The sequence below is a fragment of the Staurois parvus genome, unplaced genomic scaffold (assembly GCF_062004578.1).
Source record: "Staurois parvus isolate SC_StPar_1 unplaced genomic scaffold, SC_StPar_1.0 ptg000082l, whole genome shotgun sequence".
NCBI classification, from domain to species: domain Eukaryota; kingdom Metazoa; phylum Chordata; class Amphibia; order Anura; family Ranidae; genus Staurois; species Staurois parvus.
The window spans coordinates 4709211-4853389 of record NW_028317878.1 but is presented as its reverse complement, the minus strand read 5'-3'; the positions used below and the strand labels follow the sequence as shown (position 1 = coordinate 4853389).

The following is a 144179-nucleotide window of genomic DNA, read 5'->3' as shown; positions in this document are numbered from 1 at the left end:
ATTCATCACTATGCTGCAGCATCTGCTCTAAGACAGAACTGATCGATCACATGACCACTGATCACTCAGTTCTCTGCTAGGAGCAGAGTGGTGACAGTCACTGCTTTCCACTCTGCTCCTCCAGTTATCACTGGAGCATTGGATGGGGTTGGATTGGGTGGCTCTGGTTCTCAACTGCACATTGAGAGGTGTAGCCAGCTGTATATCAGGTAGGATTTTTACAATATTGCCAGCATCCTTCCAGAGCCTGGAGCTGCTCTCCCTCGTTAGTGGAAAGGGGGCAACAGCCAGCTATCAGTTGACTATGGGTAACAGAACAAAAGTAGTGCACCACTGTGATTTGAAAATAGAAGTATGGCTAAAAAGTACTTTTGGCATACTTTTTTTTTTTTTTTTTTTTAAATGACATACCCTTTTTAGGCCACTTACAACTGAGGCGATGCCTAACCATAACATCTAGTCAGTCTAATCTCCTCCAGCTGTGATATTCAGGATAGAGAAACCATTGAGGAGCTCAAAGAAATGACATAAGCAATTCGCATGTCTCTTCAATCACTGCAGGGCTGAGGTTGCAGGAGGGAGGATAATTTATTACTTGCTCTGCTCTTTGTAGTTTCATCTCAGGCACTGAATGAGTGCTATGCCAGGTGTCTACAGCTGGAAAAACAGCTCTAGGTGTGCATGTTCTGAATGAGGGCTCAGTTACGGAGTGTCAAAACTGAGGGGTGGGTAATGTGTATAAAAAAAAAACATATATATTCCTGTACACATTCATTTGTATTCATTTTAAGAGCTGCGGCGATAAACTATGAAAGGTGAACTAACCCTTTAAAGGAAACCTGCACCGAGATATCCATACAGGAATACTTGTCTGGATGTCTTTGGTCTTTAATGATTCGCCTCACTGACTTGGAACAAGTATCCAGATTAGAAAAAAAAGTAACGGCAGAACTCCTGATATGCATGTTTGTTTCAGGGTGATGTCGAAATATTGAAACCATTAAATTTAAGAGTGACAACTGCACCCTCTATACTGTTGGTGCATGTTTTTTGTAATAGGATATCAGTGTAGCACTGCAACAAAGAGGCAGGAGCTGCTTTTAGTGTTAACATTAATGAGGTTGAGAGCAGAATTTGGAAGTTTACACTCGTCGGGCCCTCTGATCAATGGTAGATTACTGGATAATTTAACTTATTTAAGCCTATGAGAATTTTTGTGGCTATAGGAGTGGGCATTGATAGGGTTTCCATTCCCCCCCCCCCCTTCTGGCTGGGTAACACTGCCACTCAGCAGGGGAATGTTTTGCCAATTGCAAAAAACTGGCTTGGTGTCACCCCACCACACACTACTGCAATACTCGCAGGGATGATGGCCTAGGTCATCAGACCCACTGCTAATGCTGTGTTGGGAAGAGGTGAGCTACAGCAGGAACACTTCTCAAGGTGTGCATCAGATGCTGAAGAGCAAACACCGGCAGTCACACAGCCTTCCCTTCCTACAATAGCACAGCACACTAGGGACCAGTGAAAGGGCATTTGCAAGGGAGGCAGCCAAATTTTAAGAGTTTTCTAAAAGTGGCACTCGCCAGTCCTGGCTGCAGGGCTTTCCATGAGCCTGGTCTTCATTCATTACAACAGGAATGCCACATTTGGTAGCCTTCAGGAACACAACGTCTTTTGGGGGATCGCAGCCCTTGACCTGTAAAGCACCCTGCTAATGTCAGTACCAGGTACCCTGTTTACCGCTGCCTGCGGGATTCAGTGCTGATTGACTCCATACCGGCTATCTCCAATCTTCTATAGTATGGTTTAGGTGCTATTCCTCTGGGCTCAAGGCCCAAAACTGGGTAAAGCCTGTCCTTTTTCCCCAGCAGGAGTGTTATGGTATAGGTAAGTAGAAACAAACTTTATTGGGAAAAAAATCTTTGGAAAGACTTCATAGGTGCATCCATCACCTAAAACGGGCCTCCAAACTTTCTAAACAAAGGGCCAGTTTACTGTCCTTCAGATCTTAAAGCAGCTGGACTGTGGCAGTTGGGAGTAGAAAAGGTCCTGGGTGGGGAAAAAAATGCCCCATATTTTGGTCAGTGGAAGAAATTGGGCCCCATTGTTGGTGTCAATGGGCCCAATTGTTGCTGTCATTGGGAGGAATTGTGCCTCTTCATTTATGTCAGTGGGTAGGAATAATGTACCATTGTTATCGGTGGATTAAATAGTGCCCCACGGGCCAGTTTGGAGACCACTGACCTAAAGAACACTACCACAAAACAGACTGCTGGGAGGGGTTATGTCTGGGTGGGAAAGCCTGCTGTTTAGATCAGTGCCCATTCACCTTTAAGTGGCAGCAGAACCCAAGTAGTCATAACTTTTTACCTTTTTGCTGCCAGGTCTGTATGTCTTTGGACCTGACAGCAGGGGGGTTTATACACAATCCAGTGGCTGCAGTCACCGGGATTGTGTATAAAACTGACAGGAAAAAGAATACGGGTTCCAATTGCTTTCACACACCCTGGTAATGGCGGGCCTGGGGCCAATGTGGCGAGTGCCAGCAGGGGGAGAGCGAACAGGGACCCATCCACTCTTTTCCTTCTTGCTGTGATTTGGAAAGTGACGTGTATGACATCACATCTGGGTCATCCTGTCACTTTCCCTGACCAGAATAGCCAGGGCGGAATGAATTTCAATACATTCAGTGTAGCCCAGAGGAGACATGCAGGGTCTAAAAGATCTCATTAAAGCGGAGTTCCAACTCGACCTATCAAACAAACTGTAGCTGCTGACTTTTAAACAGCCACTTGCCGGTCCCGTGGTGTATCCCCTGCAGCCAGTTTCACTGGCCGTCCTGTATTCCAGGAGGCCGGCATCTTCAGTGTGGGCACCCGTCTGTGATAGCTTGCGGCTTCACAGCCGTGTACCCACTGTGCATGTGGGAGTAGCGCTGCGCTTTGTGAATGGTCCTGTAGTCTTCTGGGACCTGTCACGTGTCCCAAAAGACTACAGAGAGGGAGGACACCTTCCGCCTCAGGCGATCGGACCAGCAGTGGGAGTGGGTACCTGTCAAATTTGGGTACCCGCTCCCCATTAAGGATTGGCACCTTGGGGGAGCAGTCCTTAAAGCGGAACTTCCCCTTTTGGGTGGAGCTCCACTTTAAAAAGAACCTGTCGCTTAAAAATCATCATAGGGACTTTTTCCCCTATGTGATGGTAGAAAAGTTAAGCAAGAATTTTTTTTTAATTGCAAAAATGTTACACCCAAGCATAACACCCCCCCCTAAAAAAAAAAAAAAAATGGAGGGCCCCTCCACAATATATATGTACAAATGTAAACGCATGTGTCTGAAGCATCTACGTGTGAAAACGGCGATTTAAATACGTTACATATGGCCACGCATGTCGGAGTGAGAGCAATAATTTTAGCACAAACCTCCTCCATAACATTTAAACTGATGAACTATAAGGGGCTTTTGAAGCGTCGCTTATAGAAAATATAGGATATTGAAGTTTGTCACCATTTCACAGGCACAGCCAAATTTAGGTTTCACATGTTTGGTATCTATGTACTTTGTGCAATCTCATCTTTTATATTTTACAATTTTGTAAATATTTTTTATTTTAACTGAAATTTTGTGTTTCTTTAGACCTTTTGTGGGAATATTGTTACATAAATTGGAACTACCACTATTTTATTCTCTTCGGTGTCTGCTTTCATAAAATACGTTTGGGGTTTTGTGTAATCTTCAGGCCTAAAATCGTTTTTTTAAACATGCAAAAAAAAAATTAATGCAAAAACTGCTCTAGCAGCGAAAGGTTAAAGAAACTGTGTGTTCTGGGATGTACTCCTAAGATAAGGATTTTTCAGGTATACAAAAATCCCATTTTTGTTGGAGTATTTCTTCACGGCTTGTCAAGACAAAGCACAAAAGTGTGGTTTGCCTCTGGTTATTATATTGCCCGTCCCCATAGGAAGACACCGCTTTTGAAAACCAAAGAGAGTGGTGATCCTTATACTTAACCAAATTATACATTGTATGGGGAGCTAATTGAATAATGGCTTTGCTTGCATTAAGAAAATCTACTTGAACAGTGATGGCGAACCTTTTAGAGACCAAGTGCACAAACTGCAATCCCAAAACCCACTTATTTATCACAAAGTGCCAACACTGCAATTAAACCTGAATACTGAGGTTTTAGATTGTAAGCTCTGATGAGCAGGGCCCTCCTATCCCTCTTGTATTGAACTGTATTGTTGCTGTATTGTCTCCCGTTATATTGTAAAGCACTGAGCAAACTGTTGGCGTTCTATAAATCCTGTATAATAATAGTTTAGAAACAAAAAAACAGCTCATACATTAACATGTTTTGTCTTAAAAGACAAAAAAAAAAACCACAATAACTGAGCTTCAATGAATACAGAACAGCTTTATAACCGTTCCACTGACCACCAGCATAGAGGGGCAATATTCCAGAGACCACCAGCTTTTGACCTGCTCTGAAAAAGGCATCTGAGTGCATTTCTTACCTTGTGGGGGCTTCTGCTACAATCACAGCCAGTCTAAGCAATTATATACTTAAATTTTCTTGGCAGTGCACTGACTAGCCATGCAAAAGCTCGGACGAGTCGCAGCTCGTAACGTCATCGCCTAGCGCCATTACTCCTTTCCGAGCATGCGCATTGGCCCCTATGTGTGCTGCTGGGGCGACTTGGCTAGTGTGCTGACAGAGGGGGCTCTGTGTGCCACCTGTGGCACGCATGCCATAGGTTCACCACCACTACTAGAAGTTTTATTTATTTTTTTAATATCGTGTGGATATTGCACTATGGGCATTCCATGTCTATTTCCCAGGGCTTCTGGTTATTGTGACATTGAAGTATTTGATTAAGATTTTTTTTTTTTTTTTGCTGTATCCAAGCAATACATGTTTGGGTGGAGTTGAACTTCAAGCTTTGAAAGACTGACACCAATAAATATTTGCTCTAACACTGTGGTCTAGTATCTTGTACTGCAAATAATTTTTTCTTTGTCAAAATTTTTATTGAAACGCAGATCAATACAAAACAACTGTTCGCCCACGCAGGGGTTACAGATCAATAAGTAAACAGATGAGAAAACAGGCAATATCTATAACATTTTCAGAGCATTAAAGTCAGTATAGTGCCTTTCTGAAACCAAGGTCCCAGTGCGGCTTCAATGTCCCAGAAGCAAGTTCCGGGAGGACAAACAGTAATCAATAACGACAACACTCTAACATTTCATTTAACAAGATAGAGAGGACGGAGAAGTAAACCAAAAAGGGAAAGGAAAAAGAATTGGTAAAGGAAAGCAGCAAAGCCAGGAACATGGAGAAAGAAGAGAGGTAGCATCCAGTAGGCCTGGGTCACAGTTGAGAGCTAGAGAGCCCCTAAGCCCAACAGCGATAGGGTAGGGAACTCATAAGTCCACCAAGGACACCAAATTTTCAGAAATTTAGCATGTGAATCACATATAATGCTGGCCATCTTTTCATGCAACATCAAGGTGGTCAGGGTAAGCTTGACCTTACAGAAAGGGATAGAGGGTGATCTCCATGCTTTGGCAATGACCCATTTAGTGGCTATGAAAACATAGGTGGCTAGCTTCTGTTGGTGGGCATACAACCCCACAAACGGGCAATGAAGCAAGGCTGATTTTGCATCCTTCGGGATGGGAATATGGAAGATACGGTATAGGAGACCGAATACTCTGGACCAAAACCCAGTGAGACGTGGGCATGACCACCAGGTATGAAACATATCACCTAGCATTCCGCAGCTGTGGAAAAATCTGTCCCTAAAACCAGGGTTAGTAATGCAATGCGGGCATGAACTCAATACCATCGCGGGAGGACTTTATAAGCAGCTTCCATTGTAATAACTGGCCATGCTTTAATCTAGTCTGCCGAGTCTACAGCGGCACGTAGGTCCCTCTCCCAACAAGAGAAATAAGACAAGGGGGAAGGAGTTACAGAATAAAATTAAGAATATAGAAGAGTGATAGTGCCCGGGGCACCCAGAGAAGTTCGACAAAGGTGTTCAAAGGCCGTGAACCAATAGGGGAACGAGGAATTGCGTTTAAGAGAGGATATCCAGTGGCGAAGCTGGACATTACGGTAGAATGCAGACTGCGGAGCCTGGTAAGTTCCTTGTATAGAGGACATAAGGGGAACTATGTAAAGAAAGAAAATGTCAAACCTATGTAAAGCCGTTTTCGACCCCACATTTAAAGGAAGCTGGTTGTTCAAGGCCTGGAGGGAAGAGGGATTGTTGAGCAGTGGTAGTAAGGGCAAATGCAGCGACATAAGATAAACTGAAAACCATACCGAGTCCCAGATTTTCAAGTTGTGGAACATGATAGGGCTTAATGTAGCAGGGCAAAGTTTGTGCAGGAGCCATAACCAGAATAGGGGCACAGTTAGGAAGTTCCAGGAGTAACCAAAGTGGGATGTCCGACGTCACATGCAGCAAAGTGAGCTGAGTGATCAGCCTGATAATATTTTGAGATATTTGGAACACCCATCCCCCCTTTGAGCCTATGGGTGAACAGTGTGGAGCGCAAAACCCTCGGGCAATTAAAAGCCCAGACGAAATAATCAATAGTAGAAGTTGCCCAGTGGTAGGGGAAAAATTGTTGAAGATGGGCAATAAAGGAAGGAGGCAGAGAGATATTAAGGGCTGTTGTTTTATGGGGATTGATCTGCAGGCTGGAGATACAGTAGCAGAAAAGCGAGAAAGTAAGCGTTGTACGTTTGGAAGGGATGTCAGAGGGTTCGTTAGAGTTAAAAGCGCATCGTCCGCAAATAAATTCACTTTATATTGAGAGCCCGCATAAGGAATTCCCGAAATATTGCAATCTGAAAGCAGTGCAATCGCCAAACATTCGAGAGCTAAAACAAATAAGATGGGGGAAAGGGAGCAGCCCTGTCTAGTGCCACGTGGGAGTGAGTGGAGGGAGTCAAACGCCTTATATATATCAAGCGAAAGAAAGAAACAGCTATTCAAAATGTGTTTCAAATGGATCACTTTCCTCACATTGTCCCCCGCCTGCCGGCCCAGAATAAACCCCACTTGGTCTCTGTGGATTAGCTGACAGAGATATCGGTTAATACGGGCGCTCAAAATCTTCCCTAAAAGGTTCACATCCTCATTCAATAAGGATATCGGTCGGAAGTCCCGGAGGTCCAGGCTGTCCTCCGAAGATTTAGGTATCATTGTGATAGCAAATACTTTTTTCAAAGAAAACATGAGTGATACAGAATGTTTTAAAAGCTTGAAGCACCCTTCTAGTACTATAGTCCTTCATTCCTAGCCCTTAAAACCTAGAAACTCTAAGGTTTAGTACACACAGTATTTTTTTTTTGCATGCTAGTCTCATCAATAACAAATAGGTTTTTAAAATTACGATAGAATTCAAATTCAGAAGTGATGTAATCTTTAGTTTCCAAGCATGCGTGGTCTTCGTCACTTTTTTTTTTTTAGTAAAAATACCAATTACACAAAAGCCGTTTGTTCTGTTGTCTTACGTGAAACATTTTCATGCTTGTCCTTGCAGGAACTGTCGTGATCGGCTCTTGGAAGCTGAGTACTAACAGATAGATTGTGGGACAAAAGCTCCGAATGTCGGGTTTCCCCCCTGTCTGATTTTCTCTTTGTGTGTGCAAAGCATGGTTGGCACCACTGTTTATTTTTTCTGGGCCAAAATGTTCACTGATGGTCTACCTACAGACTTGTTTTTGACTGGACCACTGAGTGTCTCCATTCTCAGAGCAGTTTTAAGATTAGGTAGTTTTAGCCCTGGTTCACACCAGTGCGACTTGGCATGTGAGTTCAAAGCTGTACCCTATTACCGTCAATGGAACTGTTTTTTTTTATTCTATTTACATCCCATAATCCTATACTTGACCCACCCTCCCTCGCCCTCTTGTCAATTTAACCCTTCCGTTTACTTCTTAATCTTCTTTTATTATTCTACCTTACTTACTATTTCCCCTCCTAATCTTTTCCCTTTCTCTTTTTTGTTTTTCCTAGCAGCTTATTTATTTTCTTTGTTCCCTTACACTGCAACCGCTTCTGAAAATCTTTTTGATTTCTTGAAAATATACCATCCTTTCCAGGCCTTCTTGAATATTTCCATTCTAACCTCATCCACATAGTATTATTCTTCCATCCTATATATATATATTCAACTCTTTCCAACCAATCCTTTATTTTTGGGGCTCTTGTTTGCCAATATTTAGGAATAAGGCTTTTGGCTGCATTTAAAAAATGGAACAACATCATATGTTTGGGCAGCAGAGTGGCTAAATGGTTAGCACTTCCGCCTGGCAATACTAGGGTCATTGGTTCGAATCCCAGCCATGGCGCCACCTGCCTGGAGTTTGCATGTTCTCCCTGTGCCTGTGTGGGTTTCCTCCGGGTACTCTGGTTTCCTCCCACACTCCAAAGACTTGCTGGTAGGTTACTTGGCTCCTGTCTAAATTGGCCCTAGTATGTGTAAGTATGAATATGAATTAGGGACCTTAGATTGTACACCCCTTGAGGGTTAGGGACTGATGTGAATGTACAATATATATGTGTAAAGCGCTGCATAAATTGATGGCGCTATATAAGTACCTGAAATAGATTAAAATAAAATATGTTTATATTGCTTCACTGAAAGCTCTGATTTATAAAATAGGCAAACACGAATCAATCAGTACACTGATCCCTTTACACTGATACATTTCTTCCTTGGTCCTTAGTAGTTGTGGGAGCTTTGCAACAAAATGTCTTATTTGACCATACTGCCACTCATCTAGTGTAGAAAATATTTCCTTCTTATTCCTCAAGTCATATAAAGAACATACAACTCTTTTATCCACAATATCTTTTAAATGTGCATTTCTATTGATAATCCATTTCCCTGAAATATTATCATTCCTGGGCGGAATGAATTTAGTTCCTGCCAACAGGATTGACAGTGAATTAAACTTCCACTCCTGCTTCTGTAATTCATCCCAAATCTTAAATACATTCCATGTCAAAGTGCTTGTATATTCATCCCACATACGACATTCCTGTGGTATCCAAATATACTTATCTAATGGTGCCTTACTTAGTGAACTCTCCATTTTTACCCAGCTTCTCCCCTGTGCATTATATATCCATTCTACAATTTATGATAACACCGAATTATAATATCTCTTGAAATCTGGCATATTTAATCCCCCTTTTTTTTTTTGTTACTGCACAAAACTTCATATTTAACTCTTGGTTTTCTATTAACCCACACATATCGGAGTATCATTTTTTTTAAAAAACCTAAAAAAGGACCCTGGAAGAGGGATTGGCAGCATATTAAATTTATACAAAACCTTTGCCACTATTATCATCTTAATTATATTTATCTAGCTTAACCATGACTGCTTTCCCGTAGCAGCTTTCCTCAATTCCTCCTTTATAAAAAACATTTGTATCAGGAAAATTATATCCCGTTAATAAATGAGATAGACAATGTTAATTTTATTCCCAAATACTTTAGTTCTTTTTCTCCATTTAAAGGGGAATTCTTTTTGTAAAGTTTGTTTCTCAGCCTTTGGGACATTTATATTTAAGATCACACTTTTCGAGGGGTTGATTTTAAGGTTAGATAACTCTCCATATTCTTTTAGTTTTCTTATTAAATTTTGTAATGTTAATCTGGGGTTTGTTATAGAAAACACCATATCATCTGCGTATGCTGCCATTTTATGTTCGGTATCCCCTATCCACATTCCCTTGACATCTACTCTATTTCTAATAGTTGCTGATAGTGGTTCCAAGGAGATCACTAATAGCAACAAGGATAGTGAACCGTTTACTTTTACTGCAGCTAAGGGAACTCTATATAGATCTTTTATCCACTGCATCATTCTAGGCCTGATTCCTAATGTTCTCAGCGTATCGATCATAAAACCCCAGTCTAATCTATCAAAGGCCTTTTCAGCATCAACTGACAGAATAATTCCCAGAACCTCTCCTCTTTAATTTTTTTTTGCAAAAAAAGTAATGTTCTTAAACCATTATCTTTCCCCTCTCTACCAGGGATGAATCCCACATGATCTAAGTGTATCCAGTCGGACATCAGCTCTTTCAGCCTTGTCGCTAATACCTTCATATATAATTTTGTATCGATATTCAGCAAACATATAGGGCTGTAGCTGGTACACTGAGACCACTCTTTCCCTTCCTTGGGTATACCTGTAATATATGCCTGTAGCGACTCCTCCCTTATATTTGACTTCTCTCCCAGTGCATTTATATAAGTACACAATGTAGGGGCTAATTGTTCTTTAAACTTCTTATAGTATCCCACGGTTAATCCAATCGGGTCCTGGGCTCTTCCCTATAGCTTAATCCCAAGTTGACTTCTTCAATTGATATTGGGCTATCTAAAGCTGTTAATCTGGTTTTATCCAATCTAGGCATACCGGCCTTGTTCAAATAAATCAACCTCTTCTTCCTTCTCTCTTCTTCTACTTCCTTCTGAGGTTTACCTTCTGACCCATATAGCCTACTATAAAATCTCTTAAATGTATTGGCGATGTCAGTGGTTGAATATACCATCTCTCCTTTTTCTTCATTAATTCTATCTATAAAGTTCTTTGATTACTTTCCCTTCAACTTCCTTAATAAGTATTTTCCTTGTTTCTTGTTCCATAAAGTCCTTTAACTCCTCCCTTTTTAATATTATCTCTTGTTGTAACTCTATATTTATCTTCTTTTTAGGTAATTGTTCTGATATAGTTCTTCCGTTACTATCCTAATTCTTTTTCCCCGCTCTTTCTTTATCTCCGCCCCTATTGCTATCAGTATACCCCTAATATAAGCCTTAAGTGCTTCCCATAATGTGGTAATAGAAACTTCCTCAGACTCGTTTATCTTAAAATATTGATCTATTTCTTGTTTTACTATTTTTTCCAAAACCTATTGCCACCCCCTTCGCCCGTCTTATTGGAGAATCTGCATAGTACCAGGTTGGCAAGAATTTAGAATATAACTTAATATTTGAATCCTGGGATATATGCATTTCCTGAAGAAACACCACTTCTATAGATCATTGGTATATTTCCTTTAAAACCTTATATCTTGTTGTCGGAGTATTTAATCCCTTTACATTATATGTAATAAAATTAACTATATTCCTTCCTCCCATTTTGACTGCTTCCTTTCATATATCCTTTGTAGGGGTAGAAGTAAACAGAATTTTGAAATAAGACCTTTCCTTTCTGCCCCTCCCCCACTTCTATTCTCCTTCCGCTTTCTCTCTCCGCTGTGAGGTTTCTTTCAGCTGATTTCTTTCCAGTGTCTCAAACGATAATCTTCCCTGTCCTCCCAGTCCGCTTTCCTCTCCTTGACTTTCTAAAGTTAGTTCCTCTGCACTTTTCTCCTGTAAAGGCATGTACTTTTTTATTGTACTTGTATTTAGGTTTGACTGGGGTGTTTTTGCTCCCCCTCCTTTGGCGGGTCTGCTCTTCATACTTCTCAGGATGTGGTCTGATTGTGCTGCTAGATGCAAGATTACTTTTCCGGCTGAGTCCTGGGTGCACTGTCCCATCCACCTCTGAGACCCCCCAAAATCCTGATACTTTATCTTCATGTCTCCAAGCCTCCACAGTAGTAAACAAAGTTTCCGCTTTGGGGATTTATCAATAATTTTTCTTTTCTTCCGGGGTGACACTGGCTCTCCTTTGGTGTCTGGGGGGTCCCCAGCCTGGTGAGCTCTGTCTCAGATCTCTATTTAGCAGCTCCTGTCCAGCTCCATAGTGCATTCTTTCCTTATCCCATCTTGCAGCCATCCCCGACCTCGCTCTCCTCCCCAGCCAAGCCTGTCCCGCACTGAGGAGGAGGAATGGCCTGGGACCCGTTAGGGAAGGTGCAGTGAGACTCCATCCTCTCGGTTCTGGTCACTCCGAATAGGCAGGTTCCCAGGTCCTCCCGATCCTCCCCCGGGTCCCTCTCCTCCTGCTGACAGGCGGCCACCTCCCGATGCTTCACTGCCACACAGCTCCCTCTGCTCCCTGGGGCCACTGACTGCACAGGGCCTCACAAGACCTCTCACTCTGACAAGACCCAGCGGCTACACCATGCTGTTGCAGAGCACCATGGTTATGCTAATGAAACCATTTTAATCAGTGCAAGTCAAGTTACTGAGTCTGGGAAAAAGGTTCCTTCACTATCTTTGTGTGACTTCATTGTGACTTGCATTGACATCTGTTAATGAAGTTGCAATGAGTGTCAGCAAGCCGCAATGAAGTCAAAACCAGTGGTGGAACTACCAGGGTTGCAAAGGTTGCACTTGACTGGGCCCTGGAGTTCTACCACTGTAGGTGGGGGCCCCCAAAAGCCTGGACTGTGGCTTCACAGCAGGGTTGCTGGCTACAGTTGTAAGCAGAGAATGTCTATTACACTTTCTCTCACACTGCCCAGACCCAGCACTGACAGCATTCCCCCACACAGACTGGAGAGAAGAGAGAGAGAAAGCTGGACCTGCTGCTCCTCTGCCTATGTGTGCCTGCTGCCCTGCCCACACTCCAATCCCCAGCAGCACTGTATTTAGAAAAGGGAGGAGTTATTATTATTATACAGGATTTATATAGCGCCAACAGTTTGCTCAGCACTTTACAATATAACGGGAGACAATACAGCAACAATACAGTTCAATACAACAGGGCTAGGAGGGTCCTTGGAGTTTACAATCTAAGAGTTGGAGGGAAAGCCCAGCAGCTGGCAACTACTGTACATAATGGAGGAAATATACATATTGGAGACTACCTGAGCCCCAGTTCACACCAGTGTGACTTGTCATGCGATTTGACAGTTCAAAATCACGTGTCAAGTCACATCCTATTGTTGGCAATGGAACCATGCAACTCCAAAGCAGTTGCACAAATTTTGAAAGTAGTTCCTGTACTATTTTCTGTGACTTCAGATGTGTCTTGCATAGACATCTGTGCTGGAAGTCACACCTGAAATCGCACTGACCTGCGGCTTTGAAATTGTGCTACTTCTAGTGAAGTTGATCCAGGGAATATCCGATTGCCTCTCAGGGGATCAGGGAGGAATTTTTTCCCTGCAGGAGCAAATTGGATCATGCTTTGCTGGTTTTTTTTCCCACTGGATCAACTGGGGGTATAGGATTATAGCTTTTTTTTTCTTTTATTGGTTGAACTGGATGGAATTTTGTCTTTTTTCAGCCAGACTAACTATGTAACTATGAAGTAGCATGATTTCAAAGTAACATTCAGTTCATATGACTACAAACGTTATTTAATCACAAAATATATGTGTGTATACTATTAAAAAAAAAATTGCTGTGTGCCACTATGTTCAGGTTTGGCTTGAAGAAAAGGTGGCAGCTCTACCCAAGACAAGGGAAGGGGGCCACTGCAGGACTGTAATAAACGGCCCTGGGATTGGTGGGAAGGGTCCTGTGACCAGAGGCCAGGGTGGCCCTTCTTGGTTTCTTGCCCCAGGCCCTGAAGGTTTTAGTTACACCTCTGGTCAGAACACAATGTTGTACTGGCATGAACAGGTGTTTATCTCAGAATTGAATGTAATTGTTAGTCAAACATAAGTCTGGAATAGTTTGTGCCAAGCTCCAGGAATTTTATTTTTATACATGCCTACATTAGGCTAGCGTAGCTCAACACAAGTCTCCATATCTGATATCCAGAAGTCCATGTTAGATACAGTGGAAGCTGTGATCTGCGTTCTGTGTAAGTGGCTTCCCCTCTGCACATTTAACATAGGGCCTTGTTTGCTTGGCACCTCTACCATTCATAGCATACCTTATTCTTTTTACAATAAAACACAAGCCATTCTCTGGACAAGGTGGAGATTGTGGTGTCCTGCCCCTCTCTCCACCTGCATAAATGTATCACTTTAACTCAGGGGTCTCCAAACTTTTCAAACAAAAGGGCCAGTATACTGTCCTTCAGATTTTAGGAGGGACGGATTAGGGCCAATGAGGATAGAAAATGCCCTGGCCCCAGCAGCAGCGAGAATAAACATGGCCTCAGCATTGATGGTCAGCAGGAGAAGTAGTGCCCCATCATTGGTATTAGTAGGAAGAATAGTACACCATCATTAGTTTCAATGGAAAAAGTGCTGCCCCATTGTTGGTCTCAGTGGGAGGAATAATGCCCCAAGGGCTGGATAAAGGGTAGCAGAGGGCCATATCTGGCCCTCGGACCTCAGGTTGGAGACCTCCTGCTTTAGCTCATCAAGTTTAACTTTCAGGTTTCTTATCAGCATGCAGCTATTCAAAACTTTTATGAAGAAGCCACTAGGTGGTGCTTGGATAGTTACAGATAATCTGCTAGAACAGTTAGGTCATTAACACATTAAATACAAACCTTGCCTGTTTATGTTAAACTAGGTATTACTATGTGTAACTGTACTGGTCCATTTCAGATATTGGGATTTATTTAAAGATGCTTTTTCATTAGTTAGTAAAAGTGTGTTTACATCTAATATAGCAATCAGGAGGATTTACTGTTGTAACTTAAAAGTATAGCTGTACTTTTAGATTTCATGTATACAAAATATATGATTTTTTTCCCATCACCATTAAATTCTTTTCTTTGAGTCAATTGAGGGAGACAATAAGTCTTAAACCTTCAGATTATACTGGTGCCACCAGCATGCCTCAGATTTGTAGTAAAGTGCCTAGCGTCTGCTAGGTGTACAAGGTCAACTTTCCACATCCTCCTGGCCCAGTCTGGAACAATGGAGATCACTGGAATTCTGTCTGGCTTGATCCTGTGAAGCAAATGAGGAAGAAGTTTCAGGGTAAGAAAAGCATAGATCATGGTGTACTGATCTAATAAAACCACCAGAGCATTCCTCGATTCTGCTAAAGCAGGCACCACGAAATGGTGGACTTTATCACTGTCCCATCTGGACCAGTGGTGTATTTTGGTTTTGTGCCGCCCTAGGCAAAAAAAAAAAAATTTAAAAAAATCAGAGCTCCCCCAGGGGAGAGAGCATGACACCAACCAAAATCACGCAAAGCCCCCCCCCCCCCCCCCAGAGAGAACCTGACATTGATCAAAACCTATCCCCCCATGGAGACAGCCCAACATTGACCAATAACTCCCCTACCCTCCACCCGAGAAAGCCTTCCACTAAGATACAACCCCCTCCCTTCCCAGAGGGAGAAAGACACTCATCTTATCAGCTCCAGATATCCCAGGGACTAAGAGTTAGGCTCTGCATACACCATCAAGCAGCCTCTTTCAGATCCCATCTGGTCCCCATGCTGCATGTGTCCCTTGTTCCAGGGGGCAGTGCTGCCCCCCCTAGGCAAATGCCTTCTTTGCCTTGTGGTAAATACGCTCCTGATCTGGACCACTGCAGTCCCACCACTTAGAAACCTGTTCTTCCACACAGCAGCCACACTCAGTACCCCTTTTACAGGTATAAAACGGAATGCTAGTGTGGCGGTACTACATGCAGTAGTAAGTGGCAAGGGTGTCCTATTACTGATAGACTGCACACGTCGCTGGCCAGTCAAAAGCCTGTTAATCAAGATGGAAGACAACAATGTTGGTGCGTGTACGGAACAGTGTGTGGTGAAGTTTCTTGTGAACAAAGGCATAAACCCCATGGATATCTACAGAAGACATCAAGCTCAGTATTGAGACACTCAGCTGCAGTAAGACATCTGAATGGTGTAAATGTTTCAAAGATGGTCATATGCCCGGCCGTAACGATCCCGGCCATGGTGGTTCCCAGCCCCTAGCAGTCATTCCTGTGAACATTCAGCACGTGGAACACCCGATCCTGGATAATCTATGCATAACCTGTTGTGAAATTGCAGAAAAGACAAATCTTTCAGTGGGAAACATGAACCCAATCATTCACTAACATTTGCATTTTTGAAAAGTTAGTGCACACTGGGTACCATGGTGCCACTATCAACAATGATTTTAACTGTTGTGTCCTGAGTGATGTGAGGACGCATCTGTGAGAAAAATGGCCTGATTTGATCACTATGGACATCCTGTTTCTCCACGACAATGCACAAGTTCATACTGCTCACTGCACTACGTGCACATTACAGCACCTAGGCTGGGAAGTATTGCCACCTCTCCCTTACAGCCGGGACAGATGATTTCCCCTAAAAGAGGTCCTCGGAGGTCAGCATTTCAGCACTGATCACAAAGTGAAGCAGGCTGTCCTAGGATGGTTCAGGCATACTAACAAATCTTTCTATGCTGAAGCTTTCCAGACATTAGTTACATGCTGGGATAAGTATATAAATGTAGCAGGGGAGTATGTTGAAAAATAAATACAGTTTTCACTCCTTGACATTTTTTTTATTATTATACAAATTCAAAAGTCCCAAGTTCACTTGAATACCCCTCATACATACTTACCAACCTGCTGAAATGTCCCCTGCTGGCTCTAAGCTTAGGAACTTAGAGATCACATCTGCTGATTTCTCAGTTTCCTGCTCTGCCCCTCCAGTGCTCACTGGAGAGCCAGGTAAAACAGAGGTGGTGCACTGAGAGTCAGCTGCCTTTAAGGCATCTGGGTGGATCTCAAGATTATTGATGGGATATATCCAGGGACTGGAGCAGCTCTGTGACATCAGCTGACTTCAGGCTTTACCTTGCTGGCGGCTGATTTTGGGTCACAAGAGTGCAAAACTAAGTGCATTCCTGTGACCCACAAGAGAAGTATGGCCAAAGGAGCTTTGGTCATACTCCCCTTTTAAGCTGCAGTATAGCCCTTTCATTTCAAATGAGCTGCCTAACTCAATGCAATGCACCTGAACAAAAATGCCCTGCTATTGTGTGGCCCTCTGAAAGTATCGATAGCTGCATTTGAGGCTATGTTTTCTAGTGGACCACTACAGTCTTACAACAAATAAGGCCTCCTACACATGGTGAGAGGCTGAAAATATGGTCATCGTAAGTGCAATGTACAGCATGATATATAAGTGAAAGGCTTTGTGGGACCATACTCTCGAAAATGCCAATGTTTCTGTGCATCAGCATGTACTTACCCATGTGCATATAACATATTTCCTGAATGTGGAAGCTTCCTATTTAGGAAATATGTCGTACGTGATGTGCAATGAATGCTAATATGCAGAAGCATCAGCGTGCACAAGTGTGCATCCGCACTCTCTTGTATGGCATGCTGTATGTGACACCTGCAGCTTGTTGGGAGCAAGAAAATGCCTGAAATTAGGGCTGGCATATTTTCAGCCTCTCACCATCTGTGTCTAGGAGGCCTAAACTTACCAGAAAGGTACAGTCGGGTGCACAGGAGGGAGGGAGAATGTCCGATGTTTTATGAAGCAAGAAAGAAACCTTTTACTGCTGGCACATTGTCCTTGCTAAAGGGGATTTCGTCATGACCCCAGAAAGTTTGGACTTTCTCCTCTCACATCAGTATAGCTGTGGTACCACCATAGAACTGCTTTTTCACTTTCAATACATTTTTATTGAAAAAGTTTTGATTTTAGAAAATACAAATGCAACTGCTATCATGTGAATAAACAGAGATAATAAGAGGTAACAGATCAAAAAGCAGTCATGCACAGAAAAAACATACATAAAATTGGTGACAATATTAGTGATATGTTGAAAACAGAACATCAACCCTATCGTGTCAATAAATCAGTGAAAAGAATAGTTGGGGGACTATACACCTATTACCTAATATCTGACAATAATGAGAAAAGTAGTAGCATTTGAGATACCCAAAGTATATAGTCAAACCAAGAAATACATGGAACACATAAATCATCCTTGCAGGAGAGCCAGTAAAATAAAAAAAAAAAAAAAAAGGAAGAAGGAAGAAGGGGGGGGGGGAGACAAGAAAGGATCGAACAGGGAATGTCAAAAGCACTTGAACCTGGGCTGTAGGGTCTCCAAAGTTATAGCAAAGTAAAATTACTTACTGATATTGTAGGATGGGTATGTTGTATCCATGGAATCCATGTTTTAAAGGAATCTCTCGTGAGTATCTGAAAGAATGCTAGAGAGTTTTTCATGAACGAAGAAGAAATCTAGGTGGCGATGGACATCCATAAAGGATATGAACTGTTGTTTCCAAGTTTTCGCTATGGTTTATTTGGCTGCCAATAGTATGTAGCCAGCTTAAATTGGTGTTTAGTAAGCCTGGGGGTTTCAGGTGTAAAAGGACATGCCACAGGTCCCTTGGGAATGGGCAAGCTAATAATGAATGCAGTAGTTTAGGGACCTTTGACCAGAGCGGATAGGGCATGTCCACCATATGTGTAGGACATCCCCTGGGGGTACTGCAGCCGCGGAAACAGGTACTGGGGGCAGATGGATGAAGGTAGGCTAGATGGGATGGGACCAAGGAGCACCTTGTAAAATTTTTTAAAGGTTGTTTCCATTGAAAGATTATTGATAGAGCATCTGGTCATGGTTGTCCAGATCTCTGACCAGCAGCCCATGTCTTTGGTGCTTTTAAGGTTCCTTTCCCATCTGGAAATGTAAGTGTGTTTATTGGGATGTTGAAGATTAGTCAACTGTTAGTAAAGAATAGAGATAAGTTTGAGGGAGAAGGGCATCCTAAGACAAATATGTTCCAACAGGGACAGTTGGATCTTTGTCAGTGAGCACCAAAGTCACCAAATGTTTAATTTGTAAGAATTGGAAAAATTCAGTGAGAGGGGCTTGGTATTTGTCCCTCATTTATGCCCAGGTGTAAACAGAACTGCCAGTGAGGAATGAGTGGATACACGGAAGTTTGTGGGAGATCACAAACAGAAGACTGGGGGACTCAAGGCCAGGAGGAAACAGATGGTTGCCCAAGAGGGGGGAGGAGTGGTGAGGAGAGATTAGACCACTGGAGTATACGGCTGAGTGGGCCATTAGAGGGCCGATAGTTGTGGGCCTAGATCTCAGGGAAAGCTATAAAAGTGAGCGAAGGGAAACAAGAGAGCACTTCCAAGGTGACCCATATAAGGGCTTGCTGTGCAGTATATGAGGTCAAGGGTGCAATTTGAGCTGCCACATAGTACTAGGAGAAGTTGGGAACCCCTAAGCCCCATTGTTTCCAGTGTATGAGCATGCTGTGTTTGGTTACCCAAGATCTCGTTAGCCCAAATAAAACATAAAACAGTTTTGAAATGACTTTAGGGCATAAGAAGGGACTGGGCTGGGGAGGGTGTGGAATAGGTATAGGAGTTTTGGATTAATAGTCATCTTCACTGTGTTGATTCTGTCAAGCCGCGAGAGGGGGGAGACCAGGACGTCAGTAAGGTTTTAAGAGAACAGAAAATTGGGATATAGTTGGCCTCGTAAAGGGTGTGGTAGGATCTGGTAAGATTAATCTCAAAGATATTCTAAGTGGGCAGTGGGACACGTGAAGTTATAGTTTTGGTTTAATAAATTGATCTCCACCTCAGGGAGATACATTAAGGGCCGATGATTTGTCTTTATTTAGTATTAGGGGAAAGGACACCCTTGGTGTGTTTCCCTGTGGATTGGGAAAGGGGAAGATTGTCGAGAGAGATAGCGAACCGTGACAAAAGGTCCACGATATAAAGCCCTCAGCCAGGGAGTGAAAGTGGGTGGGAATCCCCATTTATCCAGTACAGAATACATATGCTTCCAGGAGAGAGAGTCAAATTTCTTATGTATATCTAGGCCCAAAATCATACCAGGGGTTTTTGTTTTTTTTTTTGTAGCAAGTGGATGAGGTGAATGACTTTGCGAGTATTGTTGGAGGCCTGCCAAAAGGGGACAAAGCCCCCTTGGTCTTTATGGACAAAAAAAAAAAAAAAGTTAATTCTGTTAGTGAGAATTTTTGTGAGGATTTTAATGCTGACGTTTAACAGGAAAATGGGTTGAAAGTTATGAGGATCCTGAGGGTTCTTCCTGGGTTTCAGGATCATCAGCATTTGAGCTGTCATTGACACCGAATGTAAGTCAGAGTGGGAATGTAGGTAGTTGAAAAAAATTAGTCAGATGGAAAGCAAGGGTTTCGAAGAATTTTTTGTAGTAGAAAACGCATAGAAGCCGTTGGTCCAGGTATTTTTTGCGTCCTTAAGTGTTTTGATTGCTGCAAGGACCTCTGAGACGGTAATATCAGCCTTCATTTTATATGACAGAGTGGGATAGGCCAGGGAGATGGATGTCACAAAAAAGGGCATCCACCAAGTCCTTGTGAAAAGATTGTGGGGGCTGATATAACGTGGGCAGAACTGAATCAAAAGTATCCATGATTTTGTAGGAGTTGGCTGTGATGACTTATTGGGTAAGCGTAATCTGATCGGTTTGGTATCTCGGGTATGGGCTTTGAGAAGGTTGGCTAGCATTGTGCCCGATATGTTGGCGCATGCATAGTATTTATGTTGGAACCATCTAAGCTGTTTTTCTGCCTTATTGTTAAAAAGAAGGTTTAGTTCCACCCTGGTGGTTTCTAATTGTTTGTGCAGAGAGACAGAGCGGGATGCCTTAAATTGGGTTTCCAACTGTACAATACGGGAGGATAAGGTTGCTTAGTGAGCTTCCCACAATATCATGGTGGATGAAGTCAATTCAGTATTGTCAGTGAAGTAAGAGTCCTGGATGGCTCCAATCGTCTCATCAAAAGACAGTAGGAAGTCATTAAGAGGCCAGGAATAGTGTTGAGGGGCAGAAGCCAGTGAATTATAGGTGAGTAAAAGTGGTGAGTGATCAGGATCTTAACTTTAAGAATGTCTGGGATGAAAGTTTGAGGAATGAAAAAGTGGTCTACTCGTGTGTGGCAATTATGGGGTGCCGAGTAGTAAGTATAATCCCGCACTCTAGGGTTAAGCTCCCTCCAGGCATCCACCAAAGCATAGTCTAACAATTATGCAGGAGAGAGACCTACGGATTTTCACCTTGGGCTCTCTTATGGTGGACTCAATGAGGACCTGGAGATACATGGGGTCATTCATTGATCCACCCACAACCCTAAAAAGGTGGCTTGGTATCAGGATTTTTTTTTCTTTTTTATTTCCTATGCATAGGTACACAATGTTCATGTTTTGGCATTTAGCCATTATATATGCTATTTTACATCCACTATTTATTTTCATGGTGTATTTATCAAGGTATATTACATATGACATATAATATGCTATGCCACACTTATGAGTAATTTTTCCATTACATCCTCCTCCTTTGCCATCCAGTCCTTGTCCCAGTTTGGGTCTAAGTTTTGGGGGTCCTCCAAACCATTTATCATGCTTTCCCCTTGGTCCATCAGCAGAGATTAATGGGAGTTTTGGTGGGCTGCGGGGTTGGTTGGGCATGCAGTCATGCTGTCTGGATGATGCAGCGCATTCCTTCACCCTACAGGGGTCTCCATCTCCAGTCCCGCTCTCCGGGTAGGAGGTTCGAGCCCACGTTCCAGTGGACTGCACATGCCGGCATGCGTTCCAGTGGATCACACACAGTTGAGAGAGACACTTGGCAACCGCGCACTGTAACATATCATCCACATATGCTTATCAGAGGTTATATGGCATCAATACATCTACATCCACCAATACAGGAGATGTGAGTTAACATACACTAACAAGATTTACTTTGATCTCCCCATATACATTATATGTGTGTAACATTCCTCATTGCCTGCTAACCCAACATCCACATAATAAGAATAATAATGATTTTTGTGAGTCTCTCTATGAGCATCTGTTGTAGGCATGGATGGATTGGGTGATATGGATTCATATGACACAATTGAATCCAATATATACAATATGATGTATGTTTTTTACAGATCATTAAGTATTCATAACATTCTTAGTAATGTTCACAGATTGGTTGTTTTTAAGTTCATTCTATGTTATCTGGAAGGGCGGAACATGCGATATTTGTCTCCGCCCACAGATGAGCCAGTGACGGCCCACATGAAGTATCTGAACTGCATACCAGAATATATAAGAGAGGGTACAGGCATTGCATGTGCTGGCTTTGAAGAAGCGGCAAGTCCTCAAAACGCGTTAGCTTGTTGGAGGTCCAGGGTTCTCATTGCGGAGGCACTTAGTGTGGACTGGACAGTACTATTTTTTTATGATGTGTCTTTGACATTATTGTCGTTTGTGAGTATATTACCCATCACCTTTTATCAAATGTTTAACCACTAGGGGACTGCCCGCAGTACATATACTGCTATGAGGCAGCCCCTGTGTGCAGGATCACGAATATAAACGTGATCCTGCATTTCCGGGTAGGGGGCACGGGTCACGGCCGCAGGTGTCAATCATGGGGTCCCGTCCAGTGATTACCCGCCGGAGCCTGGCAATTGCCGGCAAACACTGACGGGGAGAAAGGCTGCATTGTTTTCAATGGAGCTCTCCTCCCTGTCAGTTTTCAGCACAATGTTCTGGATCGCTGATCACAGCCTTCCAGAACAGTGTGTAACAGAGAAGTACACACCCCCGCCCCCTAGTAAAACACTCCCCTCACACAGTTAACCCTTTGATTGCCTCCCAATGTTAACCCCTTCCTCCTCAGTGCCATTAGTACAATGTCAGTGGGTTTTTTTTTGCACTGATCACTGTATTGGTGTCACTGGGGATGTCAGTGACCCCAAGTCAGTTCTCCCCCCAGGTTCAGAATGTCCGCCGCAGTCCCGCCATAAGTCGCTGATCGCTGCCATAAGTCGCTGATAGCCACTATTAGTATAACAAAAAAAATCCAGTATCTATACCGCCATTTGTTAATGCAATAACTTTCACGTAATCCAATAAATTTACACGTATTGTGTTTTTTTAGCAAAGACATGCCGCAGAATACATTTTGGCTGAAATTTATGACGAAATTTGTTTACATTTTTTTACTGGACATGTTTTATAGCAAAAAGTCCAAAATATTGTTTTTATTCTCAAAATTGGTGGTATTTTTTTTTTTATAGCACAAAAAATTAAAAAAACCCAAAAAAAACCAAAAAAATGCACAGGTGATCAAATATCACCGAAAGAAAGCCCAATTCGTGGGGAAAAAAAAAAAAAGGGACATAAAATTTCATTTGGTGCACCGTTGCATGACAGCGCAATTGTCAGTTAAAGTGACACAGCGCCATAACACAAACCACTTCTGTAACCACTTCCTGCCCGCCCTATAGCAGAAATACTGCTACAGGGCGGCATGGGTGAGCAAAATCACACACACACACACACACATATATATATATATATATATATATATATATATATATATATATATATACACACATACATACACACATACATACATACATACATACACACACACACACATATATATATATATATATATACATACATACATACATTACACACACAATTTCCACTCCCGTGGTTTTCACGCCCCTCCCACCCTCCCAGATTGCCTGTCAGTACACCAGTAATCACATTTAACCCCTTGATTGCCAGGAACACGTTCATACACAATAAACCTCCATTGCTAGTATAGTGTCTGAATGGATCAATATCTTTGATCAGATCAGCACCATACCAGCGTTCACATTAGTATAGTGTCCTCAAAAACACAGAATTAGCGGGATCAGCCCCAGCACCTGCGTTTAGCCCCTACACTTATCCCAAATCCCCCAGCAAGTGCAGTGTCAGTAGGTCACTGTCACTTGATACATTGCACAGAAAACCGCAGTGTTCAAGAATCAGGCCTGATCTCTGTTTGCACCTGCCGGTACATTTTGAGGACTCTCATATGCAGCAGAGTGCCAGTAGTAGTGCCACGCTACCTTTTGGTGAACTGGCGAGCACCAGCGACCTAGTACATCCTGGTCTTTCACATACCAGCACTGCAGTATCACTTGGTGACGTGGCAAGTCCCATAAGTGCAGTACAAGCTGGTGCGGTGGTGAGCACAAGTATTGTCCCGCAACCACCAAAGATTCAAACACAGGCCCGTAGAGCCCCTAGTGTCCTTCCGGATGTGCTTGCAAATCCCGATTGGCAGCCCACAAATTCTGCAGCACCCGTACTTCCCACATTCACTGCCTAACCTGGAATTCAGGTGGAAACAGCAAATTTAATTACTCCCCTTGATTTTTTGGAGCGGTTTTTCACGGAATATCTGTATGCATTGATTGTGGATCAAAGCATTTTATATGCACAATTTATCATCGCCGCCAACCCAAATTCAAACATAGCCAGACCATTCGCATGGAAACTCATTACGGTTTCCAAATTTAAATTTTGTTTGGGCCTAACCCTCAACATGGGCATTACAAAAAAAAATTAATTGCAGTTGTATGGGTCCATAGTCCCGATTCATCATATGCCTGTGTTCTCTGTTGCCATGGCCAGGCATAGATATGAGTATATTGTGTTTTATGAATTTCAACGACAATACACTCTGTCGTCCTTGAGGTGACCCTGAATTTGACCGGCTCCACAAAATTCAGCCCCTCGTAAATAACCAAAAATTTGCAGATGTCTATACTCCCCAGCAAAAAATCTGCGTTGATGAGTCCCTCATTAATTTTTCTGGGCGCCTTGCATTCAAACAATATCTCCCCAGCAAGCGTGCCAGATATGGGGTCAAGATGCATAAGACCTGTGAGAGGACAACATGCTATACTTATAAGTTTCGGATTTATGAGGGAAAAGATAGTCACATGGAGCCCCCGGATGCCCAGACTACATGGGGAGCAGCGGCAAGATAGTTTGGGACTTGGTGTCATCCTTTTTCCATATGGGGTACCACTTATACGTGGACAATTATTCAATCGTGCCACTATTTAGACATTTGTACAATCTTGGAACTGGTGCATGTGGCACCGTGTGACCTAATGTGTGCCCACCATTAGAAGTGGGAGGATGCAGGGTGGTATATTCTAATGGTAGGCATACCACACACTTTTTCTGGCAGAGATTTCTTCTCTTTTTTTTCCCCATTCAGCCCACAGGCTGCATACAAAAAAAAAAAAAAACACATAGCATATATACCCAACAAGGACCAGCAACGTACTGGTACATCACTGGACTTTGAATGGTTATACCAGGATGATGCCTACAGCTGCAGGCATCATCCTGGTATCATTTTTTTTTTTCACACAATTGTCACTTAAATGATTTATTGCTCACACATGCCATGGGTATATGTGGAATTACTCCCAAAAATACATTCTGCTAATTCTCCCCAGTATGGGGGTACAACATTTGAGAGACGTTTTGGTAATCTAGCCAAGTACAGGACCCCAAAATCCAATAAGCACCTTCAGGCTTTTAAAAGTGCTTTATTTCCTCATTACACTTCCTGAATACCTATCAGAGTTTTGGAGACCCTGAAATGCCAGGATAGCACCAAACCCCCCCAAATGACCACTTTTTGCAAAGTAGACATCCCAAGGAATTTGATAAGAAGCATGGTATTTTGCAGATCTCGTTTGTTGCCACATATGTACCATATTGCATGACCGCGCAATTGTCAGTTAAACTAATGCAGCACTGTAAAGCAAAAAAATGGCGTAAATTGCAGTATCTATACCATAGATTGTAGACGCTATAACTTTCACACAAAGCAATCAATATATACTTACTGGGAATTTCTTTGCCAAAACATGTAGCAGAATACATTTTTGCCTAAATTTATAACTAACTTTGGAGTTTACTATATATTTTTTTTATAGCTGAAAGTAAAAAATATTTTTTCTACAAAATTGTCTTTTTTTGTTTATAGCGAAAAATATAAAAAGCGCACAGGTGATCAAATACCACCGAAAGAAAGCTCTATTTGTGTGAAAAAAGGACGCAAATTTAATTTGGGTACAGCATCGCTTGACCATGCAATTATCAGTTGAATTAGTGCAGTGCCAAGTAGCAAAAAGAGGCCTGGTCATTAGGGGGGGGGGGGGGGGTAAATCCTCTAGAGGGCAAGTGGTTAAGGTAATGCAATAGGCCGATGCGCTGTTTGTTTTCTTTGCATTTAGTGTATTTGGACTTCCCCAGTCCTTTGAGGGCAGCAAGGCGTGTACTTTTCAGGACATTCAAGATGTGGTTGTAGCCTCTGTTGAGTCCACCCCCAAGCGCAGGAGTATTTGTGTTTGCTATTTTCAATAGTCAGACAAAAGGTTTGAGAGTCGCTTTGTCTGTGAGTTAGCGTCTGCAGAGACCTGGGAGGGGCCAACTTAGGAGGATCAGTCTAGCTGTCTATTCAATACCATGTTGCTGTCCCCCATCATGATCAGAGTGCCCTTCTTGTGTGAAGAAATTACACGTGGTGAGAGGAAAAAAAAAAAAAAAAAAATTGGGACTGGTGAGCATTGGGGGCATAATAGTTAACTATGGTCCCTTCAACATCTAAAACTGTCCCCTGTAGTATTAGACACCGACCTGTAGGATCCACGATTTTAAGGGAGCATATGAAGGGAGAGCTTTTGCGGAATGCCACTAAGACGCCTCTCTGTTTTTCCTCAAAGGTCACCTGAAACACCTGGGGGTAGTTTTTGTGGAAATATTTGGGGAAGGAGGAAGTTGAAAATCTGGTTTTTGCAGTCCTATAACATGGGCTTGAAGTGAGGCATAGTAATTGAAGGCATACTTCCGTTTCCAGGGAGAGTTAAAACCCTGTACATTATGGGACACCACGACAAATTTAAAGGTAGCCATCATGGTGGGTAAAAAGGTAAAGTTGCTAAAAGACACAACAGAGATCCATCCCAGCTCGTATATGGTGGACTCAAGAGTTTCAATGTCCAGTAAAAAAAAAAAAAAACAAAAAAAACAAAAAAAAAAAACTGGGAGGGAGAGTGCAGTAAGTGAAGAAAAGACAGGCTCAACCGCAGGGATGTCAAAGAAAAAAATTGCCTAAATAATCAATGGCAGTGACTGTATGCACTGCCATAGTTGGGGGTCGCTGGCACCGACTGGGCACACATTGCAGTATAGAACTATAAAACATGTTGGATAAAAGTAGCAAAACCACCTTGGGGGGGAAGGGGAGAAGCATGTGAATATCAAAACACGCTTATACACAGACTTATACAAATACAGATAGTACCAGTAGAAAAAAGTGGGAGGTCGCTGCCCATCCAAGTGGGGCCAAAAGGCAAAATAAACAGGATCTAGCACCCATGATCTAGAGCAGTATTTCTCAACCTTTTTTCAGTCAAGGCACCCTCTAAAATTATGGACAGTCCCGAGGCACCCCATTCTAAAATGTGAAAAACTATTCTAATAGTTTTATATAACGCAGCAACATTCACACATGTAGGACACTCAACATTAGTGGTGATTTATTCTTCCAAAGCAAAAATACACTTTTGCACACTGGTACTGACTAGTATTCCAGTTTTTCTCCATCACTGAGCTAAGGTGACCCCAGCACTGACGGAGAGGGGCAGGGGAGGGTCAAACTAGGATGCTGTGCAGGCAGCTGACATCCTCCTTATCAACTGATGATGTCATTGGTTGTCAGGATGCTGGTGACTAGAGGGTTGTAATGATGCATAGTGAAAACTGGTGGCTTTGTATAAGTAAAAGGCAAGTTTGTTCCACCCGATGGCTTGTATACAAGTTTTTATGCAATTTTTGGACATTTTGCCAAGGCACTCCTGAAGAATCCTTAAGGCACCTCAGGGTGCCTGGGCACCCTGGTTGAGAAAGTCTGATCTAGAGTACCCAAGTGATTAAAGTCTTAGTGTGGACAAGTAGTGAGGTCTTACGGCATAGCTCCAATGGATTGGAGCAGAGAGAAGATTGTAAACATTTAGGAGGTCCCCGAGGGTGGCTATAAGCTCCCAGAAGTAAATAAAAACACAATAACATGTACAGTGAGGAATGGGAACCCAAGACCGTAGTCATGAACATGCACAGAAACGAGCATGTTCAAGTTTATGGGGCTGTCCTGGAGCACCTCAGTGGTAGGTGCGTGGGGTCAAAAATTGTGGACTAGCCCAAAAAATAAGAGGGCAGAAAAGAAGATGGAAGGATGGTGGGAATTCAGTCTTCATCTGGGACTTTGGGTCTAGAAGTCGACTTAGTCTGCCTAGGTGCAGGACGTCATCTTCAAAGAAGAGATTCCCAAAGAGGAGTAAGGCGAGGAGATTTGCAGGAGGAAGATTGAGATGCCTGCGAGCCAGTAGATATCAGGAGCATGAGCTGAAGTGTGGTGAGGACTTCCTTAACTTCTTCTGCCATGGTAAAAGCATAAGGATGGCCTTGAACGGAGAAGGTTCATTTGAATGGAAAGTTCCAGTGATATTTAATCTGGTGGTTTTGTAACATCTGGACAAAGGGCTTTAATTTCTTGCGTCTCAGGAGTGTTCGCAGAGCCAGATCAGAAAATATTAGGTATTTGTGTGATTGAAAAGTCAGTTCCCGCTTGTGATCAGCACAGGGCCAATCAGCACTTTCCAGACAGAGGTCAGGGGTTCTGCATCCTCCTAGAGCAGAAAGAAAACTTCTACAAACTTTAACCACTGCTCTGCTGAACACTGACAGAAGTCACAAGACTGCTCCAACTGCTGATGAGAAAAGGTATTTAGTTTATATTTACTAAAATAACTGCATTTCCATGTTCTGTGGGAGACAAGATATAGCGAGTGCAGGGTCCTGAGTTTAGTAACACTAAGTATTTATGAAGATGCTTGTGCCTGGAGTAATTATATTACATAATTACATTTCCATGTTCTGTGTACTGTGGGAGACTAGATAGAGTGAATGCGGGTCCTGGGTTTAGTAACACTTTAAGTGCTGCAACCGCCTCACAACCACGCAAAATACATACCTGTCAGATATGATATGATGAGTGATCTGCACATGGATTGCTATTAAGAGAGCAAATCTACCGAAAACATGCCTTATTTCTTGTGCATGTGTCAGAGTTACATTACTGGCCAACCAAGGCAACTGAAGACTAGCACCTGGAAGAAGCCAGGACCGTCTGATTGTTGGAAAAGAGATAAGTACAGTGCCTGTGGCTTTAGGTCTGCTTTAGATGTACCCCTTAAAGTGGTGGTAAAGTTAAAACCTTTTTTCACCTTAATAGTAGCTCCCCCACCCCTTAAATATTCACCTGAGCCCAATCTTGATCCAGTTCTGCGCACATCTAAAGCAGCTCCTCTCCTGGCTATCACAGGCCTGACTGAGAGCAGCTGGAGCCATTGGCTGTCAGCAGAAAGTGAGGGGTGGGGGGCCAATCTGGGCTGTGTGTCTGAACTGACACAAATAGCCCTGCTCCAGATCGAGCACACAAGATTGTCCCCATAGCAAAATCATTACACAAAGCCGGCAAGTATGACATATTTATTATTCTAAAAAATAAAAAAAAGGTCAAGCTTTACAATCCCTTTGAGGTGGCCATACACTATACAATCTGCTTTAGATTTGCCAAAACTATATATTAGAAGAAAAGACGTATCTAGCCAATCAATCTACACTATATTGCCAAAAGTATTGGGACACCTGCCTTTACATGCACATGAACTTTAATGGCATCCCAGTCTTAGTCCATAGGGTTACATATTGAGTTGGCCCATCCTTTGCAGCTATAACACCTTCAACTCTTCTGGGAAGGCTGTCCACAAGGTTTAGGAGGGTGTCTATGGGAATGTTTGACCATTCTTCCAGAAGTGCATTTATGGGGTCAGGCACTGATGTCGGACGAGAAGGTTTGGCTCACAATCTCCACTCTAATTCTTCCCAAAGGTGTTCTATCGGGTTGAGGGCAGGACTCTGTGCGGGCCAGTCAAGTTCCTGCACCCCAAACTTGCTCATCCATGTCTTTATGTACCTTGCTTTGTGCACCGATGTGCAGTCATGTTGGAACAGGAAGGGGCCATCCCAAAACTGTCCCGACAAAGTTGGGAGCATGAAATTGTCCAAAATGTCTTGGTATGCTGACGTCTTAAAAGTTCCCTTCACTGGAGGTAAGGGGCCAAGCCCAACCCCTGAAAAGCAACCCCACACCATAATCCCCCCTGCACTAAACTTTACACTTCGCACAATTCAGTCAGACAAGTACTGTTCTGACAGCTGCCAAACCCAGACACGTCCATCGGATTGCCAGACAGAGAAGGGTGATTGGTCACTCCAGGGAACTTGTCTCCACTGTTCTAGAGTCCAGTGTTGGCGTGCTTTACACCACTGCATCCAACGCTTTGCATTGCACTTGGTGATGTAAGGCTTGGATGCAGCTGCTCGGCCATGGAAACCCATTCCATGAAGCTCTCTACTCACTGTTGTGATAATCTGAAGGCCATGTTAAGTTTGGAGGTCTTTAGCTATCGACTCTGCAGACAGTTGGCGACTTCTGCACACTGTGTGCTTCAGCATGCGCTGACCCCGCTCTGTCATTTTACGTGGCCTACCACTTCGTGGCTGAGTTGCTGTTGTTCCCAGTTGCTTCCACTTTGTTATAATACCACTAACAGTTGGCTGTGGAATATTTAGTAACAAGGAAATGTCACGGATGGACTTATTGCACAGGTTCAGCCTATCCTGGTACCACGCTTGAATACACTGAACTCCTGAGAGCGACCCATTCTTTCACAAATGTTTGTAGAAGCAGTCTGCATGCCTAGGTACTTGATTTTATACACCTGTGGCCATGGAGGCGATTGGAACACCTGAATCCAATGATTTGGAGGGATGTCGCAATACTTTGGGCAATATAGCATGTATCCAATCTGGCAGGTCCTTGCACTGCATGGTTGATGGTAGATGCAAAGGAGATTGTACAATCAGATGGTAGATGATATGGCAAGCTTTAGGTTCACCATACATGTTACGGTCGGATCCTACAATCTTTGAGCAATCAACTTTAGATTTCCCATTAAAATGTAGCGTGAGGACCTACCTAATCTATCCAATCAGGCAGGCCCTTGGTAGATCTAAAGGAGATTGCAATGTATGTGGTCAGCCTAAAGCCTGGTACACACAGGAAGTTGTTTTTTGTTCAGCTAAAAAAACAAAACTGAGGAGGTCACTAACAATGCAATGTTCGTACTGCGATCTCACTGCTGTGCTATTGTGTTCTGACAGGGGGACCGCCCCTACACCCGAAGACACCGATCTGAGCTCGCAGCCATTGACTGAAAGCCCTGATTGGATGGCAGTCGGCTGCTGGTGTTCCACCATGCTCGTATGACAGAAGCTGGCTGTGAGATTGGCTTCTGTCAAACAATGACCTGTACATAGGGCCGAATGTCGGCTGGCATCTACTGTAGTGGCTGATATTCAGCCTGTGTGTACAGGGCTTTAGGCTCCATTCACACCCGAGTGTCTTGTAAATGTGCAAAATCCAGCATTTTGTGTGTTTATGAAACGCATGGAAAATTCCTGTTGTGTTCACAGTACCATTCGTTGTTAATGGCACCCAAATACAACAACCAGGCATGCCTTGTTCCATGAGGAAAATGTGCAACAAATGCGGCAAAACATGCGGTATAAAAAGCTGCATGGGCTACTCTGCCATGTTTGTCTTGCATTGGGCAGTCCATTGAAATGAAGGTTCAAAAATACCCTGCACTGTACATAATTGTGTGTTCAGAAACCACCAGCTGTGAGGCGCACTTACTTCCCCACTAAAAGGTCTGTATAACCCCCTCTGTGCTGGTTATGGGGGGGGCGGTAAATCCGCCTATTTGTCCTCCACATGTGTGAATGAGCCCCTTGTGTTGGGGAAGACCTTTGCATTTCCCCTACATAGAGGAACAATGGAGGAGGAAGGAAGGACAGGTCTCCATGGCAGATACATCCCTCCAGAGAAGGGACAGCTGGGAGCTCTGAATGCATCCTGGGTGTGGTGTGCAGGGCCAGCAGTGACCAGAGTGGGGGATGGTAGTCCAGGCTCAGGAAGGGTCCTTCTACACAGCAGGGGTCGATCATGTGAATACATACACGTTCACCTCCGCAGCATTGTTCTCGCGTCTCTGCTTCTTGCAGTAACTCAATCCTTTCACATTCCTTATCTAAGCTTCTAGCAGAGGAGGAGTCCTCCCATTATCTTCCCCTCCCCCCCAATGGTTATCAATGGTTTCACCCAGCACGGCTCTTCCGGAACGTGCAGATAGTGACCGTGCTGCCAGCTTGGTGGGCGTGGCCTGTGTGCTATCTACTCCGCTGGCCCAGCCGTGTCCTCACGTGACGTTGTGTGGAGTCAGCTGGCGGCGCTCGGGGCGGATCGTGTTGTCACAGTGAGTATCCCGGTCACCGGATCAATGGGCGCCTTGTGTGTGAACTCGGGTTCTCATCACCCCCCTCCTCGTGGGCGGGCAGCTCACAGCTACCGGACACAATTGTTGTTTTGTGGAGTAAATAAAGCTGTCATTGTTCATGGAGTGTTCCCACATCGTCTATGGACGCATTCTGTGCTCTCATGTCCTGGGGGCTCTTCTCAGATAACTCGGGGAGCGGCTACCCTCTGCTGAACATCCTCACTGGTCTAGGATGGAGGAGACCCTCAGGGTGGCTGATATCCCGTATACAGACCATGTAGGAGAACTCCAGGTGTCTCCATGAATGGGACGCGTTCTCTGATTGGCTGTTCATTGATAAAAATACAAGGTGTTCTGGGCTCGGTCAGTGTGAGCGCCCCTTGTGGTTACTATGTAGAAGGCGGCCATTACTGCAGTACAGAGGTAGGCAACCTTTCAGTGGGTGAGATCTATACGGACATCATGGAGAACAAAGATCTCTGGGGAGGGGCGTTCATGGGGGTAGTAGTAGTGTCCCCTGCCCCCTACACGACCCCTCCCCGTAATGTCCTCTGCCCCCAATAGCAGTGTCCTCTGCCCTACCCATCATGCCCCCCCCCCCCCAGTATCAAACTCCTTTCCCCACTTCAGTGTCCTCTGCCCTACCCATCACGCCCCCCCCCCAGTATCAAACTCCTTTCCCCACTTCAATGTCCTCTGCCCTCCCCATCATGCCCCCCCCCCCTCCCCCAGTATCAAACTCCAGTAGCAATGTCCTCTGCCCTACCCATCATGCCCCCTACCCATCAAATGCCTCTGCCCACTGTCATGTCCTCTGTGGCCCCCTCACGTCAAACTCCTTTCCCCACTGTCGTGTCCTCTGACTACCCCCCCCCCCCCCACACACACACACATCTAACCCTTACCCCACTGTATGGCCCTTTGCCCCGCTGCTTGTCTTGCCAGGGGTTGGGGAAGCAGGGAGCCTGCAGTATTGAGCGCTGGGTATCACTATGGGTTGTTGTGGACCCCACTGTGAGAAAAGGTCCCACAACACCACTTGTTTGTTCTGCAGGTCACCTTGTGGGCTAGGCCTTTTGGCTGAGACTGGGGCAATTTGTTTGCTACTAGGCCAAAAGGTCTAGCCATTGCACCTGCACTGCCACAGTTTTTTTTTTTTCTTTTTTAATTTTAATTCTCATCACTTGTGTCACTCAAGAATTCTATGGGCCCACCCTGAGGATGTGTGGCCTTTAAGTTCCTTCTTTCCCCTGCCTTGGGGGGGCTGTATTTGGGAGAGCCCTTCACCTAGTGCTTCTTGGTTGGCTTTGACTGATTATGAGAGGGATCCTCTTGGCCTTTTAGCTAGGTGGTCCTGGCCATACCTTACACCCCTCAGGAGTCTTGTGCCTGTGGGGTGGGTGGGGTTCAGGGAAGGGTCCTTCATCAGGATGGGACCAAAGACACACCCTAAGTGCACTTTTGTATGTGTTCACATCTACTTTTTTTTTTTTTTGTTCACTTATGGGGTTTATTTACGCATTGAAGAAAAAAAAAAAGCTAAGGAGAAGTAGAGAAGCGGGTCCAGCCAGATGTGCATAGCTCCTTTCACGTGGGTGGCCAAGAGACCATAAAACCAGGTGGTTGATCTGCATTTTTCTTAGGGCTGTCACTGCCTTTATCCAGCTCCCCTCTGTGAGGTAAGAAACCAGAAGTCACAAAGATTTTATCCCTTCCGGTTTCGTTTTGATGTTACCAGTTTGTACAGCATCTGATAAAACTGCCCTCAAAAGCATCTGATCAAATCAAGATCAGAAGACCTGTAATGCTTATTGCTATCACAAGGGATAACGCTCATCCCTAGTGATGGTAATAAAGTTGGGGAAAAAATTAAAAGGATCGTGAAAAAAGTTTTAAAAATAAATGCCTATGGATACAGAGGTCCTCCATGCATATGTAAACAGTGAATGCACCACACATGAGGTGTAGTCGTGAATGTCAGATTGAGGGCAATCATTCTAGTGACAGACCTCCTGTGTAACACTAAACTGTAAAGACTTTTAAAGCACTGCCTATGGAGATTTTTAGGTACTGTAGGTTGGAACTGTTCCATGGGCATACACAATTTTAAAGCATATTGTGTTGGGTATCCATTTATGCAGCATAACATTACTTTTTATATTTTACCAGAGAATGGGTATTCTGTTTGTATGCACTAAAATTAAAGGGTATTTTTTTCCTGGATATTTGCATCAAATAGAATGACTGAGCAAATATCGACATAAAAATGGCAACAACCACCATATTTTATTCTCCGGGGTCTTTGCTTTCAAAAATATGTTTGGGGGTTCTAAGTAGTTTTCTAGCAAAAAAACTTTTTTGCCTTTTTATAACCACTTTATGGATGAATGTAAAACAAATCTTAATGCTTGAAACCAGTTTTGCAAATTTGGTATGTGTTCGCAAAGCTGTAAGTGTCTGCAACGACTTGGTGTATAATTTATTTATTTATTTTGATCCTACCTAAAACACAAATGGAAATATTGATGCTGCGCTACTGGGATGACTGGGGAAAAAACAGACCCCTATACAATGATGAACCAAAAAATTAAAATACTAGACAATAATGAATGACAGAGAAAAAGTGCAAATGAAATGTATAAAAACCAAACTTGTGATACGAGTGAGAAATAAAAAATTATAAAAATATGAATGAAGTTCGCATATAGTGGTAAATAAATCACATGACACATAAAAACTGATCGTGATCCAATGTGTAAAAAAACTATATATATATATATATATATATATATATATATATATATATATATACTGGTAAACAAACAATAAATATGGATCACTAAAAAAGAAAATGCCCAGTGTGAACAAAGTGACAATATTCAAAAACATAATGGTACGTGAGCAACAATAAGTTAATGGGTATCATAAATCCATGATGATGAATAGAAGTTAAAATTGCCACAATAAAAGTGCACAGTCCCACTAAATCTCTATCTTCAATAGAAGCCATGGAACATCCAGTGACTACAAAACCTCCACCAGCTAGCGTGCGCGCTCACCTTCAGGTTGCGACCCACAAGGGTTCATAAGGCTAAAAAGCACTCGTCCTATGATATTCCTGTATGTCCCTTTGGTAATGATCAGGTGCAATCCTCTATAGTGATGTTGGTAAGCACTCGTCAGTGTACTGGCAGTAAAAACTCAGAAGTTCCGTCACGGATATGGCCAAACACTCTCCTCTCCAATAGCCCACACATGGAAATTAAAAGAAAACAAACTCTCACAGTGTAGTAAGTAAAACATTTATTGAATAAAAACCGTGACTACTCACATTAGGAAACCGGGTCCTCAGACCCATACAGGCATGGAAAACTGCAATAGCAGAGAGGTGTATAACACTAAGGTGTACCAAGATGGCGGCTGCTGTCCGTACCAGAAATGACATCACCACGCATTACATCATGTGACTTCCTCAGGGCCTAAAACACACTGTTCCCCCGCGACATTTGACCCTAACCCTGATCTAGCTCAAACTATGATCTAGCTCAGCCTTTTTCGACCCTTTTCAACATGTAGGAACTCTGGAAATAACTTTCTGGTCTTAACAAACCCCTGCTAAAAATGGTTGTATCTACAATTCCTGATACATTAGTGTGATGGTCCGTGAGAAGAATGCTCCTTACACTTGTGGTCATTGTGAAGAATTAATCCCTTACAGATAGCTGAAAAAAAACAATGGTCATTGGGAACTTATCTGAGAGGCAGAAATTGCTCAAGGAACCCATAGCAACCTCTGGAGGAACCTTTAGTTGAGAAACCCTGATCTAACGATTTTATCTTTTGATTTATTTATTTATACTTTTTAGGTTGATATTCTTCTCATCCAGCATGGATACAATGTATCCTTTTTCACCTTCAAGAGGAGGAAGAATCCAAGGGTGGGTTGTGTAGCTGCTGATCGCTGTGATGGCCAGTTTTACTTCCTGTATTCTTTTATAATAAATATAGGATGAACTCCTGACCTCTACTGCAGAATATGGCAGAAAGCCAGAAGTAGTACATGAATGTTTAACTCCAAATTCAAGGTAGATATAAAGATACCAGCTAAATTAATTATAGTAAAAGGTAAGCTCCCCTTTCTCAACATGTTACATATGGTGTACATGTTGAGCATTCACTACCTCATCCACCCCTCCTTGTCACCCCTCCTTGTGACAGCGGGCGAGGACCTTCTCCCAAGCCGAGCCATGCCTACAAGTACTGTCAGACATTATGACTGACGTCTTGTAGTTCTCAACAAACTGCAAGGGTGCCGGTGAGCGCACTCGTAGTCTATTGAGCTTCCTGGGCTTCAGTAACTGCCTGCTGTTATGGGCAGACAATGCACTGATTGCTAGTACAATGTTTTACAGGCTCCCAAGAAGAAAAATCATAAATGCACATGTGCTGTTAAGGAACTACGGAGGAAATACGCAAAAAGATCATCTTATAATTCTGCTGCTGCTCCTTCATTGTCCAATTACAGGTTGAGGTTACTCAGCTGCACTGTTTGAGGAGAGAAGTCAGGCCACCCACTTGTCGTCTTTGTCGCTGGGTGTGTGTAAATCTCAGGACTGGATGGATGAAGAGAAATACAAATCATTTGGCAATAAGAGCTTGTTCACACATTTCAATACATTTCTGTTGCCTTGCAGTGGCATTGTGATGTGGTGGTTCAGTCGTTGAGGGGGACCAATCTGTTATGGGTTCACGGTTATTGAAGCTAGCAGGAAATGCAGATGACATAAAGCATAGTGACCTGGCCAGCTGAAAGCGGTTCTGTGCCACTGTACACCTTATGTTGGTGGCAGTGAGAGGATTAACCAGTTGCCTGCTGTCCTATAGTAATACTGCTGCAGGGCTGTGCAAACGTGTGTAATTTGCATTTCTGGGTAGGGGGCGTGTGCCACCATACCTGCGCCGCCATTGGTGGCTTTGGATGTCAATCAGCGAGTCCCCGCTGGAGATTCTCCGCCAGCACCCGGCAATCACCGAGTAACTCTGACAGAAGAGAGCTGTGTGTAAACAGCACAGGTCTCTCTCCTGCCAGCAATAACATGCTGCTGTGTATTTCTCTGCACTGCAAAGAAATACACAGCAGCATATTTCTCAAGCAAAACATATGGCACAATGTTGTAAATCGGCACACAGTTAACCCTTTTATTACCCCAGATGTTAACCCCTTCCTGCCCAGTGTCGTTAGTACAGTGTCAGTGCTTTTTATTAACACTGATCACTGTATTAGTGTCATTGGGATGCCAGTGGCAGTTAGTCAATTCTCACCCAGTGTCAGAATGCCCACCACAGTCCTGCTATAAGTCGCTGATCGCTGCCATTACTAGTATGAAAAAAAATTAAAATTTAAGTATATATACTGCAATTTGTAGACGCCATTACTTTCATGTAAACCAATTTAATTTACATGCATTGGTCTTCTTCTTTCTTCTTCTTCTCCTACATTTGAAGAAATTTGTTTTCTATATATTTTTTTTTTTACTTATGTTTTATAGGGGAAAAAAAACATATATTTCAGAATTGTCTTTTTGTTTTTTTTGTTTTAAAACATACAAAATTGGTGTAGCGCTCATAAATCAATAAATAAAAATATATATATATTTATTTTCATGAATAGTGATACATAAATATGTAGTGATCTGATCCCCACTGGGATCTCAAAGTGACAAAAAGTGAGTGAAAATAACGTGGTCCCAATGTGGTAAAAACACACACACACACACACACCCCCCCCCCCCCCAAATCCCTAATTGGGATCAGTGGCTGAACACACCCTAAAATTCAACCAAAACATGTGCCACATACAGGTGAGTCCCTGCACTGGGGGATATATCTCCTGAATACACTGAAAAGTGCTCAGTGACCAAAAAAACACTCCAAAGAAATTACCTAGGAAACACAACCTCCTCCCCACTACATATACCTCAAAATAAATCCCAAAATATAACCTAAAAATAGTATACTGAAATATACAAAAAACCACAAAAATATATTAAATGTAAAAAGTCCAAAACAAGATGTGCATATAAGCCAAGTGTTCCACAAATATTTTAAAACATGCAGGTGGTGCTGTGGATGTGCATTACAGCCGCTGGTGATGAATCCAAAAAAATGGCTGAATTGCCGCCTCCACCTCCTTACCGTGACCCAATGGGCCAAACCGGTTTTGGAATCACAACTGGATCCTCCACGTACGATTTCCCCTTAGTGGTATCCTTCCAAGCATTAGTAAAGGTCACTTCAATAACATGCGTGTAACATCTCAGAATCACTTTCAGCTTCCCTTTAGATGTACGTAATATAGCCAACTCTCATATGGATCATATTAATGACATGAAAAAGAGAGCTTCTGTAGTGTAATACTGTTTATTATACATGTATAGCCATAATAACGCCAATTGCTTACTCACTTGGTAACAGTAGAAAAAAATAAAGCCTTTCAACCTCATGCTATGGGTGTAGTTTGAATGGGTTCGTTTGGGAGTACCAAGATGGCGTCCACGCCGGATATTGCATTACCACGTCGCCTACGCGTTGCGTCATGACTGACACGTGACTTCATCAGGTCTGATGTCCTTCATCAGGTAATGAAGTGATGTGTTGTGACGCAACTTTGTTTTCCACTCCATAGCGCAGGAGGTTTATACCAATGATCTTTGTTTAATAGCGCAAAAAATAAATGCACAGGTGATCAAATAACACCGAAAGAAGCTATATTTATGGGAAAAAGGACATAAATTTCATTTAGCTGTAGCATTGCATGACTGCGCAATTGTCAGTTAAAGTAATGCAGCGCTGTGTTGCAAAAAAATGGCCTGGTCAGGAATGGGGGGAGGGGTAGATCCTCTAGAGGGCAAGTGGTTGAACCAAAGTCAAGCCTGTAGTGTAGGAACATGTCATTTTGCATATGTAATAAACTATTTATTTTTCATTTATGTAGCAAGGGTTTGGTAGCATTGACGGTTATTCCTAGATGGTTGGATGCTAATGGTTTGTTGCACTTACAGTATTTGCATTATGTTTTACATTTTTATAGTGGTTTTCAGTGAAGTTGTAATAAAATATTATGACGGTTGTCTATACAATTACTGGAGAATTAGCTGAGGGGGACATTTTTTTTTTTTTTTTTCTCCACATGGTTACTTGGAGTTGTAGATTTGAATTTTGAGACTAAAGCTTGCAGGTGAGGTCAGTTTCCTAAATCTAGTAGCACAAAGTGCGTAGATAGAAAATATGGTGAACAGCTATCCTCAGTGCATCAATTTCTAATACAAGGTATTTACTAAATATGAAATATTGCAAGATAACATTTTTAGATTTTCTCCATGAGCAGCTGTAGCTGTCAGCTAGTTTACACGTTTCTTTTGTATCCTAACTTCATGTTTTTTAAAGCCTGATGTTTACAGAGCTCAATATCTCAATCTGAAATTTACATACACTAGCGTTGCTTAAAGCGATATTAAATCCAAAATAAAAAATTTAATATTTCAGCTTGCCAATTGTTAGGTGTGACTGTTGCTTTGGGTTTTTTTTTTCCCCCACACTACATGATTTGCAGGTGTGAAAGTGGCAGCATGTTTCCCGTTTTTAAAAGTAACAGTGATGTAACATTATTATTATACAGTATTTTATATAGCGCCAAAAGGTTTGCTCAGGGCTGTACATTATAGTGGGGGACAGAACATGAGACAATACAGTAACAAAACAATCCACGAGGGGTTCAAGGGCCCTGCTCTTTCGAGCTTACAATCTAGGACGGAGGGGATAGTGGTACAGGAGGAAGTGGTTGTGGGGGATGGAGTGGAGGAGATCGGCTGTTAGGTGAGGGTGGGGTAGGCTTCCCTGAAGAAATGGGTTTTCAGGGTGCGCTTAAAGGTGAGAAGGGTAGGTGACAGTCTGATGGATTAGGGTAGTGAGTTCCAGAGGATGGGGGAAGTCCTGCAGTCGGGCGTGGGAGGAGGAAACCAGGGAGCTAGAAAGTAGGAGGTCTTGTGAGGAGCGACGAGTACGGGTTGGGTGGTATTTGGTTATCAGGTCGGTGAGGTAGTTTGGGGCAGCGTTATGAATGGCTTTGTAAGTCAATGTTAGTAGTTTGAATTTAATGCGTTGGGCAATCGGAAGCCAGTGGAGGGAATGACAGAGGGGGGTGGCAGAAGCGGAGCGGTTGGTAAGGTGGATGAGTGTGGCCGCTGAGTTCAGGATAGATTCTTTTGCTTCTGCTGTGTGATGAGACACCTAGCTAACAAGTGGGAAGCCTCACTTTTCCTCATTCACTGCCTGCGCTGCTAGTAATACTAGAATCATTTCAGCTTACCGGGCTTCAAAGAGGGCAAATTGCTTCTAAAATTGTGTCCAACGTGTGTGTAACACACACACACACACACTTTTATAAGGTATTCAAACGCTCTTCACATTTTTCAATTTTATGTTGCAGGCCGATATTAGTTGTTTAAATTTTTTTCCTCATTATTCTACACTCAGTGCCTCATAATGACAAAGTGAAAACTGAATTTTAGAAATATTTGCAAATGAATGAAAAAGGAAACTGAAATATCACATTGGCATACGTATTAAAACCCTTTGCAACAACACTTGAAATTTACCTCAAGTGCCTTCCATTTCTCTTGACTGATTGTTACTGAGATGTTTCTATACCTTGATTGAGGTCCACCTGTGGTAAATTAAATTGGACATGATTTGGAAAGGCTCACACCTCTCTATAAAAAGCCTCACATTGGACAATGCATACTGTATCATACCAAAAGCCATGAGTTCAAAGGAACTGTCTGCAGAACTCAGATACAGAATTATTGCTGCAAGGCACATATCTGGGGAAGCCTACAAAAATAAATTCTGCTGGAAAATGGAAAAATTTTGGCACAACCAGAACTCTTCCAAGAGCTGGTCACTCAGCTAAACTGAGCAACTGGGGAAGAAAGGCCTTGGTAGGGGAGGTGACAAAGAAGCCAATGGTCACTCTGAGCTCCGGAGATCCTGTGTGGAGATGGGGGGGGGGGGGGAAGTTTCAGAAGGACATCACTGCAGCCCTCCACCAATCTGGGCTCTATGACAGAGGTGGCTAGATGGGACGCCTCTCCTCAGTGCAAACCACATAAAAGCCTGCTTGGAGTTTTCAAAAATGCACCTGGAGGACTCTGACTGCAATGAGCAAGATTCCCTGGTTTAGTGAAACCAAAGAACTCTGGCCTCAATTCTAAACCTTATGTCTGGAGGAAGCCAGGCACCACTCATGGTCTGCCCAGTACCATCCCAACAATAAAGCATGATGGTGGCTGCAGGGTTGTTTTTCACTAGCAGGGACTTAGTCAGGGTTGAGGGAAAGCTGAATGGAGCAAAGAACAGATCCTCGATGAAAAACTGTTCCATAGCCCTAAGAACCTCCGACTGGGCCAAAGGTTCACCTTCCAATATGCCAATGATACTAAACACACAGCCAAGACAACACAGGAGTGGCTTAGGGACAACTCTGTCATGGAGTGGCCTAGTCAGAGCCCTGGCTTGAACTCTAATGAACATCTCTGGAGTGACCTGAAAATCCAACATGACTGAGCTTGAGAGGATTTGCAAAGAATGGCAGAAAATCCCCAATCCAGGTGTGCAAAGCTTGTTGCGTTATACCTAAGAAGACCTGAGGCTGTAATTTGCTGCCAAAGGTGCTTCAACAAAGTACTGCGTTAAAGGGTCTGAATACTTAAGTGCATGTGATATTTCAGATTTTCTCTTTTCAATAAATTCAAACATTTTCTAAAATTCTGTTTTTCACTTTGGCAGTATGGGGCACTGAGTTTAGATTAATGAGAGAAAAATGAATTTAAACAACCGTAGTCAGACTGTAACGCAACAAAAATAAAAAAAAAAGTAAAGGGGGTCTTAATACTTTGTGAAAGCACTATATCCACTGGAGAAAATAATTATTTGATCCCCTGCATATTTTGTAAGTTTGCCCACTTACAAAGAAATGGAGGATCTATAATTTTTATCATAGGGGTATTTCAAATGATCGAGACAGTATATCAACCAAAAATCCAGAAAAACACATGATACAAATGTTATAAATTGAGTTGCAGTTCAGTGAGTAAAATTAAGTATTTGATCCCAAGCAAAACATGACTTAGTACTTGGTGGAGAAACCCTTGTTGGCAAGCACAGAGGTAAGACGTTTCTTGTAGTTGGTTACCAGATTTGCACACATCTCGAGGGATTTTGGTCTCTTTACAGATATTCTCTAAATCCTTAAGGTTTCTTGGCTGTTGCTTGGCAGCTTGAAGTTTCAGCTCCCTCCATAAATTTTCTTTAGGATTAAGGTCTGAAGATGGGCTATACCACTCCATGACCTTAATGTGCTTCTTGAGCCACTCCTTTTGTTGCCTTGGCGGTATGGTTTAGGTCATTGTCATGCTGGAAGACCCACCCATGACCCGTCTTCAGTGTTCTGGCTCATGGAAAAAAGTTCTCATCCTAATTTTACAATACATGGCCCGTCCATTGGCCCCTCAATGCGGCAAAGTTGGCCTGTACCTTTTTAGCAGAGAAACCATCCCAAAGCCTAATGTTTCCACCTCCGTGCTTGACTGTAGGGATAGTTTTCTTAGAGTAAGTGTTTTTCAAAAAAACAACCTCTCCAGCAGAATGCATCAGTTACAGAGATGAGACAAACCAATTAACACTGACATGGGTGCTTACAATGATGGATTTTATTTATGAAAAACATTTATTCCAAAAGGGGAAAACCGTTTGCTGTAACTGCTGCCCCCCGCCCAGACAGACAATTCTGCTGTCCAAATGTGCTCCCCCATCCGAAGTGGAGGCACTCTAATACAGCAGGTGTGTTACTGGCCAGATGACCAGGTGGGAACAGAAAAACCCCTAAAATGCAGCCACCACATCTGCTTGGTAAGCTGCAATATATTACAGTTTAGGTTTGGGGTTCATACCACTTTTAAGAAATCTTTTGGTTTTTTTTTTTTTTTACATGCTATAAGCAGCTTCTGTTAAATTGTTGCTCGCTCTTGATTGTTCCTTTTCACCTGCAAGCCATCTCTTGAGGTTAGCCCGTGGGGGATTTCAGTAGTGGTTGCACAACATTGTAATTTTTATTTCCTCCTGTATAAGGAAGTGAGATTGTGTGTATTCATTGTGGAATAGTCGCCTCTCCAGTTGAGCACAAGTAATTTGTTTACAGGTATGTACTTTTCATTAGCTCTGGGTCTCCTCATCACTAAGCCTGGGTTCACACCGATGCGGTGCAGAATTCGCACCGCTTTCTGTGCGAATTCCACACCACATCATAATCGCACCCCGTTTTAAAGCGAACCGCTGGGGGTGCGAACAACAAAACGCAGTGCAATTCGCAGAATCTGATCGCATGGGTGTGAATACCCATGCGATCCGATTCTAGCGCGGACAAAAAAAGGCTCCTGCACCTTTTTGATGTGGTGCAATTTGAGGCATACAGAAATGTGTGGCTCAAATCGCACCACTGAATTCACATGTGATTTGCATAGGAAAGCGGTGCGGTTCTTGTACGAATCCCATGCGATGTTCCACACCACAGAAGTATGAACTAACGCTAAAGGTGGAGGTTTGGCTCTTGCTGTACTGCATAAATAATACTACGCACCCCAGAACGTTCTCCACTCAGGTTTTCAATACAGAAATGCTTTGTGGATATTTGGGCATGTTCACGATTTTTCCGGCTCTGCCTATCTGAATACTGCTGTGTGATATGTGGATTTTCCAGTTCTGCTTTTAATATTGTAGAAACAGGATGCATGCCACAAGTTTTACATTTAACTAGTGAGCAGTTGGACAATAGTGGCTATTATTGTATTCTAGGAAATGGCTATTCTAATGTTTTGAGTGGAATTGATCGGTTTTATGGTTGGTGTTGTGCAAATCCAGCAACTTCATCTTTTTTGTTAAAATTGTTACTACAGCTTATTAAAGCTATTTTTTTACATTCAATATAATTTTTTTTTTTTTTTTTGACCTGAAGCAGAACTTTAAAGATGGGTACTGCAATTATAAACTGGCAAATCTATGGCTTTAGCACCTTTTTGTGCCCATCCTACAGCCTGAAGGGCGCATGTGGCCCTTCAGCACTTTATTGTGTGGCTTTCAGGCCCCACCAGGCAGAATTCAGCGTCTTTGTCTAGGTGCTTGACCCATGGCCCGCAGAGCCCTCTGATGTGGCTCGCAACCTCAAACCAGGGAAGTGCATGCCTGAGGTTGGCCACCCACTAATCGCGATCTGGGCTTGCCAACCCGCCATTCCAGAGCATCAGAGTGCATCGAGCCGGCAGCAGGAGCTGCATTAGCTGGTGCTTTCTCTGTAGTTCCTGTCCCAGGTGCTGTGATACCAAATGCATTTTGCCTGGGACCTTTCTAGCAGCCTGGAGAGCGATGCCAGCAGAAGCTGGAAGAGGAAAAATGAGGTCCGTGTATTAAACATCACATACAATGCACTTTTGCAATGGGGATATTGGCACCTATAAAAGGGTTAACAACTCTTTGGCTTCTTTCACACTGATCTGTGGGTGCAGTGCAGTGTACCTGTGGATTTCCTGCAAGTTGGCAGCACTGAGCCATAGATCTGTTCTATCCTGCGGGTTTGGTGTTCTTTCTGGAAGCACACCAGAACCCCTGAATGCAAGATATAATAGAAGTCTATGGCAAAGTGCAGCTAACCGTCAGGAAAGCCATAGATGCACTGCTCTGCACCCACGGTGCAGGTATACTGCAGAGCATCAGTGTAAAAGCAGCCTCATAGGGGGCTCAGGATAGTAAAGGGTCGTTTACATTTGTGGTTTGGGGGGTGGTACTACCCCAGTGGTAGGGATGTTTCTGGTTCAAATTTACTTGTTTTGCCATGCATATCCACCTCCTCCAGAGTGTAAACGTTGGATTTGGTTGACATCCCGGATTTCCTGTGACAGTTCCCTTTTTTTCTGGAGGCTGTCTCTGGAACTAAAGTGCCCTCAGATGTCATCGGCCCTGTAAGAATACTTGGCAGTTTGTTTACTTTGCCATCTTCATGGCACCTCTGGGCACATTCCTGTGTGGGGAAGGCTTGTTGGGAGTGTTGCATGAAACGGGACAGCGCTATGCAGGACTCATTTGTCTGTCATGGTGATACCTGCCGCCCCCATTTAGTGACACCCCCCCATTACCATAAACCCCGCTCACTTGCATGTGGGTGGAGTTGAGCTGGACCCTGCAGTATAGATGTGACCAGACCTGTACTTGTGTCTGCAGTCCCATTGCTCTAGATACAGCAGACCAATTCTAGCCAGCTTGCAGCATTGCCGGAACGAGACTTGTGTGCGCTACCACAGTCAGTGATGTTAATGGGCTGCCCATACACGGGGAGACATGGGACAAGGTCATTTCTTTGTAAATTAAAGCACAAATGTTACAGCGTACAGCTGTGTGTTTCAGGTTCTTACTGTATTCGAACACCAAGGGGATAATGGTTTTGTCATGGAGTTGGTGATGATTGTATTGAAAGGAGGGGGGGAACTTTTTTCCTTCCGAGGCACTTTGTGCTTAAATGCAATTTTGACCCCTACACTTTGTACATTGCTTGTGCTTGACCTCTGCTCTGTGCGTTGAAATTCATACGGAAGTACATTACAATATTGTTCAAAATTTTGTTTGCCTTAATTGTTAGATTTTTGAACCAATGAACTTTACCAAACCAAAACCACATACAGTAAAGAAAATAAGTATTTGATCCCCTGCTGATTTTGAATGTTTGCCCACTCACAAAGAAATGATCAGTCTAAAAATCGAATAGTAGTAGGTGTATTGTAACACTAAGAGACAGAATAGCAACAAAAAATTCAAAAGAAATGCATGTCTAACAAATGATGCACTGATTTGCATGTTCATGAGAGAAATAAGTATTTGATGGCCTTCACAAAACAGGACTTCGCACTTGGTGGCAAATCCCTTGTTGCCAATCACAAAGGTCAGGCGTTTCCTGTAGTTGGATATCGGGTTTATACACTTTTCAGGAGGGATTTTGGTCCACTCCTCTTGGCAGATCCTTTTCAAGTCATTAAGGTTTGGTGGCTGACGTTTGGCAACTCGAACTTTCAGCTCCCTCCACAGATTTTCAATCGGATTAAGGTCTGGAGACTAGCTAGGCCACTCCAGGACCCTAATGTGCTTCTTCAGCCTCTCCTTTGTTGCCTTGGCCATGTGTTTTGGGTCATTGTCATGCTGGAACACCTATCCATGACCCATTTTCAATGCCCTGGCTAAGGGAAAAGGGAAATTCGTACATTCTTGAAAAATATTCCATCCTGCTCCTTCAAATTTTTTTGTCACTGCAATCAAACTAATTCCTCCCCCACTAATGTAAAGAAAAAATGAACAACCGTTCATGCAATAAAAATATCCAACAAAATTCCAAAATTCTCCTAGTGCATACCCAGCTTTACTCCTGAGCTTTTGCGCACACTACATTACATACTGCTGACTCCTGCACTCTGAGTTATTTTCTCCTGACCCCTGCACTTTGTGCATAACACACCCCTGACCCCTGCAACCTGTGGATTACTTACTCTTGACCTCTGCACTTATGCATTGCTCACTTTTGACTCCTTCTACTCTTAGCCCTGCCCTACCACCAATTGGATGTGTTCAGTAGGGTGTTTGGAATTCCAGGCACAAGCATCTTCATAAATACTTGGTGTTACTCAACTCAGGACCCTGCATTCACTATATCTGGTCTCCCACAGAACATAGAAATGCAATTATTTTAGTAAATATATACTGCTAATACCTTTTCTCATCAGCAGTTGGAGTAGTCTTGTGACTTCCATCAGTGTCCAGCAAAACACTGGTTAAAGCTTGTAGGAGGAGTTTTCATTTTCCTCTTGGAGGTTGCAGGACTCCTGACCTCTGTCTGGACAATGCTGATTGGCCCTGTACTGATCTCATGCTGTTCCATGTACTTGTGCAAAAAAGCATCCTGTTCTTTGTCACATCCTTTGTGTGAAATCCTTGGTGTTTCTGCCAGTCCCTCCTGTTTTCCTATTGTTTTTTCCTGTTAAAAACTGACTACACTAAGCAGGAGAACACAGTGGTCAGTTCTCTTGCTATGCTCGGAACTTAGCCTGCTCTCCTTTAATGATCAGACTTGTCCTGACATGCCCCCCTGCACAGCCTTTTACTGGGAAAATAATTGTTCTGCTGTATCTTCTCCCCCCCCAGCTCCTATGCAGCTGAGAACAGAGGCATGTAATCGCATAATAAAAAAAAAAAAAAAAGTTTTTAATATTTAATCTATACACAAAGGTGTTGCCTTTCATTTCAATTTTAAACTGAATGGGTGGTTTTACAATCCGCTTTAAAGTAACTTTAAACCTATCTGGACATGCTTTAAGAGAAGTAGTGTATGCCAGGCCTCAAAATTTTTGCTCACATTTGGTGAGTGGAAATAAAGTAATCCCTGACCCGAAAACAGTGTCACTTCATGGGGACATGTTTAGGGGCGGGTCAGGGTAAGAGTTTGGTGGGCCAACTGGTGGCAAGTAACTCTTAAGGCCTGGCTAGTAGCTCAGGAATTTAAATTTTGAACCCTATTGTATGCTATCATTATACATCTACTGCATTTATCGTTTAACTAAAATAATTGTAAATACCTTATTTTCTTGTTCGCTTGTTTCTGTACTATGAGAGAAATCGGTGGGTGGAGCAGATTTTTCAGCATGCGCCATATCACTAAAGTATGTTAAACCCTTTGCCCTGGCCTTGGCAGAGCTGACTGCTCTGGTGTGCATTTGACATATTTAAAAAAAAAAAAAAAAAAAAAAATCCCACTGTCAATTCTTCAAAAAATGTAATTATGAGCATACTTGGATTTTTTTTTTACCACCTTACCTCTGCCCTGTAGCAGTTGCCAACCACGTCATGTACATAAAGTGCAGCAAGTCAACCTCTCTGCAGCGGATCATGTGATCTGGCATTTTCCGGGTAGGTCACACGCCACCCCATCTGTGCTGTCATTCGCTACAGCACAAGTCAGTCTACAGGTCCCGGCCAATAATTTTTGGCTGTTTTTCCATATTCTATAGGACCAAAATTGCACTGGAATCACACCAGTACAGGACTGGACCCTTTTTCCAAAATTGCGCCACATTGATGTTAACAGGCACCATTGAAAACTGATTTATATTGGAATGCGATTCTGTGTGACCCAAGTCTTTTAAGAATATGAACCTCAAGTTGTTGTGTGGTTTTTTTTTTTTTTTTTTTTTTTTTTTTTTGTTTATTAAAAAAAAAAAACATTGAGACTATGAATTTCGTTTTTAACATGTTAAGCTGAGTATATAGGTTGTACAAGCTTTGTTGTGTTGCTCCCTAACACTGAATACTGTTTTGCAGGTTATTCCTTTTGGTTCTGCTTTCCTGAATTATGCTGCCAAAGGACAAGAAAGGGGTAAGTAACTACTGTATATAGGTAGTACAACATACTGGCTTGTCATTGTGGTACTGTGTACATTGTTTCTACCAATTCTGGACAGATGAGAACCAGAGCCAAGCAGGTAAGCTGTCAACTTCTGACCTCTGTAAAGCTGGTCGTACATGGATCCAAATTTGGCTGGTACCTGCTTAACTGGCAGGAATATCGATCCATGTGTTGATGTGGTGTGTTCAGTGTGGTTGAACATAAATCAATAGTCGATCAACTTCTGTTCAACCTTCCTGACGAATACACGCCACTCTGCGCAGGCCATAGGCCGCAGTGCTGATTTGTGTTGTTTGACAGCAGGGTATTCTCCCCACTGTTAAATCACTATAGCGCAGCGAGGAGGATCCCCCCCCCCACTTCAAATGTGCGGATGGGGGAATCTGTTCAGTGTTTTCCTTTCAGCTAGTGGGCTGAACCATGTGTGCCAAACTTAATGGTTTTGACAGTTGGCACATTACACATCGGCGCTTTTTCCACTAGTAAAAAGCTTGAATGAAAACCACCTTGCCGAGGGTCTTCCTGATTCAGAAATTCACAGCCCCCACCATCACACTGAAATGCCTTGAAAGCTATGTTGTATTATTGCATGATGTTATTTACTATTCCTCTGCCTCTTAGCATGATGAGAGTTTAGCTTACCAAACCTGAGATTGGTTTGTGTTCATATGCTATTCTCATCAGTGCAGTCATATGCTGCCTTTTCCTCCAGTGGGCCTAAGGCTATGTTCACACTAGCTTTGTCAGGCAGGCGTTTGGGAAGCGTTCTTAACGCTTCTCAAACGCCTATGAAAATTCTGCACATGGTAGCACACAGTGCTGTTCACACTGAAGTGTTAGAGTTGCGTCACGGCAAAACAGGCGCCTCATATCTAGTCAGGAGGAGTTGAAGCCTCCCATTCAGGTCTATGGTGTCGCTCCTCAAATGCCTGACAGGCGTTTGCGGTGCTGTTGCGAGGCGTTTGCGGAGTGTTAATACCATTTAACTTCATTCTAGGCGTTTGATAGGAATTTACCAAGGGTTAAAACCGCACCACAAACTCCTCAAAACTGCGCATAGGGCGTTTGAGGAGCATTAAAAACGCTTCCCAAATGCCTAATGCCTGTCAAACGCTATAGGGGCGTTTGGCAAGAGTTAGAAATCAAGTCAGTTGTGAACGAGCCCTTAGAGATGGATGGAATTTGTATGTTCTCCCTCATGTTTGCACAGACGTAGACCAAAAAACATACTGGTAGGTTGATTGGCAACCAAACTGTGTGTGTTCACATATGTGCCTGGGTTTATAACCAAGCAGTAAACTGAAACCACTGTGGATACTAAGGAACCTTTTGGAACCTAAAAATGGGCGATTACTTTTTTTTTCCCAAGGTGCATGCTCCAAGACTTTAATTTCTGATTCTCTGCTTGATAAGGCACAGACGCAAGCATGTGCACACAGGCGTCTTGACGCTGATATGCACATATTTGTTCCGGGTCAGTGACTTGACATTATAGCAAGGATAAGGATGACATCCCTGGAAAATGCAACTTTAAGAACTGGTTGCTCCCTTCTCCATTAAACCTGAAGGCTGATGTCGCATACCTAGTAGTAGAGGCTGAATTGACAAGTGGGCTTCCCTTCCATCTTCTGTCCAGTACCCCCCTGGAGTTTGTGACAGGGCATAGCAGGAGGAGGAGTGAGATGGGTGTGTGTGTGTTTGAGTTCGGATGTCGATCATCTGGAGACTGTCTAAACCGTTCTAAGGTATTGGCAAGGTTCTGACCGAATCTGTGCAGAATGCTGGTTTGCAGATAGGACACAAGAACTGCAGGAGCAGGAAGCAGAATTGTAGTTGAGGCGAGCAGTTAGCAGATGTACCTTTCAGAAATAGAAGCAAGATCAGAGTTCATGCTAATGTCAATCGGATGAGCAACAGAGGTACCCAGACAACAGACAGAAAGTAGAGTCTGGGTACAAGCCAAGTTTGGCAGTGGGATTATTGGGTCCAATGGAAGTGAGCCAGGTCAAGCATAGGATAGCAGAAGCACAGATCAGGTAGCAGGTCACAGGAACGCACACACCATTAAATAGGGTGGATGGTGCCACCGCCAGTGCAGAACGCGCATGCTCATTCATGCATTTGTACACGTGTATACAATCGTGACCCTTAGAGTTGGAGCATGCCCTGAAATACGTCGTGTACAGATCATGCGGCAAGGCTGTGAGTCCTAACTTCCTATCAGCTGACAATTTTTTTTGTAAGGCACCTTGCTAAGGAGATATTCTTTCCAACCAGTGTGCTTTGCTTCATTGTATTAGATGGGCTACAAGCAGCCCGATCCCATACTCATTAAACAGCCTAAGATGACGTTCAGAGTGTACCATTTAGGGGTTTTCTATGGGGAATGTGGACTTTTTATAAGAACCACATTTATATTAACAAAACCTTTTCTAGTTTGTTTGAAAACTGCTGGGAAATCCAATTTTATTTAGAAGAGGGAAGGAAGGGTCAAGTCACATGACCTACTTGGAGTACCACCACACTAAGGTCTGGCAGGGAGAGGTCCACCTTCTTATGATGTACACCCATACTGACAAATCCTTGATTTCTAGTGTGTTTTTTGAGGATTTACAGGAGATGTGTATTGTTGGGGAAGATTCATTCAGATAGTTAAAAAAGACTTTTATATAATTTAATATACATTTTGAGTTTGTTTTGTAATCCTGCAGTCATAAAATGCACACTGGAGGAAATCCTTGCACTTGTGGACTTGAGGAGTACTTCTTGGTGATCTGCAAGGCCATAAAGCTGATACATGCTTCTGTCTTTCTAGGAATTTCATTTTATAGCCCATTCTTTGAATGAACACTTTCTTTCTTGGAAAAGAAAATGTTTAAGGTTTTCTGCAAGAGTCAGCAAAGCAATCTGTGATTCGCCTCTTGTTGGGTGTCGCATGTTTAAAGGAAAAAGTGTTTTGGTGGGGAAAATGATTATTCCCCTGAAGATTTTAATTTTGCCCACTTACAAAGAGGGGAATGGTCTATAATTTTTATCATAGGTGTATTTTAAATGACGGAGACAGAATATTAACCAAAATCCAGAAAAAACTTGATACAAATGTTCTACATTGAGTTGCTGTTCAGTGAGTAAAATACGTGTGATCCCCTACCAACCAATAATTCTGTCTTCCACAGACTGGCTATGTGCTCATGTGGTACACAGATTAGTCCTGTCAATTTAACCCCTTGCCCTCTAGAGTACCCCTTCCTGACCAGGCCATTTTTTTGCATACGGCGATGCATTATTTTAACTGACAATTGCTCGGTCATGTAATGCTGCACCTAAATTAAATTTACGTCCCTTTCTTTCTCCCCCCCCCCCCCCCCCACCCCCACAGATAGCTTTTTCTTTCAGTGGTATGTGATCACCTGTGCGTGTTGTTTTTTATTTTTTTTTGCACTATAAATAAAAAAAGACCAACCATTTTGAGAGAAATATTTTTGACTTTTTGCTATTTAAACATGTCCAATCAAAAAAAAATTTAAAATCAAATTTCATCATAAATTTAGGGCAAAATGTGTTCTGCTATGTCTTTGCTAAACAAAATCCCAATATGTAAATTAATTGGTTTATGTGAAAGTTATAGTGTTTACAAATAGCGGTGTGTATATTTACTGGAATTTGTTTTTCTTTAACTAGTAATGGCGGCGATCAGCAACTTATAGTGGGCATTCTGTCACTGGGGGGGACGAACGTGGTGTCACTGACATCTCCAGTGACACCAATACAGTGATCAGTGCTAATAAAAAGCACTGACACTGTACTAATGCAACTGGGCAGAAAGGGATTAATGTGGAGAAATCAAAGTGTTAGCTGTGTGCTGTTTCACAGTATGTTGTGTGTGCTGTCAACTATAAGCAGGAGCTGACAGGGGAGAGAACTGTATTTACATGCAGTTCTCTCCCCTGTCGGTAATACTCGGTGATCACCAGGTGCTGGTGAGTACTCATCAGCCGGGACCTGGTGATTGACAGTCCAGGCTGCGAATGGCAGTGCAGGTAGTGTGTGCACCCCCTACCCGGAACTGCAAAATCGTGTGTGTGATTTTGCGCACCCATGCCACCCTGTAGTAGTATCTCTGCTATATGGCGGACGGGAATCGATTAAGAAGGTGCTCCTAATGATATGGCTTGTGTATTTAAAAAAAGAAAAACAAAAACCTGTCCACAATTTTATTCCATTCAAACCTCACCATGATTGGCAATACCAAAGAGCTGTCAAAGAATGTCAGGGACAAGATTGTAGACCTGCACAAGGCTGGAATGGGCTACAAGACCAGCAAGAAACTTGGTGAGAAGAAGACAACTGAATTACTTGCAAATGGAAGAAATACAAAATAACCATCAATCGCCCTCGGTCTGGAGCTCCATGCAAGATTTCACCTCATGGGTGAGGATGATCATGAGAAAAGTGAAGGATCGGCCTAGAACTACATGGGAGAAGCTCTCAAGGCAGTTGGGACCACAGTCACCAAACAAACCATTGTTAACACAATATGCCGCCATGGATTGAAATCCTGCAGCATCCACAAGGTCCCCCTCCTCAAGAAGGCACATGTCCAGGCCCATCTGAAGTTTGCCAGTGAACATCTATATGATTCAGAGAATGATTGAGAGAAGGTGTTGTGGTCAGATGAGACCAAAATTGAGCTCTTTGACATTAACTCGACTTGCTGTGTTTGTAGGAAGAAAAATGCTGACTATGACTCCTAGAACACCATCCCTACAGTCAAGCACGGAGGTGGAAACATGCTTTGGGGCTGTTTCTCTTTTTTAAAGGTACAGGATGACTTTGTTGCATTGAGGGGCTAGTGGATGGGGCCATGTATTGTAAAAGTTTGAATGAGAACCTTCAGCCAGAACACTGAATACCGCCAAGGCAACAAAAGAAGTGGCTCAAGAAGAAGCACATTAGGGTTGTGGAGTAGCATAGCCAGTCTCCAGATCTTAGAAAATGTATGAAGGGAGCTGAAACTTTGAGTTGCCATGCGACAGCCAAGAAAGATTTAGAGAAGATCTGTAAAGAAAAGTGAACCAAAATCCTTCCTGAGATGTGTGCAAACCTGTTAGCCAACTACAAGAAACGTCTGACCTCTGTGCTTGCCAACAAGGGTTTCTCCACCAAGTACTAAGTCATGTTTTGCTTGTTGATCAAATACTTATTTTACTCCTTGAACTGCACTCCATTTAGAACATTTGTATCGTGGTTTTTTTTTTTTTTTTTTCTTGATTTTTGGTTTATATTCTGTCTCTGTCATTTAAAATACATCTATGATCAAAATTTTATAGACTCTTCATTTATTTGTAATTGGACAAACTTACAAAATCTGCAGGGATCAAATCATTTATTTACCCTGCTGTATAAGCTAGGAATATTTGCTGGGTGACGTTATTAAATATGTAGGTTGGCATAGATCACCTGTTATTGCTACACAAAGTATACAATCGCATCAGTTAAAAAAAAAATGAAACTGCTGATGTGTGGATTTTTTTTTTTTTTGTTTTTGTTTTTTTCTTGGACATCAGCCTAACAAAGAGATTTTACTGACAAATCTCAGACTGAACTGAACAGTTACTGGAACAAACAATCCAATGCTCCATGTCTTTGACTCAGGAAATATGTACCTGACAGAGGTTCTGACTATTCCTCCAAAATAGGTTTTGTTTTTTGTATTTTTTTTTTTTTTGCTGTAAATTTACTTTAAAGAGCCCGTGCTGGTAGAAATATGGGGGCTGCTATTTCTAGTTTATCTTGGTGCTAATTGCCTGGTTGTCTTGAACTTTAAGCCCCCAGACCCAGCAAAAAATATGCAGCAGGTGAAGTCATGATGCCTGAACTTTTTTTTTTTTTTTTCAGGTCAGCAACTTGGTACTTAAGCCTCTGGATCAGCGTGGAAGCTAGGGAATTGGGAAAGAGAAGCTTCCTGAAAAGTCAGCCAAATCAAAGAATGTGTCATTGTACTAGTGGCAGTGAACAGCTAAGCAAAACTATCCATGAATAGAATATTAGCCGTTGACAAATGCAGTGCCTTTGTAGGCATTGGTAAAAAAAGATAAAGTTAAAAATGCAGATATGTTTCTGGGAAACATGGCTATAAATACAGATTTTCAAGAAAGGGTGTGTGCTGGATCTGTCATAGTATTGTAGCACTGGAAAATAGTTATTCGTTAACAAGCCTAGAGCTGGCCATAGACTGCTTGAAGTTTGACCAATTCCTGCTGAATTGGCCAACATTCAAGCAATGGTTGGCCCTGCAAGCGCCACACGACTTGAAAGTTGATTTAGAAATCAATAGAGCTGGGTGGAAAAACTACTGGCAGAATAGAGAATGTATCCTATCGGCTGCAGTCACTGTTTTTGGGTATAAGAGGTTTAAACCCCATTTGGTGCTCATAAACCTCTTAACACACTGGAACCCTGACAATGCAGGCATATTCCCTGCAGGCTTTCACTCCAGGTTGTCTGATCCCCATTTGGGAGCTCAGCAACCTTACAGTTGTGAGTACACCATTGCAATATACCTTTTTCATTGTTTTATTTCAGCCAATTATCTGTCAAACTAAGGAACTCGCCTGAGGCCTCTGTCTTTTTTTCCTTTTCTCCTTCTCTTTTGAAGGTACCCCAGATATACACTGCTTTGTGTAATTGGGCATCTGTGGGTGCCATGGCTGCTGCATACAATAGCAGGGAGTGGAGATTCCCTCCTCCATGTTGTTTAGCCTGTTAGGGGGAATTGTCTGGTTTTCAATAAGCATTTGAATGGCTAGCTTTAAAACTGGCCTCCTAGATTAAAATGTGATAGTGCGATCTCCTTTTGTTTTAACAACTAGATAGTATTGAGGGCTCACCTGATTCAATGGAAATTGAAATGATTGTTTACCTAGACCATTGCACTACACCTGGGCTTCTCAAACCCTTTCAAGCCATGTTTCTCTTTTGTAAGAAGTTGAATTTTCCTTCCCCTTTTTAAACCACCTGTACACATTTTTTGGATCCTTCATGTACAAAAGCCATAAAAAGAGGGTACAATTTTTGTCTTATTGAAATAACATAAACAGCAGCTGCATATATAGTTCAAAGCTTAAGGAACCTGGTTATAGCCTTGTGCAGTCAGGGACAGACTAGGCATTTTCTAACAGACACAATGTCCTGTCCAAGCATACCTGCTTCCCTACAGTGGCTCACTCTCCTGTTACAGGACCAGTTCACTTTTTAAAAAATTATAAATGCATTTTTATTTTTTTTTTCCCCTTTCTGGGTTTTTTTTTTTTTTTTTTTTTTTGTTTTGCATTTATTTGTTTTAGCCTGGAAAGCTTTCCACCAATGATCAGATTGCTATTGCCATGAATGTCTCCAGCAGACTGGCAGTTTAATCTGTGTGCCCGTACCTCATATGAGCAGACAGTTTAACGCTGACCGGGAGACGGAATGCACTACCACAGCGCCGTTTGAGAATAACACGCAAACATCTACAAACGACATTATTTGTAGTTCATTCACAGATCTCTATGAATGAATTATGCGACCATGTGGGCGAAGCACCACACTGCTTCTCCTGATTTAAAAAAAAAAAAAAAAAAACCCAAAAAACTGACAGCTGGTATTGGGCATACTACTTGGGGGTAGCACAGTGGCTGAATGGTTAGCACTTCTGCCTGGCAGTACAAGGGTTATTGGTTCGAATCCCAACCACGGCACCGCCTGCCAGGAGTTTGCATGTTCTTCCTTTGCCCAAATAGGTTTCCTCCGGGTAATCCGGTTTCCTCCCACACTCCAAAGACATGCTGGTAGGTTAATTGGATCAGAGACCTTAGATTGTACGCCCCTTGAGGGTTAGGAACTGATGTGAATATATAATTGACGGAGCTATAAAAGTACCTGTAATATATAAATACTATCTGGGGGCAGTACAGTGGCTAAATGGTTAGCACTTCTGCCTGGCAGTACTAGGGTCGCTGGTTCAAATCCCAACCACGGCACCACCTGCCTGGAGTTTGCATGTTCTCCCTGTGCCTGCGTGGGTTTCTTCCGGGTACTCCGGTTTCTTCCCACACTCCAAAGACATGCTGGTAGGTTAATTGGCTCCTGTCTAAATTGGCCCTAGTATGTGTAGGTATGGATGTGAGTTAGGGACCTTAGATTGTACACCCCTTGAGGGTTAGGGACTGATGTGAATGTACAATATATATGTAAATTGACAGCGCTATATACGTACCTGAAAATAATAAAATAATCTGGGGGGGCAGCGGCTTTAGCAGTGGGAACATGTCCTTTAATAAAGTCTAGATTCTTGTCTTTACAGTAGAATTCTTGCCAGAGGTGCTTTTTTTTTTTTTTTGTGTAGTGAATGCACTCCCAAAAGGAAACACCTGGTGTTTACAAAACAGGGAGCACACCAAAAGTGCATAGGGTGTACGCCCTATGCCAGTAGGGCTACTGTCAGATTTGTACTTGGTGCAAATCAATGGCTGTTGCTGCCATCATCTATGTGGTTATATGTGATTAGAGTCTCTGGTGCAGACAGTTTTTGTCCAGCAATGGTGTTTAAAATGGCATCTCTTTAGTGAGTTTGTATGCAGTCATAGCACAAAATGCGTTTTACCTGCCTCTGAGCAGCAAACTCCCTGCATGTGGCCTAGCAGATTCTGGCGTTCTACTTTAATCAGCGCTCATGTTCACAATGTGGTGTTATTGGTATGGCTATTAAGGATATTATCAATAGTGTTGGCTATGTTCAAATAGGTGTTGGTTGCATTTGGCACCTAAATTATGTTGCAGTAATTATTATAATACCACCAAACTCAAAGTCCAGCCTGGTGTATGTGGAACTTCTCCAACCTTAGTTGGGAGATGCCAACACTCGTAGTACCATTTGTCATGTTTGTTTTAATAAAAAGCCTTGGGCCTCATGCACGCAGAAAAAAAATGCAGCTTTTAGAGGCATTTTTATATTTTTTAATGCCTCTGATTTCAGCTCTCTTTTAGCCAATGTGTTTGTGCATATTGTGATGTTTAGAATTGTATTTTAGTGCAGCATTTAGGGGCGTAAAGGGAAAGTACCATAAATCTGCATTCAGAGAGACACTTACTGGAGTAATTTTATGCACATATGCACGAACTTGCATAAACACGCCTAAATCAATGATATATGGGCAGATAGTGTACATAGTCTGTGGGATCCTGGCATTGCACCCACGGTTGGGATGATTGCAGGTTCAATGCTTTACAGACTGCAATCTGTTTTGTTTTTTGTTTTTTTCCCCCCAGCATGTTACCTTGATATTAGGAAATATTGGGAATACAAATATGTAATGCTTTTGTTATTATGAAGGCATTACTTGTAATTTTGGGAAAACCCCCAACCTATCCCTTCCCCTTTTTAAACTCTTATTGGCTGTGAGCACACAGAGAATTTCCAGAGTGTCTGGTCTGGTGACTTTTTTTTTTTTTTTTTTTTTTTTTCTTTCCTGGAAGCCTATAAGAGTTGACTTCCTCCTTTCAGACCTCATTTGGAAGACTCTCAACTAGCTTCACACTGCACAGCCTTCTAACTCTGAACTATGCATTTACAGGAGACCATCTGTATCTGGGTCCGAGACCCCAAAGTACAGAAAGAAGACTGGCACTCTTATCTGGATTATGAAATCTGCATTCATGTAAGTATAGCTCTAGTAGACATTTCTTTTAACCATTACTCTTTTTTTTTTTTTATTTTTATGACAATAGCTTCATTGTGTGTGTGTGTGTGTGTGTGTGTGTGTGTGTGTGTTGCTATATCTGGAAGATTTCATATAACTTTAAAATCATAAGTGATTATGCAAATATAATAGGACTTCAGTTTTCCTTTGTAAGTGTGGAGCAAATTGCATTAAGACTCTCATGTCCCCTTTGATTGTAAGCTCCAAGGAGCAGGGTCCTCCTATCCCTCTTGTATTGAACTGTATTGTTGCTGTATTGACTCCCTTTTTATATTGTAAAGCGCTGAGCAAACTGTTGGCGCTTTATAAACACTGTATAATAATGTCCATTCTGTCATTGTGCTGATTAAATTTATTAAATTGCTTGCTGGCTTCAATTTAGCTGTGCTGAACCAGTTATACAGTACAGATTTAAATTTTTGTTTGAGATACAAAAACTAGGGCAAGCTTCCTTCAGTTTGCTAGCTGTTCCTGCACTTTTTTCTTCCCACAGTATAGTGAAAAATCTGATGTTAACGATACATTATTTGAACAATAGATAAGGTGTGGTATTTAAGTAGTAATCTTTTAATTTAGTTTTTATAGCTTTTCGATTTCCCAACTTTTAGAAAGCCCATGCAGTTTAGTGCTAATAAGTATTTAAAACCATTCTTTGTTATAACTTCCAGTGTAAGGCCTGTTTCACATCTGTGCGATGCTGTTGTGTTTCAGGTGCGTTATCATTGAACATTATACAACGCATGTTTTTCATGAGAGGATCAAAGATGCAGCAAGCAAGATTTTTATTTATTATTTTTTTAACACTCCACACCATATAGGTGTGAACGAGGCCTAATAGATTATTAGAAGATCATGCAAAAATCTAGTATTTCTTTAGCCACAAGTGTTTTAAGCTGGACATATACAATTTTCTTCAATTTCCTTTAGATTTACCTTCAACTAGGTAGTGCAAGGGCCTGTCTGGGTGCATGCAAATTGATCGTATTTAGGTTTGACCTACTTATATGATTTTGGTAAATCTAAAGCATTGTACAAGAAAATTGTATGATATATGGACAGCCTTAGTGTGTATAACACATGCAATGTTCTATGTAGTTCTGTCTCATTTTAATCATTTCTTTCGATAGGCTGTCTGAGTTTTGGGTAATTTTTAACACACCATCCACATTACAATCTGCCCATGCAATCCAATCTATGTGCAACCAACTTTAGATTTAACAAAACTGTGGGGGAGAATTCCTGAAATTGGTGCGCACAGAATCTTGTGCATCGAAACCAATCCGCTTCCAGGTTTTAATGCCAAAGCTTAATTTAACAAGCTGAAGTTAGAAGCTGGGACAGCACCAGATTCTGTGTGCACTAGTTTTAGTAAATCTAGATCAAAAGTCCAATCAATCTGTATCCAATTATGCAGGAGCTTGCACTACATAGTAGTTGGTAGTTCTAAGGGAAATTGTACAAACTGTCTGAGAAGCTGTAGATCTGCCAATAAGTTTGTAGTTCAAGGGTCTGCCTAACTGGATACAAATAAATTTGATAAATCCACATATTACAGTTTTGTTGGATCTAAAGTTGATTGATTGTACAGAGGTTGTATGGTTGAATTGCAATGTGTATAGTGAGCCTAAGAAATTTTACAATCCGATTTGTATTGGGAATGGCCGCCTTTTTAAAATTAATTTGCTTCATATTATGTTTTTTTTATTAATTACTGGTTAGAGGGGGACATCCATAGATTAGTTTTAAGACTAATGTTAAAGGTTATTTTAAGATTAATTTGTGCTTTTATTTCTCCATTCAAGTCAATGTGAACAAATACTAATCTTATCTCAAATGCTTGGCAAATACACCTCCAAACTCCCATATACAATAGCCAAAAGCTGTTATGGCACAGGTATCCCGAGATGAGACGTGTTCTATACAGTAGACATGACATTTTACCATTTACCCTTTTGGGCAATCTGTAGTCTCGGAGAACAGGTGATATCAGGGTGGAGCCTAATTTCTCATGATTTCATGTCACCTCTGTTGTGTCAATGTGCTGAGACACCCCTTGGTTATAGTGTTAATTATTCTGTGTCAGCAGATACCAGGTGAGGTGTGCAAAGTGCTTATCCTGTCTTTTTATGTTTGCAGACGAACAGTATGTGCTTCACCAGAAAAAACTCACGAGTCAGAAGGAGGTTTAGAGAATTTGTGTGGCTACGTCAGAGGCTTCAGAGCAATGCAGTGTTAATGTAAGCCGCCTTATACCGGTCTTCTAAACTACTTTTCCTTCTTGGAGGAAGTGTTCTATGTATTCTATGACTTTATAGAGTGTTTTTTTTTTTTTTTTTTTTTTTTTTTCTTTCTAGTATTGACCTGTATGACCAAAAATGGTATCCCTCCAAACTGAGTTAAGCACAAATTTAAAGAAGAAGTATGGCTAAAGCTCTTTTCTGTTCCCAGGGATCACATGAGTGCACTTTGTTCTGAACTCCTATGACCCAGATTCAGATGACAGCAGGCTAAAGTCCACTGTTGGCTGACATCACAGAGCTGGTGCAGGCTATGCGGGGAACCCAACAATAACATTGGGATTTGTCCAGATGCCTGACCGGAAAAGTTGATAGTCTGCATTGTGTTGGATATGTACAGCTTTTCCTGCATTGGCTTGTTTACCTTGGCATGCTGGCCTAATTTAATTTGTTTGAGTTATTCTGTGAGATTGAGTTCAGTTCCACCTCTTATGTTTTTAACACCCCCCCCCCCCCCCCCCCACAATGCATGGTTCTATAATTACATAGAAAGTACAGTCCTTTCAATTTTCTTTTTAACATGCATATCTAACAAGTGTACTAATTCAATAATCCTTGCTTCTATTTACACTTTACACAAAACCAACCCATGTCCCATGCACACACAGGGTGTTTGTACAGTTCTCCTATATGCCTTTCCTCCTGGCAGCAGCATTTTGGCAGAAAGAGAGCGCTTGATGAATGTAAACCATCTAGACTTGATTTTATCTGGCCATTGAAATGAATGCTTGAGCTTGATGCACCTAGAAGTAATGTGCGTTTAGACATGTTTACATGTGCCAAGCATTTTTCTGCCAAAATGCTGCTGCTCTTTGACACGCTGGCAGCAGGTTGTTGTGTGGTGCGTGGTGTGTGTGTGTTTTTTTTTTTTTTTTTTTCCCTAGTGGTCTCCAAAACGCCTCTGCCTCTAAACGCCTATCACGTATGGACATATAGGGTAACATGGAGGGGCTTTTAGATGCAAAAAAACCCTGTCAGACGCCCCTAAAAGCAGTGTTTTGAAGTGGTTGTAAACTCATGTGGTTTATTTTTACCTATAGGTAAGGCTTGTAAATATGTAGATACAGTAAATATCTCCTAAATGTGCACGGTTTAGGAGACATCTACCTTAGCAGCAGCAGTCACCAGCGCATACACACTGGGCTCTGAGTAGACTGTGCTGTCCATTCAGAACTCTGTGCCACAGCCATGACTGTCATATGACTGAAGCCTGTGAAGATGCAAGCCCCTACAGCGGAGGGCTTCGTTTTCAGGCTGGTCTGTCATTCATTTATTTCAGGTACTAGTACGGCAACATCAATTTTACGCAGCGCTTTACATATATATTGTACATTCACATCAGTCCCTAACCCTCAAGGGGCGTACAATCTAAGGTCACTAACTTGCATTCATACATACACATACTAGGGCCAATTTAGACAGCAGCCAATTCTCCTACCAGCAAGTCTTTGGAGTGTGGGAGGAAACTGGAGTACCCGGAGGAAAACCGCACAGGAAAAACATGCAAACTCCAGGCAGGTGGTGCCTTGGTGGGGATTCGAACCAACCACCCTAGTACTGCCAGGCCGAAGTGCTAACCATTTAGCCACTGTGCTGCCCATATAATGTTAGTATGCAGTGCATACTAGCACATTAGGACTTAAACTGCCGAGGGGGCCCCAATTTTGTGATTTATAATATAATAAAAATATTAATAAATAATGATTTTGTGTGTGGTTTACTACTGATTTTTCTACTCGGTGTGCATGAAGCCTCATTGTGAGAAGCCGTAAGCAAACATCCATTATGGAGCCCAACAGGAATAAAAATATACATAGTCTTTGTAAACAAAGTACAATCTTTTAAATGTTCCCTTTTACATGCATATTTAAATGGGGGGCAAAAAACTGCATGTTCTGCTCATGTTTTTAAAAAGCTTGTTGCTATTTTACACCTTACACCAAGCCCACCCAAAGACTTGACTGAGGGAGCAGAATAGGGCATCCATTGTGAAGCACAGCAGGAAGTGAATCCCGCATATGTAATTGGAAACAGGCTTTAATACACATTCTAAAACAATGGAGTGAGTCTGGATACATTTCTTTGCTCTTCACAAGAACTATATAGAGCTATAATTTGAACTCTGCTATGGTGGGCAAAGTTTAGATTTTTCTCTAAACCAGTGGTCACCACATTAGAATTCTATTGTATATTAGATACGTGGGCATTTTTGTGTCTTAAGGAATGTGGTTGTATATTAATATAATTTGTTGCTTCAATACAAAATAAGGGGGTAAACCAGAGGTCCCCAAACTGTGGTCCTGAGGCCAGATATGGCCCGTGGGGCACTATTCCTCCCACTGATACCAACAATGGGGCACCATTTCTACCACAGACTCCAATCCCTCCCAGTGCTAGCAATGATGGGGCATTATTCCTCCCCCCCCCCCCCCCCCCAAGACCAAATGTGGCGATATTTATTTACTCCCACTAATGCCAGAAAAATTTCTACTGCTGCTGACCAGTCTGTCCCCATAAAATCTAAAGGACTATAAACTGGCCCTTATATTTAGAAAGTTTGGAGACCCCTGGTCTACACTATCATTTACGCAGATGGATTTAATTCTCCATACATTTCTTGGAGGTGAAGGACCCAGAAATGCTTTCTGTGATTTAGTAGAATAACGTATGCTGGTGACAACGGCAGCTTTGCTAAAAAGCCAAACTCTGCTTGTTCTAGTTGTACATGCAGTATGGAAGATCTTCTGCCAGTGATGGAGAGCTCAGAAAACTCAGTCGGTGTTTGAACCCTGCTCTGCCAGACCACAACAAAGACATCGTTTAGAATAGACAAGAATGCTTATTACTTAAACATTTAAATGAATAAAGTGGGGCAGCCTGCACATATGAAACATGACCGCTGTAGTTTGGTTGTCTCAAACAGATCTTTCCCCTTTCCTTATACTAGTACCAAAAGGAAGGCCTTCAACCCACACCTTATACATTGTTCTCTGCTCACATGTATTATGTATATATTGTTCCAGCTAAGATTTATTTTGTATGCTTTTATTTTAGAGATCTGCCAGAATTGCCATCTAAAACCCCATTCTTCAACATCAGTAATGCGCAGACTGTGGAACAGCGCATCCGTGGTTTACAGGAGTTCTTGAATAAGTGAGTATCTCTGGACTATGAGACTGCATATCGGATCTGCCATGTGCTGTGTAACAGAGCCATCTAGTGGGCACCCAGGGATGGTCTCTTCCTCCTTTTTTGTATTCCCTTCCTTCCCCTTTGTTTAACCGCCCATCCCCCAATGCACAAGCATGCAGCTGAAAAGGAACTGTACCTATAGAAACATACTGAGGAACAGTGCTGCACATTAGGATACAGAGGGGGTTATATCCTTCAAACCATATATATATATATATATATATATATATATATATATATATATATATATATATATATATATATATATATATATATATATATATATATATATATATATATATATATATATATATTTATTTTTTTTTCCATTGCCTAAAATATCTGCATTGTTTTCTTAAAGGAAGTCTACTTAAATTGAATGGCGTTGGTTGGGGTGCATCGTGAGTTAATAGCATTATTACTATTATACAGTATTTATATAGCGCCAACCGTTTGCTCAGCATTGCTACTATGCTGATGGGCCACAGATCCTCTTTTCTCAAAACTTGAAGAATTCTCATTGTGTGGTTTCTGGTTGAGTCAGACACAGAACCAATCTCTGCTATATTGGGGCTTCCTATGGAACGGCTTAGAATCATTTTTCAGCTAGGCTGGTTGTGTCGTTGGCTTGTGACATTAGAAGATCAGTCTGCCTATTTTCCTATGGTTACTCCACTATAAAAGATTGTAAAGGATCAATTTTTCTTTTTTTAAGTAACAAACATGTCATACTTGTCTTCTCTGTGCAATGTTTTTGTACATAGCAGCCCCGATTGTCCTCTTCTTGTGTACCCTGCCAGAGCTACTGGTCCCCTTTCCCATTAAGGACCCACCATAGTAAGCTGCTTGCTATGGGGACACTTGAACGGGCTTTCCTCCAAGCTACTTCTATGTGTCCATAAGGCACACTAGAATGTGGCTCGGCCTTGCTTCCCCTCTCCCTCCTCAATGGCTGTGACAGAGACAGCAGCGGAAGCTATTGGCTCCTGCTGTTTTCAAAGCCAATCAGGAGGGAGAGGGACTTGACTCTCATGCCCATTGCTGGATCAAGATTGGAATTTGGTTAGTATAAGGGGGACTCGGGGGATCTGCACTCAGGGTTTTTTTTACCTGCATGCAGGTAGAAAGTCTTCTGCCTTTTACAGCCACCTTAATTGAAAAACTGTGTATCTGAAGGTAAATCCTCCTCCTATTTTTCCTAAATTTTGATCTGTTGGCAGAATGGGAATAAAGGGAAATGTTATGAACGGTAAAGGGAGACTTCCCCTTGCTTTGGAGAGACTTCCTGTTATTACAGGACAGGCTGTGAAGGGACATCTTTCCAATGGCACACATATGGCAAAAACAAACCTTGAGATATACTAAAAACTCTAAACTATAAAAACATTTTGGCTTTGGATACATTTGTAGTTTAAATGGTAACGTGGCAGAAATGTCTGGATTTTTATAGCAATGTGGAGGGGGTGGTTTGAACCCATGCCCCACCCTATGCGCAACTGATGTCTTGCTGAAGTTGTCCTTTTTTTAATCCTTCACAATAGTTTGAGATCCATCTTATAAAGCTCTGCTGTTTGGGCTGCTACTTACTGTCTCTTAATTATCAGTGTAATACATAAGTGTACTGTGAGAAATTCCATGGCTTGAGTCATGTTGTAAGAGTCACAAGTCAGACTCTGAAGTCCTGCTACACTTGTACAGTAGCACTTCAGATTCTCCCTTTTTGAATCGTTGGAAAATAAAGGTGACTGGCTTGGGGCCAGACTGACTATCCAAGATTATGCTCTCTCAAACACTTACAAATGATGCCCACTGACCTCCCCCCCGCTCCCTCATCACAGAATTTAGTTGACAGCAGTGGACGCCAATGGCTCCCACTGTTATCAATCTGCCCAGTGAGCCTTGAGGCTTTCAAACCACTTTAAACATACATTTTCTGTAAATGTTCATATACATTTTTTTTTTTTTTTTTCCTTTTAATTTTTTTATAATATTTTTGCTTGGAACAGCAGTCAGGTTTTTATTGCTGTCTGTGCCCCTGTTGGGAAAACTATCCACTTGATGTCACGTTTTACCATTATCGACTAAACTGCATGTATAAAGATCCCGAATTTTAAGTTGTCCCCTAAACAGTAATAGGGAGGAAATCTTCCAATGGGGACACTCACATTTGGAGGGATTTTCCTCTAACTTAATAATCATTAAAAAAAACAAACCTTTTTTATTGCTGCCTTTTCCCAAGTGTACTGAAATGGCTTATCCAACAGATTGCTTGATGTTTCCACACTCCATTTTGTGTGTGTGTTCTCTTCCCATGTATTGGTCTTCCTATATTATATTACACATGCGAGACATCACGTGCTGTAAATACTAAATTTTGCAAGCATGTTTTGCCACTTTCAAGTGAGTGCTGGAGGCAACACTTTCTTCTTTTTAATACACTGAGACTTTTGGTTCATAAGAATACAGTTTATGCATTTTTTTTTTTTTTTTTTTTTCCCCCCCTTACACTCGGAACAGCCACTGATCACATCCATTTTGTTTTGAAGATTTTTCTGTTCTGCTTTACAGACTTAATAGACAGTTGTTGTAATTGGCCAAAGGAGGCTTGACATGGTGGCATTACAGCCAGCCTGTATATGTAGTTCTTCAAAGTCTGCTTGTGAGATGCACACAGAAGTAGTAGTAGAAGAAGTAGTGTTGAGCTGCTCAAACAAAGGTTTGTTTCACACTACTGCAACCTGGCCAGGCGACTTGAGTATAACTTTCATGTCATGTGACTTTACCTGGGTAATCTTCCTATAATGTCCGATCCAAATGACATCAGTATAGATGAGGATCTGACTTGGAGGCGACTTCCATTAAAGTCTATGGGCACAAGTTGGATAAAAGTCTCCTTGAAGTAGTACAGGAACCTTTTTCTAAAGTCTGAGTGACTTCAGTAGTGCTAATTAAGATGGCTCTCATTGACTAACATGGGATTTCACAAGTCATGTGACATGGGTCGGATGCCAAGTCGCTGAAGTGTGAACCAAGCCTAAGGACTGAAACCGTTTTGTGCCGCAGTGGATGTTGTGTGCATTAGTACATCGTGGGGTTATTCTAAATGTATTAAGGCAGTGAGTCTCCCAACACCAAGAGTTGCAGCACTTCCCAATGCACGGTAACACACTACTCTGCATGGTGGTATGCTGTGTTGGAATTAGACATGCCCTTTTTGGATATTTCATTGCATTGCCAGCCCAATCGTTTTAAGGGCTGCCTAAAGCTGTCCATACATGGGTGGTCGTCGTCTTCTTTCTTTTTTTTTTTTTTCCTTCAACTAGCGGGTTGAATGGAGAAAAAAACAAAAAACAAACGCTGACTAGATTCCCCATACACACATTTTGAGGTGGCTGGGGGAATCCTTCCCACCGAACTATTGCCTGGAACACTGATCAAGCAAAAATATACTGACCAGGCAGATCAACTTCTGTTCAACCGCAGTGGCCTCACATGGATCAAAATTTGGCTGGTCCATGCTGAACTGGCGAAATCTCGATCCATGTACCAGCCGCCAATGTCCTGGACGTAGCAGGGAGAAAAGTGAAAGAATTTGAATCTTAAAAGAAGGAATAATTATTATTATTCAGCAGCGCTTTACAAAATTTAAGGTTTGGATATACATGGGAAGAGTAATTGCACACATGTAAACTAGTGCTAGCAGTGTGTGTTAAAACCATGATTTTATAAATGGCTGTTAATGGTATATTTACACCTTTTTTGCCTATTTCAGTTTCGGGCACTACAACACATGATAGTGCTGTAAAATTCTGGAGCCCTGATTCTGCTTTGTGCATCGTGGTACAGTTAAAGGTAGAGTTGCACTGATACAGGTGCTGATGCTAAGCATCTGCACGAGTACTCTTGTAAATGCTCAGATACCACAATCAATACTATTATATATATATATATTTTTTTTTTACGATGCGATTTGAACAGGAATGCAGTGCGTTTCCTGTCCGAATCACAATGTAGTTTCCCACATCGTTCCTGTGTGAGCCCAAGTGTGAATGGGCCACAAAAGTCATGCAGGCAGCAGGTGTTTTTTTTCTTTTTTTTTTTTTTTTCTTCATTTTGACATATGAAAAATGCACAGTAACTTAACTTTAATACAGGAACTGCACATCAAAGCTCCATGTAATCCATGTCAAATTGTATGAGTAAAAAAACTTGCATACTTCCTAAAGCCCAAGGGGGTGTATACTGATCAGAATTTACTAAAAGGGTAAAGTATGTTCACATTCAAAGTACATTTTCATGTATCTTGGTGAATGATGTGAAAACTCACTTTGCAAAGGAATTTCCAATCAAGTGCAAGGGAATACAAAAAAACCTGTTTTTCTTCACACATGATTGGGGTCATCAGAGCTTTACCTAATTTAGCTTGGTGAATGTATTGAAGCTGTGCTGACTTTAAATCCTGTGCAATCAGAAATCCTTTTTAAAATTATTCTCTTGCACTTGATTGGAAATTTTTTGTAAAATGATTTTTTACTTTGTAACTGAAGATGAGTGAAATGTCTTTGTAAAGCGACCATTAACTTTGAATGTGCACATGCTATACTCCTGTGGTTAATCACTCCCAGCGAGTTTAGAAGATAGATCTGTTAGACTAAACTCTGCAGTCTACATGGCTGAGATGACTGACTCTGCCTGATACAGGGGGGGAATATACACATGATCTATGCATACAGTAATGGTAATATGGTACATTAAGCATATGGGGGGGACCACACAGACTGATAGGATTTTCGGTTGGTATGTGGACAGCTTGAGTAATAGTTAGAACACCTGTCAATTTACATTTTTTCTTTTTTTTTTTTTGTCTGTGATCTATCGGGGAACATTTTTCCTAATTCCTGTCCCACAATCACAGGAGGTAAATCTTTCCAAATTCCTCACACAGTTGTCACTGGGATAGGTGTCTTCAATGGAAAGAGCCTCATACATGTCTTTGGTGATCATGGTCACCAGAACATGAATGATAAAAACTTGAAAGGTGTTTTAGGCCTTTCACACTCAACAAAACTATGCCAGACTGATGAAGGTAAAATGGCACATTCACTGTTTCTTTTATGTAGTTTAGGCTATAAACACCTAACAGTTTACAATTTATTGATTTTTTTTTTTTTTTTTTTTTTTTTAGGTTCTCTAAAATTACATAGAATCCTAGAACTATAGGGGCAGTCCATTGTGTAGTCACAATCTTACTGTCCATTGGCATCTTGTAAAAATAATCTCTGCTTACCCAAGAGTATCTATTCTATAATGAAGACAGCCAGAAAAGCATGGTATTAAACCGTTTTCAAACTGTTCTGATCATACCTCATGAGAGTGGACAGCTGTTTGCAGTTCATGTTTATGGTCAGTCTAAAGTGGAAGTGAAGGTTGAAATATGTAAGCAGAAACTGTCACACAATATGTAATTTTGTTCCGCAAGTTTCTTCTGTTCCAGACAACAATGCCAGGATCTGACTTTTCTCTGCTGCAATACAGGTTGGTCAAGGGCAGTCCAAATTATAATTGGATAGTGAAGGAGCAGCAACACTCTGAAGAAGTCAACTTTGTTCTCGTCAGCCAGTTCCTTATGAACTCTGCAATGTAGTAAAGTCTGATTTGGCTTGTAGTGTTGCTCCACACTCTTTGAATCCTTCTGTGTGCACCTTGTGCTTTGGAGACCACAGGCTTCCAAATCTACTGGAAGGTTTGAATGCTGAAGACTCTTGGACCAGCCATGCCTAGATCAAAATTTTGGCCAATTCGGCAGTGACTGGAAGAATTTCGATCTATGTATAAATTAGCTAGTTGTACACAAGCCAAACTAGCCTGTCAGGTTTTCCCAAACTACTAGGCATCATGCACACAGGGTGTTTTTGCAGCCACTTTTTAGGGGTATTGTGGGTTTTTTTTTTTTTTTTTTTTCTTTTTGCTTGTAAATGGCCCTCTATGTTCTATGTGTTCATTAACACATAGACTTTTAGGAAATGTTAGTGGCGGGAGCGTTTTTAAAGGCAGGAGAAAAAACCCAGGGCCAGTGCATCCATTTCACACTTGTGCAGCAATTCATTTCAGTGGCCAGAATAAATTATTTAACTGAATTTATGCGCAAGCACTTGACCCTTGTAAATGGAACTAAACGCATTTTACGTTCTGTGTGCATGAGGCCTTAGTGCTGCATGCTATAGCCGACAGTGGTGATCATTGTATTCTACTGGCAGGGAAGGCTGCCTGTTGGTAGAACACAATAGTACTGTGGTAAATATTTCCCTATCCACACAGTGAGTGATGGGGGGGGAATCTGCACATTTTTTTTTTTTATTTATTTCCAACCTGCTGGTTGAACAACAAAAAAAAGTATAATGTATGGCCTGCCTTACAAAGGATGCAGCCCTGGAATTGAGAGAAAGTAAGACATGGACTGCTGAAAAACAGTAGTCTGTTACAGGACCTTAAGACTGCATTCATACCTGTGTGGTTGGTTTTTTGTTTTTTTGTTAGTTTTTTTTCTTGATGTGTCGTCCATTGAAATCCGTGAAATTTGATCAAAATGCATGTCAACGCATACATTAAGATGTACCATCACAACATGCATCATGTTGTGTCAATGTAAGTTGTCTTTTTGTTGTGTTTTTTTTTTTTATGCCTTGCCATTCAGTACTCAGTGCATTGCAACAGGTTGAAAAAGTGAATGTTGTCATGTATTTCTATTGATTTTAATGCAAATGCATTAGGAGAGAAAAAAAACCTGTACGGTAGGTGTGACTGCAGCCTGAATATTATTATTTTTGTGTGTGTGTGTGTGTGTGTGTGTGTGTGTGTGTGTGTGTAAATGTTTGCTTGAAGCATGGCAGTCATTGGAAGAAAATAATCCCCCCCACAAGAGCAGCTATATTCCTTGAGGAGAATCTGTCATAATTATGTAATATAAAAAAATAATTGTATAAATCTTAAGTGGGAAAGCTTTGGTACGCCAAGCTGCCTCCTGCACATTCCTGTTGTGCTGTCACGATTGTAGGCCAATGGAAATGTATGAGGACAGGAGGGAAGAACAAGCGCTGTCACTACCCTGAAATATGTGATCTGTCAGAGTGGCTGGGCATTGAGCTGTAACATCAGGATATGAGAGGCTGCACTTAGAGGGGGGACAGAAGGGGCAGCTAAACCAGGTGCCGTGTAGGTGGGAGGAGCTGTACTCTCCTCCTCACATATGATGCCATGCCTGTCTGTTTTTGCCTCTGGCTGGATTGGTGCTTTTCATTTAGTCAAAGGAGACTGGCAGAGAACACACACCAGAAAAGCTCCATGTGTCACTGTGCACTTCCGGGTCCATGTGAAACCCAGTTGGCGGACCTGGATCTGCACAGTGAGACGAGCAAGATGGGATCCCATCTACAAAGAACTATCGGGCATCACACATGACAGAGGGGGGGCATTTTGGAATCTTTACCCTATGCACCTGTTCTGGCACTGCTGCACAGGGGTGGGAACCTTTTTTATTTATTTTTTTTGGTGGGGGGGGGGGGGGGTTGTTTTTTAAATGGGTTGATACCTGTTCTGTGCAATGGTATTGCACAAAGTGGCCTGACGCTCCTCTTTTTTAGTGTCCGTTCCTGCACTCTAGGCTCCTCCTTTTTCTCCATGTGCCACCATAAGAACCTGGCACAGATGGATGATCTTCACAACAGCAGATATCTAAACGGACTTGACTGGAACCAATGGTAAAAGTGCACACTCACAGGTAATCGGGTGCCCATAGTGTAGTATGGCCACAAGGAAGCCCGGCGGCCATCTTTAATAAGGGGTCAGTGCTGCATACTCTGCAATCTCTTGCTTTAGTTTGCATACTACCCTGTTTTTAACTCTTTATGGCAATAAACACTTTTTGGACATACTACACTATGGGCACTTGTTTTCTGGCTCCTATTTGGAGCTATTAAGGCTGCAGATTACCCCCACTGCATCCAGTATCCAGAGGAGGGAGCCCTGTACCCAGGCTGAGCACCTCTCCATCCTTAAGGGGACCTCTGGACCCAGCAGATTACCTTACTGCCCTATGCTTGATGACCATAAAGTAGAAGGAAGCTCACCATCCGCCCATCCCAGAGATCCTTGGTAGTTATAATATTTACATGCGCATTAACTATGCGCTTCCGGTGAGTGCGCACTTTTACCATTTGTTCCAGTCACAAGTCCATTTAGATATCTGCTGTTGTGAAGATCATCCATGTGTGCCATTGTTTTGAACTTTATTATTGGATAAATTATTGATTATTTATACACCACTTACGCACATTATTATTTATTTATGATTACATATTAGCGCTGCACTTTATATATTTCTGTTCTTTGGAGGTTTACTGTGGTTACCTTGAGTGTTACAGCTGCTACTTTTAGAGCGCTCACTTTACCATTATTTTACTTCACCATAAGAACCTGGCTCCTATAGCGCACACATGTGGGCCTGCTCTATCTGTCCATTTATGCACACAGTGCAGCTCAGGCCTGCCCTTTTGATCTCTTCGCACATGATTTGATTGACAGCAGCAGGAGCCCATGGCTCCTGCTGCTGCCGCCTCCGTTCTGTGAGAAAGCCACTTCGGATGGGCACAGTGCTGGATTGTGTGAGGACTCTGGTAAGGGTTTAGGGGGTGAGTGTGTGATACAAATACGGGGACCTTTTTTATTTTCTCCTTAATGCAGGGAATGTTCCCTTTTAGAACCACTTTAAAGCCCAACTCTAGAAATCTTTCCTTGCAATAGAGTTGCACCCACACTGCAAAAGTTACTGCTCAATTAGCTAGGGGAGAGGTAACACACTTTAACCTCTTCCATACCGGGCACTTTTACCCCCTTCCTGCCCAGGCCAATTTTCAGGTTTCAGCGCTCTCACACTTTGACAGTTGCACGGTCATACAACATTGTACCCAAAATTAAATTTATCATTTTCTTCACACAATTAGAGCTTTCTTTTGGTGGTATTTAATCACCACTGGGGTTTTTATTTTTTGCTAAATTAACAAAAAAAAGACCGAAAATTTTGAAAAAACACAATTTTCTTTGTTTGTTATAAAAGTTTGCAAATAAAAAATTGTTCTACATAAATTTAGGCCAAGATGTATTCTGCTACATGTTTTTGATGAAAATTACCCAAATTAGGATGTATTTTTTTAGTTTGTAGGAAAGTTAGAGTTCACAAACTATGGGATATATCTGAATATTGATCAATCCTGAAGTACTGATCTAACATTCTTGGACCTCAAGAAATTAGAACAGTACAGACATCCTCCAAATGACCCATTTTTGCAGGGTAGACAGTCTGATGTATTTCATAAGAGGCATGGCAAGTTTTTTTTTTTTTAAGTTGTATTTTAACTATTTTTTTACATACTGTCACCAGTGCAGTACAGTGTTGTCATATAACTGGCATGGCAGTGATCAGGGACACTGACTGGTGACAGTATGGGAGAAAAAATTATTTTTATTTTTAATTTTTTATTACTTTTTTAAGTTTTCTTTTTTTTTTTTTTTTTCATATTTCACTATGACCAAAGTGTAGTATGTTACCATAGTAACATTGTACTACTTTGGGGAAGTGATCTGTATTTTGAATTTTTTTTTTTTTTAACACAGTTTGCTTAAAGCAAAGAATTACTTTGCTATAAGCAAGCATTTACCTGAATGACATCGATTCATTCAGGGTTTTTTTTTTTGTGCTTTTAGCTGTGATTTGGCCACGGCCAATCACATGACACAGCTAGGCTGTGATTGGCCCAGGTTGTGCACGTGATTGCTGTGACCATTCACAGCTAGAGACGCTAGTATACAATGGAGGGCATGAATGAAGCCATCCATTGTATACAACGGTCATGTGACCTGCTGTGATTGGTCACAGCAGGTCACATGGTACTGGCAACGGGGCCGGTACTCAGATCTGTCATCGGCCGTGTCCGAGGTACACGGCCGGTGACAGATCGCGCAAACTGTGCATGCCCGAAAGGTCGCCATATGGCGTCCACCCGGAAAGGTGAGTGTTTTTGCCGGCCGCCATTCGGCCATAGGCTGGGCGGCAAGAGGTTAACTTGCCAGATGCTTCGCTCCCTCTGCTGATGGTGTTCTCCTAAGCTGCAGTGGTGGACTGTCTTTTTGACATTATTTCATCAGTGCAGGGCTATGGACCATGCACTGGTCTTGATGATGTCATGACCTTAGGCAGCTAGAGCATAGGGGAGAAGATGCTGCAGGGACAAGTTTACAGTGTGGAGGATTGGGTAAGTAAGTCCCCCTAGATAAACTAAAACTAATTTAAGTCTCTTGGAGTTGGGCTTTAATGTCTACAGCAGCTTTCTTGTTTTTTTTTTTTTTTTTTGTGATTTTGCTTTCATTATTATAATACAGGATTTATATAGCACCAGCAGTTTGTTCAGCACTTTACAATATAACGGGAGACAATACAGCAACAATACAGTTCAATAAAAGAGGGATAGGAGGGCCCTGCTCCTTGGAGCTTACAATCTAGCTTTTGTTTTTTCTGTTTGTTTGTTTTTTTTACTACTAACAGACAAACCTGTCTGTAGATTTGCATTATTTTGTTCTCAAAGCTTCAACTGCTTGACTACTAAGGGAACACAAGTGCCTATTCTATATACTTTTATGTAACTGTTTTAATAAGGAGCCCATGCGCCCTCTGTATGAATGTAACACAATCTATTAGGCTGGGTATGTCATTTTTACCATAAAAAATGTAATTGGCATAGCTCTCCTAACAGAACCATAGTACCATTAGCAGATAATTGTCCTTCTTTTATACTCTGATTAAATATCTTTTAGGCTTAGTTGTGTCAGTCTCACATCTCAAATCACATCAATGTTTTCTGCATGTTTCTACTTTTTATTACTCTTATTTATTTTTCTCTTTGAACTGGCCTTCCCACACAGCAGCATTATTATTTGTATGACTTGCTTCTGTAGGCCGGACAGAAGACATAATATCCAATATTTACAGCCACAAAGCAGTGAAGTGCTTTCTCCCAGTAACCGCTGGGTATGCTCATGTTTTATGTGCGGAATATAAATCTGGGTGTGTACGTTGTCTCCGACCTATACCCTGTATGCTCAGTAGAGGGCGCCAAGACACTGACAGTTCACCCAGCTTCATTGTTAGGATTTCATGTGCAAATTAACCCATTTCATAAAAAGGCAGCAGATGGGTTGCTTCCTGTTTGGGTGTTTTTTTTTTTTTTTGTCCCTCATAGTACCTCCTGTATTAAATCACACGTAGGCTTCTTTTTATCAAGGGAGTGCAAACCGCATCCATGCACAGTAAATCTGTTCTTACAGAGGCTGATTGAGTTGCTTTCCTGTGTTTGTGAGAGGTGGCCAGGCCACCGTGGTGCAATGGGGTCATTGAGCCGCTGTTCCAAAAGGCTTCAGTACTTTGAACGGGAGCAAGAAGTATTCCAACACTACAAGGAATGCTATAGAATGTCAACTTTTTTTCTTTTTAAATGGAAATGAACTGTAAGCATTCCTTTTTTTTTTTTTTTTCTCATTTTTTTTTTCCCCACCCACCAATGTCATACTTGCTGGATAGTTTGATAGCCATATAAATGTGGGGAATATTTGAGAAATATGTGTGTGGGGGGCATATACTATTGTAGGTACGAACTCCATAGAGCTTTCAGAATGCAATCTATTTTGCCTCTGGTTACTAAAGGCATGTCTTCCATCTGGACTAGTTCCTAAAATTATTTGTATATGGACTATAGAAATCTAGCCTAAAGTGAGGATAAACACAGAAGGTGAATAGGTTGTAAAAAAGACCTTTTTAGCTGATTTTAGAGGGATATGGGGGAGGGGTGGCAATCATGGCTATAATACACATGTTGTCTGAACTGAGAGAAATTTTATAGAAGGCATACACTTTGAGTATGTAGTGGGCAGTTACCAAGTGGATTGCGAGTAGATTTTACTGGCAGCTGTCACTGACCTGCACTCTTGGAATAATAATTTCTAGGTTGGGCTTTCTGGCAGGACAAATTAATCTAACAATCTCTTGAATTGTTCTCTGCATGTTTATTTTTTACAGAATCATTTTTTACTTAAAGCAGAGCTCCACCCAAAAGGGGTAAGTTCAGCTTTAAGCCTTTGTCCCCCGCTCCCCATTAAGGATTGGCACCTTTTGGGGAGCGGTTACCTGAATTTGACAGGTACCCGCTCCCACTTCCGCTGCGATTGCCTAGGCGGTTGGAAGTGGAAGTTATCCACCCTTCCTCCCCGTAGTCTTCTGGGACACATGAAAGATCCTAGAAGACTACAGGACCATTCACAAAGCGCAGTGCTTCTCGCCCACACTGAAGATGCCGGTGCCAGGGAGAGAAGACGGCCGGTGAGGACACCGCTGGACTGCAGGACAGGTAAGTGTCTGTAGTTTAAAAGTCAGCAGCTACAGTTTTTGTAGCTGCTGACTTTAATTTAATTTTTTTTTTCTCAAGTGGAACTCTGCTTTAAATAATACTGTATTAAATATAAAGTTGCTAACTGTCAGATTAAAGTAACCAATCACAGAATAAAGATCCGTAATCTTGACTGCGCTAAACCCCAAAAGCTGATCTATAATTGGTTTTGTGTTGGAGCACACCATAGCTCTGTGCACTGCATTATTACATACGTTTTAATATTTGAAACTTTTGTCATTGATCTAGAACAGTGGTGGGCAACCTTTTTTTTCAACTGAGCCAAATCTCGCCAAAACCATGATTGAAATTTATTTTGAGAGCCACATTTTTAAAACTGAAAATACATCTCCCATATAGTAATTCATCCCCCATAGTAATTCATCCCCCATAGTAATTCATCCCCCATATAGTAATTCACCCCCCATAGTGTAATTCATCCCCCATAGTAATTCATCCCCCATATAGTAATTCATCCCCCATATAGTAATTCATCCTCCATATAGTAATTCATCCCCCATAGTAATTCATCCCCCATATAGTAATTCATCCCCCATAGTAATTCATCACCCATATAGTAATTCATCCCCCATAGTAATTCATCCCCCATATAGTAATTCATCCCCCATAGCAATTCATCCCTCGTATAGTATTTCATCCCCCGTATAGTATTTCATCCCTCGTATAGTATTTCATCCCTCATATAGTATTTCATCCCTCATATAGTATTTCATCCCCCATATAGTAATTCATCCCTCATATAGTATTTCATCCCTCATATAGTATTTCATCCCCCCATATAGTATTTCATCCCCCCATATAGTATTTCATCCCTCATATAGTAATTCATCCCTCATATAGTATTTCATCCCTCATATAGTAATTCATCCCTCATATAGTATTTCATCCCTCATATAGTATTTCATCCCTCATATAGTATTTCATCCCTCATATAGTAATTCATCCCTCATATAGTATTTCATCCCCCCATATAGTATTTCATCCCCCCATATAGTATTTCATCCCCCCATATAGTATTTCATCCCCCATATAGTAATTCATCCCTCATAAAGTAATTCATCCCTCATAAAGTAATTCATCCCCCATATAGTATTTCATCCCTCATATAGTAATTCATCCCTCATATAGTATTTCATCCCTCATATAGTATTTCATCCCCCCATATAGTAATTCATCCCTCATAAAGTAATTCATCCCTCATATAGTATTTCATCCCCCACAGTACTATCCCCCCCCCCCCCCTTCTAGTAAGCCAAGTCCCCCGTGTCAATTCACTTACCTTTTGCGTTCCTCTCGCTGTCTTCCCGCGCCGTTCGGGTCTTCAGGGCGGACTGTGAGAGGAGCCTAGCTCCCCTCCCCTCACGTTCGGCACGCTGCCCCGCCTACACACATCCTGACAGCCACATCCGCGGGCCGGATTAAAAGATCCGCGCGGACGTTTGGGGCTGCCAACCGAGAGGAGGCAGGGGAGCGGCCGACCGAGAGGAGGCAGGGGAGCGGCCGACCGAGAGGAGGGAGGGGAGCGGCCGACCGAGAGGAGGGAGGGGAGCAGGCGCCCGGCACACAGAAGAGCCGCATTAGAGTGGGTAAAGAGCCGCATGTGGCTCGCGAGCCGCGGCTTGCCGACCACTGATCTAGAACAAGCATGCAGCCAGTGAAGGCAGAACTAAAAAAACAAAAAAAAACAAAAAAAAAAAAAACGTGCACATAAGGAATTGGCTAATAGGACACTGGAGGGGGGGCCCGGTCCTTATGTTGATTTTGCCAGAATACCTGGACACTTAAGATAGATGGCACTTAAGTAGCCCAGTGTTTCTAAACCTTTTTTCCAGTCAAGACACCCTTTAAAATTTGGCACAATCTTGAGGCACCTCATTCTAAAACTTAAAAAACTAATATTTTTATATATCAAGCAACATCCACATAGGACACCCAGCGTGACTTATTCTTCCAAAGCAAATACACACCCTGGTACTGACTAGTATTGCAGTGTTTCTCTCCCTCACTCCGCTAATAAGACCCCAGTGCTGACGGAGAGGGACAGGGGAGGGCAAACATTGTGCCCAATGCCCTCCTGATCAACTGATGTCATTAGTTGTTAGGACTCCGGTGGCTAGAAGGTTGTAATGGTGTAAAATGAAAACCTGCAACTAAAAGGCAGGCTTGATTCACCTGCTGGCTTGTATGCAATTTTTGGGCTGTGTGGTTTTTTTTTGTTTTTTTTTTTTTGTGCATTTTATGAAGGTATCCCTGAAGGCACCCCAGGGTGCAAAGAGCATTCTTCCCACTGACCATCTCACTATCACAAGTTGTAGTTAGTAATTTTTAGCAGGGGTTCCCTGAGAATGAAAAGTTATTGTAAGGGGTTTTTTTTTTTTTTTTTTTTCCCAGCCTGTAAAAGCACCTGTGTAAGCCTATGTGTCCATGTGCACATAGGTGTTTTACAGGTATATTCGAAGACAAGTGTTTGCAGGTTGAATAAACAAAAAAAACCCAAAAAAACTCTGCTTGTTCAGGAGAGGAGCTGAAGAGTAGAATAACTGCAAAACGTTAAGTGAGTTTGAGCGTTCATGCAATTCAGTGGCCAGAATAAATATTCTGCCCAATGGAATCCATTAATGATCAAACTCTTGATGCACCTAAATGCATGTGCAATACGTTTTAGGTGTGTGTTTATTTTATTTTTCCCCTGCCTAGAGTTCTGGAATTCTGAGGGGCTAAACAGACACCCTGTGTGTGTGAGGCCTAAGTGTTATGGCAGTAGATTAATGGTTCATTTTTTTTTTTTTTGCTTTCAGTGGTTAGGAACTTGGTTTTGTCACTCTGTCTCCATTGGGAAGATTTCCCCTTCCTATCCTGGTTAATACTGTATAAAGGATCACGATATAGAAAACTTTTATGATTGTGTCTCCATTGATCGATCTCTTGGTGACCCTCCTTTCCCGGAGTGAAAGGGTACGCCCACAGTGGGGACATGTTCAACGCTTAGAACCTTTTGTGGTGTTTTTTTTTTTTTTTTATCTCTTCCCCACTTGATAGAGTATTGGTTGGTGTTTTTTGCTTTAAGTTAGGAGGAAGGACGGGTTAAAGTGTACCTGAATCCAAAACCTTATTTTTTTTTTTCTTTTTTGATGATGGTATTGGTTAATACCCTGTCATGTTTTTGTGGTCTGTATTCTTGTTAGGGGAGCTGTACTTTGTCCTATTGGATGTTCACTGGGTCTAAAAGCGGTAGACCATGGTCTCTGGGTTGAAAGTGAGGACAAATCAAAAATGTTGAGATGTTACAAGAAAAAGACTTGAGAGGAAATTCTCTAATTCAGATTATTGTTTCTGTAACAGTCATTTACAAGGACATTTCCTTCACTTTGAAGAGGACTGGAAAATAAGAGTGATCTTTGCCTGGGGACTGATTATAGCAAAAAAAAAAAAACCTGTCAGGGATTCTACACATTAAGGTAAAAACCTTCAGTAGGCAACTTACCCAAGCCAGATCGTGATCCACCATTTGTGCACAAGAGCAGCTGCTCTCTTGGGTCTTTGTCTTCTAATTGGATGAGTGACACAGCAGCGGGAGCCATTGGCTCCCACGGCTGTCAACCGCAGCCAATGATTTTGTGTTTTCTGGACATACAGAGCAGGGCTCGAGAGCAAACATGCACAAGTGCCCCCAGAGCAAGCAGCTTGCTCTGGGGGCACTCAGAAGAGGAGCCAGGAGAGTCAGCAGGGGACCCGAGAAGAGGAGTAGCAGGACTACTCTGTGCAAAACCATTGCACAGAGCAGGCGTGTGTCTTGTTTTTCTACCTTTTTAATATCACTTTAAATTTTGGGGTGATAATGGTTCTGTGCCCTTGGGGTATAGGTGCACACAGTAAAATTAAGTTTTCCTCTTGTTGAAAGGTATGTACCAGGTTACAGATGTCTAAAAGTAATGAACCGTTCTGCAAATACATTTATGCAAAAGCCGTATATACTTTATTAGAGTGTCTAAAAGAAAGAGTGTTCTAGTTACCTAGAACCACCAATCAGCCGCTGTCTGTGTGGTTGGATAAAATGAATGATCTGTTTGCTATGGCCATGAAGAATAGATCTTTTTAAACAGATAAATATCATTGCTGTAGGGCAATAAACTTGTGTTTATCCTTGTCTGTGTTCCAGGTCTATAGCGAGTTCCCTGTGTAATTTCCTGGTCTTGGCATGTGCACCAGAGCCAGCTCAGGGACCCCAGCACAGAATGCCACCTACCCACATTTTGTGTAATGTAGTCATTTATGCTGCATAAAAATCTACATGATAAAGCTGAATATCTTTGTGTCACAGAAGCACATTTTCTAATGTTAATTTGGCAGCTTATTAGAGCTCTGAACGCTTGCACAATTAGTGGTTTTAATTTGAAGAACTTGCATTTCTGTTAATTATCTGGAGTACCTGTTACCTAGTCAAATGAGATCATCTTGGTCATTTTCCTGCAGGCGCTTCTGCTGATAACCTTGCTGGTAGTCAGTGAAGACATCAAAATGTGGTCTTGGCGATAAGAGTACTAAAGGAAGAACATGTTTTATATTTAAAAAAAACAAAAAAAAAAATCTAAAGCTAAACATGAGGTTAACCTCTAAAGCGGAACGAAAAATAATTTTTTTTGCAGAAAATAAATCAAGGTTCCAAGAAATAAAGGCTATTAAAAATAAAGGTTGCAGGGACAGGCTTACCCTCACCCACCCGCAGGCCATACATTATAGTGGTTTTTTTTTTGTTTTTTTTTTTCTTTTCTGCAACCCATGGAAAATTGCTTGCTTGCTTCCCCCATCAACACCAACTGTGTTGCTGGGGGAAGTGAGCAATTTTCCATGGGATGCAGGGAAAAAAAAAACCTGCAGTTTTATTGTGTTTTGCCAGTGGGGAGCCTTCCCTGCCAGCAGAACGCAATAATCAGTACAATTAGCCTGTCAAATTTTTTGTAGTGAAGTCATCCAACGGATCAACTTCAGTACAACCAGCCTGCCTGTAAATGGATCGAATCTCGTACAATCCCTGCTGAACCAGTCGTGATTCAATCCAACTATGGCCAGGTTAATAATCCATTCAAAAACAAAGGACAGACGAGGAACATCCCAATGTGATGGCAGAGGGTGCATTGACAAGAATGGGGGAATTTTCGGATACAACCGGGATCAAGAGAAGTAATCTCTCCAGAGTTAGGGAAATCTTTCAAATGGACCCATTGGGAGAATCCCTTCTGGTCCTTTATTGGTGACAAATCCATTTTTGGATTTTGCTCCCTTTTGTCCTGAAAACAATGGTGACCCAAGGTGTATAGGATGGATTGTATTCTATGTTCCCTGGCAGTGACCTGTGTTTTTATTCAGCGCGGAAATATGCAGGTCACTGCAAATGGTGAGAACAAGCCCTAAATGTGCATTTATTCATTCTCAAAGATCTCAACACGGGCTCACAGATATATGTATGTGTGTACGTGTGTGTGTGTGTGTGTGTGTGTGTGTGTGTAGATAGATAGATAGATAGATAGATTATTTTTTTTATTTATTGATATTTTTCCAGTGAATACAAGGTGTTATCTGGATCTCCATCTCATCCATAGGTCATCCACCCCTCCTCTCTAACTTGTTTAGTCAGAGAACGCCCTGTGTTTATTGAAAAAATAAAATGCAGGGCAATTTCTGAATGGTGGAGTATTGAGTGAACAAGCCCCTGTGTGCAGAGGGGAAGCTGCTGGTGCACCACCTTGATGTTCATGATCACTGTATGTAGTGTAGACTTCAGTAATTTGCATGTATCCATATAGGATATCAGGAGAGTTGCCAAGGATGTTTGTATTGTTCTAGCATGGCTTGATGTGAATATGGAAAAAGGTAATTCCTGGAGTTCCACAGCAACTTTGGAGAGCTGCCGGTATTCTGTTCTCGGCTAAAAAGGCAAAGATTTCATTGTCTGTTTTGTGAACTTTAAAAACAAAACCCCAAATTCACATCTGTATTTACAGTCATGGCCGAAATTGTTGGCACCCTTGATATTTTTCCTGAAAATCAAGTATTTCACACAAAAAAGGTATTGCATTAACACATGTTTTGCTATACACATGTTTATTCCCTTTGTATGTATTGGAACAAATATAAAACAGAGGCAGAAAAGCAAATATGACATAATGTCACACAAAACCCCAAAAATGGGCTGGACAAAAGTATTGGCACCCTTAACTTAATATTTGGTTGCACACCCTTTGGAAAACATAACTGAAATCAGTCGCTTCCTATAACCATCAATAAGCTTCTGACACCTCTCACCCGGAATTTTGGACCACTCTTCCTTTGCAAACAGCTCCAGGTCTCTCTTATTGGAAGGACACCTTTTCCCAACAGCAATTTTAAGATCTCTCCACAGGTGTTCAATGGGATTTAGATCTGGGCTCATTGCTGGCCACTTCAGAACTCTCCAGCGCTTCTTTGCCATCCATTTCTGAGTGCTTTTTGACGTATGTTTGGGGTCATTGTCCTGCTGGAAGACCCAGGATCTTGGACGCAAACCCAGCTTTCTGACACTGGGCCCTACAGTGCGACCCAAAATCCTTTGGTAATCCTCAGATTTCATGATGCCTTGCACACAGTCAAGGCACCCAGTGCCAGAGGCAGCAAAACAACCCCAAAACATCATTGAACCTCCACCATATTTTACCGTAGGTACTGTGTTTTGTTCTTTGTAGGCCTCATTCCGTTTTCGGTAAACAGTAGAATGATGTGCTTTACCGAAAAGCTCTATCTTGGTCTCATCTGTCCACAAGACGTTTTCCCAGAAGGCTTTTGGCTTACTCAAGTACATTTTGGCAAACTGTAGTCTTGCTTTTTTATGTCTCTGTGTCAGCAGTGGGGTCCTCCTGGGTCTCCTGCCATAGCGTTTCATTTCATTTAAATGTCGACGGATAGTTCGCGCTGACACTGATGCTCCCTGAGCCTGCAGGACAGCTTGAATGTCTTTGGAACATGTTTGGGGCTGCTTATCCACCATCCGGACTATTCTGCGTTGCAATCTTTCATCAATTTTCCTCATCCGTCCACGACCAGGGAGATTAGCTACAGTGCCATGGGTTGCAAACTTCTTGATAATGTTGCGCACTGTGGACAAAGGCAAATCTAGTTCTCTGGAGATGGACTTGTAACCTTGAGATTGTTGATATTTTGCCACAATTTTGGTTCTCAGGTCCTCAGACAGTTCTCGTCTCCTCTTTCTGTTGTCCATGCTTAGTGTGGCACAGACAGACACACAATGCAAAGGTTAAGTGAACGTCTCTCCTTTTTATCTGCTTTCAGGTGTGATTTCTATATTGCCCACACCTGTTACTTGCCCCAGGTGAGTTTACAGGAGCATCACATGCTTGTAACATTCTTATTTATCCGCAGTTGTGAAAGGGTGCCAATACTTTTGTCCAGCCCATTTTTGGAGGTTTGTGTGACATTATGTCGAATTTGCTTTCTTTCCTCCCTTTTTTTGTTTTGTCCCAATACACACAAAGGGAATAAACATGTGTATAGCAAAACATGTGTTTAATGCAATACGTTTCGTGAGAAATACATGATTTCCTGGAGAAATATCAAGGGTGCCAACAATTTCGGCCATGACTGTATAAGCATTGTGGAGAAATTAATTTCTCAAAGTGATTTTGCTGCTTGTTATGAATTTGTAAATCTTTTCACATATGCAGGAGCAGGGTACAGGCTCATTTTAGGTGCTACAGACATCAGAGAATTACCTGTTTGGCCTTTTAAATGTCTGAGTGAGTGGAGAATTTGCACATCTGTAGATGTTTTTTTTTTTTTCTTTGTTTTTTTTTTTTTTTTTAATTGCCTTAACAAATGAGCTGTCATTGTTGCAAGCCAAAAAATGGCATGCAAAAAAAGCAGTAATTCTCTTGTGGGCTTCATAGTGGGTTCATGGACTGGTCACTTATGGTAAAGCCCAACACATTTTACTTTGCTGCAAAACAATTTTCAGGATAAAGTCTGAATGTGACAGGTTCCACTAGAGGCTTCGCACTATTTTTTGTTGAAGACGTCATTGAAGTGTGTGTGTGTGTGTGTGTGTGTGTGTGTGTGTGTGTGTGTGTGTGTGTGTGTGTGTGTGGTTTTGTGTTTTTTTTTTTTTTTTTTTTTTTTTGGGAACTTAATCCACGTTTGTAAGAGTTGGCCAACTTTATACATTATGGTGTCATTAGGTTAGGGCAAATTGCCTTTGAGTGTGCGTAAGGATCTGTATCGATGGACTATGGGCTTGTCCTTATGGTAAAATGCAACATGCTTTTTTGCTTTGGGACCCTTCTGAGATCATTCCTATTTTTTGACTGGTACTGTTTTTGCATCCTTATGGACATGTATGAGGAGAGAAACTATTCTGACCTGAATAAAAGCTCATGGATACAGGCCCTAACTTTGTTTTGTGACCTAAACGTGTCAATAGAAGACACTGCATGTAGTACTGTGGAGGCTGACCTTAGTAGTCTTTATTCACTTTATTGATGATCGTGCTCCAGTCTGCCACTGTGGCATTTGGTCACGTGACCTGGAATTGCAGCTCCGCACGATCATCATGGTACTACAAGGAAGTGTACGATCACTTTAATACCCACATTCAACCAGTACCAACCACTGAGTTTATCGGCAGTTAAAATAATGCGTGATGTTTAGCTCATGCGTTTGTTTCTGGCGTTTTTTTTTTTTTTTTTTTTGGCTGTTGATTCACAAATCCATCTTGTTTTTATTTGCTGGTTATGCGTTTTATGAATTGTCTTTTCTAAGTTCAGCTTGCCACGCTGAGTTCTGGCTGTATATCCTGTTTTATTATTTGCATCTTGGGCATTGCTGTAGAAACTCTTTGGTGGCCAGTAAATGATCTTTCTTTCGTTCTCCAGCGTTGTTACTGCCAACTCTCCAGACTCCAAATTCTTCCTGTCCTGCTTCTGATTCATTGGCACACATGGCTGTTATAATGATTTAGTCCAGGCTTTGCCCATACTTGTTTTTAAAGAGACTGTTTGTTATGTGGCACACCAGATATTTATTTGAAAGATATATAGATTACATTGTAGTTAAGATGACAGAAGTATTATTCACCAGAAACCTCTACTGCTACGATAATTTGCTTTCGTATAAATTTACATGATAAATATGGCCCTTGGTGTCTTAAGAGAACCATTACAGCGCAAACATCATTTACAGTCATTTGTAACTGTAGTGTATTGACCAGATCTACACGGAGACCATAGGCAGCATGATGCTGAGGAATGAGAGCTGAGAGGCACAAAACTGGGAGAACAGGTTGGACTTGTGACACCTCAGGATGAAGAGGCTACATCTTCTGTCATGGAAGTGTCCTTTAATACCTAATGCATATAACCAGAATAAAGCGAAGACTGTTTTGAGAAAGGCTTTTATTGCATGTTTTAAATTATTTGTAAAGCAGAACTCTAGGTGACATACATTTTATATTCTAAAATAAACTTGTCACAAAATTTAGCACAAAGGTAAATGGCAAAAGCAGATGGTATCTTCAAAAACAATTGGAAGACGGAAGACTTGGACCGGTCAGGGCCAAGCTCATCGCATTAGGGAACCAAAGGGAAGGCTAGAAATAGAGGTGGTTGAGCTATCAAAGTCAAGATTTGCATATAAAATCACCTGCATATATCTCTGGGGTTGCTGGCCACCTTTCATATATTGACTGGTATTAAGGAGTCCTCATCTTATGGATTTTGTTTTCATCATAAGCTGAAGAACCTGGTTCCATGACTGGTTACTTATATTGTGACACTTGTGTTTTTGTTCTTTAATTATATGTATTGATGGTAATATAATATATATTTTTTATTTTTGACATTGCTTCTTCACAAATATCCGATGAAACATCACTATCTCCTGAGGAAGTGAACATAGTTGATATCCTTACACTAAGCATTTCATGAAACAGTCTAGTTTGATATGTGTATATGTTATCCTGTAACTATCCATGTTCTGATATGTCTCATGGTATTTTATTATGGCGTTAATTTCAAATTTGCATGTTGATAAAAATCAGGGTTTTCTTAGAACTTTTTTTGATCCGTTGTTCGGTGCAGCTTCTTCAAAGTCCAATGGGCACAAATTGGGGCTTGACCTGCACCACTTTCATTGTACCTGGGCTCCATGTTTTCTGTATTATGTTTTAAGGTGCTTTAATGCATGTGCAGAGGGTTCCCATTGTTTTTAATAGTGTGTTCAATGCATCATAAAGAGTGATTAAAAAAAATTACTGCAATGCAAGCATCGAAGTGTGAATCCAGCTGTACTAAAAACTCAGCAGGTAGGAACCTCAAGATGCCTACAGCAGTTGTGCAAGATCAGGAACTCTCATGCTAATATCTCACCAGCACAGTCCCAGAGAAATATATAAAATTGGCATGGTTTGAATACACTGGGAAGAGTGAAAACATAACTTCTGTCAGGTTTTTATTGCTGTCTGTGTCCCCAGTGGGCAGGTTTTTCATGCACTTCCTGTGCTCAACAGGAAGTGGAAGTTACCACAAATGAGGGTAAATCCCAACTTTTGACATTTTATCACCGATCACATGTAATCCCTACTGGAGTATTTCCCACCTACTCCTGATCTGGTAACAGCTGTACAATTCTATTTCCTTTCATTAGTTAGGTTAGATCTCCTCAGTGGGAACATAGAAAGCAATGCAAAACGTTGTACAAAGGTTCTAACCTTTCCCCACAGTTTCAAAAACTAGAAAACAAATCGCTGGCTGTAGTTCTAGGGTTTTGGTACAGTGGGGAAGGTTTAGAACCCTTGTTGGGCTTTTACTGCGATCCAGAGCTCTGTCCCCATCCCATCGACATCTTACCTTTTTGGCAGTGAGTGAAGACCACTCCAGAAGAGCACCACAAAGGCAAATCTGTTTTTGATGACCTCCTTTTTAAGTGAGATTTATGGACTTTCTAATTATTCTAATGCTTAACTGAAACCATGTGACATAAACGGCCTTTAGAAGTAATTTCTTCCTCTCTTTCCCTTTTCAGGGTGGTACAGTGCCCGCTATTACTCTCAGACAGCCGACTTCACCTTTTCTTACAAACTCAGCTCACTCCAGAGGAAATGGAAGCCTGTGTATCCGGCCAGACCACATACTCGGTGGCTGAAGCTATCCACAAATTTGCCAAATCAAACCGGCGGTTTCCTGAAGAGGAGGAAGAACAAACAAGTTGTAACGTGACTCCTGAGAGGTACTTTCATGTGTGGTAGTCCCGTTTATTTTCTGTTGTTGGTATAATACTTCGATAATGAAAAAATTAATTGACTGAGATTTTATTGAGCTGTGACAGGCTTCTCATAAGAGGCCTCACACACCTCCACACTGAATTAATGGATGCAGTAGAAATTCAATTATCTGCATTCTGATTATGTGAATTTCATTTAGTCAGACTTGAATTATTCGCGTTTAAATTATCTGGTTTAAAAAAAAAAAAAAAATCTAACCACACTCCAAATGGCTAATTAAAAGTCCAAATTTCCTGTCTCTCTTTCTGACTGGAGATAATTAAAGTTCTCCTCTGCTACTCAGGCTTTGAGTGTGTTGTGAAAACCAATTTCCTTCTCCCCATCCCCCTACTCATCCCCTCCTTTACTGCACACCCTCCTCACTTCTCAAATCCTGATTATACCACATGGGCTTATTTTACATTATATACAATTTTTTTTTGTTTTTTGTTTTTTTTTATTATGGACAAAGTTTAAATCTCACCACGCCAGGCATTTCTCTAATTTCATCCACATGCTGTGTGCTTCCTGTTTAGTAATGCAGCACACTGGTTATATTTTACTGCTCTTCATCTTACCCAGGTTAACATTTGTGCAAGCAAAACCCACTGCTCTTTAGCAGATGTGTGGGGGTGTCAGTATTTTTTTTTTTTCTTAAATCACTTATCATATGGCATATAGCAGATTTACTGCTACAGGGTAGGCATTCTGTAGGGGGGGGGGACACATTGATTGAACATGGCAGAAGTCAAACGGGTGCCGGTCAATGGATGAGCGCTGGCACCTGTTGAACGCCAAGGAGATGAGAGCGCATGGCTCTGCCTATGTAAACAAGGCAGAGCTGTGTTATGTGAATGGCAATCTGCTAGATTTTAGTCAGGGGAACAAAGTGTGTGTGTGTGTGTGTGTGTGTGTGTGTGTGTGTCGCCATTTGTAGATTCAATAACTTTTTTTGCACAAACCAATCAATATACGCTTCTTGGGAATATGTAGCAGAATACATTTTTAAGCCTTGATTTGAAGGAGAAAAAAAAATTTATGGACGTTTTTCATAGCAGAAAGTAAAAAAATGTCAGTTCATTTTATGGTGCAAAAATAAAAAAAAAAAAACCCCAGAGGGCATCAAATACCACTAAAAGAAAGCTCTGTAGGGAAAAAATTTACACATTTAATTTATGTACAGTGTTGCATGCCCGTGGAAGTGTCCGTTAAAGTACTGCAGCGCCATATCACAAAGAATGACCTGGGGGGTAAATCTTCTGGAGGTCAAGTGGTTAATGGCACTTCCTTGCAGAAGAAAACATGGTGTGGTATGTTTTGCATGCGCCCAATTGCATGGTGCTGCACTACCATGTGAGTCGGTGCAGCATGATTTTTAAAAGGAGACTACGACTCCCCATCCCCCTCGCGGATGTGTGCATCCGTAATGTGTGCGCCCATATATAATGTGAACCAAGGCTTAGAAGTATGTGGATAAACCACTAGGCTCATTAAATACAGTATGATGTCTAGGTTGTTAAAGGTGCAGTAGTTGGCAAAAATGATTTTGTGAATTGTCAGGTGAAAGCCACCACAGGGCGAACCTTACCAAATCTCCAGATTCACGTAAAAATTCTTACTTGTAAACATAAACACTCAGAAATAACATTTTATATTTTAATATATATTATAGATATTTTATTTATTTTTTTGCATTTATCTCCCAACAGTTCATCTGTGCTCGCATACCCAAATGATGCCAGTCTTCTACGAGGCTGCAAACCCAGTGCAGAACAAGGAGAGGCATGGACAACTGCCTTGGCTCCATCACCTTCAAAGTAGACCTGTTCCCCTCCTGTACAGATCCGGATGTGCAATTCTTTAGTTCACTACTGAACTGTTGTCATAGGTTTATTAAGAAGGCAATATCAGCAAGCGTATAGACTAGGGTAGCGCATTTATTGATTTTTGTAGAAACTCATAGCAATTCATGAATTCATCTGCCATTAAGAGTACAGAAAAATCATTTCGATTGTACCTAAATGTTTGCCTTATGAAGTAAGGGTCTTTGTTTTAAGCACATACAATATTACTCCACAATGCCTTAAAGGGAACCAAAGCTTGAAATATGTAAACCAGTCCATTTCTCTGGAAGAGGAAAGATGGATACTAGTTTTTCAGATAAATGGTATTGCAATATTTAATATTGTACAGGAAATAGGATATGTTACATTTTTTCATTTTACTGACAACACCCATGTATATTTTATTTAAATGTAGAATATTTAGATATTTTCAATAAAATAGATGTAGATGAGTCATTTATTTCAACTTTAAGTTCTTTTGTGTGTGTGTTTTTGTTTAGTTTTTTTCCTGTTTAGACCTAAGTGAGATGATTACTGTATATGTGCAACATATGTATATTTATTTGATAGGTATAGGTTGTTACTTAATGACACACTGGTACATTTTACTACACTGTGCTTTATAGTAACTTTCATCCTTTGGGAGCAGAGAAAATAATGAAAGATGATTGGTTACGTCCGATTATTGCTTTCCTGCCTTATTAAACAAGTATTATGTTTGAAAAAGTAATGTTAGTCTGTAAAACTTTTTTTTTTTTTTTCTTTCTGTATGCTGGGAGCAATTTATCTGTAAGTCTCAGCTCCATGTTATCCATCCACACTTTTCAGCAAGACTGTATGCACTTTATGCCTGGTCAGGACATCTGACTACAATGTGAATCGCTGTGTGAGATGCCATATAGTACTATATATGTACTGTTCTGCCTGGATAGGTGCTGCTGGTCTTTTTGTTTTACTTTAAATTTTCTATGTATGTTTTAGTTGGATTTTCTTGCATTGTACATTTCTTTTGGATCTGTGTACTTCAATAAAGATTGTTGAAATAATGTTCGTGTCAGTATGCTTTTTCTCAGAACAAAATCTCTCTCTCCCCCCCTCTCTCCCCCCCTCTCCCCCCCTCTCTCCCCCTCTCCCCCCCCCTCTCTCCCCCCTCTCTCCCCCCCTCCCCCCCTCTCTCTCCCCCCTCTCTCCCCCCCCCCCTCTCTCCCCCCCCTCTCTCCCCCCCCTCTCTCTCCCCCCCTCTCTCTCCCCCCCCTCTCTCCCCCCCCTCTCTCCCCCCTCTCTCTCTCTCTCCTCTCCCCCCCTCTCTCTCTCTCCTCCCCCCCTCTCTCTCTCTCCTCCCCCTCTCTCTCTCTCCTCCCCCTCTCTCTCTCTCCTCTCCTCCCCCCCCTCTCTCTCTCCTCTCCTCCCCCCCCTCTCTCTCTCCTCTCCTCCCCCCCCTCTCTCTCTCCTCTCCTCCCCCCCCTCTCTCTCTCCTCTCCCCCCTCTCTCTCTCTCCCCCCTCCCCCCCTCTCTCTCTCTCCTCCCCCCCTCTCTCTCTCTCTCCTCCCCCCCTCTCCCCCCCTCTCCCCCCCTCTCCCCCCCTCTCCCCCCCTCTCTCCCCCCCTCTCTCCCCCCTCTCTCCCCCCCTCCCCCCCTCTCTCTCCCCCCTCTCTCTCCCCCCCTCTCTCTCCCCCCCTCTCTCTCCCCCCCTCTCTCCCCCCCCTCTCTCCCCCCTCTCTCTCTCTCTCTCTCTCTCTCTCTCTCCTCTCCCCCCTCTCCCCCCCTCTCTCTCTCTCCTCCCCCTCTCTCTCTCTCCTCCCCCCCTCTCTCTCTCCTCCCCCCCCTCTCTCTCTCCTCTCCTCCCCCCCTCTCTCTCTCCTCTCCTCCCCCCCCTCTCTCTCTCCTCTCCTCCCCCCCCTCTCTCTCTCCTCTCCTCCCCCCCCTCTCTCTCTCCTCTCCTCCCCCCCTCTCTCTCTCCTCTCCTCCCCCCCTCTCTCTCTCCTCCCCCCCCTCTCTCTCTCCTCTCCCCCCCTCTCTCTCTCCTCTCCCCCCCTCTCTCTCTCTCTCCCCCCCTCTCTCTCTCTCTCCCCCCCTCTCTCTCTCTCTCCCCCCCTCTCTCTCTCTCTCTCTCTCCTCCCCCCCTCTCTCTCTCCTCTCCTCCCCCCTCTCTCTCTCCTCTCCTCCCCCCTCTCTCTCTCCTCTCCCCCCCCCCCCTCTCTCTCCTCTCCCCCCCCCCTCTCTCTCCTCTCCTCCCCCCCTCTCTCTCTCCTCTCCTCCCCCCCTCTCTCTCTCCTCTCCTCCCCCCCTCTCTCTCTCCTCTCCTCCCCCCCCTCTCTCTCTCTCTCCTCCCCCCCTCTCTCTCTCTCTCCTCCCCCCCCTCTCTCTCTCTCTCCTCCCCCCCCCTCTCTCTCTCTCCTCCCCCCCCTCTCTCCGTGGATTTATCAGACCTGGAGCAGCTGTGCATGGCTTCACCTTGTTTAGCTAGGCTTTGAAAATGAAAGCTAGAAGCTGATTGGTTGCTGTTTCAGTTTTGTTAGATTCCCCTTCATTCCCCATCCTTGCAGTCTATCAATGCAGCTCATCTATGGGTAAAATCTGTCTGACAGTCCTGGCTATTTTAATTTCACCTTATGTTACTATCTTAGGCTGGCCATACACACATCCTTGTGAAATGGATGAAATCCATTGTATGGGTGGCTCTGTCCTCACCATCCAGCTCAACAAAAGTTGCTTTTTCAATCTACTTTTATTGAGGGAGCAGGGCAGGAAACTTGACTGAACAGTGCCCACATCCAGTCAGATGCAGGCGCTGTTCTAGGTATTCTGACAGCTGCAGGTGCCTGCTGTTGGAATACAATTGCCTGCACTGAAGATCCCATTCATCCATGGGACAAATGACAGTCGATTCAGCAGGGACAAAATAAATCTTGATGTGTACAGCCATTTTTACAGTGAAATTCTTTTATATTCCTTACGTAAACATACTTTCCATTTTGTATCCATTCAGGCAGGCCTTTGCACTACATAGTTGGTAGACTCAGAGAGGTGTATGATGAGATTGTAGTGTGTGTGCGTGGTAAATGTCATAGCCACCTAAAAGAAAAAAGTCAAAGAATGGGAACTGCAGAGGAAATCTGAATCCAGCTGGTCATAGGGTGTAACATGCCAAACAAAAACACCTCCCCATTCAAATACCTTTTTATGACATCTTTTGTAATGACTACATATACCACCTCCTTGAGTGGTGTTTTGATTGTAGTCTAAATTTTTATTAGGTTTTCATTTATGAACATCCTGTACATTTTTTTTTTTTTTCCTGGATAATGTAAAAAGACATTTTGCACTTCAGACTGATTTACCAAATCCAACCCACTGATGTTTGCTCCACATTGGGGTTAATTTACTAAAAGCAAATAGGTTGTGCACTTTGCAAGTGCAGTTGCACAAAATTTTCCTTACTAAGGGTAATATGGAAAAGATTCATTTTTGAAAGAATACCCTATTGGGTGCAAGGTAATTTTTTTTTTTTTTTTTTTGCTTGCACATGATTGGATGATAGAAATCAACATTTTTTTTTTAAGCTCTGGGCAAAATGAGTACAACTGCAGTTGCAAAGTGCACAGTCTATATGCCTTTAGACACACATGCAATGGGGTTGATTTACTAATCTTAACACGTGTGAAAAGTCAAATGGAACAAGTTTATACATTTGGGCAAAAAGTTGTAAAAGAAGAATATTTGATGGGGAAAAAAAGTATGATTGTTCACCTTACCATCCAATTATGTTGACGACAAATTCCTGTTCACTCTGAATCTCACGTGCAGATGTTTTTAACATGATTGGATAACTGAAGTAGTAATCTTCAGCTCATTTAATAAACCATTATCAATGAATTGTGATAAGATTCCCCAGCCTCAAAGTATTGAGAACATTTTCAACTCCTTTAGTAAATGAACCTCAGTTTATTGTGTGGTGATTTTCAACTACTTTTTAGGGCTTGTTTACACCATGCCAATTGAGCTGCATTTTTCTGCACACCAGCCCTGATGTATGATGTGAACAGAGCACACAGAAAACAAGCCCTGAAGTAGTTGAAAAGCTTCACACAATAAATTGAACGCGATTTACTAAAGGAGTTGAAAATTTCTAAATAAATTCAGGCCGATTTTATTAAAGCAGTGAAGATCTGATAAGACATTGAGTTGGAGTTTGAAAATCTTCACAAAAATTGAGCCCGATTTACTAAAGGAATTGAAGCTCTCACAATTTAAAGCTGATTTATTAAAAGGAGTTGAAGATTTTAACAATACATTGAGGCCGATTTACTGAAAGGAGTAGATAATTTTCAAACTTTACTAAAGGAGTCAAAGATCTTCACACAATAAATGGAGCCTGATTTACTAAGGACTTGTTCACCCCCAACAATTGTTTTCCTTAGTAAATCAGGCTCCATTTATTGTGTGAAGGTCTTTGACTCCTTTAGTAAATCCGCCTTCATTTCTGGGATTTCCAGTTCTTTTAGTATATCGGGCTCAATTTATTGTGAGATCTTTGACTCCTTTTAGTAAATCATCCTTAATTTGTGTGAAGATTACCAGCTCCTTTCAGTAAAGCAGCCTCAATGTATTGATAAAATCTTTGACTCCTTTAATAAATCCGCCTTCATTTATTGTGAGATTTCCAGTTCTTATAGTAAATCTGGCTCAATTTATTGTGTGAAGATTTTCATCTCCTTTAGGGCTTGTTCACACCATTGAGCTGCATGTCTCTGCACACAATTGCACATATCTTGTGTGAACAAGTCCTTAGTAAATTGGCCTCAATTTATTGTGTAAAGATTGTCAGCTTTAAGTAAATCATACTAGTTATCTTCATGCTATAAAACGATACAGATGACTATTTAGCCGCTAAAACATTGAGATCTGTGAAATGCTCTGTAGCAGTGTGTCTGGGCTAGTGCTCTCTGTACCTAGAGGTACTTTTGCCAAGTTGGACAAAAGTTTTAATGAAAATCTAACCTTGCATCAAATGATCATTCTAGAACACAAGCAGGATTTGTAACTTGGATCACAGGGGGTTGTTAAGAAATCCCCTGCAGGTGTAGTTGTAAACCTTCCTTTTAATGCAGTGAATACAAGAAGCCCCATTCAGCAGTACTTAGTGCCATTCTATTTTCCTCCATCACCGTCCAGGCAGTCCTCCCTCCAGCAATGAATTTCTAACCAGCCCAGATCAATAACTCCAATCCACACGGCAATCCTCTCCTCTGCTCCTGATTGCACTTACAGAAAGTTTACACTTTATTTCCTCCTCCACATTCCCATGTCTTTCTGTGTGCCTGCAGGCCACGTCTCTGCCAACAATATTCATATTGAAAGTTCCATCTGCTTAAGGCTCCTTTTGTGATTATAAAGAAATCAACCAACTTTTTTTTTGAGCTGTCCAGATCCTTGATAAATAGAACACACTGCTCAGGTGGCCATCATTTAGCATGCTGGTGTTTAGTTAAAGGTACATGTTTAGACGCAAACATCTGTCAGTGTGCTAGGTACCCAGTGCAGAAGTTTTGATCCACATAACTGCTGTGTATCATCCTTCACAGGGGTGCCTGGTGATCAGGACAGTCTCCATAACACAAGGCTGGGTGAGATGTATAGTGCAACTGGCTGCCTACCATTGCCAAATGATGACATGACACAGTACAGAGTGTAATGGTGCAGGACAGATGACAGTGCTCTGAACTTACCTCGTGCAGCAGCCGGAGATGGAGCGCACAATGCAGTCATGTCCTCCCAGCGCAGGCGCACTGCAAGTACTAAGTGGCATCTTCAGTAACCCATAGCAACCAGTGTAGCCCCTAGCAGGGAGGAGAGCTGATGAAGCTTCTGTTTCTTCTGTATAAATCAGGGATCTGACTGACGAGCTGCAACACTTCCAATTAACACTGCAGCCCAGGCTCTTCCATCTTCAGCCTTGCCTCAGGGTGCTCTGTCTCTAGCCCTGCCTGTGGGGTTGGACATTAGAGGAAAAAAAAAAAAAATAGACTATCAATTGATCAACATGCCCATAAAAGTGGATTGCATTTGCATAGTGACTGATCACATATTAGAATGCAAGGTAAATGAACAAAAGTTAAAAAGGTAACATTACACATTTGTGATCAATTTAGATATGAGCGACTGCAAGCAAGAGACCTATCATCAGATAACATATCAAAAGATTATTATGTAGGATTTATAGAGTGCCAACAGTTTGCGCAGCGCTGTACAAAACAAAGGTAGACATTACAGTTACAATATAACTCAGCTTACATTCTAGGAGAAAGATGCAACACACAGTATTCTTCCAGCTGTGTGATCCACTGAAAATCTCAATTAAAAAAATAGTCTAAATAGATCATTTAATCAAGCTGATTTGCGATCACTTCTCCAATACATATGCAGATATTGGATCAAAAATGTAACAAAACTCTGCTGATCATTTTAGCCGAGGTGAAATCAAAAGAAAGCTCACTAAGGCTCCCCATACATGTTAGAATCTGATTGTACAATTTACAATCAGTGCAAGAGCCTGTGTAATACAAACTGAATTATTTTGGTAGGTCCTCAAATTACATAGTTTTGGTAAATGTTAACAAGTAACTTCACTTTTGGGCCTCATGTACACTGAACGATTTTACAGCTGCTCCTACGGGCAATTTTTTTTCTCCCCTACATGTTAGTACTATGTGCTCACAGGATTTTAGCAGCATTTTGTGGCAGAAAAAGAAAAAAAAACTGCCAGGGCGTCCTGGAGCAGCAGCGTTTTAGATGAAAAAAACAACGCATTAAAATTCTAAGTACGTTTAGCGATTGAGAGTTAATTTATTTCAATAGCCAGAATAAATTATTCTGGCCATTGAAATTAATTAACGCCTAAACACTTGATGTGGGTAAACGCGGTACAAACTTTTACAAGTGTCAAACGTTTTTTATTGGCCAAAATGCTGCTGGCTTCTAGAAGAGTTAAAAATTAAAAGTCAATGTGCATGAGACCTTATTGGGGGAAAAAAAAACTAAATTACTAGTAATTAGGGTAATTAGCCCTTTGAGAGTATCTCACCAAAAATAACATTTTTGTTGCAGAGGATGCCTAAAATCTGACTTGTATCTTAGTGCAAACTTCAGGGAAAATTAGTGAGCCAATCACACAAGCAGGACATGACCAACTGTGTACAGAACACCTCCAGGTTGCCATTTGCATTGAATTTTACAGAAAATTACAGCAAATGCAAACTGAGAAGGAAAGGTAGTTTTTAATAACATTCAATTACAATATGACCTGTGCAGCAATTGTACATGCTATGTATTTTTTATTTGCTTTTTTATTCCCACAAAAGTGAAGTTACCCTTTAAGTTGACTCTGCAAAGATCGTACTAATTGACTCTACAAATGTAAATACTCTCCTGGCTGTTATACAAGGCTCTGGTAGACAAGTGGTTAAAATGGTAGTTTGTATGGCCCCCACGTGCTTGTATGCATGCCTGACAATATTGGGGCATGCTCCTAATGAGACAACAGATGGTGTCCTGGGGTATTTCCTCCCAGATCTGGACTAGGGCATCACTGAGCTCTTGGACCGTCTAAGGTGCAACCTGGCGTCGTCGGATCGACCAAAACATGATGATGTCTCAGAGCTGTTCTATTGGATTTAAGTCAAGCGAGGGTGGGGGCCATTCAATGGTATCAATTCTTTCATCCTCCAGGAACTGCCTGCATACTCTCGTCACATGAGGCCGAGCATTGTCCTGCACCAGGAGGAACCCAGGACCCACTGCACCAGCATAGGGTCTGACAATGGGTCCAAGAATTTCATCCCGATACCGAATGGCAGTCAGGCTGCCATTGTCTAGAATGTAGAGGTCTGTGCGCCCCTCCATGGATATGCCTCCCAAGACCATCACTGACCCACCACCAAAACGGTCATGCTGAACGATGTTACAGGCAGCATAATGTTCTTCACGGCTTCTCCAGACCCTTTCACGTCTGTCACATGTGCTCAGGGTGAACCTACCAATTCTGGTGTTAAATGGCAAATGCCAATCGAGCGCTGTGGTGCAGGGCAGTGATCACAGGGCCCACTAGGGGAAGTCGGGCTTTTCTCCTGGAATCTCATCCATGCTCTTGAGACTTTGCTGAGAGACACAGCAAACCTTCTGGCAATGCTATGTATTGATGTGCCATCCTGGAGGAGTTGGACTGCCTGTGCAACCTCTGTAGGGTCCAGGTATCGCCTCATGCTACCAGTAGTGACACTGACCCTAGCCAAGTACAAAACTAGTGAAAAACAGTCAGAAATGATGAGTAGGGAAAAAATAGTCAGCGGCCTCCATCTGTAAAACCATTCCTGTTTTGGGGGGCGTCTCATTATTGCCCATCTAGTGCACCTTTCATAATTTTTTTGAGCAGTGTATATATATATATATATATATAATTTTAGTTGATCAGGTTTATCTTTTAAAGGCAGCACAAGGAAAAAGTAAAAACATTCTCAAAGTGGCGAACACTGTAGCACATAGAAGATTTAGGCACATACAGTATATACAGTACAACTGTAAGTAGTTCAAGTATAGGTAGATACACAAACACAAGTCATATCCAGGCAGTTGCTTCACCTGTTTAACAATAACATGGCAGGGGGGGGGGACATATCTTCCACAAACACCAGAATCATTGGTGGATGTGTGACATCATTTTGGGAATCAGGTAGTAATTGAAGAAATGTAAAAATAAAGTTTAAGACAAGTAAATAGAATGTACATTACTATCTATTTACTGATGTTAGCAGCATAAGGATTAAAAATAGTTAAAGCGGTTCTCCAGCTTCCTGTAAAAAGAATAAAATAAAAGCCAGCAGCTAGAAAAACTGTATCTGCTGACTTTTAAAATAATAAATATCACAGTATGCTCCACCATAAATATCACAGTATGTTCCACCATAAATATCACAGCATGCTCCACCATAATTATCACAGGATTCTCCACCATAAATATCACCGGATGATCCACCATAAATATCACAGTATGTTCCACCATAAATATCAAAGGATGTTCCACCATAAATATCAAAGGATGCCCCACCATAAATATCACAATATGTTCCACCATAAATATCACAGCATGCTCCACCATAAATATCACAGTATGCTCCACCATAAATATCACAGTATGCTCCACCATAAATATCACAGCATGCTCCACCATACTGCACCCCCCTCCACACACACAAAAAGTCTGCCCCCCCCCCACACACACACACAACTCTGCAACACACACACAACTCTCTCTCTCACAGCTCACTGTGACGATCGTGACGTCAGGCCCCAGTCCTTCACACCAAACTCGTGACCGAAGGACTACCAATCTAAAACCGCGATGTCACATGCGCAACAATGCCATGCCTAGCTATGCCCTGCACACAGATTTTCCAGCTAATGGACCACAGTCTGTGTACCGGCAGCCTGGGAGCGATTGGGTTAGGTTAATTATGCAATTAACCCTTCACACTGCCACCACCTCCTTTTTGTACAGAGAAAGAGGAAACTCGGCAATATCAGCAATAACACTAGGATGGTTGAAATAATCGTCTGTATACCACTGTCACCGCAGGCAGGTTATACAGAGGGTTAAACACACATAGTAGTGCTCTTCAGCGGCAGGAATTCGTAATTTGCAGTAAAGAGCTTTAGAAACAGTTCAACACTTTCAGAAAGTAAGATTTATTACTAAAAGGTCAAAAAGGTGCAATAAAAATATTTACAGAAAAAAGATGTAACCAATATATATATAAATATATAGAGAACAATAGCACAGCAAAGAGATAACACAAAGGAGTTTAAAGGGTTAAAGTACTTGCCAATGAGCCTTGGTTTAAGCAGTTTCAAGTCTTATGAGCTCAAAAAGGATTTCTTGTCTCTCACTCAGTTTCGATGTTAAATGGGAGACTCTTCTTCCTCTCACACACTGCACACTAAGCATAACAGCCCTTTTCTACGATCTCAGCAGGGTGTCTCCTTTTGGGGAGTAAACCAATCGTTTCCTTTTGGGGAAGGGAGTGTAGGTGGAGACTTAAGTTATAACCAGAAACTCTCATAGCTGCTATTAAGATTCATAACTTGGTCTAGGGGCATTTGCCGGCCTGGTCACTAGTATATTAATACTCAGCCACATCTGCGGAATGGTTAGAGATAACACATGTCATATACACTTGAATGGTTCAGGAGATATACTTTTCTGCTTTTCTATATATGCCAGCTAAGGGGTGTAACATACCAGGAGAATGGTCTCAAATTGAGCGTTCCGAATATAGGCTCCATGTTTTGGTAATTATGTCCTACGTGAAGATATCAACTTATATGAAAAAGTGAGTTTTTAAAAGTAAGTCTGTTTTTATGACCCCTTGGAAGGTCTTTTGAAGCTCAGTGAGGGACTTGGCTGACACTTTTAAAATATCCCAGATTGCACAGCGAACAGACAGATAGGCACCTATTTGGTGAGGTTTTATAGCCAGGATGCCCTCCCACTGGGTTTTGATGCCTTTTTGAACTCTGCATCAAACAGACCACATGTCACTCAACAGAGAAGGAGGGGGGATGATTGGAGGAGGCAGCCTGCTTTGGTAGTGAGAAATCGTACAACATGGAAAATTCTTAACAAAATGGAAGACTGCGTCCTTCTCTGTGGGCACGATTGCTACACTCACCTCTGCTACACTATGTCCGCAGCCGCTCTGACAGTGTGTCCATCATTGGTGGTCCAGGTGTGTGTCCTGGGCTTGGTCCTGAGTCCTCTCTGCAGCAGCTTCCTCTGCTTTGCACATGAGGAGGAGGAGGCTAAGGCGGGCTGGCGCGATCACCCCTGGTCTGGCCACACCTCCTCACAGTAACAACCAATCAGCATGGGAGAAACATCCACATGACTTACTTTCTCTCACTGGTTGGCAGTCCCAGGCAGGGGGAGGACAGTGAGGGAGGGCAAAATATCGCAGCGAGGGAGAACAATACAGTTAACACACTGCAGTGCTAGATGCCCCAACTGCCATGGCCAGTGGTCCATGACAAAATATAACCTGTCCATGACAAAAATAATTTTCTGTGATTCAGCCTGGGACAAAGACTGTCCGTGACAAATGTCAAAAATCCTTGAGCGTCCCGGGCAATCCGTGACTGTTGGCAACTATGGTGGTACCATCATACAATCAACAAAGTGGAAGAACTACATACATTTCTAGCCAGTTATACATGTCGTAAGGCATTTACAGTTCACAGAGTTCCTGAGAAGGCGCAGGCATCTTAACTATGGACACCTGGCTGTGACTGCTTGCGGCTTCACAGCTGGGTTCCCACTGCGCATGCACGAATAGCGCTGCGCACTGTGAATGGTCCCGTACTCTCCTGGAACCTGTCACGTGTCCCAGAAAACTGGGGGTGGGGGGGGGGAACTATTGCTTCTGACCTCCTAAGCGGTCAGTGCAGAAACCCATCAAAATCCGGTACCCGCTTCCCCCTGCTCATCAAAAGCTCCCATTTATTTACCAGGAGCAGGGGAGCAGGCCTTAAAGTGGAACTTTCCCTTTTAGGTGGAGCTCCAGCTTGCTATTGATTGAGAGAGTTTAATTCCACTTTCAGGGGTCATCTAGTATCAGCCATAATATATTCATCAGAAAGGGGGAAAAAAATGGAAAACTATACAAAAAGAGGGGGATGTGGGTAGGGTACAAAGAAGATAAGGGGAAAGCTGGGGTGGGAAGTTGAAATGGGGGAGGGGACAGGGGGATGGTTGGTAAGGAAGAAAGGGATGAGGGAAGAATGATTCCATTCCAAGTCCATCATGGCCAGTACAAGGAAGTATGTATCTTTAAGAGTTGTATTCATAGGGAAATCATGTTTCAAAATTCTAGAGAATAACTGATTACTGTACACGTGTTCCAGGTAACTGTGCGTTGGTGTAGCCTATCATTCCGCTGCCAAGAGGTGTTCTACATTTATGGGGGTTATTTACTAAAATGGAGAGTGCAAAATCTGGTGCAAGTCTGAATTGAAACCAATCAGATTCCAGGTTTTATTGCCAAAGCTTAAATGAACAAGTTGAAGTTAGAAGCTGATTGACTATCATGCACTGTTGCACCAGATTCTGATTGCACCAGTTTTAGTAAATCTCGCTTTATGATGGAGTCAAGTTCCAATGCCCATTTAGCTAGAGTAGAGGTCCAAGGGGATCATCACTGGTATGGAATGACTGCTCTGGCTAAAATATACTCACCAGCATCTTTATTAGGTACACTTGTTCAATTGCTTGGTAACACAAATTGCTAATCAGCCACTCACATGGCAGCAACTCAATGCATTTAGACATCTAGACATGTCGAAGACGACTTGCTGAAGTTCAAACCGAGCATCAGAATGGGTAAGAAAGGGAATTTAAGTGACTTTGAATGTGGCATGGTTGTTGGTGACAGGCTGGTCTGAGTATTTAAAAAACTGATCCACTGGGATGCACGCACAACCATCTCTATGGTTTACAGAAAATGGTCTGAAAAAGAGAAAATATCCAGTAAACGGCAGTTGTGTGGAAGAAAATGCCTTATTGATGTCAGATGGAGGAGATCTGGCAGATTGGTACGAGATGATAGAAAGGCAACAGTAACTCAAATAACTACTCGTTACAACCATGGTATGCAGAATACCATCTCTGAATGCAATTGAACCTTGAAGCATTGAACCTTGAGGCAGATGGGCTACAACAGCAGAAGACCACACTAGGTGCCACTACTGTCAGCTAAGAACAGGAAACGGAAGCTACCAGTCGAACAGGCTCATAAAATTGGACAATAGAAGACTGGAAAAACGTTGCCTGGTCTGATGAGTCTCGATTTCAGCTGCAACATTTAGATAGTAGGGTCAGAATTTGACTTAAAACAACATGAAAGCATGGATCCATCCTGCCTTGTATCAACAGTTCAGGCTGGTGGTGTGATTGTGTGGGGGATGTTTTTTGGTACACTTTGGGCCCCTTAGTACCAATTGAGCATTGTTTAAATGCCACGGCTTACCTTAGTATTGTTGCTGATCACGTCCATCCCATCACTACAGTGTACCCATCTTCTGATGGCTCCTTTCAGCAGGATAATGCACCATGTCACAAAGCTCAAATCATCTCAAACTGGTTTCTTGAACATGACAATGAGTTCCTTGTACTCCAATGGCCTCCACAGTCACCAGATCTCAACCCAATAGAGCACCATTGGGATGTGGTGGAACAGGAGATTTGCATCATGGATGTGCAGCTGACAAATCTGCAGCAATTGTGTGATGCTATCATGTCAATATGGACCAAAATCTCTGAGGAATGTTTCCAACACCTTGTTGAACCAATGTCACGGAGAATTAAGGCAGTTCTTAAGGCAAAGGGGGTCCAACCCAGTACTAGAAAGGTGTACCTAATAAAGTGTCCGGGGAGTGTATATACAGTATATGTTGTCAGCACTTTTTTTCATCCTATATCACATCTCTGAGCTGCTGATCTACCGCAGCCTACATTCTTACATATTCTGTCTACATGCTTACATGCCAGTTACAGCTGCAGATCATTTCTTAGAATGGGTTTTCTGATGGTGACAACAGTGACCTATGCTTGTGTAATGTGTGTTGAAACAGCCACTAAGGGCCCATTTACATCTAGCTGGTCCATTGAAGTAAGTTTAAAATCCAAACCTAGGAATTAGAGACATCTTCTGCTATACTAAGCATGTTTTAGATTTTTAAATATTTTGTTAATCCCTTCACGCCTAAGGGTAAAACAAATCTAAATGCCTAAGCACAATTCTGCAACGATGACATGTGTTAGTAAAACAGTCCATATCATCACAACTACAGTTGTGACCAAAATTATTCAACCCCCACTGAAATTGAGTGTTTTGGCCAGTTTGACATTGCTTTTGATCATTCAGTCATCTTGCTTACATTTACATTAAAGAGGCACTTGTAGGTCAGACAAATATAACATAACAGTTATAATGAAATAACCACAAATGTCTTTTCTGTGCTCACAGCATTATCAGTTTTATTCAACCCCCAAGTGACATTCAATCTTAGTACTTAGTACAGCATCCTTTTACAGTTATAACAGCTTTTAAACGTGAAGCATAGCTTGACACAAGTGTCTTGCAGCGATCTACGGGTATCTTCGCCCATTCTTCATGGGCAAAGGCCTCCAGTTCAGTCACATTCTTAGGCTTGCGCACTGCAACTGCTTTCTTTAAGTCCCACCAGAGGTTCTCAATCGGATTTAAGTCTGGTGACTGCGATGGCCACTCCAAAATGTTCCAGCCTTTCCTCTGCAACCATGCTCTAGTGGACTTGGAGGTATGCTTGGGATCATTGTCCTGTTGAAAGGTCCAACGTCTCCCAAGCCTCAGGTGTGTGACGGACTGCATCACGTTTCCATCCAATATCTCCTGGTACTGAAGAGAATTCATGGTACCTTGCACACGCTGAAGCTTCCCTGTACCTGCAGAAGCAAAACAGCCCCAAAGCATGATTGACCCTCCACCATGCTTCACAGTAGGCAAGGTGTTCTTTTCATCATAGGCCTTGTTCTTCCTCCTCCAAACATAGCGTTGATCCATGGGCCCAAACAGTTCTAATTTTGTTTCATCAGTCCACAGAACACTATCCCACAACTTTTGTGGTTTGTCCACATGGCTTTTGGCATACTGCAGTCGACTCTTCTTATTCTTTGGAGACAGCAAGGGGGTACGCCTGGGAGTTCTGGCACGGAGGCCTTCATTACGCAGTGTGCGTCTTATTGTCTGGGCTGAAACTTCTGTACCCACATCTGACAAATCTTTTCTCAGTTCCTCAGCAGTCACACGGGGACTTCTCTCCACTCTACGCTTCAGGTAGCGCACAGCAGTCGAAGTCAGCATCTTCTTTCTGCCACGACCAGGTAGCGTTTCAACAGTGCCCTTTGCCTTGAATTTGCGAATGATGCTTCCTAAGGTGTCTCTTGGTATGTTTAACATCTTTGCAATCTTCTTATAGCCATTGCCCTTCCTGTGAAGAGAAATCACCTCTTCTCTTGTCTTCCTGGACCATTCTCTTGCCTTCACCATGTTTGTAACCACACCAGTAAATGTCTAGAAGGAGCTGAGTATCACAGTCATTTTAAAGCTGCCTAATTGGTGCTTATTATGCTTGATTGCTGCTCGGTGACATCCACAGGTGTTTTCAATACCTGATGGAAAGCACCTGTATGAACCTCTGTTCTTCAGAGTGGTAGTCTTTAAGGGGTTGAATAATTGTGGCAATGAAGAAACCACATAAGAACCATTTACTACTGTATTACATAAACAATTGATGTCATTTTAGTTGCATTTGGGTAGTTACAACGTCCTTGTAGGATTTGATTCTGAATACAATTCCAAATGTACACTATAGTCCCTAAACCCCTTTACAGCATTGGGGGTTGAATAATTTTGGTCACAACTGTACTTTGTACATCCAGGTGGATTATACCTTGATTTTTTCAGAACAAATTGGGCTTTCATTTGGTGGTAAATGGTAATGGATAGCTCCTAATTTTTTTTTATTATCAAAGGAAAACTGGCCCAAAATAGTAAAAAAAAAATCATTTTTTTAATTTAGCTGTGTGTTTCTTGTTACTACCATAACCTACCACCAAAGAACAACCCAAAATAAACTCTCCTGCTCTTGGCGATCGCAGCGATACCATATATGTGTATGTTGTTTGTACCCGTAGTACAGCCCAGAAACAATAGTGCACATTTTGTTTTTGTCTTTTTTTTTGTACCTAAAACACACTGACACTGATATTGACACTAACTGATACCAATTTTCTTAAAATCTTGACCTTTGACCCTGACCTTGACCCAAACACTAACCCTGTCACTGAACTAGATCAAACCTTGATCTAGGTATTTTTCTTTATTTTTACTTTCATTTTTTAATATTTATTTATCTTCCTTTTTTCTTTTACAAACATTTTTTTTTCTCTCTATACCAGGAGTTAGAGAGATACAATGTATCTCTCTTCTCCATTCATAGAGAGAGAAAAAAGCAAGGGGGCCGGGCTGTACAGTGACTGATCACTGTGATAGCCAATCAGAGGCTATCACAACGATCATGTAACCCGGAATCGGGAGTCCTGGGTTCCGATCGTTAGAACAGGACCTGGGGCTCTCAGTGATACCACAGTCTCCCAGCACAAAGACAGATACGCAAATATGCGGCCCCAGTTCAGTGAGGCCGCATATTTGTGTTACGTTGGCGTCAAGGGGTTAAGATACTTTGTTTCTAGCAGCACTAGGGTCATTGGTTCGAATCCCAACCACAGCACTACTTGCCCTGGAATTCACGTGTTCTCCCCGTACCTGTGTGCATTTCTGCTGGGTACTCTGGTTTCCTCCTACACTAAAAAGACTTGGTGGTAGGTTAACTAGGAGTTAGGGACCTTAGATTGTAAGCTCCTTGAGGGCAGGGACTGAATGTATAATATATGTAAAGCACTGTGTAAATTGACAGCGCTATATATGTACCTGTAATACATAAAATAAAATAAATTATTTTGGCATATAGGTATATGGATTAATGGTAGCTGCTGTTTTCTTTGTTTTTTTTTTATTCCAAAAATAAATGGTGCTACTACAAAAATAGGAAACAGGAATCTGTGTAATTTATACAATTTCTTAGGAAAGGAGAAACAGATGTATTATTGGTTAGGTAAAGTTATAAACTGTTCCTCTGGCGGTTTTGGAGAAATGCAGAGAGAAAAGTGATGGAGAAGCATCACAGAGTCTGTTAGTTTCTGGAGATATGGTCCTGGTTTTGAAAACTGATGTGCTTCAATTCACTCAGATGTACAAGGCACAATTTGAAGGTTCACCAGAAACGCTTCAATGTTGGACACTAAGATTTCCAGTATATTCAGTGATGCTCTTCCACACCTAAACAAAGTTTTACACACCCAAAAGATGACCAAAGACAAAGTATAAATTGAGTCTAACAACACAGCCCTTATTTTGGAATGTTCAGTTTTGTTTTTACTTTTTTTAAATTAAATTATCTTTTTAATTAATCTGTTAATAGAACATGTAAGACTGAATTGCAGTGAAAGTAAAATGCTCCCTTGCAATGGAGCTGCCCACACACTGCAAGGGTTATATACTTATTTAAGTCTAATGCAGTGGTCTCCAAACCAGTGGCGTCGCTATGGGGGTGCACCCAGGTGACACACGCCAGAGGGGTGACAACTCTCCGGTGTCTGACTCCAGCCCAGGGAAGGCCAGGATCCCTGGCTGGGATGAGCTGCCATGTTTCAGTCCAACCCCCATTCATCCCTATAGGGGGAGTCGGAAAGATGGCAGGGACAGGAGATGGAGACTTTGGTCAGAGTGTGTGTAGAGAGGATGGGATGAAGATTTTCACTGCTTGTGTGCTAGAGATCAGAGAGAAGACCAGAGAGAGCACAGGTCAGTGTGTCTACTGTGTACTTCCTCCTCTATCGCCAGGGGGAGACATCTATCCCCTGCACCACCCCCTCTGAGACATGGGGCATTCCAAACCTCCTCTACTGCACCCCTACATACTGACATGGTACATTTCAACCACCCCCCCCCCCCGCATAGTGGCATGATACAATCCATTCGTAGCCCCCTACATACTGGCATGGTACATTTCATCAACCACCCCCCCAAAATGACACCAACCCTAGTTATTCCATTGCTCCAAACTGTGAGCCATGGGCCAGATGTGGCCCTTTGTGTGTCTCTATCCTGCCCTTGGGGTACTATTCCTCACTGATTTGAGGCACTATCCTCCCACTAACACTAACAGTGGGCATAATTCCTCTTATTAACACCAACAATAGGACACTATTCCTCACACTAATACCAATGATGGGTCACTATTCCTCCAACTAATGCCAATGATGGGGCACTATTCCTCCAACTAATACCAATGATGGGACACTATTCATCCCCTGACACCAATGATGGGGCACTATTCCTCCAACTAATACCAATGATGGGGCACTATTCCTCCCACTAATATCAATGATGGGACACTATTCCTTCCACTAATATCAATGATGGGACACCATTCCTCCCACTAATATCAATGATGGGACACCATTCCTCCAACTAATACCAATGATGGGGCACTATTCCTCCAACTAATACCAATGATGGGGCACTATTCATCCCACGGACAGCAATGATGGGGCACTATTCATTCCCCTGACACCAATGATGGGGCACTATTCATGCCCCTGACACCAATAATGGGGCACTATTCCTCCAACTAATACCAATGATGGGACACTATTCTTCCCAATAATACCAATGATGGGGCACTATTTCTCCAACTAATACCAATGATGGGGCACTATTCCTCCCACAAATACAAATGATGGGGCACTATTCCTCCCACTAGTTCCAATGATGGGGCACTATTCATCCCACTGACACCAATGATGGGGCACTATTCATCCCCCTGACACCAATGATGGGGAACTATTCCTCCAACTAATTCCAATGATGGGGCATTATTCTTCCAACTAATACCAATGATGGCACACTATTCATCCCCTGACACCAATGATGGGGCACTATTATTATTATTATTATTATACAGTATTTATAAAACGCCAATAGTTCGCTCAGCGCTGTACACAAAGGGAGACAGAACATGTGACAGAACAATACCAATACAATGCAAAACATGAGGGGATTAAGGGCCCTGCTCTTTCGAGCTTACAATCTAGGAGGGAGGGGGTGGTGGCACAGGAGGAGATAGCTGTGGGGGATGGAGTGGTAGGAAGAGTGGAGGAGGGAGGCAAGTTAGCAGGGGGTGGGGTAGGCTTCCCTGAAGAGAAGGGTTTTCAGGGTGCGCCTAAAGGAGAGGAGAGTAGGTGATAATCTGATGGGTTGGGGCAGGGAGTTCCAGAGGATGGGTGACACCCTGGAGAAGTCCTGGAGGCGGGCATGGGAGGAGGAGACCAGGGAACTAGAGAGAAGGAGGTCTTGTGAGGAGCGGAGTGTGCGTGCTGGGCGGTACTTGGATATTAGGTCAGTGATGTAGTTCGGGGCAGTATGGTGGACAGCTTTGTACGTCAGCGTTAGGATTTTGAATTTGATCTGTTGCGCAATCGGAAGCCAGTGGAGGGATTGGCAGAGGGGGGTGGCGGAGACAGAGCGGTTGGAAAGGTGAATGAGTCTGGCAGCCGTGTTCAGGATGGACTGAAGAGGGGATAGCCAGCGGCGAGGCAGGCCAGTGAGGAGGGAGTTGCAGTAGTCGAGTCGTGATATGATGAGGGAGTGGATGAGCTGTTTAGTGGTTTCTGGGGTTAGGAACGTGCGGATTTTGGCGATGTTGCGGAGGTGGAGTCTGCACGAGTTTGTTAAAGATTGGACTTGGGGCTGGAAGGATAGGTTGGAGTCCAGAATGACACCCAGTACTCTGGCCTGCAGGGCGGGTTTGATGGTAGCGTTGTTGGATGTGACGGAGAAATCAATGGGGGGTGGTGTCCGGGCTGGGGGGAAGACAAGAAACTCGGTTTTGGAGAGGTTCAATTTAAGGAAGTGGAGCGACATCCAGTCTGATATGTCGCTCAGTAGGTGTGTGATTTGGGCTGAGACCAAGGGGGTGAGGTGGGGGGTTGAGAGATAGATTTGTGTGTCGTCGGCATAGAGGTGGTAGTTGAAGCCGTGAGAGTGTATGAGTTGGCCAAGGGAGGAGGTATAGATGGAGAAGAGAAGGGGCCCGAGGACAGAGCCTTGAGGGACCCCAACAGAGAGGGGGAGTGAGGGGGAGGTGGTAGCATTATAGGTAACGCTGAAAGAGCGTTGTGACAGGTAGGATGAGATCCAGGAGAGAGCAGAATCTCTGAGGCCGAGGGAGTGTAGTTTTTTGAGGAGGAGGGGGTGGTCGACTGTGTCGAAGGCCGCAGAGAGGTCAAGGAGTAGGAGCACTGAATAGTGGCCATTAGCTTTGGCGGTTAGCAGGTCGTTGGAGAGTTTGAGTAAGGCAGTTTCGGTGGAGTGTAGGGGACGGAAGCCGGACTGTAGGGGATCGAGGAGGTTGTTGTCGTTGAGGTGAGAGCATAGGCGGGTGTAGACTAGGCGCTCGAGGAGTTTAGATGTAAATGGGAGCAGGGAGATGGGTCTGAGGTTGTTCGGGTCATTGGGGTCCAGGGAGGGCTTTTTAAGTATGGGGGTGATGTGTGCATGTTTCAGAGGGGAGGGGAAAGTGCCTGAGGAGAGGGAGAGATTGAAGATGTGGGTGAGGGAGCGTAGGATGGAGGAGGAGGAAGGTCGTAGGAGTTGTGAGGGGATAGGGTCGAGGGGGCAGGTGGTGAGGCGGGCATCAGAGAGGGTCTTGGAGACTTCCTCGATGGTAGTAAGGTCAAAGGTGTGGAGTGTTGGGGGAGCTTCAGTATGAGGAATGTAGGGTGGGGTGGAAGAGGAGGTCAGAGCAGTGGTGGGGCCGTGGGAGAGGGGTGATGAGGGGGTAGCTGAGTGAGGGTGAAGGGGGTTGGAGAGAGTTTGAGCAGCGACGAAGTCCCTGCGGGTTATGTCGAGGGGGAGGGGGGATAAGGGGGTAGCTGTGTGAGAGGGGACAGGTTGAGAGGGCGTGTGAGTTGCGGCAATGTCCTTGCGAATTGTGTCAATTTTGTTTTTGAAGTGATTGGCAATCTCAAGGGCAGTGAGTGAGGTGCTGGGTGGAGGTGGGGGTGGAGAGAGTAGAGAGTTGAAGGCAGAGAAGAGTCGGCGAGGATTGGAGGAGAGGGCCTTGATGAGGGTCAAGAAGTAGGCCTGTTTGGCAGCATGGAGGGAGGAGGTGTAGGTGCGGAAGGCAGATTTGTAGCGGGTGAAGGCTTGTTTGGATTTGGTTTTGCGCCATAGTCGCTCTAGGGCACGACTTTGTCGTTTGAGGGTTTTGGTGTGATCAGTCTGCCAGGGCTGGAGCGGTCGGGGTCTGGTGTTGCGTGTGGTTAAAGGCGCTAGTGAGTCAAGGGCTGTTGAGAGCGCATTGTTGTAGGCGGTCAAAGCCAAGTCGGGGCAGGACAGGGGGAGGATGCGGTCGTGGAGTTGATCAGCTGCAGAGTGGAGGGAGGCAGGGTTAAGGTTGCGGAGGTTACGGCTGGTAGTAGTGTGACATTTGGAGGGGTAGGCGTTGGAGGACGAGGAGATAGAGAAGGTGATCAGGTTGTGGTCAGAGAGAGGGAAGGGGGTGTTAGTGAGGTTGTGGGGAGCGCATCGGTTGGAGAAGACAAGATCAAGGATATTTCCGTCGGAGTGGGTGGTGGATTGTATGCACTGTGCAAGTGCAAAGGAGGAGGTTAGGTGGAGGAGACGGGCTGTGTCCGGGTTGTCGAGGTTGACAGGGATGTTAAAATCCCCAAGAATTATGGTGGGTAGCTCAGAGGAGAGGAAGAAGGGTAGCCAGGAGGAGAAGTCATCCAGGAAGCGGGGTATGGATCCAGGAGGCCGGTATATCACAGCAATCTTCAGGGGGGTTGGGGAGAATAGTCGGACGCAGTGGGCCTCGAAGGACGAGAAGGATAGGGAGGGGGGGTTTGGGAGGACTCGGAAGGTGCTCTGCGGTGACAGGAGCAGACCAACCCCACCACCTTTACGACCGTTAGGCCTGGGTGAGTGGGTCCAGGTGAGACCTCCATAGGAGAGTGCAGCAGGGGAGGTAGAGTCAGTGGGCTGGATCCAGGTTTCCGTGATCGCCAGGAGGTTGAGGGAGCGGGAAACAAAGAGGTCGTGGATGGCGGTAAGCTTGTTGCACACCGAACGGGCGTTCAGGAGTGCACATGAAAACGGGGGGGAGATTTTAGGGAGCAGGGAGACAGATACTAAGTTGCGGGGGTTGCAGTAGGACGTGGAAGTGGGAGGGTGTTGAGCGGGTGAGGGAGGTGGAGGGCCAGGATTTGGGGAGATGTCCCCCGCGGCTAGGAGGAGGAGAAGGGTGAGAAAGGTGGCATGGGAGCGGGATGTGCAGGAGCGTGAGAAACTCCTAGTGGAGGTGTTGGGGTCAGTGGGAGAGTGGAGTAATAGGAGGAGGTGGTGGGTGCCATAGAGGGGTGAGGGAAGCAGTGAGGACACGATATACAAATGTTTGGGAGGGGCAGAGGGATATAGTGAATGGAATTTGGGAACGGAGGAGAGGAAAATGAGAAGGAGGAGTGGAAGAGGCATTTTGGGGAGGTGAAGAGAGCAGTAGTAGGGAGATGATAGCAGTGAGGGGGAGATGTACAGGTTGTGGGGTGGAGCAGAGGGGTAGAGAAATGAGATTTGGGAACAGAGGGTAGTAATATGATGAGAAGAGGGGCGTATTATATAAAGGCACACAGAGTGGGTCTCAGGCATGTAAGAGGTTTCCCAGGGTGTTTGCTTGCAGTCTTCCAGCATGCAGTAGAGCTTCTTACTGTTGTTGTGTCTTCCTGCTGCTTGGGTTCTCCTGCTTTAGTTCAACTGCTGCGTTTAACTGCTTCTTCTATGCACTCATTCGAAGCCGCACTCAATCTGAAGCAGCACCCCATCAGAGACTGTGCCCCCCATCAGAGATCTCCCCCATGAGCTGATCTAAATTTATAGGGAGATGCTCAAATGAGCATTCAACTCCACCCCAATTAGAAGCTGATAAAGATCACATGAGGAGTGGGGGATGATTCTCTCAGGAAACAGACACCAATCGTAAAACGGGTGCAGCTAAAGGTGAGAGCTGGTCAACATATACAAAAATATAAATACACCATTTGTTCTGAATATAGCAGGAGTCAATGCGTTTTGGAGTTAAGAGTGGAGGTAGGAGAAAGGAGCATTTACCCAGGAGGAAGGCAGCAGGAGTCAATGCGTTTTGGAGTTAAGAGTGGAGGTAGGAGAAAGGAGCATTTACCTGTGAAAGTAGAGAAGGCATAATTAGATTGCTGCGTTTAACTGCTTCTTCTATGCACTCGTTCGAAGCCGCACTCAATCTGAAGCAGCACCCCATCAGAGACTCTGCCCCCCCATCAGAGATCTCCCCCATGAGCTGATCTAAATTTATAGGGAGATGCTCAAATGAGCATTCAACTCCACCCCAATTAGAAGCTGATAAAGATCACATGAGGAGTGGGGGATGATTCTCTCAGGAAACAGACACCAATCGTAAAACGGGTGCAGCTAAAGGTGAGAGCTGGTCAACATATACAAAAATATAAATACACCATTTGTTCTGAATATAGCAGGAGTCAATGCGTTTTGGAGTTAAGAGTGGAGGTAGGAGAAAGGAGCATTTACCCAGGAGGAAGGCAGCAGGAGTCAATGCGTTTTGGAGTTAAGAATGGAGGTAGGAGAAAGGAGCATTTACCTGTGAAAGTAGAGAAGGCATAATTAGATTGCTGCGTTTAACTGCTTCTTCTATGCACTCGTTCGAAGCCGCACTCAATCTGAAGCAGCACCCCATCAGAGACTCTGCCCCCCATCAGAGATCTCCCCCATGAGCTGATCTAAATTTATAGGGAGATGCTCAAATGAGCATTCAACTCCACCCCAATTAGAAGCTGATAAAGATCACATGAGGAGTGGGGGATGATTCTCTCAGGAAACAGACACCAATCGTAAAACGGGTGCAGCTAAAGGTGAGAGCTGGTCAACATATACAAAAATATAAATACACCATTTGTTCTGAATATAGCAGGAGTCAATGCGTTTTGGAGTTAAGAGTGGAGGTAGGAGAAAGGAGCATTTACCCAGGAGGAAGGCAGCAGGAGTCAATGCGTTTTGGAGTTAAGAGTGGAGGTAGGAGAAAGGAGCATTTACCTGTGAAAGTAGAGAAGGCATAATTAGATTGCTGCGTTTAACTGCTTCTTCTATGCACTCGTTCGAAGCCGCACTCAATCTGAAGCAGCACCCCATCAGAGACTGTGCCCTCCATCAGAGATCTCCCCCATGAGCTGATCTAAATTTATAGGGAGATGCTCAAATGAGCATTCAACTCCACCCCAATTAGAAGCTGATAAAGATCACATGAGGAGTGGGGGATGATTCTCTCAGGAAACAGACACCAATCGTAAAACGGGTGCAGCTAAAGGTGAGAGCTGGTCAACATATACAAAAATATAAATACACCATTTGTTCTGAATATAGCAGGAGTCAATGCGTTTTGGAGTTAAGAGTGGAGGTAGGAGAAAGGAGCATTTACCCAGGAGGAAGGCAGCAGGAGTCAATGCGTTTTGGAGTTAAGAGTGGAGGTAGGAGAAAGGAGCATTTACCTGTGAAAGTAGAGAAGGCATAATTAGATTGCTGCGTTTAACTGCTTCTTCTATGCACTCGTTCGAAGCCGCACTCAATCTGAAGCAGCACCCCATCAGAGACTGTGCCCCCCATCAGAGATCTCCCCCATCTCCACTATTCCTCCAACTAATACCAATGATGGGGCACTATTCCTCCCACTAATATCAATGATGGGACACTATTCCTTCCACTAATATCAATGATGGGGCACTATTCCTTCCACTAATATCAATGATGGGACACTATTCCTTCCACTAATATCAATGATGGGACACCATTCCTCCCACTAATATCAATGATGGGACACCATTCCTCCAACTAATACCAATGATGGGGCACTATTCATCCCACGGACAGCAATGATGGGGCACTATTCATTCCCCTGACACCAATGATGGGGCACTATTCATGCCCCTGACACCAATAATGGGGCACTATTCCTCCAACTAATACCAATGATGGGACACTATTCTTCCCAATAATACCAATGATGGGGCACTATTTCTCCAACTAATACAAATGATGGGGCACTATTCCTCCCACAAATACAAATGATGGGGCACTATTCCTCCCACTAGTTCCAATGATGGGGCACTATTCATCCCACTGACACCAATGATGGGGCACTATTCATCCCCCTGACACCAATGATGGGGAACTATTCCTCCAACTAATTCCAATGATGGGGCACTATTCTTCCCAATAATACCAATGATGGGGCACTATTCTTCCTAATAATACCAATGATGGGGCACTATTCTTCCCAATAATACCAATGATGGGGCACTATTCTTCCCAATAATACCAATGATGGAGCACTATTCATCCCACTATTACCAATGATGGGGCACTATTCATCCCACTATTAGCAATGATGGGGCACTATTCCTCCCACTAATACCAATGATGAGGCACTATTCGTCCAACTAATACCGATGACAGGGCACTATTCTTCCCAATAATACTAATGATGGTGCACTATTCCTCCCACTAATACAAATGATGTGGCACTATTCCTCTAACTAATACCGATGACAGGGCACTATGCATCCCACTATTACCAATGTTGGGGCACTATTCCTTCCACTTATACCAATAATGGGGCACTATTAATGCCACTATTACCAATGATGGGGTACTGTTCCTTCCACTTATACAAATGATGAGGCACTATTCATCCCACTATTACCAATGATGGGGCATTATTAATCCCACTATTATCAATGATGGGGTACTGTTCCTTCCACTTATACCAATGATGTGGCACTATTCATCTCACTATTACTAATGATGAAGCACTATTCCTCCAACTAATACCAATGATGGGGCACTATTCCTTCCACTTATACCAATGATGGGGCACTATTCATCCCACTATTACCAATGATGGGGCACTCAAAACAATACCAATGATGGGGCACTAGTTCTCCTCCTACTTTTCACAGGTGCTATGTATTTTTTTTATTTTTTTTATTCCCATGACCAGCAAAGCCTTCATGTGTTTTACTTTGCTAAACAAACAAGCGATTAACATGAGTTGCATTAAGAAAGCTCATTTTTAGCAAAACTGAGTAGCACAACACACAGCAGGGTGTTATGGTGCTAATTCACCTGTTAAATCAGAACTCAAGCATACCTCTGATGGTATGCCACATCAGGGTCTCTTCTCTGTCTCTTCTCTTATTTATGGTGGATAGCACAGCTATCACTGAACTCCCAAGCAGGCCACATTCTGAGCTGCCAGGTGAAACCGGTGGGCTTTTATGTAAAAGAGGAAACTCAGAGGGCCCGGCCTGGGTGGGCCCTCTGACTTACAGATCCACATATAAGCCCACTGATTTCCCCCCGGCAGCTCAGAGTGTGGCCTGCATGCCCCCACCTTGTGTGCATGGCTATGCAGGGCAGGGAGGGGGGGCGTACTGAGCTGGGTAGGGAGCTGAGCATAGAGTGCACCACTGAGGGTAAGGGCTTGCCCGTCACCCTGTGGAAATGAAACTGGCCCGCCCCAGCCTGGCCCACCCATCCTGGGCCCTCTCTCTGACTTTATTGAATTGCCTATGTAGGATGACGCGTCAAGCGCTTTTCCCCAGTGACGAAGTGTAAAACCTAATGTGACAAGGAGGTCACACAAAGGTGGTGGTGGTGTTGGGGAAGGGGAGGGGGGGTTAAAGCGTCACTGGCCACCAATGATTGTGGGATTTTGTCTTTTTATAGGTGTAGGCAGTGACCTCCTCCAGTGCTTCATCATCTTCACTCTCCAGCTCATGCTTCAGAGTCATGCTGCCGCCAGCACTGCAACTACAGCAGATTACATGCCAGAATTCACAGCACTGTGACCCCTAAAGGCTGGCTGACTGAAACCCATGATACAGTGGATCAAAACCCTAGTGACAGGGAGGTGCACAGGCCCCCTGGAGCTACACCCATGACCTACGGCTCTCATACATGAAAGCTCCAACATTTCTTATCTGCCCCTTCTCTCCTCTTGACCATTCACAGGACACCTTGTATTCTCTGAAGTCTGCTTGGAATTCCGTTTTTATGAATGCATTACAGCATTTTGTACTTTGTTCCTGGATGAAGGACAGTTCTGGATACCTGTATCTGTACCTGCCTGTTAGCCGGGGCACAAACTGTACCCTATTTAGATGTTGGAAAACAAACTAAAATGACCAAAACCAGCTACAGAATAACTACTTTTAGCATCAAGTCATGAAAATAGAATAAATCCCACATTACAAATTTTACAGGCACTTGGCCTTGATGAAAAAAAAAATCAAAGTACAGTAACTCCTCAGCAACCAATCAGAATTAATTGATCAGAGTTTGGACTTTCCAGGGGCTTTATATACTGTGGCTGCAGTTTGCATCTTGTAATAAGTGGTGTCTGCGGTGACATGTGAGAGGAACACAAAGCTGAATGTCTACGTTATGGGTTGATGTTAGACCTGACCTCAAACCAAAGAACTCAGCAAGGAAACTGACGTAGATTTTGTTTGCACATTAAGCAGCCAGGCGGTTTCGATCAGTCCCACCAGTGTCACTGCTTCTTCGTCTGTATGTTGTGATTCTTTTCATGTTCAGCCTGGTGACAATCAATGACAGGACTGCAGATTGTCAGAACTTCTGTAGCAGTGGGTTTAATTGGATGGCCGTCATGTGAAAACATATCACATTCACAATGGAACTGTCATACAAGCAGGGATTAAAAACTTTTTTGTTTTATAATGGAAACAAAGATATTTTTTTCATTATTTCTTTTAGAGCAAATCTGTCATGAGAGATGGGGACTGGCATTGCTGACCTCCTTATGAAAATGCTTGTTGCCTGACATACTTTTCTGATCACATCTTTTGACATCACATTTCTCTCATTTAGAATACCTTAGGCAGGTCATACATTACCCATTTTTCCTTGAAGAAATGAAAATTGCTCCATTTCCCCATCAACACATTCAGTGTTGATGGGGGAATCCCTCCCACAGAGCTATTGTATTTTGACAGCAGGAGGTTTCTCAGGCAGTGATCAAATGAATAAAACCCGACAGCCTGGTTGTACTGAAGTCAGTTGATAGATTGGCTTCAGTAAAACCAGCCTGCCTATACTTGGATCAAAATTCAGATCTCTCTATGGCCAGCTTAAGCATGACAAGATGAGACTAGACTGGAAGTCAGCAATGACAGCCCATTTTTCAATACAGGTTTTCTTTAAAATAGAATTGTGATGATGCTATGTTCAAATATTTACATATTATTATACAGGATTTATATAGCTCCAACAGTTTGCTCAGCACTTTACAAATTCTTCACAAGCAGTAAATACGGTTTCAAGCAAGCCCTCACTGCCCTCTGTAGCTGCATGCACTGAGGAGTAAGTAATCTTTAAAGTTTCCAGCAAAAGACTCTTTAACTGAGCAGTTTAGTTCATTGTGTTCCCCCTCCCAGTAGTGACATGGCAACTTGCTACCCTCTTAATTTCTAATGAATAAAACCTGACAGCCTGGTTGTACTGAAGTCAGTTGATAGATTGGCTTCAGTACAACCAGCCTGCCTATACTTGGATCAAAATTCAGATCCCTCTATGGCCGGATTAAGCATGACAAGATAAGACTAGACTGGAAGTCAGCAATGACAGCCCATTTTTCATTACAGGTTTTCTTTAAAATAGAATTGTGATGAAGCTATGTTTAAATATTTACATATTATTATTATACAGGATTTATATAGCGCCAACAGTTTGCTCAGCACTTTACAAATTCTTCACAAGCAGTAAAATGGGTTCAAACAAGCCCTCATTGCCCTCTGTAGCTGCATGCACTGAGGAGTAAGTAACCTTTAAAGTTTCCAGCAAAAGACTCTTTAACTGAGCAGTTTAGTTCACTGTGTTTCCCAGTAGTGACATGGCAGCTTGCTAGCCTTTTAATCTCTAATATAAACACAGAGCTGAGATGTGAGAGGAAGAAGCAGCACAATGAGACAATCAGTTTATATGCTCGCACTCTTTGCAAACAAAAGGATATGTATTTCAGCTATTCTGGGTCACCAGTTTTTCTTTTCTATAATCACTGATGACACTTTAAAACCTGATGAAGGGGAGGTGTAAACCCCCAAAATTTGTTGGCTTTACTCTGTTGTTAGGTTCATAATAATAGGAACAGCAACATATTACACAGAAATGAGTAGGCTCAGGTGTAATATTAGGTACAGTAGGCCTGATAGTATAAAATTATTTACCACCTGTCATAATATTCTCAGCTAGGATAGGAGGGTTTAGGGGAATATTGTACTGGAGACTTCCACATTTAGAGCAAATGTGTAGTGAGAGAAGTATGGAGGATGCCATTACTAGTCCCTTCTTAACATGCTAGTTGCTTGGCCACTGATCTTAATACTTTCTGAACTGCTGAGCATTGCAACAAATCACAATAAAGTCAGAATTTCTGATCTGCACACTTCTGGTTCAGAAACTCAAAAACAAGTAGGGTTACTGAGTTATCATAACGTGCAAATATAATTTTCAAGAGGATAGATCAGTATAAATGTCATTCCAATATGTTCCTTCAGTATAGGCTATGGAGAATCAGCAGTACACAGGGAAATTAAAGAAAATTGGAGAGGCATGCTGGGTGAAAGCAGCACCAGTGGGAGCAGGTGGGTAGAGAGCATGATGCTAAAATTTAAAAAAACAAAACATATACAGTTGTGACCAAAATTATTCAACCCCCAATGCTGTAAAGGGGTTTAGGGACTATAGTGTACATTTGGAATTGTATTCAGAATCAAATCCTACAAGGACGTTGTAACTACCCAAATGCAACTAAAATGACATCAATTGTTTATGTAATACAGTAGTAAATGGTTCTTATGTGGTTTCTTCATTGCCACAATTATTCAACCCCTTAAAGACTACCACTCTGAAGAACAGAGGTTCATACAGGTGCTTTCCATCAGGTATTGAAAACACCTGTGGATGTCACCGAGCAGCAATCAAGCATAATAAGCACCAATTAGGCAGCTTTAAAATGACTGTGATACTCAGCTCCTTCTAGACATTTACTGGTGTGGTTACAAACATGGTGAAGGCAAGAGAATGGTCCAGGAAGACAAGAGAAGAGGTGATTTCTCTTCACAGGAAGGGCAATGGCTATAAGAAGATTGCAAAGATGTTAAACATACCAAGAGACACCTTAGGAAGCATCATTCGCAAATTCAAGGCAAAGGGCACTGTTGAAACGCTACCTGGTCGTGGCAGAAAGAAGATGCTGACTTCGACTGCTGTGCGCTACCTGAAGCGTAGAGTGGAGAGAAGTCCCCGTGTGACTGCTGAGGAACTGAGAAAAGATTTGTCAGATGTGGGTACAGAAGTTTCAGCCCAGACAATAAGACGCACACTGCGTAATGAAGGCCTCCGTGCCAGAACTCCCAGGCGTACCCCCTTGCTGTCTCCAAAGAATAAGAAGAGTCGACTGCAGTATGCCAAAAGCCATGTGGACAAACCACAAAAGTTGTGGGATAGTGTTCTGTGGACTGATGAAACAAAATTAGAACTGTTTGGGCCCATGGATCAACGCTATGTTTGGAGGAGGAAGAACAAGGCCTATGATGAAAAGAACACCTTGCCTACTGTGAAGCATGGTGGAGGGTCAATCATGCTTTGGGGCTGTTTTGCTTCTGCAGGTACAGGGAAGCTTCAGCGTGTGCAAGGTACCATGAATTCTCTTCAGTACCAGGAGATATTGGATGGAAACGTGATGCAGTCCGTCACACACCTGAGGCTTGGGAGACGTTGGACCTTTCAACAGGACAATGATCCCAAGCATACCTCCAAGTCCACTAGAGCATGGTTGCAGAGGAAAGGCTGGAACATTTTGGAGTGGCCATCGCAGTCACCAGACTTAAATCCGATTGAGAACCTCTGGTGGGACTTAAAGAAAGCAGTTGCAGTGCGCAAGCCTAAGAATGTGACTGAACTGGAGGCCTTTGCCCATGAAGAATGGGCGAAGATACCCGTAGATCGCTGCAAGACACTTGTGTCAAGCTATGCTTCACGTTTAAAAGCTGTTATAACTGTAAAAGGATGCTGTACTAAGTACTAAGATTGAATGTCACTTGGGGGTTGAATAAAACTGATAATGCTGTGAGCACAGAAAAGACATTTGTGGTTATTTCATTATAACTGTTATGTTATATTTGTCTGACCTACAAGTGCCTCTTTAATGTAAATGTAAGCAAGATGACTGAATGATCAAAAGCAATGTCAAACTGGCCAAAACACTCAATTTCAGTGGGGGTTGAATAATTTTGGTCACAACTGTATATATCCCTCTAACCCTTCCTGTATAAATTTTTATTATAATTGTACTGTCTGCCCTTATGCTGTAAAGCGCTGCATAAACTGTTGGCGCTATATAGATCCTATATAATAATAATAGAGATGATAATAATAATATTAATATTAAAAATAAAAATAATAATAGTATATACAAAACACACAAACTCACCAATCAATGCCAAAAGTAACTACATATCCCAAGATACACTGTGAACTCACACATGCATGGTGATGTCATGGCCTCCTAGCTGTCTGCTATCAAGTCTTAGTCTACATGGATATCCAAATAATGTGTGGGAAAGGGCACATAAGGATGTGAGAAGGTATCCTCACAGGAAGCATGAAGGATCCTGCCAAAAGCTAACTATGAACTTAATGTGGAACCAACTCTCTTGTTAAGAAATGCTAAGCCTTCACAGATATCCAGATCAGTTCAAAATTTCGCTTTGTAGATACCAGTTCTTTCACCCCTAAAACCTGTAATTTTAGAAATGCATTTAACTGAAGAAATGTACTTCTATGTACAGCACTTGTTTATTTGCACCCTGCTTTATTTTCTATTTTCAGGTTGTTAGTTTTTTTAAATTCCTTATCTGAGTCATACAGCGTCCACTGATATAGCAGAGGACTTTAATTTGATTTTTTTCCCCCCCACAAAAGCAATTACAGAAAAGTGCAAATTTAACATCTGACATTTAACATTTGCAGTGGAAGGCAGCCTGTGCTTAAATGGGGCCTTTCCATGCAACAACAAGAGCCAAAAGGCCTTGTGTCATAAAGTGATGTAAGACACAATCTCAGCTGAAAATGCACAATGAATCGGGAAGGATTTATGTAATTAATTGACCAGTCTTAACCTGTTATCGTGATGTAAGGAATTTGGAACTCATTAATTTGGGCTCTGACAGATTTCATATTAGGCCTGGCAAATATGGATTGAACCTCTTATTCATTGTAGCAGTTAGAATTTTCATGACAGTGAGGATTAGTGAGGAAGACCTATTGCAGAAGTCAAACTGCCTCTCTTTGTAATCAGCAGCACTGTTCTCAGTTAACAGATAATGAAAAAAGGGAGAGGACATCATTGTGTTGCATGAAAGGGTGGAGATAATGCTCAATATGCTGAAATGTACATTGAGCATTAACATTCACAATTATGGGAAGCAGCATCTAGTTACTTGAAGGCTATTTAATTATGTCTCCTATCTGATAGTGGAAAATTCACCAATCATACATGTTTAAATTATTATCCTAAAAATGAACACTAAAATTCACAAGGAAGGAATGCTACATTCTTCTTTTCTGTATTTTGTTTCTGTTATTTTGTAGATGTGTACTAATAAAATACAAATACCATGCAATGAATCTCAAAAAAAGTCAGCTCTATGTAAACCTGATATTTCAGTTTGAGGTTGGTAGCCCAGTAATAGATTCACCCACCAAGAAAACTGAGGTCACCTACCTATACATGCAGTGTGGCAAGGATGTGTAAATGCAAGTGTGTGAGTGTGAGTAAGGGTGACTTAAAAAATGAAAAAGCAGACATGACAGTTCATACGCATGTATTTAGCTCTTAGACTGTAAACCACGACCACTTATCCAATAATGGTGGGGGAGTCTTTACTTAAAGATTAAACAATTAAAATAAAGAAACAAAAAACAAACAATGTTTACTTTGTATTATGTGACCAAGCACTCCTTGCTTTGGAAAGTAGTGTCATCTCCAACATTATGCAGATAACACTCCTGTAGTAGGAGATGTAGATGTAGGACACCACCTATATTATTACTTTGTTACCTTACCCCCCACACACACTACATTTGATAATGAATGCCTTGTGCCCTGACCAGAGCCCATCTTGGGGTCCTCACTCATTAGTCTATGACAGTGGTCTCCAAACTTTGCTTGCCTTTATCTGGCCATTGGGGCACTATTCCCCCCACTGATACGAGACTCCTCTCACTGACACCAACAATGGGACATAATTCCTGCCACTGACACAAAAATAGGGCGTTATTCCTCCTCCCAATATCAAAGATGGAGCACTGTTTAGTCCCACTGACGCCAGGACAATTTCTACACCCACTGGCTACAGTCCAGCCCCCCTAAAGCCTGAAGTACAGTAAACTGGCCCTTTGTTTAGAAAGTTTGGAGACCCCTGGTCCATGAGATGTTCTTTCAGCCATCAGAAGACTTTTTCAAAAGTTTGTAGAGGTCAGGGAGTGTCCTCATTTTGAGGTAAGTTCCTGTTATTTCTATAAATACTCCATCTTTACATTTTCACAATATGTGTCATATTGTTTTTAAAATCTATAACTACTTTCCTGGGATCCATGATCCCATTTATCGGTGTGCAAAAGATAAAAGTCAAGTTTTGCATAACCTATAGTTGTGGCCACTTCTTAAACCCTGCTGGTCAATGGTCTATGTCATTATTGCTAAAATTATAAACTGTTAAGTGTCTAAGGACCCTGGAGTTTTGCTAATCTGACATTGTGGGATGATACTGATATAAAGTGGTTATCACTAAGGGCTTGAACCAGTCAAGTCATCAAAGCGGTGAAGACACCAGCTTAATGGGGTCCTGCTATTGTTTCCAAATGAGATTTTGGAGGTGAGGATGCCTTATTTTTCTGCAATCATTAATAGTGCATTTACACCTAAGCTGGGACTCTGCTTCCTAAATTTCCTACACACAACTTCTGATTGGAATACTTATTTATAGCCAGTATACACTCTTCAGGGCTTGTCAAACTAGAACAGCATAAGTCAGCCTTTCTCAACCTTTTTAAGCCAGAGAGACCTTTAAAATAATTTTCAGGTCCAGGGGAACCCTTTATTAAAACCAGTTCATTAGGCATCAATGTGAAAAATGCACCTTACATTGGTGGTCTATTGGAAGGATGTCCACTTTACAGTGGTGGTCTGAATGTCACCCTTATGGAATGATAAAGATCATTAGTGTCATGCAAGCACCATCAAATGTAAGGTCACTCAACCACATCTAAAGGAGCACCACGCAACTTCCAAGAAACCTTGGATGAGAAAGGCTGGCATAGGCTGTCAACTATGGCACCTGATGTTTTTTTTGTTCCATAGGCTGATAGTTGTCCGTCATGTTACAGTGAGAGTCCATGAGTGAATAATCATAAGCCAAGGTGATAAATTTGTGTCAAGATGCAAGAAATCTCCACCTATATCTGATGTATGGCTCCTGACAGGGGCCCCACGTAGGTAAGGCTTTATTATTTTTAACTGAAAGTCTTTTTCTAACACTTAAAATAGTTACAAGCAAAGAAAAAAAGGATATTCTCTTCATGTGTCAGTAAAGAAAATAACATGTGCTGATAGTCTTTGTGTCAGTTTATTAGCTATTGGCATTCTTGATCCCTGACACTTCACTTCCAGGAATAAGCTTTAGCATTTACATTTCCAATCACAGCCAGCATTGAATTTCACTTCTGAAATTTAGCAATGACAGTTTCCCATTATCCCCAAGTAGAAGAACATGTTCTCAGTTACCATATACAGTCATGGCCGAAATTGTTGGCACCCTTGATATTTCTCCAGGAAATCATGTATTTCTCACGAAACGTATTGCATTAACACATGTTTTGCTATACACATGTTTATTCCCTTTGTGTGTATTGGGACAAAACAAAAAAAGGGAGGAAAGAAAGCAAATTCGACATAATGTCACACAAACCTCCAAAAATGGGCTGGACAAAAGTATTGGCACCCTTTCACAACTGCGGATAAATAAGAATGTTACAAGCATGTGATGCTCCTGTAAACTCACCTGGGGCAAGTAACAGGTGTGGGCAATATAGAAATCACACCTGAAAGCAGATAAAAAGGAGAGACGTTCACTTAACCTTTGCATTGTGTGTCTGTCTGTGCCACACTAAGCATGGACAACAGAAAGAGGAGACGAGAACTGTCTGAGGACCTGAGAACCAAAATTGTGGCAAAATATCAACAATCTCAAGGTTACAAGTCCATCTCCAGAGAACTAGATTTGCCTTTGTCCACAGTGCGCAACATTATCAAGAAGTTTGCAACCCATGGCACTGTAGCTAATCTCCCTGGTCGTGGACGGATGAGGAAAATTGATGAAAGATTGCAACGCAGAATAGTCCGGATGGTGGATAAGCAGCCCCAAACATGTTCCAAAGACATTCAAGCTGTCCTGCAGGCTCAGGGAGCATCAGTGTCAGCGCGAACTATCCGTCGACATTTAAATGAAATGAAACGCTATGGCAGGAGACCCAGGAGGACCCCACTGCTGACACAGAGACATAAAAAAGCAAGACTACAGTTTGCCAAAATGTACTTGAGTAAGCCAAAAGCCTTCTGGGAAAACGTCTTGTGGACAGATGAGACCAAGATAGAGCTTTTCGGTAAAGCACATCATTCTACTGTTTACCGAAAACGGAATGAGGCCTACAAAGAACAAAACACAGTACCTACGGTAAAATATGGTGGAGGTTCAATGATGTTTTGGGGTTGTTTTGCTGCCTCTGGCACTGGGTGCCTTGACTGTGTGCAAGGCATCATGAAATCTGAGGATTACCAAAGGATTTTGGGTCGCACTGTAGGGCCCAGTGTCAGAAAGCTGGGTTTGCGTCCAAGATCCTGGGTCTTCCAGCAGGACAATGACCCCAAACATACGTCAAAAAGCACTCAGAAATGGATGGCAAAGAAGCGCTGGAGAGTTCTGAAGTGGCCAGCAATGAGCCCAGATCTAAATCCCATTGAACACCTGTGGAGAGATCTTAAAATTGCTGTTGGGAAAAGGTGTCCTTCCAATAAGAGAGACCTGGAGCTGTTTGCAAAGGAAGAGTGGTCCAAAATTCCGGGTGAGAGGTGTCAGAAGCTTATTGATGGTTATAGGAAGCGACTGATTTCAGTTATGTTTTCCAAAGGGTGTGCAACCAAATATTAAGTTAAGGGTGCCAATACTTTTGTCCAGCCCATTTTTGGGGTTTTGTGTGACATTATGTCATATTTGCTTTTCTGCCTCTGTTTTATATTTGTTCCAATACATACAAAGGGAATAAACATGTGTATAGCAAAACATGTGTTAATGCAATACCTTTTTTGTGTGAAATACTTGATTTTCAGGAAAAATATCAAGGGTGCCAACAATTTCGGCCATGACTGTACTTTTTCACTGTCTGTCCACTCACTATAATACTGGCTTTGGTTTAGCTTTCAGTATTAGGTTACCATGATGCTCTATCTATGCTATGTTGCAGGTATCTATTCTTACTTTGTCTTCAATCTCTGGAATGTAACAGGATATCAGCGATCATCGCATGGTCATACCAGTGGACAAAACCTTTGAAAAATATCTGTGCCCTCTCTATGACAGTCTCATATACCATTATGCTATACTGTAAGAAAAAAAGATGAGCATTAAAAGGTATTAACTTGGTGTCACGCTTTTCCTGACATCACATTCGGTTTTAGCCAGTTGTATACTATATAAGCAATATATGTGTTTTGATTTGCCCATGGTAAAAATTCAAATTTCAGATATCATACTGGTTAATCTCAGCAAATGAAAGGAAGATACAGATACATAACACAGGTAGAGGAAGCGAATAAAAGTATTTCTAAGGAAGTCTCCTTTCCAACAATGAGCATGGCTAGAAAAGAATGTACTGTATAGTCTTTTGGATTTGCTTAAATGTACATATCAGTGTTTTAAAAACCTAATTTCTGTGTCAGGAAAAACATAATTTCTAAAGTCTGGGAAAAAACTTATTCTACCTGGTCTAAACACCTGCACTGAGAAGCCTATGTCAGGTGAGCTTCCTCATTGCTAGGGAAAAGCTCTCTCAGGCTAACTCGCTGGAGGCTCCTCTGATAGATCAATAAATCATTAACAAGGTATATCCCCTCTACTTCCATGCTCACTATAGAATTAGTGATATTTCTTGTGTTGTTGTAGTCATGGGTGAACTGACAACTCATGGGGTCCCTGGGCAATAGGGAATCATGGGGCCCCTGTGTCCTCACCAAAACCCAAAAAAGCCCATGAAAAGCCAATGAAAAGGTACCAGGGGCATCTCATGGGGCCCCCTACTGACCCCGGGCCCTCGGGCAGTGCCCGAGTGTTCGAATGGTCAGTCCGCCCCTGGTTGTAGTTCTGATCCAGCTTTCTGACTTCAGGTTAGTCATTTGTCTTGGCCCATGTGACCGATTTCTGCCTCCTGAATTAGAATACCTCTGTGTTCTTGACCCAGTCTGCTTATGACCTTGCACTGTGTGTACCAACCTGGTTACTACTCTGGCCTGCAAGACTCTATGTTTGCATGTGTAGCACCCTTCTAGAAAGGTGCTAGGTTAGGTAAATTTAGTTATTGGCTCACTGTAATCAGTTGAGCTACGTGTGATTATGTTGGTCTGTTCTGTGTTTCACTGGCTGCAGGGTCGATGGTTTCCTACCTGTCTGTCTGGAAAGGTTCTGGAAGATAGTGGGCTGGGAGAGGCAACAAATGCATATTTTTGAATACGTATGCAACCATGGCCAATCCCTTTGCAGCGTGTGCCCAAATAGTAGCTAGGAGAGTGTATAAATACTCCAAGACTGGGAATAGAGGGGTCTTTTTCCAGGAGGAGGAGATCGCAGCCTGGAGGGCTGCTGCCTCTCTGGGCAGGCTAGCTGCGGGGTCAACTCTGCTAAAAGCTGTTGGAGCTGACTGACTGACTTTTTTTCTAGGGATCTGGTCTGTTATCACTGGAGAGATTTCTGGAACATATTGGAAGGAGGAGTCCAATTATCCCATTATAACCTTAGTGAATAGTGTTGTCCATCCCTCTGGTAATAGAGTCAGTGTTGCTCAAAGGGGACATGTGCCTGGTGTCTTGGTAAAGCTCAGTCCACTATTTGCTTGTGCAAGGATTCTTCTTAGAATAATAGGAGAAAGATTAGTCTCCTCAAGTTGCTGCTAAAGTTACTGGAGTATCCCACAGTTACCCTAAACCTCTCCAAGTTCAACTTCTGCATTAAAGCACCAGAAAAGCATACCCCTAGAATGCTCATTGAGCCAAAGGAGTGACTGTGACTGTGTGCCTGGTTGCAGGTGCAACTATGGCAAAAGACCCTAGGGACCTTAAACTGTGGGCTCCTACAGGTGGTTTAATTCGGCTTTAATACTAAAATTAGTCCCTTCTTGCCCATGAAAGTCTAAATCTGATATGTGAAAATAACTTCAGCTCTTAATAGGAATATGTTAATGCATTAGGCCCATAGTCTGAAACTGAAGCTAACTTTCCATTTTGATAGGTTAAAAGGTATAAAGTTGGCAAATGCTTAGCTCCACTCTAAATCAAATACATGTTTATTTCTAAACTAACCGATTTTTAAATTCACCTATCAATTTAGTAAGATAACAAAATGGCAATAAAAATAATATTTCATGCTCACTTGGAGACTCCCTGGTGACTGTGGGAATGCTAAGTAACCACTTAGTTCACTGACAGAGTGGTTGTGACCTGTTAAAGCCAAGGTGTTAATTCAGTACTAAAAGGAAACCTTTCAAAATTGTCAAATTGCCTGACTTTCTCTGCCCTCAATACTTTTTATGTCGTTGCCAACAAGTTGGGCCAGATTTAATCCAGAACTCTTTATTTGCATAAATTTTAATCTGGTCAGTAACTCATAATACACCAAGGTCAATGAAAAGCCTGACAGCCAAGCCACTAGCTCTTTCTGTAGGCGAAGCCAGTAATAGTAATGGCAGCTTCTGTATTTCCCTCTTTTAAATAAGCTTGTCACTGCCCAACTCCTGGAACTGATGCTAGAGCTTTTCCCTACCTTGAAAAAAACACTGCTTCCTGGGGGGGGTCAGACAATGAGAATATCTGCGGATGGATAGGATCCCTGGCTGTGACTGGTGGCAGACACCATGTTACCTTAAAGCAAAGCCATATTTAAATCTGTGGTTCCTTTTAAAGATTATTCTGACTAGGAAATGTTTAAAACATATCAAGATAATCACTTCTTCCCTTGGTGTGTTAATGACTACCTCCTATCGGCTAGTGTAATATATACTGAGATCTCTAGTTGTGCTGATCGCACCTATGTGCATAGCTAAAATGTACATAATTAGTAGAAAACTATGCCCTGTGCTTTAACAGGCAAGCATTCTCTCTTTTGTCTGTCTAATAGGTACAAAGCAGAAAGCAATGTCACAGCGAGGTCTCAGTGTTCCAATGTTGCACTTCAAAGGTTATCATTACAATCTGTCTAAATGTTCTTGCAGCCCATGCTATCTCATCTGAGACTGCCAATTAGCACAATCTGAAATGAGATATGGTCACCTGACTCATGTCAAATGAACTGACATCACCAACTAATTTCACACTCTGTGCTTGTGAGATGGCAATGATGACTCCTAGCCACTCTCTCCATTGCACAAAAAGAAAGGTTTTTTTAATATTTTTAAACTGATATAGAAATTAACCCAAGGATGGCTAGAAGCTGGCTGATTGTTTGACTGCTTAATCATAAATGCCCTTACACCCATGAGATGTCCCTTTTATGGCCAGAAAATGTTAGGAATGTATAGGCTGTGTTTATTAAATACCTAGTTGAACTCTACATATATATATGAGGTGTAGAGTGTCAGGATCTATAGAACATGATGTCTGGCAAGCAGAGTGGAGTTGATGTTGGCCACCTTCAGGAAGTATTAATCGCCTGATTACCCACTGTGCTTATTAGTTCCTCCTGCTGACCTCTGTCACTACCGGACATAGTAGTGGTGTGTGGGTCAGTGTGTGGGTCAGCGGGAGGATCCACCAAGTGCAAGCTCCAGGATCAACACTCCTGGAATTGTCCATTTCTAAAGAAACATCTGCTGGCAATTTCTCTTCAATGAGCATTGTGTGTACGGGCAAGATAAGTAAGTATTAGCTTTCTTCTTTTCAGGGATAGCTTTTAGTTTGGCAAAGATACACCTCCGGCAAAGTATGTACAAATCCCTAAAGTGGAAGGAAAGGCTAAAATAAATCCCAAGCCTAAACCAGAAAGCCAGGTCACTGCTATGAGGAAGGAGCAGTGTGAGCTCAGCTAGCTTAGATAAGATCTTAAGTGCTTCTGCTGTAAACCTTGAGGATCAATTGCTCAATAGTGCTTGCAGCTGCATGGGTGAAGGCTTGATTTAACCTGAATTTAAAACATTGCCTCCGCACAGCTCTTATACCTGCCGTAAACAGTTTGTAAGAAGGCTTATTGTCAATACCTTTATTTCTTCTGCTGAGCAATCACATGACCCCAGTGCTCTAACTCTTCAGTTTAAATAAAAAAGGGCTGCGGTTGACGGGAGGGAACTATTTTCCCCACCAACAACAGCTAGAACAGTGGAAGTCAGTGAATGACATCATAACTCACATAATTCAGCCCTTTTGTCAGCTTTCACATGTAAACAAAGGAGCCAGGGCTTTACTCAATGGATGATTTAAAAAAGGTATTTACACTGAGATTTCTTACAAAGTGTATACAGCATGTAGAGGAGCAGTGATAAGACAACAATTTAAACATGGGTTAATTTAGCCATTCCTTCTAACTAAAATGAGAAAATGAGCTTTAAATCAAGCCCTCACCCCTTAAGCTGCAGGCACTATTGAGTAATTCATCCTTAGGATATACAGCAGAAGTTCTGAAGTCATTAGTTAAGCCAATTGAGCTCACCCTGCTCCCTCCTCCCAACTGAAACCCAAAATTTGAATTTCAGAGGATTTAGCAGGAATTGGAGCTGTGTATGACCAGCTTAAGTTGAAGGCAGCCCATAGATGATGCAATTTTCTTTCCTTCCACCACTGAAACATTATTAGGAAAATCTGTATGAAATGTAGTAGTAGAAATAGTTCAAGATTTTGTTTGCTTTTTAACATTCTATTTTCGAATGAATGGACTTTACCAAACAAATACCACATACGACATGTTCTAACTGGTACTTGCCTGGGTTGCAGGTTGGAGTAGTAGAAGAAATAACATGTGTGTGAGTTGAGCTTTTAGTGGAAAATCACTGAAAGGACCCTGAAGTAGCAGATTAACATCGAATTTTGCATGAAAATTGGCAAAAGTGTGAGTGAAACCTTGGCTTTGTTACAACAGACTTATGATAAAAATTACTTGAAGGAATCAAGAGTTTCTGAATGGCATAGGTGGTTCAAAGCGGGACTGGAAGATGCCCATGATAACGTAAGAAGTGGGCAGCCAAAAACACAAAGGACGGATGCAAATGTGGACAGAGTGCAAACCTTCATACACTCAGAACGAGTGTGCGAATGATGGCAGAAGAATTGAATATGAACAGGGAAACAGTGCGGCAGCTTACAGCTGAGGATTTGATTTTGAAATAAAACAGATTTCTGCAAAGATGGTGCCTTGAATCTTGACGGGAGATCATAAAGAATATCATCTTCAAATTTCATCCCATTTTTTGAAGACTGCAGAGGTGTTTGATCACCAGTGAAGAAAAATGGTGTTTCCAGAATTCACCTCGCTCGAAGAAAGCAAGCATGTCTCGTTCTCAGTTCAAAACCATGCTGGTGTGTTTTTTTTATCACAAGGGGATAGTTCACTATGAGGTCATAGAACATAGTACAACAGTCAACCAACATTGTTACTTGAAAATTCTGGAAAGGTTACAGGAATCAGTTCGAAGGTAAACACCAGAACTCTGGTCTGACAAGTGGATTCTCCACCACGACAATGCTCCTGCACATGATGTATTAAGTGTTTGTGAGTTCCTGGCCCAGAAATCTATTCTGAAACTTGACCAACCACCTTATTCTTCTGACTTAGCACCCTGCAACTTTTGGCTTTTTCATAAATTGAAAAATGCCTTATAAGGACACAGATTTGATGACATTCTAGACATCCAGCACGCCGCAACAAAGTTACCGTGCAGCGTTCAAGAAACCGAATTCCTGGAATGTTTCTGGCAGTGTGCATTGCTTCATAAGGAGACTACTTTGAAGGTGACAACAGCCGCTAGTGCTTTTGTAGGCAAACATTTTTTTACAGTCCATTCTGGGAATTAAATTGTCACACTTGATACACTGTTAGAAAAGAAAATTTTCCATCCTGCACCCTCAAATTTTCTCATCACATTAAAAAAATGTCATCTGAAATTCTACTAGTGTATACCGAGCTTGACAGTGCCTGCTGGATCCCAATGTCTCTGTGCCTCTGAGCACTGTGCAAAGCTCAGGTACAGGAGATGCCTTCAGGTTTTTTTAATTACCTATTATACCGATCACATGATCAGGAACTATGCTGATTGGCTTTGATCGTTAGTTAAACCAGTGTCTGTCACTGACAGGGCAGTCACTAAATTAGGGGAGTACACAGATGTTTGTACCTAGTTCTAAAACGGAATGAAATTAACATTCTCTCAGCCCTGGGCTCCATATTGGAAAACATTAATCTACAATTAGGGGTTGGAAAGGGGTTTTCATATCTTCATTTAACAGTCAAGGTCATTCATGGAAAAGTATAAAAGCTATCAGGACAGTGATATCCTGGATTCAGACATTCAAGTCAGTGAGTTAAGAGCTACAGCATGTACATTTACCTTGCTATGCAAAAAAAACCCCAAAATTACTAAAATAACACAATTTTGGTTTTCTGCTTTTCACAACAGATTTCTTTTAAAGAAGAGTTTCAGGTATGGCATTTTTTACATAGTAAAATTGGTCCAGTGTGGAACAATGTATCTCTGCATATACCATACCTGTGGGGTCCCTTTAGAAGCCAGGAATCACTGTAGTAGCAACTGCCCCATTGCATTGTGAACACAGGAGTTCAGATACCTGGCATGGGTGCCATTCAGAGAATGCATTGAATTTTTTCAATGAGCGCAAAACATTCTCTGGATGAGATGGAGGCGGGGTGGGGACATCACATTCTCTTCCAGACAGAGAATGCAATTTTTAAAGGCCCAGAAATGTATTGTCTGCACTGAAGCTTCTTGCTGCTACTTTCTTTTATCTCTCCATTGCTTCTTGTCCACCTACAGGGCTCAGGGATATAATTAGGAATATTCACGCAGAGGAAGGGCCTGGGATCAAAATAAATGACAGAATGGTACCGGAGATAACATGGAAACAAGAACTACAGCAGGTCTGTACCAAAACAAAATGAAATAGTAAGATACATACTTACAGTACATATACAATAATTTGTACCATCCAGCTATGTGCCACATTTCTGCAATATAGGTTCATATCACATTGTTGCTACCTGCCAGTAAGGAGCTTTTGGAATTATTTTTGCAAGATGTATGAGGTGGCTTTCATAGGCCATTACAACCCAAAAATCCCACTCTCTTTTTCTTATTATATAGTGCTGGTCTTAAACACTGGCACCAGATGACATTATGTATTTACAGGAATAGGTGTTTATTTTTACATTAAAGTGCTATTAAATGTTCGGCTTTAAAAAACAAACAAACAAACATATCATACTTACAGTTGTGTTCAACATAATAGCAGTCAGACATCACTAACCTGATCAATCACTGTTTTTGGTAGAAATTATATTTCTACATGGCAAATAATTTACTAGCAGGTGTAGTAGAGTAATAGAAATCTAACAGACCCAACAATCATGACATGCATGCTGCTGATTCTGTGTAATTGAATCACTAATTGAAAGGGGCATGTTCAAAATAATAGCAGTGTGGAGTTCTATTAGTGAGGGCATTCATTCTTTGAAAAACAGGTGGCAATTATTGCCCTTATTTAAGGAAGGAAGGCAGCAAATGTTGTACATGCTGGTTACAGTGCATTTCTCTCTGAAATTCTGAGGAAAATGGGTTGTTTCAGACATTGTTCAGAAGAACAGCATACCTTGATTAAAAAGTTGATTGGAGAGGGGAAAACATATAAAGAAGTGCAGAAAATGATAGGCTGCTCAGCTAAAATGATCGCAAATGATTTAACATGGGAACCAAAACCTGAAAGACGTGGAAGAAAGCGCAAAACTGCCATTCGAATGGATAGAAGAATAGCAAAAATGGCAAAGACTCAGCCAACAATCAGCTCCAGGAAGATCAAAGAAGGTCTAAAGTTACCTGTGAGTACTGTTACAATTAGAAGACGCCTATGTGAAGCCAAGCTATCTGCAAGAAGCCCCCGCAAAGTCCCACTGTTGAAAAAAAGACATGTGCTGAAGAGGTTACAATTTGCCAAAGAGCACATTGACTGGCTTAAAGAAAAATGGCGCAACATTTTGTGGACTGATGAAAGTAAGATTGTTCTTTTTGGGTCTAGTGGCCAGAGACAGTTTGTCAGACGACCCCCAAACACTGAATTCAAGCCACAGTACACTGTGAAGACAGTGAAGCATGGTTGTGCAAGCATCATGATATGGGGATGTTTCTCATACTACGGTGTTGGGCCTATTTATCGCATAGCAGGGATCATGGATCAGTTTGAATACTTCAGAATACTTGAAGAGGTCATGCTGCCTTATGCTGAAGAGGAAATGCCCTTGAAATGGGTGTTCCAACAAGAAAACGACCCCAAACACACCAGTAAACGTGCAACATCTTGGCTCCAGCCCAACAAGATTGACGTTATGGAGTGGCCAGCCCAATCCCCCGATTAATCCAATAGAAAACTTGTGGGGTGACATCAAAAATGCAGTTTCTGAAGCAAAACCAAGAAATAGAGAAGAACTGTGGAATGTAGTCCAATCATCCTGGGCTGGAATACCTGTTCACAGGTGCCAGAAGTTGGTTGACTCCATGCAACACAGATGTACAGCAGTTCTCAGAAACAGTGCTTATACAACGAAATATTCATTAAGTGATTCAAAGGAAAGCAAAATCTTCAAACATTTTTCAGTTTATATAGTGAATGTTTGAGTTTGTAAAGAAGAATACAAACACTGCTATTTTTTTGAACAGCCTAATATTCACTGTTCTTCAATTTTTTTAGAGGAACAACACAAATTTGATATATTTTTCTTCATGTTTTGATTTGGAATAGAATGTGTTCCCAATGCATTTGTGTGTATGGAAATAAAAGCTATTAGAAGGATTTTGAGCTTTATTCATTTTTTTCAACACACTGCTATTATTTTGAACACAACTGTACCTGCTCTGTTCAGTGGTTTTGCACAGAGCAGCCCTGATCCTCTTCTTCTTGGGTCCCCTGCCGGCACTTGCTATGGAGGCACTGGTGCATGCTTACTTCCGAGTCATAAAACACATACAGCAGCAGCTCGATCTCGTGCTTCTCTCCGCATTGGCTCAATGGCTGTGGTTGACAGCAGTGGGAGCCAATGACTCCCGCTGCTGTCTTCGTCAATGAGGAGAAGGAGTCCCCGGACAGCCGTGGCTCTCGTGCACATTTCTGGATCGAGAGGGGGCTTGGATGATTATTGGGGGGGGGGGGTGCACAGAAAGTTTTTTACCTTCATGCATAGAATGCATGAAGGTAAAAAATCTTCAGCCTTTACAACCACTTTAAATGGTGTTAATACAAATTGCATTAGAGGTAGACATAGTTTTGCAGAATCCAGGAACATGTTAGTCCAACTCTAAAACAGTAGCAATCATGTGATTTTAAGAGCTGGAAAACTGAATTCCACTAACAGCTACTAATAACAAAAAAACATTAAATCTTAACTCGAGGCAGATGTAAAATATACACATTATTGCTGATATTGCCACTACTGGGAGCCAATAAGGGGTGTTGCATGCAAACATACTGACAACGAGCAAGCGGACAGTAGGAAAGAGTAGAGTGAGTGGAGAGATGACTTGCTCAGGCTCCTTCTGCTCTTTCACTGCCTAGTTATTAGACTGGAAGCAAAGTGGTGTCAGCAGTGTATTTTTTAATTGTAACAGATAGTAGTACAGCTTGCTGAGCTGTATATATTTTAGGATTGGATGAACATCTCCTAGCTTGTAAGCTCTGAGGAGCAGGGCCCTCCTATCCCTCTTGTATTGAACTGTATTGTTGCTGTATTGTCTCCCATTATATTGTAAAGCGCTGAGCAAACTGTTGGCGCTATATAAATCCTGTATAATAATAATAATAATAATAAAATAAATAAAAATCCTTTGGCAGGTAAAAAAGATTGCTTAAATGTAGTTTATCTGTGAATTTAGATTTTTGCCTTGAGTTTTCCTACAAAAAAGTAAAGTTAGTGCTGGTTTCGGATACCAGGTTTAAGAGATTTGTACAACCCTGCAGTACAATTAGGATTGAATTCAATTTTCTTGTTTTAGAAAGAGTGATCTATTTAGATCTATAATCTTGACCAAAAAATAAAAAAAACATATTTTACAAATAAACAAAACAAAAAGGTAGTGCAGAAATATCTATGGAAAAGAATCAAAGGCCCTAGATTTCCATATACACAGCTTGAATGCTGAATGCACACTTTAACACAGATAAATCTAATTGAGTCATTTTGAACAAATATTGTTGAATGCATATCCCTTGTATCTACTGTGTCATTCTTACTCCATCACAAGCTGGTGTGACACGCTATCCTGGTAAGATAGGCATCATTTGCCCTGCATCAGAAAGCTAGCAGAAAACCTTGGTTAGATTATTCATTCCCCTCTTCCACAAATGTTCCATGTGCTCTGACATGTAAGGACTGCACAGCATTCGCTGTCACCTTTTCTAGTGTTCCATCAGGTTCTTTGTCACCCTTCGAAGAATTCCATCAGATCACTGTCATTTTGCATAGACAGCACATGTTACAAAAGATCAGCTTTAATAAGACCTCAGTGGGGTCCTGTGTAGTAACGGTGAGAAGACAGAGGCTGGAATCAAGAATATCAGTATGCATTCCAGCTGAGAGGGATCAATGTCATCCCACTCAAATGTCAAAAGACAATAGTCAAAGTATGAGAAGTCCATCAATTTGATGTTGGATTTGTTTTCTCTTTTTTGATTTTGTTTTCTTTTTTTCCAAGCATCATTATTTGAACAGTAACTTATTTCTTTGGAAAAAATTAAATGTCTGGCCCCACTTTTCATGTATGTTGTAATTATTGGGCAAGTTTAACTTAAAATATCAGCTTAAAAAAAAAAGAAACATTTTATAAGGATTAAATATTTGAAACTGAAATTGTAAGCAGCCCAGTCTCCCCCTTCCTCTTGTTTTAGAGCTACCCTGTCAACAGCGCCATTTACCACCAAAGGTATTTCCAACAGGCTGGTAAATCTCTGTTTGACACATCTAGTCCCTCCCTCTTCTTAAAGTTGACCTTTTGGTGAGTTAAAAAGTCTTCATAAATGAATTCCTGATATATCACAATATACAGCAATGATGTCTATTTTCAAAAAAGCTTCATCTCTATCATTTATAAGCCACTCAAGGGTTGCACTCCAGTAATTTAGCTTGGGCTGAAGGAATTTATTCCTTAGCCTTCTCTCCACCACTGATCAGTGCATTGTTACTTAGCAGCAAGTCAAAGTGAGAGATTGCATTGGGGGCTCATCTGCATGAGACACTTGTGAACTTGGCAAAGGTTGCACAGGCTTTAAATGAATGTGTCATCTCTGAATTGTCATCTCAGTTCAGGAAGTAGATAGTGACCCTGGTTAAACACTACATAAATATGGCTCTGTCCTTCTGGAGAGAAGAGCATACCAAGATATTGTTATGGGGAGTACTAGGATCTCTGTAACAAGTAACATACATTGCTTAATAGGCATGTACATAATCTGAAAAATCGATCTGATTAGGTCCACTTTAATGAAAAAATATAATGTGCATGTTCATTTATTTTATCAGGCAAGTTAGACAGTTAGACAGAAACAGCATTGGGTAACTGCATTACAGAAGATATATTTATCTATGCCTATCTATAGATAACCTTGGATTTTCATAAGAAGGGGAACTCTGAAAAAAATCATTCATGAAAACATTCTCTTTCTTGCCATCAATGAGTCAACTAATTTCTTTCAAAAATTAAAAACCCTTAAAATTCCATCCAGACCTGCTTGTGAGCAGGGGTTATTGCTCTTTTAGTGAGGTCCCTCCCCTGGGTGAGTGTAATGTGTGGGACTAGTCTGTCTTCTAAATTCTTAGCCAATAAAAAGTTCTTATTTTTGGAGTTTACCAGGTTGAGGGCTAATATTTGCTACTGTCCTTTAAAATCTTGAGCCGGAAGATCCTGGGACAGAGGGTGATAGGAAAAGGCTACCCCTGGTATACTGATACGTAAAGCCTTCTGAAGTCTTAGGAAGTGAACCCTTAAGGCTAGGCTTGTAACAGACTTGATTGGGGAACCCACCTTTGGTGGACCTGCAAAGAAGAAAGTGGAAGAGTTAGGCGGTCATCCTGTGTTCATGTTGGATTTGCACTGTACAGGATATGTATATCGGGTCTGGAAGATTAAAGGTGGAAGTTATGTTGTCAATAATTGTTGAAATGTTAATGTGTGGAAATTCTTTACTTTTGAAGGTGGGCTTCAGGCACAGAGAATGTGACCAAAGATGGTGGACTTTCTCTCTGTTGCAGGTGTGTGCTTATCCTATCGCATTCCTGAGCAGGAGGGGCCCCTGGCTATCGTTGTTGCTGGAGATTAATCTGGGTCCCACTTACATGTTATTTGAATGTATTCCTTAGACCTCCTAAACAGGTTTCATTACAATATATACCATTTTTACAGAATGAAAATCACAGTTTGAATTTTGTGTCGAGAAAAAAATTCCATTCTGATGCTTCAATTGTTCACTTCCCAACTATTTATTTGATTCCAATAATCATTAGAAAATCAAAGAAATTAAAATCTACTGGTGTACGACAGCTTTAATAACAGCCAGTGTAGTTAGTTTGACACTGTATTGTTAAAAAAAGCTGACTACACCTATCCATATTGGGCTTTATGATATACATGGGCTTGGAAGAAGGCAGTCCTATCTAACCTGTTTACACACATTCATGGCTGAATCTTAAACTGACAATAGTTGGATAGAAATTCAGCCGGTTCAGCAATGGCTATTCCTCTTCCAGAGAAGTCAATCTAATAATCAACTTCTCTCAAAGTGACTGTTGACTGGCTAGCCGCTAGTCAAAAGAAACATGATCCATCTATGGCCATCTTTACAGATCTGGTCATGCAGCACCTGCATTGAATAATGTTACATGATGACTGTATACCCAACTATATCAACCGCTAGCAATAATCACATGCAAAATCAACTTGGGTACATTCAGCCAGCCCATACATGATTCGAATCTTGGCCAATCCTTGCTGAACGGGCCAAAATTTGAACCATCTATGGCCAGCTTTAGAACAAAAGTTAAATATGTTTGTGTAGCCCAGTGCTGGTCAACTTACCTGTACCACCGTTAGACATCTATAATAAAGACTGTGTTGAATTATTGCCCCCAGTAGTGTTCAACTGTAATAGTGACTGTAATTGTCTTTAGTGGCACGAGAGAAAGGAGGATCCAACAAAGAACTGAAGATTGTGGGACATTAAGTCCAGATGTGAGAGATTTACTAGGTGCCGATGCTGCTGGGAACTACATGTTCCAGCCGGCTGGAGGAGAAGAGGTGAATGCTGGGAGAGGATATATAGGTCGGACTTCATAGAATTCTCTTCTTCTTGGGACTATGGGCTGAAGCTGCAAGCAGGTACCCAGCTGCTGTGGAGAGCTAAGCAGGCTGCTCGGTCCTGATGGTGCAGAGAGTCTTTGGCATGTGAGCTACAAACTGTCCAGCAGAGCACCTGTCTACAGTGTCCTGTTGGCAAAAGTGACTGAGCTGAGACCTGAGCCTCATCGCCCGCTCAGCTATAGCAGAATCCCAGTGTCACAAGGTGCTAGGCTGAGCATCCCAAGCTGGTTGCAGATTCTTTGGGAGCTTCCAGGACATCCCAGATCCCTTGAGCCGTGGTATCATCAGGTTTAGTGAGTGGGCGGAAGCCCACACTGTGTACACTCCTCAATAAGAGGTACTACATGCAGACACCTTTTACAGTGGGGAAAATAATTATTTGATCCCCTGCAGATCCCCTGCAGATTTTTTAAGTTTGCCCACTTACAAAGATATAATTTTTATCATAGGTGTATTTTAAATGATAGAGACAGAATATCAACCAAAAATCCAGAAAAAAAACATGATACAAATGTTATAAACTGAGTTGCAGTTCAGTGAGTAAAATCAGTATTTGATCCCTTACCAACCAACAATAATTCTGGCTCCCACAGAATTAGCATGTGCTCATGTAGTACACAGATTAGTCCTGTCAATTTAGGAAGGTGCTCCTAACAACAACTCGTTATGTGTATAAAAGACACCTGTCCACAAAATCTCTTTCTTGGGCACCTCCATGGGCAAGACCAAAGAGCTGTCAAAAGATGTCAAGGACAAGCTTGTAGACCTGCACAAGGCTGGATTGGGCTACAAGACCATCAGCAAGAAACTTGGTGAGAAGGAGACAACTGTTGGAGCAAATGCAAATGAAAATAGAAGAAATAAAAAATAGCCATCAATCACCCTTCATGCAAGATTTTGCCTCATACGGTGAGGATGATCATGGGAAAAGTGAGGGATCAGCCCAGAACTACACGTGAGGAGCTTGTGAATAATCTCAAGGCAGTTAAGACCACAGTCATCAAACAAACCATTGGTAACACAATACACTACCATGGATTGAAATCCTGCAGCGCCCGCAAGGTCCCCCTCCTCAAGAAGGCACATGTACAGGCCCATCTAAAGTTTGCCAATGAACATCTAAATGATTCAGAGACGGACAGGGAGAAAGTGCTGTGGTCAGATGAGACCAAAATTTAGCTCTTTGGCATTAACTCGACTCACCGTGTTTGGAGGAAGAAAATGCTGACTAAAACCCCAAGAACACCATCCCTACAGTCAAGCACGGAGGTGGAAACATTATGTTATGGGCTGTTTCTCTGCTAAAGGTACAGGCCGACTTTGCCACATTGAGGGGCCAATGGATGGGGCCATGTATTGTAAAATCTTGGATCTTCCCTCAGCCAGAACACTGAAGATGGATCGTGGATGGGTCTTCCAGCATGTCAATGACCTAAAACAGACCTCCAAAGCAACAAAGGAGTGGTTCAAGAAGAAGCACATGAAGAGGCCTAACCAGTCTCTAGACCTTAATCCTATAGAAAATTTATGGAGGAAGCTGAAACTTCGAGTTGCCAAGTGACAGTCAAGAAACCTTAACGATTTAGGGAGGATCTGTAGAGTGGACCAAAATCCTTCCTGAGATGTGTGCAAACCCGGTAACCTACTACAAAAAACGTCTCACCTCTGTGCTTGCCAGCAAGGGTTTCTCCATCAAATACTAAGTCATGTTTTGCTTGGGGTTCAAATACCTAATTTACTTACTGAACTCAACTCAATTTATAACATTTGTATCGTGTTTTTTCTGGATTTTATTTGATATTCTGTTTCTATCATTTAAAATACACTTATGATAAAAATTGTAGTCTCTTAATTTTTTTGTAAGTGGGCAAATGTACAAAATCTGCAGGGGATCAAATTATTATTTTCCCCACTGTGTATCCTACACCTTCTTGCAAGTCTGTGATCCTTCCCTGGAATCATCTACCCAAATTATCTACAATTGCCGGTCACCATTGCACGGCAATCTTTTCGTGCCCTTACTGAGCTAGCTGAAGATCCAGGACATTATTTCCACCAAGATTCTCTTTGACACGCCTCAAACCCAGGATTCAGTGCCCATCTCAGTGCATATATTAAAGGGGGACTCCATTTAGAATTGTTCATAGAGTAGATCAAACCTTCAACTTACAGAGTGTGCTGTTTTTTTAAGATCTGTGACATCAGTATTCTAAGGGAGCAGGTTGACACCAATAAGTCTTTCTTTTCCCTTTTATACCTGAAATCAAAGGCTCCCTACTGAGAATATTGGGGCACTGTTTGATTTATTGTGTTCATTTTTGCCAAGTTCACTTGTATTCACAGTTTGAGTCCAAACTGGTTATTGCTGAAAGAGGTATTCCTATAAACAATATTTACTGTTTGCTGACTGAATAATTTGCAGTAAATACTCTACTGAATTACTGCATTCAAGTGTCTATGCAATTGTTTCCTGTGTGCATTATGTCTGAACCTAGGATGTCAGAGGTGTCAGGTGACTTGCAATGTCAGGGAAACCTTTGGGGGGTCCATGTCTTACAGCGGCCCTCACGAGGGGAGCGCTACATTTGTACGTACCCAAAGCACATAATAGAGAAACACAAAAAGTTTTGGTAGAACCCAATGTTGCTATGTCCTAATATACACTCACTGACCACTGTATTGGGTACACCTGTTCAACTATGTGAACAGGGGGGTGCAGCGCTGTATAACCAAACAAATAATAATTACACAATAGTGAACAGTGACTGTAAATTAGTAATGCCACTATATGGTGGCTCTAGGTGAAGAGAGTGAAAAACAGTCCAATGAAGGAGTGCTCTTAAGATCCAGGGTGATCTTCAGACGTCCAATATACAGGACCATCGGGTGATAAAATATAAAGACTGCGCACTCACCAGATACGCAATCTTTATGCGCATTTGTGTAAAATTATCACTAGACCTCCTGTATCATCATCCTGGTCTGGTCTAGGGATAGCTACAGCAGGTTGGACGCTTCACCGCCGGCGCCACGAGGGGCCCCGGCGGCCATCTTTGATTCATACCTGGGTCAGTATTTTTTGTAAGTTGGATTTTCTGCTATCCTGTGCCTTCAATAAAGATACCTGAGGATATTACACTATGTGGCCCTTTCTATTTATTTGAGTTCTGGTGAGAACCGGCCAAGTCTACGGAACAGCTGCATCCATCCAGTTACCGGGCCATGAGGGATATGCTGACCAGATCTGACCAGACCAGGATGATGATACAGGAGGTCTAGTGATAATTTTACACAAATGCGCATAAAGATTGCGTATCTGGTGAGTGCGCAGTCTTTATATTTTATCACCCGATGGTCCTGTATATTGGACGTCTGAAGATCACCCTGGATCTTAAGAGCACTCCTTCATTGGACTGTTTTTCACTCTCTTCACCTAGAGCCACCATATAGTGGCATTACTAATTTACAGTCACTGTTCACTATTGTGTAATTATTATTTGTTTGGTTATACAGCGCTGCACCCCCCTGTTCACATATATGCTATTGAAGGTTTGATACGGTGCCTTTTTGGGTGTACAGCTGCTGCTTATTATATATTATCACATAAGCGCTCACTTATCTTCTGTTTTTCTTGACACCTGTTCAACTGCTTGGTAACACAAACTGCTAATCAGCAAATCACATGGCAGCAACTCAATGCATTTAGGCATGTAGACATGGTGAAGACAATTTGATGAACTTGAAACTGAGCATTAGAATGGGTAAGAAAAGGGATTTATTTGAGGGTTAGGGACTGATGTGAATGTACAATATATATGTAGAGCGCTTATTAATTGAGGGCACTATATAATTACCTGAAATAAATAAAATAAATAAATAAATAAATAATTTTAAGTGACTTTAAACGTGGCATGGTTGTTGGTGCCAGACGGGCTGGTCTGAGTATTTAAAAAACTGCTTATCTACTGGGATTTTCATGCCCAACCATCTCTAAGGTTTACAGAGAATGCAAAAGAACACAAAAATATCTAGTGAGCAGCATTTGTGTGGACAAAAATGCCTTGTTAATGTCAGAGGTCAGAGGAGAATGGGCATTCGATTTCAGCTGCGACATTCAGATGGTAGGGTCAGAATTTGGCGTAAACAACATGAAAGCATGGATCCATCCTGCCTTGTATCAATGGTTCAGGCTGGTGGTGTAATGCTGCGGGGGATATTTTCTTGACATTAAGAAGGTGTACCTAATAAAGTGGCTGGTGAGTGTACAGTATAAAGATAACCTTACATGGTATATACAAGAATGATCAATTCTGCAAATTAGTGGGTGTTTCTGTAGAATCCTATGGAAGGGTAGGGCCACCTTTAAGCAATGGAGGAAGGTATTAGATGTTTTGCTTGAGGGCAAACCTTTCCTTCAAAGCTATCCAGGCATAAAGAAAATGAATGCAGTTATGTATTCAATAAGCAAATAAAAATATTATTATTTATTAGTGTGAATACATACATTTGTCTTCCTGTAATTTTATGTACAGTAGCTCAGGGAGATGTTGAGTAGGGGGAGAAATAGGATCCTGTCAGGCTCTTCTACAAACACACATGCTGACAGTGAAAGCAGTGACAAGTGTTGACTATTATATTACCCAATCAGCACACTGGGATGTGTCCTTGACCAAGCTGCATTGCTGTTGCAGTGGAGGTCAAGGACCTGGCTATGTTGTCTTCTGGGTGTGCTTCAATCGCAAAACAATCAGCAGAACCAGCATGTAAAACAGTCAATGAAAAACAGTGAATGCTAGGCTTCTAATAA

General features: G+C 42.2%; 1 protein-coding gene across 1 annotated transcript; it reads left to right on the top strand.

Moving 5' to 3' along the window:
- The first annotated feature begins 31995 nt into the window (after positions 1-31995).
- On the top strand, positions 31996-90646 carry SNX10 (sorting nexin 10). Its single transcript, XM_089669917.1, has 7 exons — positions 31996-32140; positions 48629-48683; positions 58328-58411; positions 60590-60690; positions 63805-63903; positions 87519-87722; positions 89466-90646. Exons 2-7 carry the CDS (start codon positions 48660-48662, stop codon positions 89575-89577), a joined length of 624 nt encoding a protein of 207 aa, XP_089526043.1. The 5' UTR covers positions 31996-32140; positions 48629-48659; the 3' UTR covers positions 89578-90646.
- The last annotated feature ends 53533 nt before the right edge of the window (positions 90647-144179 follow it).

Bases quoted from the DNA above. Each gene is read 5' to 3' on its own strand.
- SNX10 (XM_089669917.1), top strand. From the start codon at position 48,660: ATGCTGCCAAAGGACAAGAAAGGG. The intron at 60,691-63,804 runs GTAAGCCGCCTT...CTTTTATTTTAG, and splicing joins CAGAGCAATGCAGTGTTAAT to AGATCTGCCAGAATTGCCAT. The intron at 87,723-89,465 runs GTACTTTCATGT...ATCTCCCAACAG, and splicing joins TGTAACGTGACTCCTGAGAG to TTCATCTGTGCTCGCATACC.